Genomic DNA, 144,179 nt, shown 5'->3' on the forward strand with positions numbered 1-144,179 from the left:
ACATATTGTATGTTGCCAAGTGCCCCCTGCTAGATGTAATGAAGGACTCTGGCAGGAATCGTTTCCTCAGAGCTTCTGTGGCTTCACACTCCGATAAAATATGGTGTGATGTCTCGCCTTTACTACAAAGAGGGCATATTCTCGCCCCCTCTTCGTTGACGGTTTTAAGTGCCCTCCAGGCTTCTAGACGAAACCAGGTTAAACCCAGTTTACCTTCTCTGCTACCTCCATAGGGATATAATTCGGCTCCCCAATTTGTTTTGATCATCGATTGGATCTCCAGAGCAAACTTATCCCTACATTCCCCTTCTGTTATTTGCCTGTCTATACCCTTCATGCGTTTCTTGAATTTCCGCCAGACATTTCCCTTGTTCCTGCAATCTTCCCCGATTATATATCCCATGCCTATTTCCTCCAACCCTCTGCGTAATCTACCTGCCCAGGTTACTTGGTCTCTCCTAATTAGGTAGACTCCGGAGCAGTTGTTTGCGCGATTTCAATCGGAGACCTCCGGTTACCACTGACTGATGCCGCAACAACTTTCCTATGGATAAGAGTGCCGGTTGTGTTGTGGCGCAGAGATGCACTTTTCTCTGAGCATTCCTTAAACTGTATCATACACCTAGTGGTTCGATCCGCTAAGATCTGCGTATTTTCTTTACTCAGTGTGATATATATTTAAAAAACATAAAATTTACTTAATCTCATCTTAAAAAGTGTTAAAATTGTTAAAAAAGGTATATACCTTCGACAGACGGCCCGTTTCGACGCTTGTCACGTTATCAAAAGACACTGAGGATGACGTGACATAGCGTCGAAACGACCCGTCTGTCGAATGTATATACCTTTTTTTTTTAACAATTTTAACAATTTTTAACCTAAGACTAAGTAAATTTTATGTTTTTAACAAAGTGTTAACGAGAACTTTAATCAATGAATATTTTTTTAGTCTAATTGTTTTGTCTCTCTGTCTCAAAGTCTCTCAAATTTTTTGCTTGAAATGATACCTTAGGTAACAGATTTTATTTCTGCATTTGAAATTCATAGTATGTGTAGAAGGGCATATTAGTTTAATGTTATTGATCAAATTAATAGAATTAAATTGAATTTCGAAATCTGCAGCAAAAGTAAAGTTCTTCAGTGACTAACGTAAACATTTATATTTCTCCCAGAACATTCGTATGTTCACAAATTGTTACTCCCAATTAATCGAATCCATTTAGTTTAACGTAAAATATATTTAATTGAATTTCATAATGGAATAAAATAAACGTACAGTATGGTATAATATTTTAAGATTTACTGTTTAAAAATAATTTACTCAGGCCCTTAACTCTAGGGAACACGTTTACATAATATAGAGAGCACAGCAAAATCACAACAAAATTTCTTACATTGATATTGTACTGCTCTACACGGCAAAAATACGTATCGGTGATAGACAGGGACAGTCAACTTTGAATCACTGTAACAGATTGCCGTGTTTCTGCTATCAGTTTTAAATGATTCCACTGGTCTGTTAACAGGTGTTAATAATATATGTGGTTTACAAATATCTTGTATAAAACGATCTTTTTTAAATAGACAAGCTAGACGCTCGGTTCATAATGTAGTCAAGTAGTGAAAAGAGAAATGTGCAATACTTATACTTTTGCAAATTACACATCTCGTTAATAGTTGTGTAATGTCAGTGGATGTTCAAACTAAAGCGTTAACTAGCACTCGTATATATGTCAAAATAGAAACCAGCTGAAGTGTAGAAACCAGTGTTCACTACCCCTCAAGATATACCGCGAGATGTGTACAAACCGTGTAGTGGCTATGATTAATATAAATAAAAAGACAATAGGTCTGTACAGAATTACAGAATAAGGAAAAAAGGACAAGAGTCTATGTACAGAAAGAACGAACGTGAGTACTTCAAAGTCAAGAAATAGGCAAGCAACGAGTTAAAGTGATTTATAACACATGAATAACTGCACGATTACACAAATGCTTAAATGCTATCATTCCCTCAACAAAGAAATTCCTACATCACACAAATTAGGCCTACTGCAATCCTGTACAAGGAATGGTTTGCTGCTTGTAAAGAAACATTATGAATAATAAAATCGCTAGGATTTCAGTTAAAGAAATATAAGAACAAACGACAGTTAAAGAGAGAAACCCGTATATTCTTAGCGAGTTTAATCTTAAGATGGTGGCACTTGAAATTCGTTAGACTATTTGAAGCGATTGCACAATCGCGCGTCGCGACCTTGAAGATACACCAGGCGATAATGTTGGACGGTAGTCCGAGCATTTAGCGTGCCCACAGTACAGTGACAAATTGGCTGATCCTTTAATTTAATTTATACCAAAGACTTGCAAACGCTTAGCGTGGTACAAAATGACAGATTTAAATAATTCGTCAAGAGTTTAAACCCAAAATATTCGCTATCGTTTTGTAACATTTTTTCTGCGTGCTAGGAATATTGTGGCATTGTGCAGAATTTATTATGACACAATTAGCATTAGTTTAACTAACCAGATTCTTGGTTCCCTTTTACAATTTTATAATTCACTTTTAGGTGAATATATCAGATTCTTTTTAGGCAACTTATACGAAGTGTTCAGGATAAACTTCGAACGGAATTGAAGATCGTAAAAACTATCATTTTATATCACAATACACTGTTGGTCTTCCAACAAGCAAGGAGGGTACATAACAGTCACAGGTCAGTACGTGAGTGGTGATCAATTGACTTCTCCTTGTTTTGACTTAACTGTTATCAAGGGAAACAATACAGTCAACAATATTGCTGGCTGCATTCAAGACGTCATTAATTCATGAGGACTGAACAACAAGGTTTCTGCTGTTGTCACATACAATGCCCCGAATATGGTTTCTGCCGTCAAGAAATTAAACTCTCGCCATTTAGGATGAGTTGTGCACACATTAAACCTTACCGTCAAAATTGAGGAGCGTTTTTGCAAAAGTCGATAGATGCAGAAATTTTCGAAAGTGAGTTACATATGGATATCGTATGTTTTCTACCTCCGGAATCGATCTATGGAATCAGATTTACCAAAACTTGATTCATACCGCATGTAGAGACTACCAAACCTTCCAGGTTTTTTTTTTTCAAAACTCGATAGATCCTGTCACTTAGAGTAATTTCTGTAAAATATTGATTTCTGCATCTATCGACTTTTGCAAAAACTCTCCTCAATTGCGAGCCTCCTATTTTATTAATTACTTTCAACTAAATGAAAGAATTTACATGTGGCAGATACCCGCTTTGATGCCATTTTATTTCACTCAAATCTACCGCCAGTCCCACCGGTCTGTTGGTCAGTCATCCTTGAGATCTCCTTCTTTCGATTATCGCTTTCCTCCGAATCTCCGCATTCCTTTGTATTCCTTCTCTTCCACTTACGGTAGTACCGGACATCACCGGAGGACAGCGTTAGTCGTAACCACCGACTACTCCAACGGTTATAGTCGCTCCGATGCGCAGAAATAGATGCTTTACGTTTTTTCTCTATTATTGTCCATTTATTCATTTTATTCGGAGATGTCATTAGAGATTAATTAGCCTAATTGTATTTGCTTCAATATCATTGGAAAACAAGTCACCTAATTGTATTTGCTTCAATGCCATTAGAAAATGAATAGATTAATTGTATTTGTTGCTCTGTTTTTAGAAAATAAATAGCCTAAATTATTTATTTATTTATTTATTTATTTATTTATTTATTTATTTATTTATTTATTTATTTATTTATTTATTCATTTATTTATTTATTTATTTATTGCTACTAAGTCTGAGATCAATAGAAATTAATAAATACAAAGAAAGATAAACTAGCCCACTCCTGAATGAGTAAGACTCGTGCTCAGGAGGGGATTCCAATACAAACAAAAACAAAATTAAAATTGCAAGTGAATACAGATTAAAAGTGTTTAATATGTTAAAATCCAAACTATAAATTCAATACAAATGTTTTTAATTTTGTATTAATTTGGATAGGATTCGTTGTTAAAATAATATTGGAATAAAATTTGTTTAATAACCTAGGACCTTGACTCATGCTATGATAAAAAAAACTGTATTGCTTTACATTTTGGTTCACACAAACGCAGAGGATTCATATTTTTATTTCTATATTTATGTATATACCTTTCAAAGTTATTACAATTTCTATGAAAATATTTTAATAAAATAAAATAATGCATTTGTTTAATATTAAAAACTTTGAAGTGTTTAAACAACAATTCCGTTGGGTAATCTTTCTGCTTTTTTATACAAATTTTTAATACTTTTTTCTGTAGTAAAATTGACGGATAAAGGTTGGATTTAAAAGTTTCACCCCAACCTAATTGAATTATATATATATATATATATATTATTTACATATATTATTTTAATGTACCGAAGTACATATGATATTTCCATGCAGATATTCTGCGTCATCATACGATGAAAGAGTAATGGTCGGATCCCGGCCAACTAGTCACTCATAACGAGTGCACCTCAGCACATATGTGGACTTCAGTCCTATGTTCATAGACATCTATTACGTAGTGCAGAGGGTGCCCCTAGAGGGAACCCAAGAGTTGGAACTTAAACTGAGACGATTCTGTCCGACGCCGGGTTGGGTATCCGGTGTGGCTTAGTGGATAAAGCATCAGGACGTAGAGCTGAAAACCCGGGTTCAAATCCCGGCGCCGGAGAGAATTTTTCTCCCTTCCATTACTCTTTCATCGTATAATGACGCATAATATCTGCATGGAAATATCATATGTACTTCGGTACATTAAAATAATATATATGATATGCGTAAATCACTTCGTGATTTAAGACGGCGCTTATTCCGTCGGATTCCGGCCAACTAGTCACTCATAACGAGTGCACCTCAGCACATATGTGTGGACTTCAGTCCTACGTTCATAGACATCTATGACGTAGTGCAGAGGGCGGACACTAGAGGGAACCCAAGAGTTGGAACTTAATCTGAGACGATTCTGTCCGACGCCGGGGTGGGTATCCGGTGTGGCTTAGTGGATAAAGCATCAGCACGTAGAGCTGAAAACCCGGGTTCAAATCCCGGCGCCGGAGAGAATTTTTCTCCGTTCCATTACTCTTTCATCTAATTGAATTTGCTTTTATGTGACTAGAAAAATAAATAGGCTAATTATATTTGCTTCTGTCGTTAGAAAGTAAATAGCTATTTGTATTTGCTTCGGTGTTATTAAAAAATAAATAACCTAATTGCGAGAGGTTTTTCCCGCACTAATGAACTACGTAAATACAAGTCAGCCCGAAATTTTCATTAAAATGTTTCATAACTTACAGTACATAATTGGGCTACGTATCCTGATATTCCCCTGTATATACGTTTTCTTGTCAAGTTTAGGAACTTAGTCATAGACACAGTATATTATTAAAGACAGTATAAAATAATTAACTTTCGCCAATAATGAACACAAATTAGCGTATTGACAAGTTACAAAATTATGTCCATTTCAACAGCTCAGTCGCACGCAATTCAAATATCAAAGGCGCTTAACAATATTACCATTTAGTTTAAAAATAGGTAGACAAGCAATTTTCAAAGAACTGTAACTAGCTTTGAAATAACCACATTGAAAATGTTTCATTAATAGTTCAGGGGTTACATACACCTTCCATACTTAAAAATTGATGTTTCATTAATTTGATTTCTTTATTATCCTGAAGTCCAATTTTCATGACATTTTATATAATTAATGTCTGAAAATTTCTTTTTGATTTAAAAGAGAAAAAATTGCATTCATAAAATGTTTTTAGAAATTTGAATCTTCAGAATTTTTATTTGCCACTTTGTACAGAATCAGAAACAAAATTTGGGTCATGTGAGTAAACACTGAGCATGCGAAGTATGTTATAACTACAACTTGCAAAATTCAGGTCGTCCAAATTTTGCTTCTGGGCCTATACTAAACAGCTATTTAAAAAAAATACTCCTAAGAATTTTAACAACTTTTAGTAATTATTTTGCTGTCTTTGTAATAATAATAATAATAATAATAATAGTAATGATAATAATATTCGTATTAAGAAGCTCAAGCACAGTGAGTAGTATCTGTGCACTGCAAAGGGAAAAAACGTTTTCTTATATTATTTAAATTTAAATAAAATTTCAATTTATTTTTATCCAATAAGTAAAAGACTGGGCTACAGCATGCTGATCTAAGATACATTGATATGTAAAATTTCATCTTATTATCTAAGAAAAAAATTATGGAAGATACGATGTCAGGAATTTTGAGAAATAATACAATTTTCAGAAAATTAAGGACAAACTTGTAAATTGATGGGTGGTATTATGTTTGGATGGCATGATATTTTAATGATAAATTGGTCAGTTTCATGTATGATATCTATATATATATCTTAAATCTGTTTTCATAGATCTGAAAATTAAAATTCTAAGTAATTACTATAAGCAGAATTAAAAATCATTTTTGGCCCTAATATGTAAATGCAAACCTGTAAGAAATAGCTGTCCAATGTCAGAGAGACAGAGAGCATGTGAAAACCCTAATTGTTTCGGTCTGTTACTGCTGAAAATGTGCATTTCTCTGAACATTTGAAAATATATTTTTGACTTCGTCATAATTTTTCTTATCACCTAAACTTGAGAAATTGAGGAACATCGCTTTTCTTTGCTGTAACGTAGGCCCTAGTAACTTCTAAATTTTCTAGTAGTTACTTTATATTCCAGTGTTGTCACTATAGTGATATATGATCAACAACAGTCTCATAAAATTAAATACATTAAAAAACAAACATTGTATTTAGATATAAAAAAATTAGCCGTCCACTTACGCTAATTTACTGATGGTTTTAAACCACTTGCTCTCTATGTTCCAATCCGACATCATTTCAGGCAAGAGAGACTTGAGTGTGTAGTACATATCTATGGACTGTTTGGTTCTCTCCATGCTGTTCTTGCAGCGTATCAACCAGCGTTCTAATCGGGCCTCATGTAAACTGCCTAAAGACAAAGAAAATGCAATTGCATCAGAAGAAAGTTTGATCACTTCTGTGCACCGTGTGATTTCTGCCTCTTATAAATGTCTGTAATGTAAACTACGATTATTTAGATAAATACAATATAATATTTGTTACTCAGTCAAATGACTAATCAATGTAAAATAATGACTTATATTATATGGTCATTAAGTTTTAAACACATAACTTACATATTGCAAACGTTTTCGCCCATTCAGGCATCTTCAGGTGCAATTATACAATATCTCAATATCAAACTGTATAGTCATTAGATTGGTGGTAGATAAACTGTTTAAAATTAATGATGTACAACATCACCATAATTAAAATGTAATGATACAGGTCATAAAATTAAAATAATATTACAATTAGAAAACAACGTAGAGTCATGATTTAAACTTCATAATTTTCTATGAAACTCTTGTTCAGTTGAGTCCAATGATTGATGGGTTATATCTGAAATATATAAATATAAAATAGAAGTGGCAAATTATCAAATTTAAAAGTACGAATGGAATAGATAATGAAAGTACTCACGTCGTTTGAACGTGGCAACTGTATAGGTCACTATGAAACATCCTATGTTTGAAGTAGTTATCTGTTTCATTACAGAAACGAACGGTACAGTCGACTCTTCTGCACAGGGCGAGAGGGATTTCGGACAAAAAGAGTCTCCCTTCTGAGATCCGTCACCTGCGTAAGATGTTCCAACAGAACAACTTCGACAACAGGGAAATCGGTTTGGCCCTCAGAAGGGTCTTTTCGGACAAAACATCCGCCGAGGAACAAGAGGAGACAAACGCCATGACATACATCCCATTCTATGGTCCCATCTCGGACAAGATTGGCAGACTGTTAAGAAAACACGGGATTAAGAGCATCCATAAGCCGCCCACAAAGATCCAGAACGTGCTGAGACCAGTTAAGGACGACCTTGGTCTTAGGATACCTGGTGTCTATAAAATAACTTGTGAGTGTAAGAAATGCTAAATCGGGTAAACGGGACGCACCATTATGGAACGCTGCAAGGAACATCAATGCAGCATAAGACTGTATTACTCCGATAAGTCTGCAGTAGCCCAACACAGCCTAGAAACTGGTCACAAGATAGATTTCGGCGCCACCACCATCTTGGACAAGACATCAGGTTACTGGGACTTGGTTATCAAGGAAGACATCGAAATCCAGCTAGATGACAATAATTTCAACAGAGATGTGTGTCTACATCTAAGTACAGCATGTAAACCTGCCATCAATACGCTTAGACCATCAGCACACGGCAGACATTCGGGACCAACAACTAGCTACTGATTGGCTACCGCTTCCACCAACCAGAATGCGCCTGGCGGTCGGGACTAGGAACTAGCTCCTGATCGACCCGCAGCGGGAAGCCCTACTATTGCATATATACCGGCTAGAAGTGGTCCCACATCACTTCATTCCCTGAAGAAGATGGAAGAGCTAGCCATCGAAAGCTTGGAAGTAAATCTCCAACTCACCTGGCTGAGAACCCGAGAAGAGTTATTCTACATCAAACGCCGGGAAAGTATCAAGTCATACATTAAGTTTATTCTTTGCTTATTCGTTTCCTATCTGACTATCCATGTCACAATACTGAATCCCCGAACAAGAGTGTTGACCATACGAGGCTGAATTTATTTAAATCAATTTTATGTATGAGTATTTAATGCTTTTGTTTTAGTTTTGCTTCGTGTATATAATAGATTTTGCACATTATTATTTTGTTTTATTATAATTTCATTATATGTTATAACATCGAAATGTTGCTTCTAGGATATTGTGTAAATTAAATTAAATATTGCTTCGAAAAAATATATAAATATATGTGTAATAAAAAACATACTTTTTCTCAGTATTTGATGCGTTGGCAAGATAAATTGACAAATACCATTCAAAATCGGGTGAAATGGAGATATTCCCTTTGAGTCACTTAGGCAACTTCTTGCTCGTCCTGATACTGTACCTAGTCATGTGTACAAAAACGTTTGGAAATTGATTCATCACCGCCTGTAGAACACAGTTTAGTGGCGATGGATTTAAATTTCCAAGAACTTGGCACTTTAACCTTAATTGCAAGTTTCCCGCCTATGGCTTTTCAATATGAAACTGTTTCTTTAGGTCTTTAACTCACAGAGTTTTGCAGCATAATTTTTCTTCAACCTGTGTATAATAAGTAATCCATATTAATTTGCGTATAAAAGTCTTCCCCGCACCGATTATGAGCACCCGTTCGGGATCCGTGGTAAAACCGAGAATCACAGAATTTCAAATGCTTACTGTAACATTATGGACCATAGCCGAGTGATAATGTTATTAATAGTTAGGCCATAAACCAATGCAACTTGTGTCACCACTCTCAGTGACGTCACTTCCCCTCGCTACGGACACGAAGGCGCCGAAATTACTTTGCTCACGGACTCCCTCAGTAATATTTCGGCATCGAAAGAAGCTGCAAATCTATGCGAACACTGATTTATAATCGCCAGTTCATTACTAATGTGATAATACACACGTAGGCTACACTTTCAGGGAATTATGGTGAAAAACTTTTGTTAGATGGGAATAATTTCGGAATGTCTTTTCATAGATTATGAAGAGAGTATATATTGCATTCTTTCAAACATTAATTGTCTTAGCATACTCTAGTCCCACACACGATATTTGTAAACAGAAATATAAATAAAACTTTGTAGTTTCTTTCCCGAATCTGAGTGACGTATGCTACGCGCCCTGATAAAGCCCCGGAATTTTTTTATTAGTTGTAGTCTTTTCTAGTGAACCAATCAGTAGCTAGTTGTTGGTCCCGAATGTCTGCCGTGTGCTGATGGTCTAAGCGTATTGATGGCAGGTTTACATGCTGTACTTAGGTGTAGACACCCGTCTCTGTTGAAATTATTGTCATCTAGTGAACAAAGTCTAGTGTTTTCAGCTGTAAAAACCCGTAGTGTACATACGGCAACACATGGCTGAACCCACTATCGTTCTTACCAACTGAGCTACCCAGGAAGTTCACCAGAGAATGTCTTAACTTTTACCTCTATGTCCACATAACTCGAGTGGACTGAGAAGACTCCAGAAACCCACATCGAGTGCACACAAACACCCTGTGACTTCAATTGTGGTTTTCTGTTAACGAGTTAAGTTCGTTGCTTCTACTCAATGAGAACCAAGTGTAGATCTTGCGTAGTGCTTTATTTCGTTCAAGAAAGGTCCGGTCTCAGCTTACATTATTCTTGAAAAGGTTTCCTCGCTGAGATCAAGACCCTCTTATATACATATATATATATATATTAATAACTACCTTCCAAAGTCAAAACTCATTGGTAATATGTGTGGTTACAAGGTTCAAAAGGTTCAAACTGTTGGGCTGCCAGCGGACAGAACGATAAAGTTCGAACCCAAACACATCGTCATTAGAGGGTAAATACACATTGGGTTTATCAATGTTAAAATTGATACTTTGTACCCCCTAATGGCGACGCTGAGTCGGCTTGGCTACCCGGAGGACTAGGAATGCGAAGTCTCATTTGGTAAAAGCGTTGGTACTTTCAACCAAAGGCCCCGGGATCGATATCCGGTCCCGGAAATATTTTTTCCTTGAAATTATTCAAGTCTGCTTCACAAGGAGCTTTACCTGAAAGCTAGATTTGTATACCCTTACATATGTTGCTCTCTCAAAGTGAGAGTCCAAGTTTCACATCCATACAAAACAACCGGTAACATAACTGTTTTATAAAATACCTTTCAGCTTTTTTTTGAGGACAGACTGGATGACAAAAGTTTCCCAATGGAAATAAAAACAAAATTTTCCCATACATATTCTGCGTTTAATTTCCTCTCGAGTGTTATTTATATGTGTTACTATTGCTCCACGAAATTTGAATTTTCGTGTCCGTACTTTCTGACACAACCGGAACGTACCGCGGACTTTTCATCACAATGTATTAAAAGGTCATGCGGACATTATGTCACAATATAAATATTGTCACAAGTACAGTACGTCACACTAAAAATTATAAGTCCATTATCACCAGATCATCAGCAAAAGGCAGTTATCAAAATCCGTTTCGTTTCTATATAATTTGTGTTTAAGTTTCACCTGTAATCTTCTTGGGACATCGTCAATATACAGATTAAATAATGCGGGCGATAATGAACATCCTTGTCTAGCTCCCTGATTTATGTGTCTCTTTGTATCATTTGTTTCTCCTCCTATATTAATTTGGAGTCTAGTTTCCTCATACAAGGCATTGTATGGCTCTAACAACATGCTGTATAAAACCTTTACCAATTATTACAATTATTATTCCAAAGTTCATTAAGATTTACTCTGTCCAAAACTTTTTATAGTAAAAAACGGGGATAATTATTGGAATAGCTTATTACATTTTGTCCTTATTTTATAAGCTCTGTTATAATAAATATACTATAAGTTGAAGAAATTCAAAATTAAATTCCTACAGATCTTGAGTTAATTTTGGTATGGTATTTAGTGTAGTGACTGTACAATACTCTCAGAATAATACTAAATTTTGTAATTTACAAAGCATATTGGTCCGACAAGACAATACAAACAAATGAATGATGATAAAAAGAACATTTAGTTCACTGTCCATTTATTATGAATCATTCAATAAGTGAATGGACAGTCAAATGAAAGTTCCTTTATCATCAGCAAATTACGTAATAAAAATATTTATTGTTAATGGTAATTATATTTTTCAATTGGATGGTGCAACTTGTGCAAGGAAAATATATATTTTACTGTTTCTTACCTATTTATTTATATAGAACATATTAAGAAATCCTCCACATAGGCCCTATGTGTGGATTATATAATTAAGAAATAATTTAGGAATTTTTTATGCATTGTAAAATGTAAATTAAAAAAATATATTAATGAAAAATTAATTGGAAATGATAAAACATTGCGGAAGTCAGTGTTTCCTCCAGTGCGAAAGACACTAGCATAAAAATTTCGCAAATCTTTACGCTTAATATTCTAATACTACAAAACAGTGATTTAATATAAACTCAAAGAATGCATTATTTACTACATGCACTAAAGGGAAAACCATTTAAACTATTAGAAAATCTGACAATATGTGAAGCAAATTTCTAAATTGCTTGGGACATGGTTTATCAGAGATATAATAATGAAAAACATATTTCGTCCAAGTAGGCTATGCCAATCTTGTCACTTTCAACAGTAAATAAGAAGTCACATGGAGATTTACGTCAGTAGTGAGCCAAGTAAAGAACAACGTGAATGAGTTGGAGGTACTAGCTTTAGAGGTTCCATTACATGAAATGGTATTGTTAAATGGATACTGAAAAAAAAAATAGACACTCAGAGGTACGAATGGGAATTAAGCTGCGCGGATCGAAACATGTCAACATTCAAGGAATTACTGGTTTCCTTGAACACAAATCTCAGGCACCAGAAACAATAAAGAGCACTACTCCTTTACCTGAATACAGAGTAAAGTTTGATAGAGAAAGGCGATCTAGTAAAGCATTAATAAAAACGCAATCTAGGTGTTGTTATTGAAATCGGTCACATTGGCTGTACAATTGCCAAGCCTTCTTAAGTAGCAGTATGCAGGAGAGAGAGAACTGCATCCTTAAATACAGATTCTGTTGGAATTGTTTGCGGAGACAACATTTGGTGAAGAATTGTCCAGCCGAGACCTGCACACAGTGTGGAGCGAAGAAGCATACACTCCTACACCCACATCAAACAGCAGAGAAACAACGGGAAGAATTATGCATGACTTACAAGAAGTATGTCACAGCATCAAGAATAAAATAAGGTAACATGTATTGTTGTGGACAACCATCGTAATAGTATGGAATGCACAAGGAGACTTACAACAACGTACACCAAGGTAGATGTGTTTCCAATGTAATTTTATGACGGAAGAATTAACAAAGAGACTAAGATTACGCAAGTCAGTGGAAAGAATTCCTATACAAAGAATAAATAGAACACTATTAACAACTACGCATTGCGAATATACTCAACAATCATCAACAGATGGAAGGTTCGTAGCTGACAGAAAGTTCTGAGTGCTTTCTAAAATCACGGGGTGTATATGCCCTGAGACTAAGTGAAATACAAGAAGGAAAACATTACATCTGAAATGAAAGTAGTGGATCCCACTAGGAAGAAAACAGGGAAGATAAATCTACTCATAGGAGCTGAGCTATTCTTCCAAATATTGCTACCAGAAGCAAGGGTAGACGTAAACAATTCACTATCAATGCACAACATAAACCTTGGGTGGCTATTGTCCGGTAGGATTCAAGAAACAACAGCAGAGGTTATTTCGACCATCGCATTAACATCGCTACTGACTTACAACAAGGACAATTTAGAACAATAACTCCAGCAGTTCTGGGAATTAGACATGCAAGAAAGAAAAGTAACAGAGGAGGAAGAATGTGAAAAAAAAAAAACTTTGTAGCAACAACAACAACAACAAGAGACCAACTGGTAGATTTGTGGTACATCTTTCTCGGCGTTCAAATCCTCATCATTGTGGAGAATCGTTTCAAGAGCCATATAATAGATTGCAATAGATGAAGCGACGTTTCCAAAGACAATCGCTACCGCAAGAAAAATACTGCAAATTCATTTCCAGTTACGACACGACAAAAATAGAAATAAACAAAGAGGAGGAAGACGAGGAAAGTTGTTATCTTCCACATGATACGTTTTTTAAGAACTCGGGAGAAGAGAGGAAAATTAGAGTGGCGTTCGGCGCATCAAGTAAGACAATGAAGGACACATCTCTAAACGATATATTGATGGTAGAATCCAGCATACAAGGAGACTTCTATTCTCTCACGTTGAGATTTAGAACTCTTCCTGTTGTCTTCATCGCAGACATTGAGAAAACCTACCGCCAAATCGAGGTGCATTCAGAAGACACAATTCTACAGAGAATTTTAAGGCGGATCCAATGTGAAGAAAAAGTAAGTGTTTAAGATATGACTACAGTAAAATATGGCACATAATCAGCACCATTTCAAACCGCACGGTACTTCAAAATGCTGGAGATATCACGGAGATATTCATGAACATCAAGAGCTCTGCAGAGATATTTCTACATGGACTATCTTCTTTTCGATTGCAATGAATTCCAAGCAGCCTTCACAACTCAGTCAGAACGTATATAAGTACTTCAAAGTGTAGGATTTCATTTGAGGAAATGGAGCCAAATTACCCTTCGTTGTTGGAGACAGTGTCTCCAGAAGACAGAGAAATAGAATTACCACACACTATGAACGAAATGGATGGAATTAAGACTCTGGGACTTCTTTGGCACCCAACTTCAGACATGTTTCAGTTAAGTAACATGACCGTATTTTCAGGAAGCACCATGATAAAGCGACACGTTGCTTCAACTATTGATTCTATTTTCGATCCTGTAGGACGTATCAGCCCAATCACCATTAAACACAAGATATTTTTACAAAATTTATGGAAGCGACGAGTAGTTTGGGACGAGATAGTTGGTGATGACTTACAACTGAAATGGCAAAATCTACAATCCCGTCTGAACAACATATTCAACATCAGAACAAATAGATTGGTCTTAACTCATGGCAGTGTAGTGGATATTCAAGTGTATGGCATCGCGGATGCATCAGAGAATGCTTATAGTGCATATATTTATGTTCGATCAGTAAACGATCGAGGAGAAATATTAGTACAGTCGTAAATCCAAGGTAGCACTGGTGAAAACTCTTGCACTTCCCAGATTGGAACTTTTCCCCGCCGTGTTATTGGCAAAGTTATTACATAAGACACTTCCTGTACTGAATGTGAAAATCAACTAAATCCATTTATGGTCCGATTCTACAGTGGTTCTTGCTTGGTTAGCTGGAACGCCATCTCAATGGAAAATCTTTGTAGAAAACGCTGCAGATCTTCTTTCAAGGGGTGCAGACACAAGAATCATACAAGTTTCAGATTTATAGTAGCATGGATCATATTGACTAGCTAATTCGTACAAGTAGGCATCCACATCACTGGAAAATTATGCGCTTCAAATGCCTGAACAACAAACTCTACTAAGCAGTATAAAGGACAAAACAGAGCATTAGGATATTACACACAGAATTTCTTTACTACAGAAACTAAAAGGAGCACTCTCGTATTGTCTCAGTTCTGTTCACAATTATACAAATGGAGCAAAAAAGAAAACTGGTGCATTGACAAGAGAATAATTTTATTGCAGCACATATTGCTGGCATACATCAAACAAACACAGTTTCAAGAATATTCGACTGAAATCGAGATTTAAGTACTCTTTCTACGGTGTCCATGAAGAGTAAACTGAAGGAGTTGAAACCATTTCTGAATTCTGAAAATGTTTTCTGGGTGGGCGGAAGATTGAACAAATCTTCGAAATCTTATGAGCATGAGCATGAAATTATCCTTCCAACGAAACAAAATGTAACAAGCAAATCAAGTTTTCAGGAATAATTTGCAGTGAAGTTAATTTGAATAATTTCAGGGGAAAAATTGTTCCGGGGCCGGTACGTTTAACAAAAGGTCCCGGGTTCGATACCCGGCCCCGAAACAATTTTTCCCTCGAAATTATTCAAAATGTAACAAGGCTGATAATAGATGCAGAACATTTAAGATTACTAGATGCGGATTCACAACTTCTAAACCTGTATAAAGCAAAGGTATTGGATTTAAAATATTCGGTTTGTGATAAGATCAATTATTAATAAATGCCTACCATGCTTTAAACTAAAGGCCAGCATATTCAAATAGCTTATAGGACGGCTATGTACTCCACGGGTGACAGATTCTCGACAATTCATAAATTCTGAAGTGAATTATGCCGGACTTTATTATAATGTATAAAATGGTTCAATAAGAAGCAAAGTCTAGATTAAAAGCTACATAACATTATTTATATGCCTCAGTATCAAGGCAATTCATTTGGAGCTCGTCGGGACTTGACATCATAATCGTTTATCGCCGCCTTACGACGATTCACAGCTAGACGAAGAAAATGTGCAAATATATATATATATATATATATATATATATATATATATATATATATATATAGTGACAACAGTACAAACTTCGTAGGAGCGAAGAACGAACTACGACGGTTGCATCAATTTTGATGTCAAGAGAAGGGACCAAGGATTTGGAAGAATTTGCTGGTAAGGAAGAATTCAACTGGCACTTCACCCCCCATCTCTCTACATTTCGGGGGACTCTGGGACACTGGAGTCAAATCCATGAAACACCATCTGAGACGTGTCATTGGAGTCAACTATTTGACATACGACGAGCTGCATACCTTAATGTGTCAAGTTGAAGCAGTTTTCAATTCCAGACCAGTCACGTCCATATGAAATGATCCTGATGATCCCTCTATCTTAGTTCAGGTAATTTTATAGGTGCTCCTTTAATGTCTTATCCTGAAGCAGACTTAATCTCATCAGCAATTAATTACTTGTCTCGTTGGAAACACATCCAAAAGAGGCATCAAGATTTCTGGAGGAGATGGTCGTGTGACTATCAAAATGGCTTACAGCAGCGATACAGGTGGAGTATGAAGGAAAGAAATATCTAGCCAGGTTCAGTATTGTTGCTGAAAGAGAACAACCTGCCGCCTATGCAGTAGAAGTCGGCAGTGATTCAAGAACTGATTCCAGGAAAGGATGAACTAATTAGGGCAGGGGTCTTTCGAACTCAATTCGAAACACTCAAACGGCGTGTTAGTAAATTATGTTTATTACCAACTGTGAATTCATGTTAGTTTTGGAATATTTTCTAAGTGGCATCAAAATTTTCACTAGCGATAAGAATCTTTCAGTGTAACCATTTGTGTTAAATGTTATACATTTAAGGTGGGCGGTATGTTTGGAACTTTAAGGATGGCAATTCTGTATCCGTCCGTTGACATCTGGAAATGTACTGTTGTGTATAGCAGCTGGTAATAATAAAGCACTTAAACTACAGTCCACGCGTGATTTGAACATAAATCGAGCTATTATGGCCCAAATACACATAGTGTCCATGTGACAGCTATGCAAATCTCATGACGTCCAATTAGTTCACAAAAACATAATCGGTAAATATCTTATGATTGTTTCTTCCATGTCACGAATGTTGTAGTTGAGTTAATGTCCATTTTCCCAGTTTCAAAACTACTGTGATAGACATTTCTGAGTCAAAACATTGATTTGAACTGTAAGATAAATTGTTATTAACTCAAAGCCCTCAAAATAAAAGACAGCGGCACAGAGTTAAAAGTTCCTTGATCCTGGAGCTCTGGATTAGCAGTGCAGACTCTCAAAATATGTCTTCAGCAATAGCTCCTTTAAAACATACATTAACAGCTTATCTCGCAATGAGTAAACGCTGCAAACTACTGGGAAACAAAGCAGAACCTAATATCCAGCCAATATCACTTAGATTCAATGTCCATATAACTTGTAAAATATTTTAATTTTGAAAATACAGTAAAACAATTTTAGAGCCATATCTGTCTTACACTAATAATAAACAAGTATGTCTGATTCACAGTTTGCTCGGAATGGGTGATATGACTATTAGGAAGGTTCTTAGATTAACTCGATAACATTAGAAATAGTTATGACGATTGTGCTCGGAGCAGCAGAGGGCTATCAAATGAACTAGTATCAACATTTACGAAGAAAACGACCAAGCGAGTTCGGAAATTGTATGCACAAGGATCAACCGAAAAATAAATCTTTCAAGACTTGGAACTACTATCATGAGAAATTACAATGCTACTTAAGGTTAACACAAAGGATCAAAAGTTCAAATCTTGCTATTTTGGTGAAGGTGAAGGTGACGTTGATCGATGAAATGAATTCTATTGATTCAATATCTCCTGTATCCATTTTCACAAATTAAAGTATTTCTGCAGTAACTGATGGAAAATAGAAGCAATTTTCATCCTGTGAATTTTAACAAATCTTTTGTTTAAATTCAGTGGCTATTTGAATTCAAACTATATAAGTAATTAGAATTCATTCCTAGCAAGCAATTTGTGGGCATAGCTCAATTATCAACAAAATGGTCTTTAGTGAGTTTTGTATTTAGAGCATTCAAAGAATGAAATTCATCAATTAAAAAAACAAAAATAATCTTAGCCGTTTCTTTGTCTTCATCTTCATAACGATTTAGAAGAATATTGAATGTAACTGTTCACTCTTTAGGCATTAAGCTGAAACCTACCTATTCAGATACTTCCTTCGTAACTCTGTTATGTTATTAATACGTTAGATTTATGATGCTTTCTCTTAATCTACAGTCAGTTCAATTTCATTATCCCTTAATGGAATATTTTTATCTGCTGTTGAGGACTTATCTCTTCTTGAGTCACGTAACTCTGCACTGAGAGCTACGTTAGGATGAACCTAGTGGTCAAATGGACAATTTATAAATTCCTCTTCCCATGGAAAGTAACGTAAATTCACTCACCTTCTTCTTTTGGTAGATGTGGCTGTAACTGTAGCCAGTCCTTCAACATTTCCACTGCTTCTTTAATACTTCTTTCATCGAGTCCATATTCTGCCCATATTTTCTCTTTAACCTCTCTATTGGGAAACACAAGCTCCTTCGTCATGATTCTGAAAATATAAATGTCCCTAATTACTTATTACATGTAATTTCAACCTAATTGGTTGTATAACAACATAATGGCAAGACAAAAGTGAAGGTGAAAGCTTGAATGTCTGTTATTCACAGTCTTTTATCGAGCCAATTTTCTGCTTATAATATTTGTTCCCATGAGTAAACTGAATGCAACGTTAAACTCATTCCAGGGAAAAACCAGATAAGTCAATTTTTTTCGAATTTTTTTCATCTGATAGTACATATTTTTTGCTCTTTCTCCATCGTCTTATGGTAACAAAATAAGTCAATTCTTAATAATATCGGTAACATAAGCAAATTTCACTTTAAGGTAATTCAGACAGGTTATAAAATCTCCGTAAAGAAACAGATATGTCTACTTATCTTGTAATTCCCACCTTTGACTTTAATGACAGTTTTGATGATAAACAGATAAGTCAAGTTATCTTGTTTTTACCACCTTTGATATTTATCTTACGTATGGTAATATACAGGAAAGTGAATTTATCGCTTCTTTTGTATCAGGCTTTCTTTATAGATTTTACATAATATGTCAGTATCGTGTTACCAATTTAAGTTTCGATTAATGGATTAATGTAATTTGTTTGTTGATTTCATGAAATTATCAAATTATTTTTTCGCTATAATCCTAACAGGAATCAGTTGCATTTAACACTAGTTTTATTTATTAATAATGCAGAAGCATCAACGATAACCATTCTTAATTTGCAATGCAATAATCCACTTCCTTGTGTCAGTTTGTTGATAACTTTTTGTTTAAAAACATGTCTTACAGAGCTCTGAATATAATTAAGATTTTTGGAGCCAGTAAAGAAGTATTACAACATTTATCTTATAAAGATATGTAGATTTGTATTAGATATACCGGTACGTAAAATTATTAAAATTATTTATACTCTCTTAAAAGTAAGGAACGTATTGCTAGGAAATCTCACTCAAGGAGAGATTGTGACATGAAATGCAAAGACAAACTCACAGATTTCCAAAGACAGTGGTTATTTATTGAAGACTGGTCAATAGGAAATAGTGATAGGAAAGTGTGAGACGCCTTATTTGCACAGCCTCTGTTAAAAATCCTTTCAGAGTGATCGAAATGGTATAAAGTAATTAGTTTTTTTTTATTATGCTGCATTTCTCAGTTACTTGTGGTGGCCAGGAAAATGAATTAAGACTACGAAAAATTTTTGTGAAGAGTCATTCAAAATGGGGAGATAAACAGATAATTATGGCATAATAGTGTACACAACATCACATGAAGAAAGCGAAAATTTAAAAAAATTGAATTACAGAATTCATGGAACTACTGCACTATTAAATGAAGCATGAAACTACTATGTAGGACCTAATTCAATATCGCATAAAGAGGAAGTTCTCCTCGATTTACTGAATTGCATTGATCCAGTTCTTCATCATTTCTATGCGAATTTCAAGACAAATTGTAGCATTCAAGATATGGACCCACATTTGATTTCAAGCGATGAAGAAATGTGAATAATAGGCCTACTAACATTATTAGAATACTATTGTTAAGTTTTTTTTCTGTCATTAAGTAATGGAAGATATACTTTTTGTTTTACTAATAAGGAACAATCTTAAACTTTTTGTACTGATTTAATCTTGATATTATGCATACAATTCTTACATATTTTTACTATGCCTATGCAGTGGTCTAAATTCAAGTGTATTATTTCTCATTAATATGATTAATGTAAGTTAACAATATAACTGAAAACAAAATGAAGAGCTATTTCAATATGAATGACACAAATATTAGATAAACTTGATAAATTTTAGATACCGACAGGCTTACATCTTATAACTCCTCATTTTTATATAACTGAATACAGTATTGCAGTTATGAAAAAATACATATGCAAAAATCATAGTGTATCATTTAAACACACAAGTCCACATCTGTGGAGTAACAGTCAGCGCTTCTGGTCGCGAAACCAAGTGGCCCGATCGGGGCAAGTTATCTGGTTAAGGTTTCTTCCGGGGTTTTCCCTCAACCCAATACGAGCAAATGCTGGGCAACTTTCGGTGTTGGACCCCGGACTCATTTCACAGGCATTATCACCTTCATATCATTTAGTGTATAGAAATTGTTGTTTTGTTTGATTAGTAATTAAACTATGGTTATTTTGAAATATTTTAATACTGCTTAATCACACTATAGAACAAATAAGGTCTACAGTGTTTTCTTTTCCTTTCTGTAAGATCGTAAATTACTTGAGATAGAAATGCTGGAGGTCTTAGCCTGATTACAAACAATGACGTGTTTCGTTTTCTTGTGTTAATGAAATATCTGAAGAATTTTTAAGTGGTCTTGCTTGAGCTCGAATACACGTTCTGTAGTTCCACATCCCAACATACTACTCCTATTAATGGCGAAGATAATGTGTATTTGTATTTGTTTAGATGTGGATTGTTATTTAACAATATTATTCTGTAGGTCATTCATGAAAATTACCTGACCCGAAGAGGAAAACGAGTCTCCTTCATTGGGCCGATGACACTTATTTTTTTTTTCAAATATCTCATTAACATCGAATACTTATAACTTCTATTTGTATCGTAGTGAAATACAGCAAATAATGTTTAAGTTTGCTTGAAAAAGGAAATAAATATTCATTTATCCTAGGATACTATAAAATATTTCTTTTAAGTACCCCTTGATAGCAACCTTACCCTAGAAGGAAACGTAAAAGTTACTGTAGAAGTAGTGATGAAATGACAATGTTGAGGTTATCACTGCATGAATCTGGACCAGACTGCAAGTGCAAAGGTTATCGTTGTTTTGAGGTCATTCCGCATCAAGAAACTGAACAGATTATTAAAGACTTTAACTCTTTGGGATTTGTGGATGAACAAAATGCATGTCTATGTGGACTACTAACCGTTCATTCGATTCAGAATCGTAGACCAAGAAACTCAGAAGAAAATTCTTTATTATTTGATAAGTTTTATTCACACAGAGTGAGAATCGTCGAAGAAGACGGTACCAAAGAAATTGTTGTATTCTATAAGGCACTCATGTCTTCACATGACAATACCAAGGAACGTATTCAGAATTACAAAAAAAAAAAAAAAATCTAAAACTATTGAGACACCACAGAAAGATTGGGGAGACAAATATGGCCACAAACATTGCAGAAAACCAAAATATGTCGCAGATAGTGTGTTCAAACATATCAGCTCATTTAAGGGACGGCAGATTCATTTCAGTAGGAAGAAAAGTGAAAGAGTTTATCTGCCAGATACACTAAATAATAATAAAATGTACAAAAGAGAAAACTGCCACCTTTTCCATATGAATGTTACAGAAAGATCTTAAATACGAGATTTAATATAGCATTTGGCTATCCATGCTGTGTTACATGCAGTGCATATAATAAGGACCAGGCTTACACGAAGCGTTTAAACAGAAGTTATCCGATTTTTCCTTGTCAGGAGATGAAAAATACATTGAGAATCAGATGAAGACAGCACAAGTTGAAAATGAAGTTCATAAGTGTAAAGCTCAAGTGTTATGTGACAGAAAACGAAAAGCAAGAAAGAAAAGCTTGAAGAGTGGAATGCACGAAGCTACTGATTTTGATTTGGAGAAAAACTTATGCATGCTTAACATTACATTACAATGAACTATGTATATTACAGACGACAACTATCATTCCATTCTTTCAACATCCACACTTTGTCCACGGGGTACTCAGTTTTGTACTGCTATCCTCAAACAGTAAAGAAAAAAGGTTCTGATGGGATGACCTAATTCCTTCATCATTTTATTTTTAATATTTTGCTCTCCAAAAATGAAAAATCTTGAGTTGTTTTGTGATGAGTGCGCCGGTCAAAACAAAAACTATACTGTGTTCCGGTTTTTCTACTATGTGATGCATGCTTTTCGGACACTGGATTGCATTAAAGTAACATTTCCCGTTCACGGCCATTCCTATTTAGAATGCGACCGAAACATGGCTCTCATATACCAGAAATATCCAGCAGAATTACGAGAACATTGGATAGAATTAGTTGAGAGTGCTCGCATGAAGGCATCTGCTTACCAATTATTCATGTTGACCAAGCTATGCTGAGAAACTGGAAACTGTACTTGACCCCATTGTTTAAGAAGACCTGCCCGATTCCGACAAGAACTATTACCGAAATTGTTTTTTTTTTTTTCGGTTAATCATCCTAGTCAACCAGAGCATAGGTCCACATATTATGGAATGTGAGAAACTGCAGTCATGGTTCCAATAAATGGCTTACTTGCACAAATAAAGGATACTCATATACGAAGTGGAGATTTCTTCCTCCCTGAGAAGCTTTATCAAGGCAATAAATAACTTTTACTTTCAAACTTTTTAAAAAGCTGATAAGTAGTGATACCAATAATAATGTCTTTTATTTCAGATGTGTTATCAATTTCATGGGATAAATTCAAAGATTTGCAACACCTCAAGTAGTTTTGTTGTGCAAATGCAAGAGAATATTACAACAAAATCCCTCACAATAGTTCTTGAGTGTCAACTAACATAGGGTAAACAGGCCTTTGGAAGATTATTGACATCCCTCCTTTTTGTTATTTATTGTTTGCATTAATGGTTGATATTCCTCCTTTTTGTCATTTATTGTTTCCATTAAAGGATGACATTTCTTTTTTTGTTATTCATTATTTGCATTAATGGTTGATTTCCTCCTTTTGGTCAATTATTGTTTGCATTTATTGATGAAAAATGATTTTGGTAACAATGATTGAATAGCAAGGGTTACAGTTCATTGCATATCATTTCTGTAATGTGTGTTGAGTTGTGTAAAAAAAGAAATACAGGGATTATATTTGCTCAATGTCCTATAATATGGTTTCAAAATGTATAACTCATTTTCTGAAAAATTCGACATTCCTTCCTCCTTTTTGCAGTGGACTGTTCATGTGAATTCTACAACAAACGTATTGTTTCCTGCCTATACATGACCGATGCTGCTGTATAGTCTGCCATACTTCGAATGAGTCGACCTGGTTGGCAAGTTGGTATAGCGCTGGCCTTCTATGCCCAAGGTTGCAGGTTCTATTCCGGGCCAGGTCGAGGGCATTTAAGTGTGCTTAAATGAGACAGGCTCATGGCAGTAGATTTACTGGCATGTAAAAGAACTCCTGCGGGACAAAATTCCGGCACATCCGGCGACGCTGATATAACCTCTGCAGTTGCGAGCTTCGTCAAATAAAATATAACATTAACATACTTCGAATGTTAAAAACCGAGACTGCGTATCGCGCCGTAACGATACAGTACTAAGTTACCAATATTCGTAATTATACACTTTACTAAGGCTCATGAATGCATTTTTCGTGTTGCACAAAGAAATTTCGGATATACAAATAGAGAATTTATGAAAATAATGAAAGATATTCTCTATTTCGAACTAAACGGAATCTGTTATATTACAAAATCATAGTTGGGAAGAGTGCGAATTATACAGCGATTTGTTTGGCTCTTCGTGATGGAAGATATGCTCCTTCATGATCTGTCCGATAATGAATGGTTTATTGTGTAGCCACCGGCATAGCTCGGTCGGTTAAGGTGCTTTCCTGCCGATCAGGAGTTGCGCTCGGGCGCGGGTGCGATTCCCGATTGGGCTGATTATCTGGTTGGGTTTTTCCGGAAGTTTTCCCCAGCCGTAAGGCAAATGTCAGGTAATCAATGTCGAATCCTCGTCCTCATCCCGCCAAATATCATCTCGCTATCATCAATCCCATCGACGCTAAATAAACTCGTAGTTGATATAGTGTCGTTAAATAACCATGTAAAAATGGTTTATTGTTAGGCCTACTTTTGTTATACAGTGCGTCTGGCGATAGAGTGGATCGCGGCGGCCTTGGACTGTGCGAGAGTTGCCGTACCTACTGCCAGATTTACATGTAAACAGCCGGCAAGTCCACATTATCTCTAGACGCACTGTGTATATGTAGGGTGTATAGTCTATGTTACACCCATAAGCCTATTTAATTATTATTATATCCATAGGCCTTTTTAATTATTGTTTGTGGTCATGTATAATGCAATCGCAAACGTAATAAATCAGTCTCTACAAAGCCAGGCGAAATTACATTAGTTTCATTGATTGTGAATAGTATTCTTCAGAGGAAGTGCATATACTGTTGTAGGCCTACTTAAGAATACGTTTTGTTATTTTGTTAGCGAAGACGGATTTTAGACATACGACTTAATTCATGGAAGTCGAGGCTTTTTTTTCTTTCTAGTCAAAAATAAACCATTTCCATTTCCATAAAAGTAGTGTTGAACCTATTACACATTGATGTCTTTAATTCCTTAATATCCAGTGGATTAGCAATGAGTGTTTTTTATATATTATTACGTCATTAATAGCCAATTTTAACGTTAATGTAAACGTGAGCGTTCTCATGTTCCTCCCTTTTTGTTTATTTTTTTTCCGTTGCTTTAAAGCATGAATGCTATTTCATTTACAAAACAAAACGAAACATTGATCAAAAACTGTAGGAATATGTATGATAATATTTCTTGTGTTAAATTTTAACGTACCTTGTTTACATGTTTCGACCTATTTATGGGTCATCTTCAGAACTGGTCGCTGTTGGTCTTGGCGCCTCTTGTTGTTTCCTGTGAGGGTGCATTCATAGTGTAGAGTCTAAGAGTGTGTGTGTTTTGAAATTGAGTTGTGTGTTGATAATATGGTTGGGGTGTGCTTTCGTGTGTCTGTACATTTCATATTGTTCTAGTGTGTTGAGTTTCTGGCTTTTTGGTTGAATGTGCAGTATTTCCATGTCTGTGTTGATGTCTCTGTAGGTGTGGTTGGCATTTGTGATGTGTTCTGCATATATGGAGGTGTTTTGTAATTTTGTTATGGCTGTGATGTGTTCTTTGTAACGTGTTTGAAATGATCTGCGTCCATATATGCAGAACACATCACAAATGCCAACCACACCTACAGAGACATCAACACAGACATGGAAATACTAAACATCCAACCAAAAAGCCAGAAACTCAACACACTAGGAAAATATGAAATATACAGACACACGAAAACACAACCTAACGATATTCTCAACACAAAACTCAATTTCAAAACACATACACTCTTAGACTCTACACTACGAATGCACCCTCACAGGAAACAACAAGAGGCGCCCAGTTCTGAAGATGACCCATAAATAGGTCGAAACATGTAAACAAGGTACGTTAAAATTTAACACAAGAAAGTATTATCATACATATTACGAAGTGATACAGTGTTAAAGGTTGTGTAATCAAGATGTATAAAAACTGTAGTTTAATCTTTAACAACCCTAGAATACACACTTTTTTCGATCGTTGTTTGTTATGGATCTTTAACCACTCTAAATAAATTGGTGTTAGTTGATGACAATTTGGTGAAGTCAGTCGGAAAATTCACAGAGAATTGCCTTATATTCTTCTTGCTGTTGGAAGAAACATCGAAAAATATCTAACAACATAAACTGTCCCAACGGAATTTGAACCAAGCCCCGAATGCAGCCTCACGCTGGTGCCTCTACTACATGTTCAGGAATATTTTTATCAGAAAAAGATTTTTTTTTTTCAAATTTCCTCCATCTTAAGAACTGTCGTGAGTAATTTTAACAATTGTAATTAAGAAAACTCATGTGAGAGTTTAAGAAAATCGTTTGGCTACTATTGTATGAGAAACAAGAAGTTGTTCTATGTTCAAATTATGATAATAGTATTCCCTCCAGCAGCACTGTGATTTAAAGAATTCTATATCATTCTAATAAATAACACATAATCTAGTGAATTCATGTTATTCCTTCCATAAATCCTTCTCTTCCAGTTCCTTCCCGGTGGTCCGGAGTTGATTCTGCACGTCACAGTATCAAGATTCGCGGGTTGAAATCCAACTGAGCGAGATGAATTTTTAAACATTATGGACATTCTCTCCATGGCATTTTTCATTGTTAAATTTACGGCTTGTAAAAGCTTTATGCCTCTAAACAAGAGTATTATTAGATGAATATTTAAAAACACTGTGTGAACTACAGCAATCTGTTACTGTTTTAGCGTTGATGGAATTAGTGATAGCGTGACGATTCCTGTAGGGCAGGATTCGTCGTATAATTGAATATAAACCGCGGGAAAACACAATCAAAATCATGACTTTTATTAAGTTACCTTTATAACTTTGAAACATTAATTTTATGTCAAATAGGATTGCACATATATTGTTAAATTTCTAATAATTATTGCATAACTTCTTATTAATTTCTTACACATAGTTTCTTAACAAAATGGTTCCAGAAAAAAGGTCACTCCAGTGTTTAACTATTGTCAACTGAAAGAAAATAATTCTAGTTACTCTCTGTGGGTATCAAACAACTCAGAAGGGTCTCTTTTATGATTTGTGAAAATATTCGTACAAGGGTCATTTCATAAATAATGCATAGATTCGCAGACCTGTAAAGTGAATGATATAACACCAATGAAAATTATGTTAGTTGCAGCTGAAGCATTTAAGAAGAAGCACGTGTGTTCGTTTCGTCCATAACATAATCTTAGATTAAGTAACGAGAGCTAGAAGTGAAGCCTATACGTGTCTCGGGTACTCTGACGATTGAAGACCAAAGACAGAATCTTTACAAGGCAAGGCTCATCCCCACAGAAATCCATTCTTCCACAGTGCTTTGAGTGGAATTTGTGGTGAACATATGGTGGACCGTCATACAGTTTCTCGTTGGGCTACTCGTTTGCGTGATGGTCCAGTCAGCAAGTTTGCAATGAACGGGCGTTTCTGCTTCTATTCAGCAGTTAAGCAGTGAGGGACACATCGCGCAGAAAATTTTCTGTTCTTCAAACATTCTAGAACTATCCTCTGACCTGTATACAGTAAGTTCAGTGTGGTCTTGAGCACAGTCAGCCATGGTTTCAGGATGATGCAAGTATTTGGCAGATGCATTCTGTTATATATGTGGAGAATTTATCAAGACAATGGCAAAAAATACCACCTAAAATCGTGTAGTGTTCTGTGTGATGCCTACAAATAATATTTCGGCATATCTGTTGGAGATTTTGATAATCATTGGGCACCTAATGTAAGCTGCGAATACTGCAGACGAACTCTGGAAGGTAAGAGAAATTGTAATTTTTATAGTATTGAAATAGTATTGAAATAATAGGGCAGCTAAATTTGTTAAAGGTAAAAGAGAAGATGGAAACGATACGATAAAAGAACTTAAATGGGAAACTTTGGAAAACAGACGTAGGAAAACTAGAATAACATCATTGTATAGAGCACATCTAGGTCAGAAAGCATGGGTAGACATAACGGCTCGGTTAGTAAAGCCAACGTACTATGGTAGGAACGATCATGATTTTAAAATCAAATGCAGGGAACAGAAAACGGATGTAGGTAAATTCTCATTTCTAAATAGAACTATAAATGATTGGAATGACCTACCTGCAGCGGTCTTTGAAGACTGTCCTTCCTCAAAGAGATTCAAGAATAACTTAAAAAGTTGTGTATAAAGTGCAAATTAAAATTAAGGTGACATTTAACATTCAATTTTTTTAAGGTGACATGTATTTATTTAGCCTGACTAGTTACTTCCTTGGTTTGAATTGTAAATTAATTAAAAATAGTGTGTAAGAGGATCTTAGACTAGAAATGTTTAGTTTAAATATAGTTCTGTTTATAAGTATGCATAAGGGTGTAATTATTTGACTTATTTGAACTGATGTATCAGTGAAGCGATGTGAGTGAGTGAAGTTATGGTTTTACAGTGCAGTGAATAGTTCCGATCAGTGATAATGTATAGCGTCAATGAAATGTGTTCTATAGTGTCAGTGAAATGTGTCCTAAAGTGTCAGTGAAATGCGTCATAGTGCCACTACAGTGAGTGAGATGAGAGTAAAGCGAAAGACTATTGAAACTTATGTAGGGCCTATACATATGTAGGTTGTATTGTAAAATTTGGTATTTTATTTATGTTTTATTATTAATTGTAATTATTGTGTTAAATTGTATTGTGTATTCTTATTGTATTGTGTATATAATTGTATTGTGTATTGTAAATTTTATTGTGTATTGTTTATATTGTGTATACCACTGCCACCGGGTGCTTGCCCGCTTGCAGTGTGAATAAATACATACCTACAAATAACCTAACCTTGTGTTATAAAATTTTATAAGTGTATAGCTTATATTACTTTCATTTTTATAGAGGATGGTACAGAGGGGAAGAAAGAGGAATGAAGTTCGGCATCTCGAGAATTTGCGGGAACCTACTGACCATTCAACGAATTGCTACTTTTGTATGGTGGATCCTTCCCAACGTCGATCTGGCAGGAATGCGCAATATGTGATATACCGGACATTCCTTCATCTATTGCCCCAGCCCCACATGGACCTGATCTTCCAGTTCCTACTCCTGCGAAAAGTCTGCAGTCATCTCCAGAAAAGAACACACTTCAGACAGTGAACAAGAAGTTGGAGATCCTGAATACAGTGTGGGAATAGGAGGTAAAGAGAGAAATCAGTATTATCCCAATCAGAAAGACCTTAATGATTTTGTCAGAGACCTTGGTCTTACTAAGTCCAATGCTAAAATTTTGACTCCTAGGCAAAGGCAATGGGACTTATTAGATAAAAGTGTGCTTGTAACAAGTCAGAGGAAGCGTCATCAGGCCTTTTCAAGCTTCTATACTAATCAAGATGGACTCTGTTTCTGCCACAATGTGTCTGGTCTGTTTGAAGCCATTGGAATACAATGCGCTTGTTTATTGACAGTTCGTCCAGAAGCCTTAAAGCAGTGTTACTCCACAATGGGAATAAATATCCATCTCTCCCCCTGGTTCATTCTGTGCATCTTAAGGAGGAGTACAATAACATGTGTATATGTAAAGGGTGCGTCAGAAAGAACGGATGGATTTCAAACTATCGATACGCAACGAGGAGAGAGATTTAGTGAGGGGGACCACGACTGTTGGGTCAGCCAGAGAATGCAGTTTCAGTTGAGAACATGGTGTTGGTCTGGTGTACAACGTGCTTTCATCGTAGAGACATTTTTGAAAAATGAAGAGTCTGTGATCGCCACTCAGGACTCATTTCGACATCGGATGTCACGCTAGGATTCCAACTCGGAATACAATTTTGCGGTGGGAGGCTTCATTTCGTATCACAGGTTCAACATTAAAGAAGAAATCACCTGGACGAAATTCTATTGCACTGAGATTGTCCGAGGCTACGGTAAGATCTCGCGCCCTGCGACTTCTTTCTTTGGGACCATTTGAAGGCGTAAGTTTGTAAATATCGATCACATACACTGGACGAACTGAAGACAGCGATTCGTGAAGAAATCGTGGCAATTGCACCAGCTATGACTGTGAAAGTGATGGCGAACATCAGAAAACGCCTCGATGCCTGTATTGAAAGCCAAGGACATCATATGGATAATGTTGTTTTACATAAATAAACTGCATGTATTGGTGAATATGTTGATAACAATAAATTTTTGATTTGATGAATCTTTACAATTTTCTTGCCATGTGAAATCCATCCGTTCTTTCTGACGCACCCTGTATTTATTTACACTGCAAAGTGGACAAGCACCCGGTGGCAGTGGTATACACAATAAAATTACAATACACAATACAATCTATACAATACACAATACAAGTATATACATAATACAATAAGAATACATAATACAATTTAACACAATAATTACAATTAATAACAATACATAAAATAACCTAATTAATAAGTAAACCTAATTTAGAATAAAACCTACATATGTATAGGTCCTACATACGTTTCACATTGGTACTGATAATAGTCTTTCACTTCACTCTCATCTCACTCACTGTAGTGGCACTATGACGCATTTCACTGACACTTTAGGATACATTTCACTGACACACTATAACACATTTCACTGACACTATAGAACACATTTCATTTACACTATAAATTATCACTGATCGGAACTATTCACTGCACTGTAAAACCATAACTTTACTGACTCATCACGATTCACTGATGCAACAGCTCAAATAAGACAAATACACCCTTATGCATACTTATAAACAGAACTACATTTAACCTAACATTTCTAGTCTAAGATCCTCTTACACGCTATTTTTAAATCATTTACAATTCAAACCAAGGGAGTAAATCGTCAGGCTAAATAAATATATGTCACCTTAAAAAAATTAAATGTTAAATGTCACCTTAATTTTAATTTACACTTAATACTCAAACTTTTTAAGTTATTCTTGAAATAGTAGCAAACGATTGTCTTAAACTCTCACCTGAGTTTTCTTAATTACAATTGTAAAAATTACTCACGACAGTTCTTAAGGTGGAGGAAATTTAAAAAAAAAAAATGCTTTTCTGATAAGGATATTTCTGAACATGTAGTGGAGGCACCGGCGTGAGGCTACAGTACATTCGGGTCTTGGTTCAAATTCCGTTGGGACAGGTTATGTAGTTACGTATTTTTCCAGGTCTCTTCCAACTGCAAGAAGAATTTCAGGCAATACATTGCGAATTTTCCGACTGACTTCACCAAATACCATCATCTAACACGAATTTATTTAAAGTGGTTAAAGATCCATAACAAACATCTCTCACTGCCGATCGAACAAAATGTGTATTCTGGGGATGTTAAAGATTAAACTACAGTTTATGATCAATGTTTCGTTTTGTTATGTAAATGAAATAGCCTTCATGCTGTAAAGCAACGGAGAAAAAAACAAAAAGTGAGGAACATGAGAACGCTCACATTTATATTAACGTTAAAATTGGCTATTTATGACACTCATTGAAAATCTACTGGATATTAAGAAATATCTCTCAATTTTATATGAAAGTACGAAGAAATATATTTTTATTCAGAGACATTGTAGCCAAGAGGATACAATAATTGTCAAGGGATACTGAAGGATACAGTAAATACATAAGTAAAGAATCTATCATTTTGTTTCTCATTATTTCTTAATGGAAGTACAGACGTGCCTTATACCTCGCACATTTTAAATTTTTATTCGTACTATAAATTAAAACTTCATGCTTACAGAAGAACTATTACTGTATTTCGAAATCGGTGGAAAAACATTATTTAGATTTTAGGTCGTACAAATATATAACTGAATGTTGAACACAGTGTTACTTTAAAGTGCTTGTTATGTTAGAATGTGGCATTATACTTTTTGAGAGAAAGTTGTTTATGTTACTAATGACAGTCGTGTCATATTCCACTATTATATTTTTTACAAAAGTAATGTAGAAAAGAACCCTAAATTACATATTTAGAAATGCTGTTGTTCATATCACATATTGTCTACACGCATGACGCCCGCCTGCTGTTTGTACTCCACTGATTTTCTATCCCTCTGCAACCAGCAGGTTACTACAAGATTCACCTTGTTAATCTCCTGGTCGTGTCCCAATGTCAGGCGCCCGCGAGTAATTTACCGGTCATAAAATATGCTTGCGTTTGACATCGCTGTTATACATGACTGCTGAAACCGCAGACATACTGAGGCTATCGTGCAGTTGCATGAAAATCCGTCGTGATAAATTATTGAGTTCGTATGGTAAATAAGCTAAGTTAATTGTAGGCAATTAGATGTTAATGCACAGTTTTTTATTGGTTATTGGTGATAGTTTAATAAGTAAAGAGTGATTCTATGAAAATGTCATCTCGACGCGAATTTTTTTTTAATTAACGTGGGAATATTTTTGTTGAAGAATGTGTGTCTTTAGGCTATAGTTTAAGTTGAATTATTTCATTAACTATTGTTTCAATTACTCTTCGTTTTAGTCCATAACTTGCTGTAGATCTTATCGTATTGTAAACACTTCAAACATGACGCAGGAAATTTATGTTTAATATCATGATTTGGATACGTAAATTTGTTTTCTGTCAGTCCCTCTTTTTTGTATACGATATTTTGGTCTTTCCTTGAAATAAATATGAAAATAGTTGTAGTATCGCAAGGTTCTAAGTAACTTAAAAATATTATAATTATTTGTGCTATAATTATGGTCAGTCAGTCATGATAAATATACCAATACTCTTCCACATAGCAGAATAACTAACATTAAATTTTCTTTTCAGATTCTACGTTATCAGTACATCGCTAAAACAAAACTATTAGAAAACTTCTTTCTAAAATTATTATTTTCCGCTTCAGCACCGTGACTGACTGACATGTCGCGCTCTCGGTTATGCTGTTGTTTCTCACCACATAAACAGTTGCTTGGGGGACTTTGGTAAACTTACACATGAAATGTGTAATGTGAAGCAATATATGGGGAAATCCGAGGCTGAAAGACAATGTCAACCTAAACTTCGTCTGTAGAAGCACGTATGGTATATAATACAAATGATGAGAAAAGAGACACATTTAAAAGAGTTCAGGGAGAAGAAAAGGCAGTTATTGTGAATATATGTAACATCCAAGGGTTTTGTGGGAAATATAAAATGTGACCAGCGTCATAATATCTAATGGCTAAGGCGATTATTGGCGGTGTGTTAGGAACGCATTTGGATAATGTAATACTAACGAAGTTTTTTATTTCAATTGAAACATTAATTTACAGCGTTTTAATCATCCACCTTTTTATTGTTTCTCCGTCACTGAACTGTTTTAGATTACGGACAAGGTCAGAAGAAGTTGGACAATAGCTAATAATATTCGATCATGTTGTCTACATTTTTGTTGTCTTGAATATTATTTATTATTGCGTTTCTTAAGACCATTTAATAGATTTGCACATTCAGGGAACAAAAATAATCATATTCAGTATCCTGTACAAATTTAATGTTGATAAATTACCTTCGAAAGTAGTAGAGTAGTGAACAACATTTTAATTTATCGTACTTTTTAATTTAGCATGTTCTTTATCACATAATGACCAATGCTGTATATTAAGTTTATTAGTGTATAATAGGCATTTTGAACATAACATAAGAAGTACATAAAAACATAAAGTATTCTCCCCTTCTAAACAACAAAAGAACTCTTCTTTCCATTATACATAAGGTAAATGCTCCAAAGATTGCGCACTTAGTGGATTTGTGTCCTTAGATATTCATTTTTGAGACCAATGTAAAAACTATATTTATGAAACGTAACTCTTGAATCTTAAGATCACAATAATATGAAAAAAGTTACAAAAATAAAATATTTGTTCTTTGAAAAAAATCCTTCTTTGAAAAATTGTGAACGGGTAATCTTACAGGCACTGTCTTATGAGACAGCGAACGTTGTCCTTCAAGAATGCGCGTCAACACATGTCACATTTAAAAAGACCAACGCCTTCGTAGCTTGAACACTCTTCATGCCATCACTGTTTGCACGCACTACACTGCACCCAGTCCTCAGAAATTGGTTCTTCATAGGCTTCGTCACAAACAAGACAGAAAATTTTTCCTTCTGAAACTGTCCGATGTGATGAAGTTGACGCTGATGGATTGTAGTAATTGAAACTCTTCCTGCATTGCTTAATGTTGCACTACTATTTTGTTGTAGCTGATGAATCACTAGAACTGGTCTTTTTGCAGTTTCTTGTTGCTAGAAGTTTTCATTGTTTCTAGAAGTGAGCTCTTGCACGGAGAGGAAGAGAAAATCTCAGATTTTTTAAAAATTCGTTTCCATTTCTTTGATTCCGTTGTTTAACGAAGAGATCATATCTGGTGAAATTAATGCCTGTTTAATAATCTCCAGGTTGAACTGGTAAGAAAATTTGTCTCCATTTTCGTATGCTTTTGTCATTTTCGATTATTGTCCGACTTTTCTCTAACATTTCTGGGGTAAATATTAATTTTCCTTCTGTTTCCTAACATACGACGAAGTCATCACACACGTAAGAAAAAAGCTGCAAGAAATAATATTTCATTTTTAAAAAACTGGTTGTATGGGACGATGTGTCTATAAGATTCATCAGTGCGCAGTCTTAGAGGATTCTACATAGTTCTGCATTAATAAATGGCAGGAGTGTTTACTTAGACAAGCAAGGAAAAGTTCATAACGTAGCTTATGTATTTGTATGCAGGTTTAGATCGTTGGAATTATCAAAAAACCTTTACCTTCTTCATATGAAAATTTACAAGAGAATTTGGGTAAAATCAATTGTTACCTAATAAAACTTTATAAATCCAATTTCCCACAAATACTTTACACCATAGAGCTATACCTCAAAACCAACTTCTCTCGACGGAACGGCGGGAATCAATAATGCTGCCAACTATAAAAATATGACACTGCGCAATCTTAGAGACTGCGTAGTCCTAGTTGCCTTTACCTTAATATAGTTTATAACTCGTACACGCTGATTTGATAAGCAACGCCACTGATAATTAAGGACAAGTAATTTGATTGCAGTTTTCCAAGGTTTTCCCTCAACACATTAAGAACAACTGCTAGATAACTTTAGCGCTGGACCCTTGTCTTATCTTGCTAACATTATCACCTGCATCGAACTCAGACGTAAGATAATCATAGCAGTTGATGAAGCATCGTAAAATAACCAGTTATAAAAATTAGGTACGTTACTACTTATCAAGTTTCATGCTATTTTGTAATTCAATTCCATAACATGGAATTTAGAATAAAATTTAGAAATATCATTCGGAAACAGAAAGAGGTCAGTCAGTTACACGGCACCTTTTCGGCCGTAACTCCTTTACTAATCGAGGTTCAGAGATCGTTTTTAATTTACACAGAAGATTAAAACTTCCTCTCCAAACAATACGGTATTTTGGAAAAACTATATTAGAAACGACCTTTCAGAGAAATTTGAGGAGAACCATATTCACCTGAAGATAGAGTTGACATTTATGTCAGTCAGTCGCACACACTTTGAAAGTAAATACGTAAATAGTATACTCTTTGTTTGAATTTTTTTATATATGTCTTAACTGTACACTTTCCTCTATCAAATCATGCAGTGATACATTTTAATTTCAAACTATTAAACAATTTAGGCAGACATTTTGCTGTCAAAATGTACTGTAAATGTCACTCAGTCACACTTGGAATTGCTCTAAATTTATTTTAGAAAAATTTGTTTTAAAGGAGAATAATTAAAGCTGGGAAAATTTGGCGTATATTTACGGCGCTGAAGAACCGTGCGCCTGATAAAGGGCTTCACGCAAAATTTCCTGGTTATTTCTCGTCCTCATTGCCCACGTCAGCAATTAAAGTCGTTAAAATATTATTTAAAAAGGAATATGTGGCCAGACAGCTCATTACGGGGATTGTCGACCATCCGACTGCTAGTCTCAGTCTAGTGGTTCAGCGGTGGTAAACGATCATCTAACCAGTACGGAGTTGATGTGTGCGCAAGGTGATGCTTTTATAATTGGTTTTCGAAATCGGATTTCGTTACTTTAAAAATTTACTTTACTTCGCATCTGTCACGCCAGACTTATTCTTCGACTTCCTTCTGTGGGGGTACATCAAGGACTTCGCGTCTGTCACCCTCATGTCACAGAACCTGAACGACCTGAGACAACGCATCACAAAAGCAGCGGAGTCAATATCAGAAGACATATTTGCATGAGTCTGGACGAAACTGGAGTGCCGTCTCGACATCTGTTGTGTCATCAACGGGCTCAAGTCGAACTTTTGTGGTGCACAGGCGAATATTGGAAGATACCGCAACTTTTTCATGTTAATATACTTGTGTTAATTTCGTTCAGTTATGAATAAATCAAGTTTTTTTTAATTAAATTGAATTTACGGGAGTGGCACTATGGCCCAGCACTGCGACCTGTTACGATCTATTGGGCTAAACCTCAAGCTATGCGCATTCCTAAACCCACACCGGTTGACTGCACTAAGGCACGCTGTGTAACCAGGTCTCGAGCAGGCAACCCCCTGTTCCCTAGGCCTGCATCTCCGTGCGTCGCCAGCCGGCGATCGGGGATTGCTATGGAATGATGACGAAATAGAGAAATGGTGACGGAATTATGTAGATGCCTTATATAGGGAAACCCTGAGAAAAACCCCAACTGCAACCTTGTCCGCCACAACTGTCAGTATGGATTTTCCAATTAAAAATTCCAGATCTATCCGGGACTCGAATCCAGGCCTCCTGCGTGACAGGCCGGAGGTCTGACTACTCAGCCAGTCCAGGAATAATAAATCAAATTTAATTTTGTACCGTCCTTTTTTAGTCACCATGTATAAATTGAGGATGATTTTGAATTTAGAGTTTAATTACATGAATTTAATCAAATTCTAAATTCAGGGAGTATTTATTTATTCTGTAACCAATTTATTTAATTGCATCTGAGCACCAATATCCAACCTCCCAGAGATCCAGCTTATATTACTTTCAAAATTATTGTTTGCATATAAAAGTAGTATAACACTACTCCTCTACTCACTCACACAATAGAATGAACCTCAAGCTTCTCCTTGACCGTAGTACTTCACAGAACGTACTGATCTGCTTCGTTATCAAGTCCAGCCAACAGAAAAATTATAAAAGCGGAACTCGTCTAACCACTAGAATAGCAGCACTATAATCTTGATCCATATCAGTTAAGACAGTGGTCCCCAACTCAGAGGACTGTGTCGTCATCAAGCCTTGCCCGCTCGCCCGCGGAAAGTCGTAACAGGGCAAGTAAGACGTTCAGCGGCGGGACCACAATATGAATTTTCTGCATAGGTTTATGATTGTTTTGTGATGAAAGAAGATACGGGCTGAATAGAAATAACAAAATAAACTATAGGACTGCCTCCGTGGTCTGTTGGTCAGCATGCTGGCTTCCAGATTAGGAGGTCCCGGGTTCGATTCCTGGGCTAGGCTCTCGGTGAATTTTTCTTGAAGAAGAGGAATTCCCTGGGTGTCTAAAGTCTGGAAATTGTGAGTGTGCCGGGTTAATATAAATTAACCAATCATCACAATATAAAAATACGTCAGGACTGTCGCTGGGCACTAACCTGAACACACGTTTCAGCGTCACATTGTTGACAAGTAACTCCATCTGTTAACACAATCATAAAGCATCTAATAGATGCTATAGAGTTACCAACAATGAAAAAAATATTTAAAAAAATAAAATAAACTATCTTAAGCGATTTGAAAAACAAAAATATTGGAGCCTATTTTCAGTTCAACAAAGTTAGAAATTAATAAATTTATAATCAATTTTTGAAATGTATTACACATTTCATATTAATTATTCGGGCAATGCATGACAATTACTGTAAATGTGTAAACAGCTTTTGTTAAGGAAAATGTTGAACAAAACACATAAAAACCCTAGGAATAGTAATGCAGAAATTTAACTCAATTCAACTCAACACTGGCATTAGTACTGATTTTTCGGAATTTGTTTAATTCTCTTTTCCCTCAGCAATTTCTCAACATTTGGAACTATTGTTTGAATAGTGCATAATGTGACAGCACATTTTAAGTTGTGATCCGATACTTGGCTTCCATGACATGGCTTGTTTATCTTCAACACAGGAAAAATTTATTGTTCGCACAGGTATGTGAATCCGAAAATTGATGTATGTACAATCGGGGAAATCTAAGACATGGAAAGTTCATATAAAATTCAGATAACTTCTTTTGTTTTGATATTTGTCCTTCAATTCACTATCGTAAAGTAAATCAATAAGTTCTAATTGTCCACACCTGTGGAGGAACGGTCAGCGCGTCTGGCTGTGAAACGAGGTGGCTCGGGTTCGAATCTCGGTCGGGGCAAGTTACCTGGTTGAGGTTTTTTCCGGGGTTTTCCCTCAACCCAATACGAGCAAATGCTGGGTAACTTTCGGTGCTGGACCCCAGACTCATTTCACCGGCATTATCACCTTCATATCATTCAGACGCTAAAGAACCTATATGTTGTAAAATAACCCATTAAAATAAAAAAATAAAAAAGTTCTAATTACAAATAATAATCGAAAATGAAATTGAAAATTTTCCTAGTCTTTAAATCTCGAATCAAATTCCTGGGGCAGATCGTCATGATGTGTCAATATATTCTTCGAAATCCGAAGTCTTAAGAAACTAGTATGCATATATCATTGTTAATTTTGAAAAAATGTGCTGTAACTTATCCCTTTAGTTAAGCTAACGTTCCATAATTAGAGGTAGTTTCATATTAAACGCCTTCACTCTGTCATATAACAGTGTAATAATCTTGTTGTTACCTTGTAGAAAACAATTTAAAGCATTCAGATAATTCCACTAAGAAGACAAGTTCAAAAATCTATTTTTTCATTTTTTTTCACTTATGATACAGACTTTTCTTCTTTCTCCGTGAACGATGATGTTTCCTCACTCAGTTCAAAGAACCTATTCAAAATTTGCCACGACTTAGTCACCGTACTTTACTATAATATGACAGATCGCCATACTCGCTACTGGATTCATCAAGAAAGACTTAAATTAACATTGAGCGAGACTTTTCGATATAATTGTGTTGGTGGTTTTTCCAACTGGGCTACTTCTATAACACCATTTTGATTTGTTTTGCACATGAATTCTGTTGGTGTATAATGCAGTGAATAGAAATAACTTCATGGGATACATTAACGCTTTTCACTTCGTCCCTTAGATTCCTTATTACACCCGTTTTACTTCCAACTATGGAAGGAGCAACATTGGTTGCCAAGGATATAAATTTATTACAAGGAAGTCTAAAATAATTTCTACAGTTTCTACATGAAAATATCGGAACCAGTATTAGTATCCTTTATCAGAACAATATATAAGAGCTCTTCTTAATCTGAAGGTTTTAAATAACGTCTCTTACAAAAATCACCAGTTGGGGATTATCGCTTACATAAGTATTTTCATCTACTGCCAAAGAACAACAAATGACAGACCGACAAATAATTACTAGTTGCACTTGAACGTCCTCGGCTAGACCTCGGATGGGATGCATCGCGGTGGAAGGAGACAAACTGATAGATTCAAACTCCTACACTTGAGAAAAGTTCTTCAGTTGTAATTAAACATTCTTCAAATTTTCAATCTTTAAAAGGTTTACAATATCGTACTATTACAAGTGAAATTTCATAACTGAGTCGCACAGCCTATTTACTAACATTGTGATCTTAAACAATTTCTAGCTCATTTTCCTTCAATTGTTGAATTAATGCTACACGCTCTTCATCTTCGTATCTGCCATATTCGTTACTGTGAGTTGTATAATGCATCTGTAAATTGTATTTCTTCAGTCTGGCCTATGTTTTGAAGTGTTTTCTGCTCTTCACATCTCTTGTTTCAATGGATACCAAGAACCGCCTCTGTTCACTACAACGCAACGTTACAAACCGGTCCTCTGCCCGGTACAGTAAGCACACATCAGCCAAGCACTGCCCGTGCCCGTTCATATGCAAGTTGATGATCACTGAGTTAAGAAGTCCACATGACCTATGACAGCCTGTTTAATCTGTAAGTTCGTTTAACGTATTCGCTGTTGATCGAAAGAAGATTCATCACATCTCTGTAACCTAGGTTTTGATCTAGATATTTTCCTTCCTTTATTTAAAAACGAACTGTTTACTTATATTCATTCTTGTGCCGCGCCGTGGCGTCGTGGTCTAAGGCATCCTGGCTAGGATACGCGTTACGGAATGCTAATTGTTTCGAATCTTCATGGGGAAGAGATGTTTCATGAAATGTCGGCCATTGTATGGGACCGGTACCCACCCATCATCGTTATGTACTTGGGAAGTTACAGTAGGTAGCTAAATCCGGTTGCGAAATCCAGCTATAACGGTTGGGAGGATTATCTGCTAATCACACGGTATCTCAGTCTGTCTGGTTGAATAATCGTCCACCTCTCCTTCGGCATGTGGACGTGAGGCCAGCAGCCGGCTGGTTGGTCAAGGCCTTTCATGGGCTGTCGTGCCTCGGATTATTATTATTATTATTATTATTATTATTATTATTATTATTATTATCATCATCATCATCAACATCATTCTTTTTTCAACTTTTTATCATTATCGAATATATATATATATATATATATATATATATATATATATATATATATATATATATATATATATAAAACTTACATGCTACACCTCTAGGGAACTTTGCGAATTCCTTATTCATATACAGGAGTGGAGAAAGTTTTAACTATACCCCCTCTGAAGATTGATAATGTTTGATAGGTTATGAATTCTTTATTCATTAACAAAAGCATGTCAAAACCCTGCACATTGTGCAGTCGCGCACATTGTACAGTAGTCCCTGTGCGATGTGCACTTTCTATTCCCCTACCTGGAGGGAGTGAATCGCCATGTAGGGGAACGCGACAGGGCTATACAGATCTGCAACAGCAGCATATCAGCTTTTGTTTCAGTAACGCAGTTTCAGTACGGGTACTGATTTGGCTGTCTGTGAATGAGTTATGATAAATTAAGTGAGGAGTTCACAGATAACGAAGAAGGAAAATTATGATTCATATATCATAACTGTTATAATGTTTTCCTCGGCCAACAATAATTATTTTAAAATGAAAGGGTTTGATCAGGCCATGTCGAGGTAATAGTGTTTGACAGGTTAGATCAGATTAGAAAAGTTAATCAGTACCTACTCTCACGGCAAAACGAACTTGACATTGGCGTTGTTTTAGAATCTGTACTAACACAGCCAACAAAGATTAGACGAAATTAAGACTTTCATTTCACAAGCTGGTAAGTGATGAGAATATTGTGAGGAATACATTAAGGCTCTTGAAGTTGTAAGGAGCGAAGAAAGCAACTATTTGCTAAGCGGAAAATTTTTCTGGAAAAATATATAATGGCAAATTTTCCGTCTCACGTCACTATATTATGCTAATATACAAATCTAGTCTTTCAGGTAAGGCTTCTTGTAAAGCAGATTTGAATAATTTCAAGGGAAAAATTGTTCCGGGGCCGGGTATCGATCCCGGGACCTCTCGCTGAACGTGCCAGCGCTCTGCCAACTGAGCTATCCGGTAACTCCACCCGACACCGTCTCAACTTTTCCCTTTATATCCACACAACTCGCGTGGGCTGACGAAACGCCAGAGACCCACATCGAGTGCACACAAACTCTGTGTGACTTGGAATTGTGGTTTTCTGTTAACGTACACAGTGACGTATATATTATGCAAATCTAGTCTTTCAGGTAAAGCTTCCTGTAAAGCAGATTTGAATAATTTCAAGGCCCCGGAACAATTTTTTCCTTGAAATTATTGAAATCTGCTTTACAGGAAGCTTTACCTGAAAGACTAGATTTGCATAATATATACGTCACTGTGTACGTTAACAGAAAACCACAATTCCAAGTCACACAGAGTTTGTGTGCACTCGATGTGGGGGTCTAGCGTTTCGTCAGCCCACGCGAGTTGTGTGGATATAAAGGGAAAAGTTGAGACGGTGTCGGGTGGAGTTCCCGGATAGCTCAGTTGGCAGAGCGCTGGTACGTTCAATCAGAGGTCCCGGGATCGATACCCGGCCCCGGAACAATTTTTCCATTGAAATTATGCTAATATACTTACATCAATACGAGTAAATCTTTAAGCCTGACATAAATAGAATATTGTCGCTTCACAGCTTTTGAACTACACTTTTAATTTCTTTCAGTAACGCTTCCAACTTGTCGATACTTGCTCTCAACGTTTTCTAAATAAACTATATGTGAATTTAAATTTTAAGCTTAATTTATAGTATTTATTAATATTAATGTTAATTTAAATTGACATACAGCAAGGAAACTATATCAGTGTAAAAACTTCACAATGTCCTACTGCATGTAATTAATTGGGAGTATATTTTCTTTAACATTTGTGTACCAATGGTCCCAATAAATAATAATGCTTGACGAACAATGAAAGAATAGGGCCTATTATTTAAAATAATTAGTACGTACTACGTAAAATGAAATACTGTGTTCCTTTTTTTGTTGTTTCGAAATTACGACAATATTCTTTTTCTTAAAATACTATATAACAATCATTTTAATAAATTATCCTTTACAAACCACTACTTTGTCAAGTATAACTGAATAAGCCTGAAGTTTTTTGTATTGCTATTGTCAAATATAGACACTTATAATAACAGTGTTTTTTTCCTTCTGCTAAGTGTATTTATGATGTCCAAATGCCTATTTAATCCAACCCTAGAAGCGTAGAATAGATTATTGTACACCCCTTCAGCTAAGAACTGGTAAGAGCAACCCTTGAATGATGCAGTCCGCACAGACCGGCGATCCGCGCACATAACTGCACATTCAGAGTCTGATTTCTGACATGCCTGCATTAACATATGGGGAAAAATGTAATCTTTACATGGTCTGAAGATAGAGCCGATCATTGAAATGTGAATTCTTCGTTCTATTAACAATAATGGAAAAAATACAGTCTATACCTCTTCTGAAGATAGAGTCGATCTTTGAAATGTGAATTCCTTATTTTATTAACAATCATGGATAAACTTCGATCTATACCTGTTCTGAAGATAGAACCGATCTTTCAAATGTGAATTATTTACTTTATTAACAATAATGGAAAAAGACCATTCTATTCCGTTTCTGAAGATACAGCCCATCTTTGAAATTGAATTCCATATTTTATTAACGATAATGAAAAAGTTATTCTATTCCTGTTGTGAAGATAGAGCCGATCTTTGAAATTGAATTCCTTATTTTTTTAACAATAATGAAAGAGTTCAATCTATATCTGTTGAGAAGATAAAACCAACATGTGAAACGTAAATTCCTTGTTCATTAACTACAATGGAAAAAATCCAAACTTTACCTGTTCTTAATAATTTGCATTGTGAGCAAGAATCTTCTGAGACTTCGACTTACTTACAAATGGCTTTTAAGGTACCCGAAAATTCATTGCCGCATTCACATAAGACCGCCATCGCTCGGTCCCTATCCTAAGCAAAATTAATCCAGTCTCTATCATCATATCCCACCTCCCTCAAATCCATTTTATTATCCTCCCATCTATGTCTCGGCCTCCCCACAGATCTTTTTCCCTCCGGCTCCCAACTAACACTCCATATGCATTTCTGGATTTGCCATACGTGCTACATTACCTGTCCATCTCAAACGTCTTGATTTAATATTCCTAATTATGTCAGGTGAAGAATACAATGCGTGCAGTTCTACTTCGTGTAACTTTCCCATTCTTCTGTAACTTCTTAGCCCCAAATATTTTCTTAAGCACCTTATTCTCGAACATCCTTAGTCCCTGTTCATCTCTCAAAGTAAGAGTCCAAGTTTTACAACCATAGAGGACAACCTGGTATATACTGAAACTGTTTCATAAATTCTAACTTTCACGATTTTTGAGATTAGATCGGATGACGGAAGCTTCTCAAGCGAATATTAACAGGCATATCCCATATTTATTCTGCGTTTTAATTCCTCTTGGTGTAATTTATATTTGTTACTGTTATTCCAAGATATTTCAACTTTTCCACCTTTTGAGGATAAATTTCCACTTTATATATTTCCATTTCACGAGACTTAATCATATACTTTTCATTCCGAGGCTTATGTTGTGATTTTCTAACAAGCTTTATGATGATGTGTTGTCAGCCCTTCGCCCAACAACCAAGCTGAAAGACCACCCTTATCGTGTGTCCGCGACTGCTTATTCAGTATATTCGCAGCTACCCCCCATATATGTGGAGGCAATCTTTGACACGTTGCAAAAATTATCGTATTGCGAAAATGTGCAAATATTATTATTATTATTATTATTATTATTATTATCTTTATATACAAATTTACCCAAAACTTTATATTTCTGTTGACACAATTTGACTGCATTTCTCATAAATCGAACATCGAGAAGCAGGAGGAAAATGTGGTCTAAGATAAAGATAAAGTCTATATTAGTATTTATTTTATGTAAGACTAAATTATTTCGAAAAAATAAGAAAGAAAATGTCCTACACAATCTACACATTATTTCGAAAAATAAGAAAGAAAATGTCCTACAAAATCTTAATTTATTGCCATTACTTGCGCAATAAATCAGAGTATTAAGAAACTTTTGGAAAATATCGAAGTTTATTCTCATTTCACCTATACGAAAACATAAACAAGTTTCAAACTGTGGAGTAATTGTCATGGTCGTAACATTCGTTTGCTTATAAAAGTCAATCGCAATACAAGCGACATCGTTCGTCCTGGAGATTGATGAGATTTTAAGGCTCACACTTGTACGAGCACAATCAGCATTAATGTCGGTAGGGATGTCGGCTCTGGTACTCATTTCAATTAGACGCAGGGCTGGGCATCGGGAGCGGATCCAGACTCTAAACGAGGACGCTTAATATTCATCCGTCACTGAATCAACGCTGCGCGGTGTCGGCGAGGAAGATAAGGGATGAAGAGAAATCATACGGCTCTCCTTGAGAGAGTAGAATCCGCTCTTGCTGCCCAGCCCTGGTCAGGTTGAGTAAAACATAGTCTCTGTGCGGCTGGAAGCATTAGATCAATGGAGAAAATACACGACACCACCTGAATATGAATATTTTAATTAATTGAATATTAAATAATTATCTGACATAAGAAAGTATTTAAATATATTCATGCGAAGTTTGTATCCATGCCTTGAATTGAGATGTGTTTGCAAAATGTTCCGAAAAATTTCATTAATAATTAAGTGAAACTCTATTGGTTCATTTTATTTCAGATTCAACACCATCTAAACGTTATATTATACCGGGTGTTCATTTCAAAGTGTGTCATGACGTCACTGTTGTGAGTCAGCGATTTGAAGCGAGTTTCAGCTTTTGTGTCAGAGAACTTGCCTACATTCAAGGCGTTGAATCTGAATTTGAGAACGTGTGCGGTATAACTTGAACGTCGTAGCAACAGATGGCGGTCTGTACGGTCTGTGTGCTACCATAACCTCTTTCGAACTAAGTTTTGCGCGGGCAAGTCGTACGCAGGGTATTTGTTATCATCGGTTTTGTACGGCAACATTCCACAATACAAATCAAATGCTCCGTGTCCATGTTGACCGTCGAAATTAATGTCAATGAATACGTAAGTAATCGTCTTGACTCTCTCCCCATATCCCGACAGTAAGAAAAGAACTCACCTCAGTAGACTACGTGTTTCTAAACAGTTCACATTCCTGCCACTACCGGCGTTACCGTACGTATCGGTACGTACTCTTCAGAATGAACGCCGTACTTGCTATGCAACTCCTCAGTCAAATAGGTAATTCGCCTTTGCGGAAGTATAGGAGGATTGAATTCTCTAGGCTCATCGGCTAGCCACTTGACGGCATACAGCGAGCGATGACACACTTTGAACTGCACACCCAGTATAACTAGACAGCGCATTTTCATTCCCAAACGTACAGAGAATCGAGTAGTTTCGTCTGTTACGTCACTTGGATACGTAAGAAAGGTCGAACTGCAAGCAGGTACGCATTGGGCCATTAAATAATAATAATGTAATGTATTATAAATATGCCCCTGTAACGTCATGCTACGTAGAAACAACATTCTCGTAGTTTAAACAAATTTTATGTGATGTGTGTACAAGATTTGCATTTCAAAAACTCAGATTATATGTTTTCGTTCACTGAAACGGGATAGGTTTTCATAAACGAATTATTTGTGTATATTGTGTAAAATATAAATATTGATAATTTGGATATTGATTTTTGTTATTATTATTTTGTTCCTGTAGCATTATGTGAGGTAGGAAGAACATTTTCTTAGCTTCAAATTTTTACCGCCAGTTATAGTAAAAGATATGAATTTCATAATCTCACAGTATCTATAATATATTATATACTAGGTGTTCATTTCAAAGTGTGTCATGACGTCTCTGTTGGTGATTCAGCGATTTGAAGCGAGTTTCTGCTATTATGTCAGAGAAGTTGCCTATTAATCAAGGCGTTCAACCTGAACTTAAGAACGTGTACGGTATAACTTGAACGTCGTAGCAACAGATGGCGGTCTGTACGGTCTGTGTGCTACCATAACCTCTTTCGAACTGTGTTTTGCGCGGGCAAGTCGTACCCAGAGTATTTGTTATCATCGGTTGCATACGGCAACACTCCACAATACAAATCAAATGCTCCGTGTCCATGTTGACCGTCGAAGTTAATGTCAACAAATACTGTACGTAAGTAATCGTCTTAACCCTCTCCCCATATCCCGACAGTAAGAAAAAAACTCACCTCAGTACGTGTTTCCAAACAGTTCACATTCCTGCCACTACAGGCGTTACCGTACGTATCGGTAAGTACTCTTCAGAATGAACGCCGTACTTGGTAGGCAACTTCTCTTGCATATAGGTAATACGCCTTTGCGGAGATGTAGGAAGATTGAATTCTCTAGGCTCATCGGCTAGCCACATGACGACATACAGCGAGCCATGACACACTTTGAACTGAACACCCAGTATAATAGTATACAATATATATTATAGCACATTATAGTAAACATGATAGACATTAACTGTAAATACTCTATCCTATAATATATTAAATTAATTATTTAACGAAATCAACTCCGTTATCGGTGAACAAAAACATATATATTCTGAGATTATGAAATTCATATCTTTTACTATTACTGTAGTGAAACTTTGTTTAAGCTAAGAAATGTTCTTCCTACGGCACATGACGTTACAGGGACAAATTAATAACAAAAATCAATATACAAATTATCAATATTTCTATTTTACACAATATATACAAATAATTCGTTTATCAAAACCTATCCAGTCGCAGTCAACGAAAACATATATTCTGAAGTTATGAAATGCAAATCTTTTACGAACGTTACATAAAATTTGTTTAAACTAAGAGAATGTTGTTTCTACGTCATATGACGTTACAGGGGCGTATTCATAATACATTACATCATCATTATTATTTAATGGCCCCATGCGTACCTGCTTGCAATTCGACCTTGCTTACGTACCCACGTGACGTAACAGCTGTAGCTACCAGACGAAACTACTCGATCCTCTGTACGTTTGGAAACGAAAATGCGCTGCCTACATATAACAAAGCGTACTTATTATGTTACTATCGTGCTCTCTAGCAACTGCATCGCTGCAACCTTGGAGAACCAAAAGAATTTGACTCTGTATGTGAATGATTTTATACAGAATTGGAGTTGTACTGCATTTCGGCTTGAAGACATATTTGTTGTCGCTCAGTATCTAATAATCAACCCTCTCAACTTGTTGCCTATTTGAAGACTCATTTGCAATGAGTTGGTTGGGTTTAATGTGCCAATATAGACGACAATCTCCTTCTATTTGTGTTTACTGGCATAGAGTTACTTTTCATTTGTTTTATATACTTTAATCTTAATATTTGTTATGTGGAAAAGTGACATTTTGTTCCTGAAGGATATATCTACATTCTGTGGAAATAGCAAAGCTGTAGAATAAAAATGTAATTTTTAAATAATTATTGTGCATTGCTTTTGAAGTGACACCCTAATAATTGCTTTAAATTACTTTATATATCATAATTACTTATTTTATATAGTTAAGAAACAATACAGAAGGCCTATCTTCTTCTTTCTTTTCATGGGGCAAGATCGGCAGCTTACTCCCGAAGTTGTCCCAATTGGCAAGAAAAAAATGATTAATCAATACCTTATTAGAGGCTTGCAACCAGATTGCTAAACTTAGGCCTATAATCTGATACAGATTTAGTCGTTCTCAATAATGATGCCACTCACTAATATCATCAATGTTATCGTTACGGGTTCTTTAAGACATTCAATATCACAATTATAACAAGTCATGAGTTAAAAAAATTATTTACCTGTCAGAACTGCGAATATCTCTTCATACCACACTAGCGTTATTCACAGCAAGCGGCCTTGTTTTCTCAATACCCTACCGTCTAAACAAGCCCCTATTTGCTCAGGTCTTCGAAACAAATGCTATGACGAAGTTGCCCCTAATGCCGAACTTGTCCCGACCTCCCCTAGTAGTTTAGTTACTGATTTATTGTTTAATAATTTTCTTTTACAAATGTATGAAACAAAGAATATTAGAGAAAAAAGTAATGAAAATAAATTTCTTTTGTCCAAGGCAATTACTGCTCAGTAATTACATATTGTAACTAGCTTTTACAAACATATGGCACACAAAACATTAATTTATAAAAGAAAGAGTTTGAAGTTCTTTAGTTCGAGTTAATTACTGCACAGCAAGAAATGTATTTGAAATTTGAAAACTCTCATTTAAAGAATTAAGTAAGTTGCTGTCTGCGTCTGTTTGCTCTGCAGTTCTTTATTATATTTTATACATAAAATGAAGTCTGTCATTTGCTATGTTCAATTCAATTCAATTCAAATTTATTTACAATTTACATTTGAAATGAAAACATATGTATGGATACGCGAAATGAGCATATGCTCGTGCTCGGGTACAGTCCAGTAGTCTACATAAATTTTACAGGGATCAAATAATAATGCTGATGATAGAAATAATAATAACGATAATAATAATAATAATAATAATAATAATAATAATAATAATAGTGATAAAACAAAAATATTTACAATAATAAAATAAATACTAAGACGGATAAAATAAAACATAAAACCACTAGCGAGAGTTAACACAACTTAAGCATATAATAACCGGAAAAAATGACGAACTCGAAAATCAACAGAAAAGTTCGTTGTATCGCAGACGACAGCAACTGCCGTATTGACATTGTGTTATGCATTAATGGTAGTAGGGAGGAGCCGAAAGTCTACGTAACTGCCGTTCTCTTCGAATCTTCTCGTACAATCATGGGAAGTTAAAGCTGCAAAAACAAAATGTCTATGAGTCAAACTGTTCATTATTACCTGGATAAATACAAATAATATTGAAATATATTGATCAAGTTTCAGTTATAGATCTCTCCCCTTTTGTGAAAGAGATATCATATCAAAATATTTTATGAACGGCGGGGAAAATATAAATTTCAAGAACTCTCTAGTGACAAGAGATAGTGACAAGTACAGTCAAGTGTATCAGTGGCGGTGCTAAGAAATCATTTATTGGAGATATACACTGTTATTAATTAAGGAAATGATCTATTTCTATTTATTACAATGTTTTACCCTATAGGTTACATGCATCAGATAAATAAAATAAAATTAGTACCATATAATGCTAGTAACACTTAAAAAAATTATAATAAAATTTTTCAAATATCATACAAACATTTTCACTTTATTTTTAAACTTAAAAATGTGTAACTTGCTTAGGTCTGGATTATTTTTCAATACTGAATTGTATAGTCTTGGTCCATAATTCCTACTGTGTCTTAATCCAGCTGTAGTGTGGCATTTATGTCCACTGCGGAAGACTGCACTTGGTTTCTAAATTGTCAAAGGATAAAATTTCTGATAGTTCAGATTTAACTCCAGAAATTCAATTACTACAGAGCGTTCACCTGCGGTTGGGGCCAAGAAAGCGTCATGTTCTGATACGCCGTTTTGTGCGCTCAGTTGCTGAGACACGTCGACAATCAAGGTCGACAAGGTATCAGTTGTGAACCAGCTGTTGCAGCGTTTTTACGTACAGTGCAGTTTCTTAACACAGTTGCTTAAATATTCAGCGTGTGTGTAAAATTTGTGAACAATGCAAAACGCAAAATACACAAGAGTTTTTATGTATGATGAATATGTGAAAACACAGTCATGTAAAGAGGTGCGTAGGCAATTTGAAGTGAAATATCCGGGTGCTCCAATTCCCGGTAGAGAAACTGATAGATCTCTTGTTAACAAGGTGAGTACAACAGGGTTGCTAAATGCTACAATTTCTAAGCGAAAACGAAGAGTATTGACGGAAGAAAAAATTGATGAAATCAGATGAATTGAAGGCGAATATAACAAGAGAGATTAGGAAAATTCATGTGAATGATAATTTTATTAAAAGATGCCAGAAGTGTGTGGATTCAGATGACATCACTTCCAACATCGCTTATAACAAGGTTAGTAGGTACTACGTGGAAAAATTCTTGTGTGCATGCTATTAGTATAGAAAGCGGAGGCATACTGATAGACGATTCCCGCAAGCGACACTGCAGGCAGGCCGCTTCCCTGGCCCCACGTATAGGCGAACGCTCTGTATATTACCTCAATTAATCTCATGTTCGATAATTTGAATTTACTAGGCCTACCACATTTTTTCACTCTTCGCATTCACTTCTACTTCGAGAGTGAGGATTCTTAATCCCCAAGTGTCTTGCGTAAAAAAATCCTGTTCGAATTGTCACGATTTCCGAATGAATGAAGTTCGAATTAGCACATTCTTCTGTACTTCAACAAGTAAATTAGCCATTTATAATCTCAATACCTATAATGGCATTAGAATCAGGATACTGCCGTGAGCTAAGAATCACAGAAATTACTTAAGTCAGTTATGCAATATTAATATTGGAAACAAGATGCATTTCATTTTATATTGCCGCTATTATGGATTGTGAGAGTCTAGTAATAATAAAAACCGGTCTGGGAAGGATACTGATCATGTTTGTGTCAGTTATTGTAGCTGGTCTTTCTAAACTTACAGGCATTATGCATTAAAATCTCAGTGTCATGTATTTATAGGCAAAGTTACAAGACGGTTCTTAACTTGTGTTTTGCAAAACATGCGTGTGATTAGGATGAACGCTCGGTTTTTCCTATGGATGGAATGTAGTACCTGAGAAAGTTTACAATCGCATGAAAGAAATTCACGCTACAGGAATGACCATTATTTTTAGTGTAACGTGCAGTGAATCGATAGCTAACATAGAAGATTTAACTCTCTCTTGGCTTACCAGAATGGAGGCGAATCCGCGAAACTAAATTTTTTTCGCACTATGCTTCCTATAGAGCAGCGATGACCAAAACTCGAGCTGCAGTGTTTACATGCGACAGACAGCCTATGAAGTAAGTAGACGGAGGTACTTGGCATGAAAACTGCAACCAGTGGTGGTTCCTGTACTAACATCTTGATCAATCCCGCGGATAAAAATCTCAAGCTTTGCTGTATCAGTAATGTTACTGCTGTCATCAAGAGCCAATGAATAATATACGATTTTTCTTGCTTCTATTTTTTTTTAGTCTTCCTCTTGCATATAATCAGGGGTTTTCTAATTTCTTCTCTCGATAATTGATCGAGAAATTCGTAGTTTTTCAAAATTAAAAACTTCTTATGAGCAAGTTCTTTAAGCTATTTTAATCGTTACTCTTTTGAGAAATTCTGTTCCACTAAAAGACTTTAGGTCACGAGATATTCCAAACCCCATTAGGTAACTGACTTCCTTACATTTATCTATCTCATCTTTCTCTTCCTGGCTATGATTTAAGACATGTCAAATCCTGGCGTTTAACAGTTCGTTGGCACATAGGCTAATATTGAATCAGTTTTTCTACAACATTACTATTGTTAAATGAATAACTAATAAATAGTTACTCTCATATAAAGATTAAAAAAGATTAAAATTGAGATAAACCTAATAATTTTACCCATCTAGGGAGAAGATCTAAAAATATCAATATTCATGCACGTACAGAATTATAATTGAAACATATACTTAGTAGTCAGTAATAACAATAATAATAAAAATAAATAATAATAATAATAATAATAATAACAACAATAATAATAATACTAATAATATACTTTATTTAGCGACGCAATTCATGTTCTATGTACTCCTAATTGAACCGTTGAGCAAAGTGAATATATTACATTTTGTCCGACAGAACAACAAAGCAATTCTCTTTCTCATTCTTTACCAAACCACCTCTTACTGCTTGTAGAGACAGAAATTGTAGAGCGACTGATACTGCCACTGCTTGCCTTTACTACGTGAATGAAACACACAGCAATGTACAGGAAACTCCTCGTATACCTTATTTTATTTCAAGGAGTGCAGTTCGTTGGCTCCTTTGAACACCCACTTACAGATTTATGACTTCCTACACAAACAACTCTGACAATTCCATCCTGTCCCCTCGTCCCAACATTGCACAGTTGCCATAATCCTGGTGACCTTCGAAATTATGCAGTGAAACTGACGGAATTTTTGAAATTCGGAGAAGATGCGGCAACTCTGCCTCCACGTGGATTTGACGGGCACCTGTCAATTCTTCTGAACGAGGGTTGTGATTGGTTACTAACAAGAGAAGACAAGATTTCCGTCACAGTAAGGAACACATTTATTTATGACAACCAATTAGTAGGAGGCAGTAGAAGGTCTGTCGGCAAAGTCCTTTCTGTGAAACTGCACTCCATGAAAAAAAATAAAGTATACCCGTTTGAATGTCTATGAATACAGAATGTAATCACGATATCCCCTTTGGTCACCGCTGTTATATAGTGAAAGGGATTCATATGTTTTTCAGATTTTTAACACCTTTTTTTCTTGGATAGAGTACAACAAAAAATTCGAATTAGTCCCAAATGAACACTTTTCTCAGATAAAAATAGTTTTCCCATGAATGTGAACAATATATTACTCAGTAAGTACTACCCGTACTGTTCTGATTTTTACTCTTAGGATTAGAAAATCTGATAAGAAATGATTATCCTTTGCAGTTTCTCTAGTAAAATGGTCAGTTTTCTTACAAGAAGACCGGCATCTAAGCTGCAGTAACTAAGAGATGGCATGTTGCTGTTAAAGGTACGTTTTCCTCGGTGCGATTATTGCGATGATTGTTCAACGATTACTGTTGAACGATGACACGTTGAACAATAATCATTGGTTACCATTTTGCTCGGAGCGTCTACGATTTGTTGATTTTTCACTAGTCGTGTGTTTTCATTCGAAATCGCATCGTTCTAGACAAGGAAGATTGTGTTTAACAGAATGAGTTTAATGAGTAGACGTAAAAGATTACTTAAATGCCTTTGATTGAGGAGATGGAAGACGACGAAATACTTATCCATACGTATGGAATGAAAAGAGCCAAAAAAAAAACATCGTCTGCTTGAGCTCAATAATGAAGAGAGACTGTATCAAAAATTTAAATAACTTAATTTTCCAACTTTATTGACAAACTCAGCCCATATAATGTCCTTGACACTTTGATCCTTTTAGGATGCATGTGACAGCTGCCACAGTGAGGGATGATTCGCCAATTCCTAGAGAAAAATTTCATCATCCGCGTCAGAAAACGAAGGGGCCATGATACACGTCTTTCTCACAATAAACGTTAGCGACTGACAATTATATTCAAACTTTTCCTGAACGACTATTCAAGACGTACGATCGTCGTTAACGACTCTAGCGGCAGTCGCTCGAAGGGAAACAGCTCCATAGGAAATACAAAGAAATAGTGCTCAACGATCATCGTTGCACGATCATAGCAATAGTCGGACCGAGGAAAACGTACCTTTAGGCGTGAATTCGTGTGCATATTTAGGAGCGGCAGTGACGTATTTTTGTCACACTACATAGACTTTCAGCATAATTTTCTAGTTGGCAATACACCTAATTACAAAACTAATAATAGATGTCTTTGTTTATTTTAATATAATCTATTCTATTGCCTCCTTAATCTACACAATAATTTCTCATTCTTGGAGTCTTGTAAGCAAGGAGGCAGTTGAAATAAAAATATAATAAAGGACAACCCTGGTTTATTACATTTTTATGGATGTATAACTCAATATTTTGTCATTTTGTACACCGTTGTACTACAAATATTAATAGATGCATATTATAATATATTATAGTCAATGAAGTCCAGTGAAGTGGGAAATGAGAGGAGAAACATTGAAGATGTACGCGGAAACGTGTCCTTGCAAAATAAATTCGAGCCGAGAAGAAGTGTATAGACTATGTAAGGTCCAAGGCGTTTCGTCACTTGTCTCACTTTGATTTTCGCCTTCCCTCGAAGCAACATTATATGATTTTGAAGGAGAAAACCTTAAAAGGACGTAATCTAATAGTTACCATGCAAAAAGGGAAGAAAAGCACGACAGCAGCAACAGAACATGATCGCCGAAGATGTTAAGAGCCTTCACAAGAGAAGGGTTTCGAACCCTTGTATTGTATGATGGACACTCGAGGAAATTCGCCGAAGTCTACCGAAAGCAATGTGTCAAAGCCAATAATCCAATAATTATTTGATACATAATTAACTCTCTCTCTCTCTCTAGTTGGTTATTTAACGACGCTGTAGACTATCAACTACTAGGTTATTTGGCGTCGATGAAATTGGTGATAGCGAGATGGTATTAGGGAGATGAGGCCGAGGATTCGCCATAGATTACATTGTATTCACATTACGGTTGGGGAAAACCTCGGAAAAAACCCAACCAGGTAATCAGTCCAAGCGGGGATCGAACCCGCGCCCGAACGCAACTTCAGACCGGCAGGCAAGCGCCTTAACCAACTGAGCCACGCCGGTGGCTGATACATAATTAACAAGCTATCACCTTGCATTCCTTGAATTGTACTTCGGAAGCAGATTCAGTTCTCAGATATTTAAATAACTGTTATCGAGAAAAATTGAACTACTGCATCTGGAAAGAATATTATGCGCATGATTTATTGCTTCTGCAAATCTCCGCATCTCAAGGCTTCATTTAAAATAGAGATAAATACTCGAGGAAGTGAAAAAAAAAATCATTTCTGGATGGAACAATTGGTGATTTTCTCTACATTAGTCAAGTCTGTACTCAAATGGTTAAATTTATATTTTGTCCCTGGTAAAGTCATGCTAACTTGACAAACTATAACTATATTGAATGTAACAGAAACAAACAATGTTACATACCTGATGAACCACTTGACATGTTACTAAATAAGAAGGGAATGGACCAATTACAACAGAGTTACAGCAGAAAGAAAACGGCAGACTCGCGGCAGTTGCTGACTAAGAATACTGGGTGGTCGAAGTGTGGTGATATGTTACTGGACTCTTATCTCGCTCTGCAGCCACCTACGATGGTTAACATCATCAATTAAGTGTTATTCAGTTATATAGGAAAAATAATTTAACGGTTTTATTCTATTTTTTGAAATGCGATTTTTCTTCTTTTGTCCTCCTAAATATGGATTTGGACCACTGTGCAGCCCCATGAAAATCGATGTTGAATATAAGACAAATGAACGACAGTTACTGTATTAGAGGCCATTTTAATATTATACACGTATGATTCATCGTATTTATTTTTATTTTTTCTTGTTTTAAAAAGTTTAACGTCCATTTACTTAATTTTTATGTAGCTTATGTTTTTCTTTTGATTATGAACGCTAAACTTGGATACTTTGGCAAATATCGGTCAAAGCTTGTAGACTTGTACAGATAACATGCATGCATGTATATTGAACTGTATCTGGAAGGCTTGGGTTCGACGTAGAGTGAACTTGAGTGAGTGAGCTGAAAGAACTAGCCAAGGAGAACGAACTGACAGTTTCTTTCTGCACTTAGTGCTTTGTGAACATAAGTTGAAATTAGGAGTACATTGTTCTTCTTCTCAATTATACACTGCTCTCTTAAATTGACTTGGCACATTGGAAATATCTCTTGTTCAATCTTAATAAAAATTTACACCCAAAAATAAGACAGTACATTATATGTAATTTTATTACTTAATCAATTTTATGCAATTATAGCATTAAAACACGCTTGTTATGACATTATAAATCATCCACAATTGACCTAATTCAGGCACTGGTGTCAGGAAAGGTTACCTAGCAACTAGTATTCCATGACGTCATCACCGCCCTCACAACATCATTTTATACAATGTACCTGTAAAAAAAAAGCTACAAAACAACAAAAAAAACATTGTCTTAGAAATGGTTACTTAGCAACCATGCAATATATTACGTCAAAACCAGTACTCACATCTATACTACGTTACAACATCACATTTTGTACATTTATAATAGGTTTTTTACATATTTTAATGCTACAAACGCGTTAAATGATGTATGTAACACATGTATAATCTCCATTACAAACACTCGTGAAAACATTAACTCGTGTCATAATTACTGAGAGTTACATAAATTACTAGTATTACGAGATGTTATTAATTTGTTTAGATATATCGGTTATGAAGGAGTAGTTTCTCTTTCCTAAATGTAGCGACAGCTTGCATATAAAATAATATTAGTACTATATACAATATTATGAAACTCTGTCAAACAGGAATAAACTTAATAATGTCGCCTCACCAGATTTGCGTTTTTAACCACTGTGATAACTGCATAACCCTTACACGTATAGATTCATAAAAGTTATTGGCATAGTATGAAAGTCGGCTTTAGCAGAAATGGGTGCACTGAAGTTCAAAGATATTTGACCTTACTAATCGAAAGTGATGGATAAATTGTGGTGTAAGTGTAGATTCTTTAGTTAATACTTCTATGAATAGATGGCGAAGATAATAGTAACTGTTGCCAATCGCAAATAAATATAGCCGTGTTATAGAATTCAGTTTTTCATCCCACTATACTGACTGTAAAACAACACTTAGTTTGACTGGAAACCGCTAATATTGTCTATTAGAAGAATAATTTACGCTTAATCTACATAAGTTATTTTCCCCTCACATTTTTTAACAGCTCCCAATAATGGTGCCACCTATTGAGAACTAGCGGAACTCTTCAAAGTTTGACAATTTTTCTTATCTTTGGCTCTGACTTATCCCGTATTTGGAAAGTTCTCTTGCACGATCATAAAATCGTAGATCGGGTACCTTTTAATTTCAGGGTACCAAGGGTTTTTTTAATAGAAGCAAAGAGGTCAGTACATAGCAATGACACCTTTGCTGTCAGTCAGTATCCGTCGTCTCGAGAAGTGAGAGTTTTAACACCTCCAACTCTCAGGGCCTAATGTGGTAGGATAGCATTGATTTGCTTCTTTACTAAACAAAATTTTCTTCTCTTGTCCATTTCCACATCACCTTGGTATATGCAGCTTACTGTGCTGCAGAGAGAACTTAATTGTCAAGTAAAATAATATCTGCTTTTAAAATTTTTGAACTTTATATGTAAACCTTTTCAAAACATTTATCACCCTGCTAATACTGCAGCGTGCAATAAGGCGTATTTAAACACATGTCATTAAATATTAGAGATGGATCTAAATATGCAGTGTGCAAAACTAAGTGAGAAACAATGGCATTTTAAAATAGGTAATTAGATTCCAGGATGGGCAAATAGTTTGCGTATTACAGGCATATAACTGTGCAGAGAAAGGGGTTTGCAGCTTCTTAACTATAATACAGTAGATTGCGTGTTGTACCAACCTATGTACAGATAGCATCTTGGCAGTCCTTGATAACAAATTACTTCCTTAAAGTAACATAAAATAGAAATGTATTTATATCAATATATACCGGAAGCGTTTTTTTCCACAGTTACTACCTTATTTCTCTTTAAAATGGGACTCATTACCATTTTTAGTGTGACAGAAATTTAATCAATTATTTTTGTATGTTATTACACAAATGAAGCGTTTTTTTTTTCGAAGAAATAACAAAGGAATTTCTCTTCGGATTATTTTTGCTTTGATATCACACCAATCACATGTCTCAATAATCAGTTATTTTTGTACGTTATTACACAAATGAACCGTTTTTCGAAGATAAACAAAGGAATTTCTCTTCGGATTATTTTTGCGTTGATATCGCACCACTCATATCGTCTCAATAATCAATTATTTTGTATGTTGTTACACAAATGAACCGTTTTTTCGAAGAAATAACAAAGTAATTTCTCTTCGGATTATTTTTGCTTTGATATCACACCACTCACACGTCTCAATAATCAGTTATTTTTGTATGTTATTACACAAATGAACCATTTTTCGAAGAAATAACAAAGGTATTTCTCCTTCGATTATTTTTGCGTTGATATCGCACCATTCATATCGTCTCAATAATCAGTTATTTTTGTATGTTATTACACAAATGAACCGTTTTTTCGAAGAAATAACAAAGGAATTTCTCTTCGGATTATTTTTGCGTTGATATCGCACCACTCATACGTCTCAATAATCAGTTATTTTTGTATGTTATTACACAAATGAACCGTTTTCCGAAGAAATAACAAAGGAATTTCTCTTCGGATTATTTTTGCGTTGATATCGCACCACTCGTACGTCTCAATAATCAGTTATTTTTGTATGTTATTACACAAATGAACCGTTTTTCGAAGAAATAACAAAGGAATTTCTCTTCGGATTATTTTTGCGTTGATATCGCACCACTCATACGTCTCAATAATCAGTTATTTTTGTATGTTATTACACAAATGAACCGTTTTTCGAAGAAATAACAAAGGAATTTCTCTTCGGATTATTTTTGCGTTGATATCGCACCACTCGTACGTCTCAATAATCAGTTATTTTTGCATGTTATTACACAAATGAACCGTTTTTCGAAGAAATAACAAAGGAATTTCTCTTCGGATTATTTTTGCGTTGATATTGCACCTCTCATACGCCTCAATAATCAGTTATTTTTGTATGTTATTACACAAGTGAACCGTTTTTCGAAGAAATAACAAAGGAATTTCTCTTCGGATTATTTTTGCGTTGATATCGCACCACTCATACGTCTCAATAATCAGTTATTTTTGTATGTTATTACACAAATGAACTGTTTTTCGAAGAAATAACAAAGTAATTTCTCTTCGGATTATTTTTGCTTTGATATCACATTACAAGTACGCCTCAATAATCAGTTATTTTTGTATGTTATTACTAGACATCGGATTTTTAGGCACTAAAAATTGCAGTTTTAGGCGCCTAAAATAAGCTCAAAATTTGTAAAATTAGGCTCTATTTTAATGAAAATAGGCATTTTAGGCACATCAAGGTATCATACTTATTTCTTTCACTGAAATTTTAGTTATACACTAAAATACGCACAAAAAGTATGTTTAAACATTAAAAAAAGAATACTATATTATATTTATAAACAGAGCTGCACAAATTTAATATATTGAAACTAATGAAATAATGATTATTGATATCAAGATTACTCATTTTATGTTATTGAAATTCAGTTCCATGCTCAGACTTTATTATAATTATCTGCACAGTACACCACCAGAATTTTTTCTAAATTCTCCACAGTTAACCTTTGCTTTTTGTCACTGAGAATCATTTTGAAAGCAGAAAAACTTCTTTCAACCGAAACTGATGTGAGAGGCGCAAATTTTAAATTAGGTACAATAGAAACATCAATACTTACTGGAACATTTACACTTTCCCCCGATATCACTCTTGATACTTTTTCCAACAATGAAAATCCTACATTCTTATTTAATACGTTGTCCCACTTATTTTTTACTTTTTTCCCAGTTTCGCCCAAAGCAGAATGTATGTTCACTTGAGCTTCCTTTACTATTGCTATTTGGCTACAAAGAGATTGTTTTTCACGTTCTAATTGTTCAATGCTTGCAGGTATGAAAGAAAAGTTTGATGTTATGTAGGCAATATCGTTTTTCACTCGTGAGTCATTCAGACAATCTTTCACTGCTTTCACACACGCTGCACTATTAGTTCCAGGTAATTTATCAATAACTGTGACCACTTCTTTAAAATACTTAGAATAATACACCACTGACTGAATCCAGGTTCCCCATCGTGTAACAACCGGCTGAGGTGGGAGTGGGATATCTGGAAAGTTCTCTCTGAATATTGAAATCCTGGATGGGGCCTTACAAAAACATTTTTTTGTGTTAGAAATAAACGAATTGACAAGAGGAAATTCATTCCGGATTGTTTCAGAAACCCTGTGAAGGCCATGTGCTAGACAGGTTACATGCGTGAGGTTAGGATAAAATGTTTTAAGAAGTGGAGCTGCAGCAACCATGTATGAGGCAGCATCAGTACAAAACAACAGAACTTTAGAATCGTCTATATTACCTGAGTATAAAGACTGTAGGCCTTTATTTACAAAATAAGCAATGGCTTGGCTATTCACTTTCGAAAGTTCCTTAACACATACGAGTTGTGGAATCGAAGGTCCATCAGGACTAAGTTTTCCTACTACCATATTTGCTATATACCTATTCATAGGATCTGAGGTTTCATCCACAGAGACCCATATGTAAGAATCACCTATATCCTCCCGAATGGAAGCTAAAGTTTCATTGTATATTCTGTCTAAGTAATTTTTTCTTAGGGTCGACTCAGATGGGATATTTTGTTTGCAGTATTTTTGTAAAAACTGTCTTAAAACCGGATTTTCAATTGCATTCCAGGGAATGTTAGCAGCAACAAACGCTCCGGTTAAATCAGCATAGAAATTGCTGCTGAGATTGGATGAAGTAGGCTGTGTTAGTAAAGTTTGTTGCAGTTGATTTTTCTGCTGAGCTTTAGCCTTATGAGCCGCTCCTTGCACATGCTGCTTTAGGTGGCACTTCTATTCTTGCGAAATCTAAAAATGTAAAGTAAACTGAATTAAAATAAAATCCTAATTGTTGTATTGCCGTATTTCTATCACAAAGTTAGTGGGTTCGAACAATCAAAATTTTAATGACCTGCAAATACTTTAACTATCGGAATTTAAAAGGTTAAAGTGTAGTGGTCTTAAAAAGAATTATACCTCAGGATAGCTCAGTCAATGTATAAATATTATAGGCCTACTCATTAAAATTAATAGAATTTATATATTTCAACTATTGTCACATACCTGTTTGCTACAAATCTTGCAGAATATTATTTTTCCATCATAAGTGAATACTGAATATTCTGTTAGCCATTGCCGGATCAATGTAGATTTTGCACTTATATTTTTCGGCATTATCGCGTTAAACTTCACAGGAAAACGTCCTACCGCTCAAAACGTATCAACACAAATAAGGTGAGGGAAAGAGCAACTGTTAACGAGCATTCAAATGAACCGTTGTTATTGAGATTCAATTGGACAAAAATACAAAGTTCCACTTATTGTTGCATTTCCTGGTAGTGTTAACACTAGGAGGGCCATTCTTTTAAATATTTTGTAACGGTTTACCCTACTAATTCGCAGTTTTACGACTTTTCATAAATATTTCAAAAGCACTCTTTCTCCAAAAATTGTGATTTTATGACACTCTGAAGGGCAGTACAGCTAATCGGTTTCAGACCGAAAACAGTCATTTTTATAGTATAGTATAACTCTGAATCGGTAGCAGCACATGTTGTGATTGTTGCCTGCTTCAAAACTAAGGTTGGTTCTTTGTCGGCATTTATGCCTCCAAACATGTTAAATTCGGTGAAATCTATTGCGAGTGTCGTGAGATTCAAAACATTTTGTTTCCTTTATCAATGGTTTCATGGCCGGTGTGAAGCAAACTTTCCACTTTTTAAATGCCTTAAATTTCGCAGTGAATGCATGTATAAATTATAAAAAGTAAGAGTAAAATGCGAAACTTTACAGTGAGTTAGGCATTTTAGGCGAATATTAACAAATTAGGCTCTAATAACCGTTTTAGGGCATTTTAGGGCACTATAAAACTCTTTGAATACCTTTCAATTTCCATGAAACACAAATATTAATAATTATTTTTACTTTTCTCCTAAAGAAACAAAATAGACATTTGCCCTAGAATCCGATGTCTGGTTATTACACAAATGAACCATTTTCGAAAAAATAACAAAGGAATTTCTTTTCGGATTATTTTTGCGTTGATATCACACCACTCATACGTCTCAATAATCAGTTATTTTTGTGTGTTATTACACAAATGAACCGTTTTTCGAAGAAATAACAAAGGAATTTCTCTTCCGATTATTTTTGCTTTGATATCGCACCACTCATACGTCTCAATACCCAAAAGTTTTATCATAATGGGAGTCAAACTTCAGATATAAATTTTTTCGACTAAACCGTTATTTAAACACCAAAATAACATTTGACATTTTGGTTAGTTACGACCTATAGATTGTATAGTTAAAATTAACGCAGTTGTACTCCTTTCACCAAGTATATAACTAAATTATTTATTACTATACAATGTTTTAAATGTAGAATAGTGTCTAATATTCATTACTGTGCAAAGTACAGTATATTAATAGAGAACAAAATTTTATATTACCAAAATTTTATTACCGTGAAATATTTGTGACCTCTTATTCATCCAATTTTGTACTCTACTTACTTCCTTTCCATGTTACATATACCCACCAAAGATGTCTTATTTTTCGTCACCTGGATCACATATTCATAGTCACACGATCCTCGTCCATTAGTCAACGTCCAATTTCCTAAATGAGCCCTCGAACCCAAACAAGTCGCTACTGATAGCATTTCCTGCTAAGCGTTTCTTCTCATCAGACTTCACGTTTTCGTGTTGCAGGAACCAGTCTTGGTAAGTTTCGAGTTTCTTCAGCCACAGGTCTAAAACAATAACAGGTTAGATTTAATAGCAACAATTTTTAAAAATAATATTAATTGTATGAGTACATCGTGGCGTACAGAACAGTTGCTATGCAGGTTTGAGATAAAGAAGTCACGAGAGTTAGATTGAATTCATTATAGCTGTCGTCGATTTTCAAAAGAGGACATTTCCAAAATCACAAAGTGTTGGAAAATCGGAAAAATTGTAACTAAGTTCACAAATTAAAATTTTCCAACACGTTGTTTATATTACATTCAAAATCTGACGTCTTTGTAACTCTTGTCTGGAGGATGGATCGAAACTCTTGCTGATCACGTTTCATTCGAGTTTCTCAGTACGACCAAATTTTAGTGATTGTGCTGGTGTTGATGATACTGGTAGTTAATTCTGTGGAAATAATGTTTTAGTTATTCTCATATTTGTTTACATTTCCAAGCCCCTATCTCGTCTATTAGTCCCCCTTAAGATGAGGGCAAGGATGGACTGCCCTCTCACGAAGCCCGCTCTAGTGGGACTACTGTACCACCCAGAATGTAATGGTGTGCATGCCCTAAGACCTCCCCCCCATGTGCTGCAACCCTCCTGTCCACCGCCACCGAACTCTCCTACAGTCTACCTGATCCCTTTCACATTTGCGCGTAGGTCCCACCGCAATCCCTCAACTCCAGTCAGTCCCACGAGATACCGCGAGTCCAGAGGACAGCTCACGGTGCGCAGTACTACCATCAACAACGAATGACCACATACCCATGGGTCCAATTTTCGGTGCAAGCCCAAATTATAGGACAGAAATGTAGATGATGATGAAAAAAGTGAAGCATAATAATATTATGATGACGAAATGAATCCGAATCCAACGTGACGTAGGTACCCAGCAATTATGCTTCAATGAACCAATGAATTGAGGGAGAACATCAGCAAAAATCTCCACTAGGTAACTTGTCCAAGCAGGTTTGTACCCGAGTCCGCTTCTCCCACGGTCAGACGTGCTAACCGCTGCTCCACAACGGTGAACTTTCAAGTGCTTAGGATTTAATTAGCTTCCGTCAGATTTTATTTGTACCCCTTCGTATGTTTATTTTAATACATGTGTTATAATAATTATTACTGTCGTTAAGCACAAAACATTGCCATTTGATATTGTCATTAGCAAGACAGGGTATATTGTTTACTAATCTTAGTTTATTAATCACAATTAAAATAGTATAGTATCATTACAATTCAAAAGCAGAGTCATTCCAAAAATAGAATGTTTTTATTTAAGCAACTATGGAATTTCCTAGAGAAATTTTGCTTGTAATATTATTTGAGGTAGGTGACATATTATATTATTTTGTACCTAAATCAAGATGATAATTCATTGTTTTACTTAATATATACTGAAGTTAATATTATTATTATTATTATTATTATTATTATTATTATTATTATTACTATTATTATTATTATTATTATTATTATTATTATATTTTGTTTTTAGTTGATTGTTAATTAACGACGCTGTTTTAAGTACTGGTTTATTTAGCTTCGATGAGATTGGTAATAGCGAAATAGTATTTTCCTAGATGAGGCTGAGGATTCGCCATAGATTACATGACATTCGCTTTAAAGCATGATGATAGAGATATTGCCATAGTCAATATAATGTAATACAGTATAATCTAATAATATTTTATTTAGAGTTGAGTCTAATTGACATATCACAGTTTAAAATCAATAACACTTACAAATGTAAATGATCATTGCATATTATAAAATTGAAATGCAAACGTTTTCGCCCTTGGGCGTCATCAGGCATTTAACTCACAATATGAAAAATTGTATAAGATATTGCGAGTTAAATGCATGATGATGCCCAAGGGCAAAAACGTTTGCATTTCAAATTTATAATATGCAATGATCATTTACATCTGTAAGTGTTATTGATTTTGAACTGTGATATGTCAATTAGACTGAACTCTAAATAAAATATTATTAGATTATATTACATTCGCTTTAAGGGTGGGGAAAACCTCGGAAAAAGGCCAACCAGTTAATCAGTTCAAACGGAAATCGAACCCGAGCCCGATCGCAATTCCGGTTAGCAGGCAATGGCCTTAGGCGACTGAGATGCGCCGATGACTGACATTAGGTATTATACCTAGTGTTATAGGTATGTACAGCTTTTCTTAATTGGTGTATTTTACGATTTATCAACTGCTATAGTTATGTAGCGTCTCAATGAAATGAAAGTGACAATGTCAGCAAAATGAGTCCAGAGTTCAACGCCGAAATTTGCACAGCATTCGTATCAAATGCAGAATAATGAATTACATTAAGATAATTATATGGATCGTGTGCGGAGACTGAGAGGAAGGCAGAAAATAGGCAAGACTGAAGTATGTTGAGTTTGCAGTGAAAGACTGCCACTGGGCAGAACACTATGAATGAATGAATGAATGAATTAATTAATTTGATAAGTGACTAAAAAAATACACAGGTCTCATATTATGAGGGCAGAAAAACGTTACTTCTTTTCAAGGGAGTCTTGGATAATGTGAGCATCCCATTTCTACCTTGTATCAAATTTAAGTCAAAGAAATTTTATGACTTCTATAATGGTGCATATTTTCAAGCACAGAATATTTTAAAGTGAGTAACACAGAAGTTTTATCTTCATTTAAAACAGACCATTAGCACTATGTACCGTATACATTACATATTGAGAGGTTCAAGAATATTCGAGGTTTATGAGAATACATAGAGAAAGAAAATGATTAATATATATCAGTATTTTAACATGCTTCATGTACACCGCTGTGGACTAACGGTTAGTATGTCTACCCGTCAAACGAACAGGTACGGGTTCAATTCCTGGTTATGCTAATTAACTTGGTTGAGATTTTTTCCGGGGTTTTCCCCTCAGCCCAATAAGAGCAAATGCTGGATAACTTTCGGTGTTGGACCCTGGATTCATTTCGCTGGCATTATCACCGTCTTGTCGTTCAGACTGCTATATAAACATAACAGTTGAAAAAGCGTCGTAAAATAACCAATTCAAATAAAAATATATGCTTCATCATCATCATTATCACCATTACGATCATATCTTCTCCTTCTTTACTTTCAAATTTACAGAGACGTGTCAACATTACATGTCCGAGTTCCTTGTTTGATTTAATGTCTGAAGTTCGCTTAACAAGAAAGCCTTTTATAAAATTAATTTTTACCGTTTCACATTATTTTTGACAATAAATTCCAGCGAAAATTACAAATTAAAGAGTGTAAAGATGGGGCGAGAGACACAGGGTATGTGAATTTGAGAGTATGACAATCTTACTCCAGTTGTCATTGATAGCGCCTCCACATCCTCCCATTTCTGTAGGAAGACTCTCCTTTGGGACTTGCTTGTGAAGCTCGGTGAGGTCAGTTCCATGAACTTGTATCTGAAACGTGAGACGGTTTTGTTTCACAAAAATAAATGGCACATCAAAGAGAGAAGCGACTAACAGATTAGAGGCTCAAAACATATCAAATTTTCTCCTCTAATAACCATTGTTACCTTAACAGATAAATTCTGTATGACCAAAAATTAATCTTTACACAGATATTATAATAACAGCAATTATGTGCTTAGGTATAGTTTGAGGGCCTGAACAGTAGAGTATGAAATTATGATGGAGAAGTGGTTGGACTATCGGAGAAGAAACAAATGACAGTGGAGAAAGACAATCAACTTCTGTAAGAAACATGAATGTGTAGTGACTAATACTCCATTCCAGCATTGAAATGTGCATAATTTTACTTAGGAAGAAAGTGGTAGAAATCTACAACGTATAATAGGTTTATTAAGAGGAGGGGAAGGTAAAATTTGAATTTTTCGTAATTAATGCACAATTTTATATTTTTGTGTAGAATTATCATTATTGAAGGAACTAAAATTCGAGATTAGATTAAAAAAAAATTGGAATACATATTAAAAAAAATGCAAAATACATTAATTCACTAAAATGAATATATCTCTGCCATTTTCAAAAATAATATAAACATTTTTACAAAAACTTTCTCCTAAAGAGACGTTCTTATAATATCTGAAGTACAATTTTATATATTGGTTTTCATATTTTTCAGATAAAGAATTACATTTCAATAATGAATTTTAGTGATATTTCTATACAATTGTGGAGACATATTTTTCAAATGCAACAAAATAACAAGTTCATATAACGGAGGAAAGCTTCCTAAGAGCCTAAACAATATGTTTGCCAAATATTATAAATGCAGCTTTAATATTTCCGAAGATATATAACATTCTATACCAAATAAAGGGAAGAAATTGAAGGCACTGGAAATTGCAAAGTTTAGTGTAATTTGAAAACTCTGTGCACCAGAGCTTCAAAATTGCATCATTGCATCACAGCAGGCGACAGGACCATAAATGCGCGTTAAATATTATATATAAATAATGAATTTTTCACACGTAAAAGAATCTGCTACATAATGATTTTATATTCCAATTTTACTATCACTAATATTACTACCCTTATTAGTATTTGAGCATATGTGACTTCGAAAGAGAAGGCCTCATAGTCTTAAGTCTGCCAGAATAAATAAATAAACAAATTAAATGAAATGGATGTGTGGATGGTTGTTTTAAAGTAAAAAAGAAAATGCACTCTTTTTCACCATATCTGACGATATTGTCCCCTTAATAATGAGAAAAGTATGGAAAACAGCTGTAAAATATGTTAGAGTATACAGACAACGGGAACGCAACAGTATCATCATATATTGGTACATAAGTTAGGATATTGAAAAAGGAAGTCAATAAAGTAAAATAATGGAAAACGATTGCTTATAAGGAAATAGATTCGCTAAAGAAAAATTAAGCAAGAAAGTATCAAATTCATATTTCAATATATGGTATTGCAAATAGGAGACACTCCTACAGAAATGTATTGTTATCTAAAAACAGCTATTTTCGAGGCAACTAGGAAGCTCTAGTTGTAGAAAGGAGAAAAAGAAAGAAGATTCGTGAAGAAATTGATAGCCAATCTGGAGACTATGATAAAAGAAATGAGCGTACATGAAGTAGTTGTTGGATAGAAAACAGAAATGGAGAAGAAATCAAGTACAAATGTGACAGAAAATAAAAGCAAAATTTAGAGACCAAAGGAATGAACATTGGGATAAGTATTGCAGAGATACTGACGAGGCTATTGGACATAAAAGATCAACAGATCTGTGGTAGAAAATCGGGGAAGGAATACAGGATTGTTGCATGTATTACCCCCCCCCCCCAACAATGTGTGAAACATTACTCTGATTACTTGCAAGAAAATAGAACTGAATATTAGGCAGAAGAAGATGAACAGCAAATGGATATAAATACAATAGAAACAATAATATTAACGACAGAGAAAGACATAATGAAAACTCTAGAAAAAAAAAAAAAAAACATTAAGACACTAGGTTAGGGCAACTTGAGAACGGAGTTGTTGAAATATGAATGTAACACTGTGATTACGTATTAAAAGAAGATATTTAACGAAACGGAAAAGGAAGAGAAGATGGTATAACAATGGAATGTATCCTTATTTAAATTCAGTATTAAAGAAATGTGATAGATGATCCTGTACAAATTTTCGAGAAGTAATATGCTAAATGTTGATATATGCTATTATTTTTAATAATAGAGTACAACAGAGTTTATTGGCAATAAGCAAAGAGCAGAGTGGTTTCAGGTGTGGAAGTTCATGACTAGATAACATCCATTGTGTTAGACAATTCAATTTTATGTTTCTGAACGGGAAAATCAGTGCTGTCATGTACGTATTTTCTCAAACAATATAGATAATAAAATACTAAAGACAACAAGTTGCTGACTAATTACCTTTTGCTGATTAGGAGAGAGATGTGTAGTATCGGGCATCGGGTAATATCGGACAGTGCGTTTCTTTCCTTCACCAACAGATGATAGTACCTGAATGACATGGTTACGTTTCTGTGATGTCGCATACAGAAACGTAACAATGTCATTCAGGTACTACCATCTGTTGGTAGATGAAAGAAACGCACTGTCCGATATTACCCGATGTCCGATACTACCCAACTTTCCCTAATAAACTTTCCTTTAACGGTGTGTGAAATATTTTAATGAATAATTTCGAAGCAATATTTTTGTAAATGATTTTGATTAGAATTCAAATTCTGGTTCTCTCAAAATACAGACGGTGCCAAAAAATGTAGCCTATACACACTGCAAAAAAAAACTATATTAACATAACAAAGCTGAATTCACGCAAACAGAAAATGATGAGCACTAATCATCTTAGACTTTTATAGTAACAACAGTTGTTCAAAATGCCCACCATGGGCGTTGAAAAATTACTTTAACATAACAAAGCTGAATTCACATAAGCAGAAAATGATGAGCTCTAACCAACTTAGACTTTTACAGTCACAACAGTTGCTTAAAATGTCCACCAGGGCGTCGATACACTTCTGAGTACGTTGAATTACTGTTCGAGCAACGTTTGCGAAAGTGTCCTCAGCGATTGCAGCACATGGCGTTTCAATATCTTCCCGAAGTGCTGTCAGTGTAACTGGTTTTCTAGGCTATGTAACATTCTTAAGAGTTCCCCATAGTTAAAAGTCCAACGGAGTTAGATCCGGAGAACGTGGTGGAAACTCAATCGGACCTCTTCGTCCTATTCAGTGCCCTGGAAGATTGTCATCAAGGTACGCACGTACATTTCGGTGGTAATGTGGTGGTGCACCATCCTGTTGGAAGTAAAATTCCTCATTTCCAGTTGGCCTGTTACTGTTCCATAAAAGAAGAATCGTCCAATTAAACCCCTAGCTGACAATCAAACCAAACATTAATTCCAGGTAAATTAACAGTCTTTTCCACAAAAACATGTGGATTGTTTGCACACCAGTAGACACAGTTATGAATTTTATTAAACTTAAATTGTGCCTTATCGGACCAAACAACTTTCCCTACGAAGGCCTCATCCTCTTGCACCATGTACCGAAACCACTTACAATGCTGCATTCTCCGATTAGGGTCATCTTTATTTAATACATGCAAAAGTCTTGGGATGAAAACTTTCAACTTTGCTGTTTTAATAATATGAAATACGCTGGTTCTGCTAATGCCAGTCTCACGTGCATATTGTTTTGTAGATTTCTGCGGTGAGTGCTCAAAACGTTCCAAATCCATAGCCGAGGACGCATAGTTTGTTGATATGCGAGGTGTCCCAGATCTGCTCTTGTAAATATCGTATACGATACCATGAGTCTCAAATTTGTCACGAATGCGTGCAATTGTTAATCGCGTTGGCTCTGTTCTGTACTCACGTCTCAATTGCCGTTGAACTTCAACAACATTCTCGATTCTCCAAAACCACTTCAAAATTGCTTTCTGTTGTTGAAACGATAATCTTGGCTCCATTTTGTTGTTGATTGACCTGTCGCGCAGCAACGCAAAAATTATAGCACAACGTATGTGAGTCCCATCTGTTTACAGGACATCATACTACATATTACTGTTGTTTCTCGGTCCAACTTTGAAATATATGAAATAGATATCTCCTGTCGAATTGTGTATACATTTTTTCGGCAACCCCTATATTAAAGATACAGTTATCAGTAATTTACTCTAACAAATCTTAATTTTATTAAACATATTGTACACTAACTGTAAGTATAATAACACGTACTGACATATCCTTATTCATTTGAGAATTTTCTAAAATTCAACGTTTTCGAAGTGATCTGGCTCTTGTCCGGGCTGCCTAAATAGTGTTTGACTCCCAAAGCCAATCACGTTAAGCAAGCCTGTTCTAGATCTATCAGCCACATAACCCAGGGCATCGTATTAGAAAAGATTCCCTTCAATCCTCATCACTTTGCGCCCGGCCATAGTAATATTACCATGCGTTTAAATTTTCCAAGACGCCGGTCATGGTACTATTACCATTACAAGTTTAAAAATATACTACACTGAAACCGTTTAAGTTTTCAACATGAATGTTACACTGTATTGTAGGTCAGTCTTTTTAGTTTTAGTTTTATATGGCAAAGACATCAATTTAATTAGACTTTAAGTTATGCCCTCTGAAACAATGTATTGCAGCGTCTTCAACCTGAGCGACTTATTCAAATCTCGCGCGCTAAGTTGGAACATTAGTTCTGAGAGAACCAAATGAGGTACCGTTATAAATCTTGTGCCGTATTATAGCTCTGATCATATAGTATTAGTTTTATAAAGCAGAGGACTCTAGCTTATGGTATTTAAATGCTGCCCCATCTGGAGTTCTGTGCTGTACCTCTGGTAGCGTGGCTTAAAGAGAAACATTTTTCTTGAAGTAATGTTTATGTGAGCATTCATAAGATAACATTCTCCAGCTGTAATTCTATGACCTCAGAGTAAATATAGAATGCCTTATAAGGAAAAGTTTCACAATATCTCCAGTTGGCACCTAGAAGCGTGGTCGATGCGTAATGGATAAGACAGGGACGAGTACAAATGTGCAACTTCGCGGCCGCGATATGTAACGAGTGACGAATTGTGTGAAATTTTGAATAGTTCAGATTCAGATTATGAGGTTAAGGAATCTAATGTTTTGCTACGAAGCAAGATTTTATTCGCCCAGAAACAGGAGGGTTAGAAACAGTATGGTTTATTGCGTGTATTTGTAATTTTAATTAATTTGTCTATATTTAATTATATTTGGATTTCTATCAGATTAGTTGGTGGTGTAATTGCTAGTTTAAGTTGTATACGTCAGACGGATTTAAAGTCTTTAATTACTTATTCTTCTGTAGTTCTTATGGGAATTGTTATTGATTGATTAATAATTTTAAATTATTGGGGGTTTTGAATCTGTACCAGTAGGTCCAGAAACAGAACCTTTAGGCCTACCAGTAGAACCACAACCAGAGTGGGGACGAAAAAAAACGAGCTGCTTCTATAAATCCCACAGAAACAAATTCAAGGTGGAACAAAACTATTCAGTTAGTAAATAAACCTACATTTTTTGGAAAGCCGAGACTGAACCCAGATTTTCTAATAAACGACGAAAGCTCTGTCATTAATGTATTCAATTTATTTGTTGTTAATTCAGTATTTTCGGAAATTCAATCAGAAACAAATAAATATGCCAAGCAACAAATCAATATCAGAAAAAAGAAGGCCCTATCAAACCAAAATGTACATGTGCTCAATGGAAAGACGTGTCTATCAATGAAATAAAAATATTTTTCGCAATTGTAAAGAAGCCGTCTCTAAGGGACTACTGGAATTCAGAGCCAATTCTACGCACTACTTACACAAAAAGTTGCGATGTCTCGGGGTCAATTCCTGGCAATTTTCACAATGCTAATGACAATGAGAGATGTGTCGCCAGAGACCAGCCTGGCTACGATCCTCTCTACAAAATAAAGCCCTTCTTGAATATCCTCACAACGAAATTTCGAGACGTGTACACTCCAGACGAAAATCTTACTATAGATGAGGCTCTCTGTCCATTTCGGCGTCGAATATTTTTTCGAGTTTATATAAAAGGAAAGCCTCATAAATATGGAATAAAAATCTATGAACTATGCGAGGCTAATAGTGGATATGTTTACAGTCTCCAAGTTTATGCTGGTGCACACGAAACAGATGCAAATTGTAATACTGCTTTCAGTGTTGTCAGTAGCTTATGTAAACCAGTAACAAACAAATGGCACAAGTCTATATGGACAGATATTTTACAAGTCCAATACTTTTCGATCGCCTGTGGACTGTTGAAACAAAAGCAGTAGGAACCGTTATGGAAAATCGCAAAAAAATTTCAAAATATATATTTTCAGATAAACTAAAAAAAAGGGAAAAAAACTGACTGCATAAAGAGATCATCTCCTAGCTATAAAATGGCGTGATGTACGAGATGTATATTTACTAAGCACTGCCCCTGACGATCACGTTGTTGAAACAACATCGAAAGGTGAGCATCAAACATTTAAAACCCATTGCAGCTGTGGACTATAATAAATAGGGAGCGGATTTTTATGTGCTAAAAAATTTAAATATATTTATTTTTTATGTGCTAAAAAGTAACAAAATATTTGCTAAAAATAAAAAAATATGTATATATTTTTTTAATATGACAAAAATACCTTACTTAGCTTGAAAAAAAAATGTTACTAGGTACTCACCAATCACACTTTAGTATCAGTTGCTAGTAGGCCTAGTTGTACGAGAAATGCAGTGAACAACAAAGGTCATTTCCAAATTCTCCATCACAAATGCATGCCCATTATCTCTGAACAACGACTTATACTGTGAAAACAATCTTTCCACATCACAGGACGTCAGACGTGCATATTTAAAGACAGGAATGTCACAAACACCTACACCGTCATTTTCACCTACAGGCACACCCTCCAATACTTGAGCAACTTTAAACATTTTTTTTATATCCACCGTTTTGCCGTGAATACACATGTGAAGCAGCGGCAATGTGCTTGTTTCCAGACAAATGTTGGGTTACGTGAGAGCTCTGATCTGCACTTACTTATTTACCACATGGTTGGCAAAATAACACTTTTCCGTCGGTAGTAAAAATGTTTTTAAATTCATCTACATATTGCTGTAGACGCGATCTAAAACTCGATTTGATTTTAGTCATCTTAAGAGACTAATATACATATGTCTTAACGTAAAAAAATGTTTCTTGCTACTGACTGACAATGTCGGAGAAAAGCTTCCTATAGCAACGCCACCACGTCTTCACTACGCAGCTTTTGCTTATGGTCCGATAACGGGGAATCACAACAAGATGTATTTCCTCACTTCATAGGCATGAACGAGAGGCGAGAGATTTGTTTAAATTAAATAATGTTTATACCCGAGCTCTTATCCGTTGTGTTTCACAAACAAAGCGCGGAATGAAATCATCTTCAGCAACAATAAACATTCCTAATTATGTGTTGCAAAATCTCTCCTCCTTGTCCATGTTAATTTATTCTCATATAATAACACTGATATGCTACCTAGCAGTTCTCAGAACTTGAGGCGATACTATTACAAAAATGGATCACGGATACACTACACAGCCCATAGAAACACGAAGCAACCAAGCATTCTTAAAAAGATAACGTATATCTGAGTGATATAATTGATTTAGTTTTAAAATATTTAAAAGATCTTGTAAAAAATGATTTAATTTAAAAAACGCCAAGATTTATGTGTTTATAATAGATTTCCTGAAAATATGTATTTACATAATTTTTTTGTGAAAATGTGTTTTTATGTGAAATAAAATTCGGGTTTTAGACTTGAAACTTGACATTCGGAATTTTTAACTTTGTTAATTGTGTTTTATCACAAGCAAGAAAAATAATTATTTACATAGGAATCCGCTCCTCAATAATAAATTCAAAATAGGAGTAGATAAATCTGACCAGATGCTTTCATATTATTCCTTTCAGATAAAATCATTGAAGTGGTAGGAAAAGTTGTTTTTTTTTCAGTTCTTTTATCTTGCACTTGTGAATGCGCATATTTGCATCGCAAAAAATGTGTAAAGAAATTGACACTTCACAAGTTCATCGCAAACGTTGCAGAGAGTCTTGTTACGAGTGTAGGGATGGAAATGACAAACAATCACGTCTAAGTGCTGGTGGTAGGCTTGTTGGAAAAGATCATTTTCCTCACAGGATTCCTGGTACAGGTTCGAAAAAAAAGTTCATACTCAGGGTACGTGCAAAGTTTGTGCAGATAGAGGCAAGCATCACATTGGCAAGGCCACACAGAAGTACACGACCATCTACTGTACGAGATGCGATGTGGGACTTTGCATCGGGAATTCCTTCGAAATCTACCATACAAGAGTGAAATACTGGGAGTAGCAGTGAAAAGAAACTAATTCTAAGATAACTGGATGTGAAAGAGTGTAATGTTTAGTGTCAAAAGTGTGTTTTATATGTATGTAATTAGTGTGAATTATCTATGGAATCTTGGAATAATGTGCCAAAACCTGCAACAAGACGCTCTCAGAATTAAATGTAAGTACCAATATAACTATGATCATACACAAAAGTAGATATGTTTATTTAATAGCTGTTAAAATTTCATATACTTATATCTAAATTTATTAATTTTATTAATTTTTTCGAACCCTAAAAACTTTCCGGCACATAGTAATGGGGGTATTTAAATGGCTTAGGACTGAAAGTGTCATTAAGTACGGTAATCGATATAACTTTATTAACCAGAAGTGAGTTAATTTAGAAGCCGTCTTCTTCGTATTTTTATGAAGACATTTACATACTTATTTGAAAATGATGAGGTCACTGTTTTAGATCGACCCTGGCTATATCTGCCAACTAAGCAACGATTCAGGTTTTGAATAGCAATAGATAATGAGCTAGTAGGCATACTATATATATATATTTAGCAAGAGTGACAATGAAGCTGTGCTAGAAAGATAGGGTGAAGAAGGAATAATGCTTAAATAGATCAGGGAAAAAATGAATTGACTAGCTACTAGCTGAGAAAAAACTGCCGCTGAAGAATGTACTGGAAGGAATGGTAAAGAGAAGAAAAGTTCGGAGGAGAAGAAGATATCAGACGCTAGACAAAATTGAGATATATGGATCGTATGTGGAGACTAAGAAAAAGTAGGAAAATGGGAAAGATTGAAGAATGCTGGGTGTGCAGTGAAAGACCTGCCCATTGGCAGAACACTATGAATGAATAAATTAAGGACCGTCTTCTGGCCTAGGGCGTACTGAGTTTAGGCAAGTTGTACTCTACGTAGACTATATTTACGTGACGTAATGTTCGTGGCGTGCCACAGATATTATCAGGGAACAATTGCATCTTGTTTGTGCTGCAATTGACGTTCTATTCATGATTCAAAAGTAGACCTCGTAGACTTTTATAATGAATTGAAGTGAAAAAGACTGATATTACGATGATCTATCCTACAAATTAAATTATTTGTTCAATTACGAGTATTTCATTAATTTACTTTTACTGGCAGAGTTAAGTCCATAAGGCCTTCTCTTCCATTCAGTCAGTACAAAAATACATCATCATCACCATCATCGTCATCATAATCATCATCCCTCTACGAGTCAGTCCTTGAAGAAATGTTACGATCTGAAAGAAACACTGGATTTCTCAAGCTATTTCTTCATCGGATGAGACAAAGATTCTTCAAAAAATTTCCAATGTTATAACTATAAGATAGGTGTATCAAACAAGTACCACCTAAAGTTTGGGACTATCCATGTTTTTAATGGTTAAATATTGGAAATCGTTCTTGCCACGTGCGTGATATTGCATGAAGGCTTCAGGAACCCTGTTCGAGGCATCCTCTTAAGATAGTGCTGCCAATTTTTTGTTAATATTGGTTGAAATTCAAGACTGGTGTCACCCAGATTTTCCAGTATATCTTCATTTCATCACCGAACCGAACTAGAGAAGCTTTACTGTTAGTCAAATGAAGCGTAGGCTATTTCACTTGTTATTTTTCTCTCATCATACTTCCACAGGATCCATGCTTCATCTCCTTAGATTATAAGAATAAGTTACATAGCAGATATGAATAATAGCAATATAGTAAAGAATTGAATAATACTTACTTAGGAAAGGTTTTATAGAATTCGGAGATTCATGACCGCCCGCAATTAATCCCGTCATCGGTCCCTACCCCAAGCAAGATTAATCCAGTCTCTGGCATCATATCACACCTCCCTCATATCCAATTTAATATTATCCTCCCATCATATGTTCAGGTTTCGTAATAAGCACTTTTTTACGGTGATGGGTTGTTAGCCCTTAGTTCAGCCCCAATCTGAAGGAACACTCCTTATCGACTGTCCGCAATTGTTTATTGAATATACAGTATTCACAGCTACCCACCTCTTCTATCCCCAAACTGAGGACGTGCCATGCCATGGTTATAGGGACCAAAAATGCATGGAAAATGGATTAATAATAATAATAATAATAATAATAATAATAATAATAATAATAATAATAATAATATTTATACCGACCACCGCTCTTGAGTAACGGCTAACTTGAGTGAACGTGAAGCCAGCCCTGTCCGGACTTTCTGTCACAACCAGAACGTACCGCGGACTTTTCGTCACAGTGTATTAAAATGTCATGCAGATATTTTGTCACAATATTAATATTGTCACAGGTACAGTACGTCACACTAAATATTATGTCACATGGACATTACAGTATGTCACGATATTTAGATTGCCAGTACATATTGTATATTGCCAATATAGTACGGAACAAAATAAATGTCATCTATGGTAACACAAACAAAATGGCTTTTATGGTAACATAAGCAAAATTAAAGTTAACAGAACTAAAAATTAGTGCAGTTAAATTTCGAAAATATAGATGAAACAAAATTCATACCTACAGCGAAATTAATTTATAAGGAGTAATTATATGTACCTCAAACATAGGCCAGTGAAAAATGGTATGCGATGGAGATGTGTTGATAGACATGGATGTGCTGCAATGATTACTACGTCAAATGATGAGAATGGAGCATCTGTGCTATGAGAAACAGAACATAGTCATGCGCCTGATTGGGGAATCTGCAATGCTGCTCAATTTAAAGAAGAAATTAAGAGTACAGCCGCCACGTCTGCGGAACCTTATTCATCGATTGTTCTAAATGCGATTGCTTCAGTGTCCAGCGAAACGAATGTTAAGCTCCCGAAGGAGGAAACATTGAGAAGAACCGTAAGACATTAGGAGGATGAAGATATGGTAGAGGGCGAAGAACACCAATGTTCCTTCCGAGAACATGGAACTCTCATTATAGAGCTCTTTTAAATTTGCCGCGTACGACTAACACATGTGAGGTTTGGCATAGCCGCATTAACAAAATGGTGGGCAAGGATCGTCCTTCAATCTATCATCTGTTGAACATCTACAAAATAAAGTCGCGAAGACACATCACGAAATTAAAAGACTGGAGAGGGGACATTCATCATAAAACAAAAAGAAAAAAATACTCGGAACTCGACAAGCGGGTCGAAAGGATTGTTGAAAGGTATCAGGAATATAATGATGAACAGAGGACTTTACAACATGTGCGAACACTTGGACACAATTTGCAGGTGCATTTTGAACGGTCTCAGGAATATTTTATGAAATATACTCAAACTCACAATAAATTTCCCTGTTTCTTTATATAAAAAAATAAATAAAGCGATATATTTTGTAATATTTTGTGAACTATCTAATACTCCCAATAGATTTACCTGTTTCTTTACAAATTTCAATAAAACGATATATTTCTTAATATTTTGTAAAATAGCTGATACTTTTATTAGAGTTATCTGTTCCTTTACGAATTTCAATAAAGTAATATATTTTGTAATATTTTCAAAATATCTTAAACTCACAATAGATTTACCTGTTTCTTTCCAAATATCAATAAAACGATATATGACATAGGCCTATAACAATGCTGCACATAAATTCTGCTGTGACGTGAAACTCTCATGAAAAGCAGCCATGTGACATTCTTCTCCTTATGATATTAATTCCGATGTAACATTATAGCCCTGTGACAAAAAATCTGTGACAAGAAGTCCGTGGTACGTTTAGCTGTGACAAAGTGTCCGGGAATCGAAACGAGCTGGCCCGGATTCATTTCCTGGTTTGGACAAATATGTTGTTGAGGTGTTTTCCGGGTTTTCACCTCAACCCATTAAGATCCTGTACTCATTTGGCCGGAATAATCACCTTTATCTCTCTCAGACGATAGAAAATCATATCTGTTAATAAAGTGTGTAAAATAACCAATTGAAAAGATAGTGGGAGTAAAATGTAGATGTGTTTACTTACATATAATTGTAAGAGTTAAAATATTACAACATAGTGTTAAATAAGGCAATTTGGTTAAAGAATGATTAACATAATGAAGGAAAGTTGATATATTATAAATAAATATTCTACAAAAGTAATGTTTAAAGAAAAATCAAATTCTAGATACAAAAAGCAGTTTTTCTGACAATCAGCTCTAAAAGTAATCAATGTCTGACAGTCGTTTACATTATGTACATTATAATAAGCTATTTCCTCTATTCACACTAGCATAAAGAATATAGGCTACATTGATGAAACATTATTTACACTATTATGCACCATTTACAAAAATACAAGGCTGTAGTATGTGAAATAAAATACTTTGCATGACAATATACAAGACTGTAAATATAGTGTAAATAACGTTTGACCAGTATCGACTTACGTTCTTTAAGATATTGTAAATTGAAATAGTAAATATTAGTGTAATAAAATTGTTAAAGTAGTCCATGTTTTGTTCCCCCTAAATTTACCAAACAAGAGTCGTGTGAGCACTCAAGTACTTCGCTTGCTAGATGAACACGCATCGTCCAAGACAGTGGAAATTCTACTGTAGTCTTCTAGGGCATGGAACGGTCCCTAGAGTCATAATGTCAAACGCCAAAGATGTGTTGTAATCCACGTACCCTTGCCGCAATCTTAGAAGACATGACAGATTTGACTAACTCGACGATAACTTCAGCAAAGGGATGTACGTTGATGATGTGGATCGCTTTCAGCCGCGTACTGAATGCTTTCTGAAAAATAGGATTTAAAACAAGTTATATTATGGACCATTACCTATTCCCTGTATTGAGAAAATGGTATAAAATAGATTTTTGATTGGCACCACACTTTAAACCAGGCCCTGGTTTAAATTATGGTGCCAACCAAAAATCTACTGGACCAATAACAGCAGTGAGCAGTACAGGCACTAGTGAGGGGCAGCTGAGAGCGCGTTGTTGGCTCTGTCACGTGGTCAGAAATGTATCCATACATTCGACTGCAGTACGGTGGTACTTCTTCGATTAAACGTGAAGAGATCCATTGTTCCAAATATTGAAAGAAAAAAACTTGTTGAAATGAAAATATGGAAAAATTTCGTAAATAAACAAATAAATATTTTTAAGAGACTTTAAAATTAATTTAGAAATGGTTGATTTGATATATTTGATGAGAGAATAAATATTTCTTCTAATACTTACGTGTTTCTATTGTAAATATTTGGATATGAAACGATATGTAGGCTGTTGTAAATATTTCAGACGTAGGAGATATTTTGGTGTATATTTTTAGGATAGCTCAGACTTTTTCAAATGAAGAAGATACATAGACCTATATATGGGTCATTCAGTAATTAGTGGCAACATTTGAATTAACAACAAAGAAAGCATTTTTGGAACAGTCACATTGTTGCAGTGCTCAGAAATAATCTCCTCCAACATGAAGAACCCGCCTCCACACCTCAGGGAGACGACGGATGCCATCCACAGCGTCTTGTTGTGCTAATCTTCGAAAAGACTGCTCTACTGCTGCTATAATTGCCTGTCTTTCTGAAGCGAACTCCTCTAAGTGGCAATTCACTTTTAGGGAAAAGGTCAAAATCACATGGACTCGTATCTGGAGAGTATGGAGGATGCTCCAGAACATCCCAGTTCCATCTGCGAAGTAAATTAACCACAGGTGCAGCTATGCGAGAGAAAGTTCTAGAAAGTAACTGCACTAAGCACCATTTACACGATTTCCGACACGAACTGAATAAGTGAGAAGGATACCGTCAAAATCATAACCAACAACGGTGTTCTTCCAGCAGTGCTCTTATAGCGTTCACTTGCCGATTATGGTCTGCCAGCCCCACGTTTTTGATTAACATCTTCTCTTCCGCTGCGAAATGCATTCGCCCACGATACGATGTGGTGTCTCTACCACAAGCTTGCAGTAGGCTAATTCTGCATGGCATTGTCGAGCATTCTTGCCTCTTGCAATCTTTGTTCGTATTTTCTAAACATTTTAGAGCGCTACAGATAACAGTCTACAAATTAAACTCACTACAAATAATTTATAAATGAGATTATTGTTTTCAAACTCACAGATAACACACATTAGATGCTCTTCTTTCTCATTGTTATCAGCTTGTATCATTTACCGCTGATAGCGTCACACACTAACATTGTTGCCACTAATTACTGAATGACCTATGTATATTTTTTTTTATTTTGTGCACACTCAATTGTTTCATGTATTTATATCAGCATTAGCTATTATCTTCAAAATATCCTCCGCGTTAGCTCTGTGGTAGCGTGTCTACCTCCAGACTAGCCGACCCGGGTTCAATTTCCGGCGGGGTCAACAATTTTCTTGTAAAATTCCTACCTCGGGATTAGAATGGCGGTGCACAACTTCTAATCACTAAATTGTGCACCAATATGCCTGAGTTAAATCCCAAATCTCTCCGCAGTACATATGAAGGGAAGGCATATGTCACTGTTGCCAGTGATTCGTCCGTCGGATGGGGACGTTAAGCCTGGCGGACCCCTTGGCGCTATTCGACAAGAGTAGGCTACGTCCCGGCACCGGGTTTCCCCTTCTCTCTTCCTCACCTTCATCATCATCCTCACCCATTCTCTACACTAGACTTACACAAACACTTAACATACACTCACCCTAATACACGACATAACTCTTCACAGATTACACATCATGTACAACGTGGCCCGCCGAAGTGGTGTACAATTTGAAAATGGCTCACAGTCCTGCCTTCTATCCGCAGTATGCGGAACCCGAATCACACAAGTGAAGTGGGTAGGCATTATTCGCACACACTATTTTGAAAATTATTATTTTAAAATTGATGGGATAATAATATTTTAGAAAATATACTACTTAGGTTCTTCTTTTTCTACTACTACTTCTTCTTCTTCTTCTTCTTCTTCTTCTTTCTGCCAAATTGAGGAATGGGCCGAAACCCGTTCCGAGGCTAAATTCTGTTTTGATCCGTCCATCTCATCTTCGGACGTCCTAGGTCACGTTTACCAGTTCACCTATACAGTAGGGCACTATGTGGGTATCTACTACTGACCATCCGCTGTACATGTTGTCTCCATTTATCTTTATATATTCATATTTCAGTTGCTATGTTCTCTTTCTCCAACTATCTTCTGATCTCTTCACTCCAGATTTTGTTTCTTAGTTTTGCTCCAAGAGTTGATCTCAAAAAAGCGCATTTGTACTGTTTCTAATTTTTATTCTGAACTCAAAACCCATGTTTCACTTCCACATTTTAACTTGATTTAGATATAACGGAATGAAATTTTAACTGTACTTCTTTCCTAATTGATTTAAGAAAATATAGTTTTGCACACTTTTGATCCTTCATATTTTTGGGTATTTACTTATTACTTTTTTAGGTTATTACGGAAATATTTAGTTTCTGAATATTTAGGTGTACATTTTTCGCAACTTCTCAGTAGAAGGATATTTTCCTAAAAGAAACGAAGATAAATGAAATTAATTTTATGTTGACATCTTACCTTAAAGAAGAAAAAGAAAAATGAAAATTAAAAAAAAAACATGCAACTGCTTGTGGTGGAAATATATATTTTATGGGTTGTAAAGGAACCTTTGAGGCGCGATATACGTTTCTTGACAAAAATTAATGTTCAACTATTTTCATACTTGAATTTTGACACTACATAACCCAGATGTTGAAAAGCATAGCTAGATAATACAATACCAAATACCACGGATATTAATAATATATTTAAGGACTATACTTAGTGTTTTATATTTTTCTGCACAGTGATGAATTCTTCTATTTCACCAGGAGAATGTCTAATGGTAATTATATAAGACGTAAATAATGTATACTTACATATAGTATTTTTAATCATACTATATTATAGGCTCTTATCAAATGCAATATGCTTATGCCAATTATGTAAGTTTATTTTCTCGAATACGAATGTTCTATTTATTTCAAATATCTTTATTTTAATTCCATTTAAAGTCTATCAACTGTTTAGAAAGTCAATATATGTGTAATTCCTATTATATCCATGTGTGATGGATATCTGTATTTTGTAATCAAACTCTGCACAGCTGTTTAGCTCTAGATATAACAGTCAGAGCTGGCAGTGTTAGGCTGGGTCTTAACAGGAGAGTAAAATATCCTAATACTAGATCTCAGACATCTAGTTCCTCGCTACTCAGCGACACCTCTCTACTTGCCGTCTTAACATAGAAACTAGAGGCAGTATTTATAGACAATCTTGGCGCGGGTTTCTGGTGAATGATCAGCGAACTAAAGATTTTCGTATTCATAAACCAGTGTTGGCTTCATGATATGATACGAGGGGGATCCAGGAAATAACGACCGTTTTGTTGTAATAATTAAAAAAATATATTTATCAAAAAAAAATTTGACATAACTGAAGCTTCCTTTACTTCTCTACATAATCACCACCTACATTTAAACATTTGTCGTATCTGTTCACTAGCTTTACAATTCCCGTGTTATACTCCTCTGCCGCCAGTTCATTAAGCCAGGTGTTCACTGTCTTCTTCATCTCTTCATCACTTCCAAAACGCGTACCACCCAGAAAGTCTTTCAGCTTAGTGAAAAGGTGAAAATCGCTAGGAGCAAGGTCTGGACTATAGGGCGGATGATCAAAGATTTCCCAACCGAATTGATCCAGCAATTCTCGAGTTGAAGCAGCAGTGTGCGGGCGGGCGTTGTCGTGAAGAAGCACAACTCTTCTCGAAAGCATTCCTCGCCTCTCGTTTTGGATGGCTCGCCGTAGTTTTCGTAAAGTCTCACAATAACGATTTGCATTGATCGTAGTGCCTTTTGGCATGAAATCCAGCAAAAGAACATCTTTGCGATCCCAAAAGACAGTAGCTATGACTTTTTGTGTTGAGAGAGTCTGTTTGAATTTTCTCGGTTTCTTGGGTGATGATGGATGATGCCACTGACGTGATTGGCGCTTGGTCTCTGGGGTGTTGTAAGACACCCAGGCCTCATCACCAGTCACAATTTGATCAAGAAAGGCGTCTCCATCTGTGTGATATCGCATCAAGAATGTCAATGCTGAGGACATTCTCCGAGTTTTGTGTTGGTCACTCAGATGCCGTGGAACCCATCGTGCACAGATTTTGTGGTAGCCAAGATGTTGCGACACAATTTCACCAAGCAAAGAACGAGAAATGTCAGGAAAGGCAATATGCAATTCGTCGAGTGATGTGCGCCTGTCTTGCAAGATTCTGTCGTTCACTTTAGTCTTCAGGTCTTCTGTGATGAGTGATGGGCGTCCGGGTCGAGTTTCATCGTGGAAATTTGTTCGCCCATTGTTGAACATTTCGCACCATTTTCTCACATTTCTTTCATTCATTACAGTATCACCATACACTTCTTTCAATTGCCGGTAAATTTCTGCAGGTTTCAAATGTCGGGCATTCAAAAATCGAATCACACTCCTCACCTCACAGTCGGCGGGATTATCAATCACGTCGTTCATTTTGAAGTAACACAAAATGAACAATGGCGACTTGTTGCAACCAGTACTCACAACATTATGAGAACACATGTTAAGGAAGCCAGTTGACCTTCAAACAAGGAAGGGGAGTCAGCTGCGCGGCGGGTATGCGCGAACGGTCGTTATTTCCTGGATCCCCCTCGTATGAATCCTGTACAAGTAATCAGTCGATACCCGGGGCTAGTTTAGCACGCTCGTAGCTCGGGCTAGCGAAATGTCTATGAATAGCACATGTCTGAAATCCAGTGTAGGAAATTTTAGTCTCCCGTCAAGACCCAGCCTTATTCCGTGGGCTTAAGCCATTCTCTGCTGCTGCACGTAATGTTAAGTTGACAGCCAAGCAATAATTCTGCACACAATTCAAATTTTCAACCATAAAATTAAACAAAAGTGTTTATGCATTTAGTTTAATAAATAAATAATTGAAGTAATTTATTAACTTATTTCCATATCTCTAACATCGTTCTTATTGTCATTTTTAATATTTCAAACAAATTATAATTCGTACGAATTTTAACAAAAGGTTTTGAATTCGCCAATAAATAACAATTTGAATTATAATAAAAATTTACGACATTCGGACTTCGTTTATAATTTAACCATAACGTATAATTTATTCGATGACTTTCTTATTTATAAATAGCTTTATAATTTTTATGTGTAATGTTTTAAGTCTACATAGACGTATAACATTTTGAGGGTGAGATAGGATCACATTCTTTATGCCGAAATATTTCTGGAAACATGTTCAGTTCTATCAGTAGAAAAACATTTGGGGAACCTAGCGAATTTGGAGTTTAGAGAAATTTCTTTGTAGCGCTGTAAGCGCCTGGATGTCCAACGCTGTGAAGTAACGGTTTGCGCGTCTGATCCTGAAAGGGGCGGGCCCGGATTCAAGTCCTGGTTGGATAATGTTACTTGTTTGAGATTTTTTTCTGAGTTTTCTCTTAATTAATAGAAGCAGAATTGATGAGTAACTTTCGGCGTTTTACCTCGGAATCATTTCGCCATCATTAACTTACACATCGTCAACATTCTCCATACAATAGCACGGGTTAAGGTCACGCTGCGGCGTCTTCTACTTGTACACAAGCGCGACCGTTCGGCTACCCAATCATTCACAGAATACAAATGGTGAGCACAATAAACCTCAGACTGCTTTCGTGTCCCTCTTCCGTACAAGAGGATAAACAGAACGCTCCTGGATAGCATCAATCGCCCGTCACTTCCCTTTATCACACAGTTGTTGTATGTTAGATGTATTGCTCAATGAGTCCGTTTTAGAATGGAGGAAGGTTACAAATATTGTCTAAATTAATTTAGTTTTCTGTTAATGCACCCCCTATAAGGGGGTAGATCACCTTATACAAACGTAATCAGAGTTTCTTTATGAAACAAATATACTAGGCTACTTGTAACTACTGTACAAAGTTTCATGAAAATCTGTTAATTAAGAGAAAGGTTAATTTTCTCTATATGCCATGATTCTCTCTCTTTCTCTCTCTCTCTCTCTCTCATAAAGAGGAAGAACACGAAGTCTTTACACACCAGCCTGAGACTTTTTCTGCTCACACCTCCTATTCTGTGAAAGATTGGATAGCCGAATGGCTACGCTTTTGTACAATTACAGGACGCAGCACCGTGAACTTAATCAGGGCTATGGTAGGGATGATGATGATGATGATGATGATGATGATGATAATATGTGAATTAATGATGGCTAAATGAGTCCGAGGTTTACCGCAGGAAGTTACCCAGCAATTCTGCGACAGTTGTTTCAGGAAAACGCCAGAAAAAATCCCCAATCAGGTAATGTGTCCCAACCAGGATTTGAACTTGGGCCTTCACGTTTGACGTCACACGTGCTGTTACTCCACAATGGTGGACAAATGCCAAGGTTGCCAGATTCTCTCGTCAGGAATCTAGGACAGATGATGATACCGCGTATCTTAAAATCACTAAACATTTGAATTAATAATTAAATTTGCAATACAACTAATTGTATAGGGCCTAAGCTTTAAAATTTGTTAAATTTTTGCTAGATTATAAAATTCCGTTGGATGTATTGATAAAGTCTGCAAAAAAAAATAATGTCATATTAGTCCGATCTATATACAAAAAGACCGATAATATTAGAAGGTTCAGATACCATCAATAATTAATTAAATCAACTTCGAAAGAGAGTAAAGAATAAAAATATTGTACGTTATAATACCTACACACACTATAGCCCTATAGTTTTTATTTCAATAGAGCCTGATAGGAAGTGTCAGGTGACGATGATGAGAACATTCAACGTAGATTGGACAGGATATTAAGAAATGAATAAGGAATTTTGGCAAAACATTGCATTTTCCAATTCTTTTTCCATCTCAATCCAGAAAACACCATTACAATTGAGATCAAGCCTGGGAAATCCAGGACGCCTGGAAACCCTGATTAATACAAGGGATAGTTTACTTTATACAAACGTAACACTAGTCGACAAAAATGAACTTTTTTTCTTTCACAAGAAGTAAAATAACATTTCCTAGAAGAATATTTCGTGCTGAATTCAAATATAATTTCAGTTTTTCCCCATCGTGCAGGAGTTTTTTGTGATATTCATTTGAATTTTTATAATATTCTAAAAAAATCTGTAACTAGCTCTCTAACTCAACATTATAACTACTCATTCTGTCTTACCTAGCAAGTGGTAGATAGTGATTTTCGGGCATATTTTGCATCTGGAACGTCTGTCTTCTTGGTCCAACAGTAGTCAGCCAGCATATTGGAACATAAACCACAGAGCAAAATCCGGAGTCATCTACGTCAGGTTAAAGACATTCAGGGCTTAAGGACTCCAGGGATTTACAAGATTCCATGCGAGTGTGGCGAAGTATACATAGGGCAGACTGGCCGCACAATAGAAGACAGAATCAAAGAACATAAGAGGAACCTGAGGCTGTATTACCCGGAAAAATCTGCAGTGGCGCAACACAGCATAGAAAAGGAGCATAAAATACTGTTTGACCACACCAAGGTCATTAACAAATCAAGCCACTACTGGGATCGTACAATCAAGGAGGCCATAGAGATCCAGCTGGAGAAAAACAACTTTAACAGAGACAGTGGACTCCAGCTCAGTCAGGCATGGACACCGGCCTTAGACCAACTCAGGCCCTCTTACAATCAAGGTCATGAAGATCACGGACCGAGGACGGCAACCGATTCCAACCGGCGGAACAGGGCTCGCCGCCCGCCAAACTTCACGCAGGAATCCCGGGAGGGGCGCAGCTTACGAGCGATGACAATTCCCGGCCCCGGATTGGCCGATCCGCCAACCAATCCCGTTTCACCTGAGACAGCCTAACATCTATATAACCTTTCGACTTTCTGTTCGGACATCACTTCCCTGAAGATGGCTGCAGAGATAGCAGTCGAAAGCTTGGAGCATTCCAAAATCTTAACTCGGCTGATATCCCGCGAAAACATATTAGCGAACCAACGCCGAGAAAGCCTCAAATCATACATGAACAAATATCATTACAGAACACAATACCATTTTCTTCAGAGAAGCAGTCCTTGAAATCACTATGGCGGCCACGATAACTACATATTCTTACATCTTTTTGGAGTAGATTCCACCCTTTGAGTCTGGAAGCTAAACCTTCAGCTTGCTGTTTAGACAGATTTAAATCCCGAATCAGGTCATTAAGGTCTTTCTGATTGGGAAAGTATGGTTCTGATGAACAGGTATTGGCTTCAAATGTAGGATCACTTTTATTTCCATCTGAAGCATTATCAGTTTCAGTTAGGTCAGAATCAGAGTTATTACCTAAGGTCGTATCGGCATATACTGGTACAGGGAACTGTTCATTGTGTAAGACAGGTCTTATTGCAGATTTAAAATTAGGATACCTAACTGTATGTTTTGTTTTAGATGTGATTCCTGTAATATTTGTCAAACAGAAATAACAATCACTTAAATGATCCTTCGGTTCCCTCCAAATCATAGGAATTGCAAATGGCATACGATGTGTACCCTTTTTCCATCCAGTCAGCAATCTAACACACGAAACACAGCATGTATTTGGGGCCCAGTTCTTATCAAAATCACCAGCCTGACAGCCAAAGTAAAGTTGATAACACTTATTTACAAGTGGGGTCAAATGTCGCCTCTGAGACTTGAAGGTCAGCTCACCACAAATATAGCAGAAACTGTCTACATGATTTACACACTTTCTTGGCATGATGAACAACACTAAGCACTAAAACACTACATACACAATACACTTCCGAAAAGAAAGGAAGGAACTATCTCACTACTGAACAAACTCACGGCGAGCTCGATACTGACACATCACAATGCCGGATGAACAGGTCTGAGCATGTCCAAACATGAATGAACCTGCACAGGATTGTTTTATGGTGCTTCAGCATAATATTACAAATCATTTCCTTAAATACAGCTTGGATAAAATCGCTACATATGAGGTAACGGTTCCTATGACAGGTCAAAGAAAACGGTAAAATCTGATTTTAAAAAGTAGCTGTCACAAAAAAAACTGTGCCTGATGGAAAAATTCTGACCACATATCTGAATTCAGTACGAAAAACTGCACTAGAATCACTAATCAGATTTCTTGTGAAGAAAACCTTGTCGACCAGTGAATCAGAGTTTGTATACGAAACAAATATACTTTTATAATAACTGTACAATTCTTAATGAAAATCTGTTAGATAGGAGAAAAGTTATTAATATTTTCCAGCAAGATTTGCGTTCCCAATCACTGTGTCCTGGTTTTAATACATTGCATGATCAGATCATTACGTCAGAACATACACCAATCACCCACAGTTGTTCAGAGTTCAGTTTTACTTAAATGTTTAGAGATGCCACAGCAACGAACGGATGGAGTCAAAATGGTAAACCTCTCACTGTTACAGAAGTGTATAGACAACGTGTTTCTGTTAGTAAATATAAACCTACGTAACACTGACTTGCATAAATGAACTTTTGCTTATAATTCTTATTAATAAGGAATGAGAAGCTATCGATTACTACTATTTCAATGAGAAAAAGTACGAAAATTGAATGTCATTAATACTGAGAAGTGTTACGAGAAGAAAATGCAAACTAGGTAAGTACATTTAATGTTGACATAGTACACACACACAATTACCTGGCTGATTGTAGACCTGGTGGCCGGCAGTATCTTCGAGGGGTGAATACAAGTAAACTGCCCCTTCCCCTTTGCTCTCTCAGCAGCCTTTCCTTCAGTTACCGCAATACAGCATCTACGGCCAGGTCTACATGTACACTGTACTTTGCCAGGTAATAAGCCCAGATAGCCTTGACTAACAATGTACAGTAAGAAGAAAGTGTTTTGTTTTCGCTGTACATGCGTATGTACATTTTTCTAGTTTTACAATTACTTTTGTGACTAATAAAATAAGTATCTAAAAGTTAAGAGTGATTACAAGTACCTCCTACGTACTACAAACAGGTGAGGTCCTGTGTCATGGCCAGCACGATCTCCTGACTTGAATCCTTTGGATTTCTATCTTTGGGGACGGTTAAAAACATCGTCTATCAAGATCGTCCCACAACAAAAGATGACATGAAACAGCGAATTCGAGAGACCTTCCAGTTACTTGACCACACCAAAGTGTTAGGAGTCGCTGACAGTGTTAGAAGAAAGGTACGGATGCGTGCTGCTCAGAACGGCAGACAGTTCGAACATTTGTAAAATTTAATGGCATTGTTCAGTCCTTGAGTAACATCTATCAACATTAATTGTCTTCTTTATATTTTTTTTTATTTTATTGGGTTATTTTACGACGCTGTATCAACATCTAGGTTATTTAGCGTCTGAATGAAATGAAGGTGATAATGTCGGTGAAATTAGTCCGGGGTCCAGCACCGAAAGTTAACCAGTACTTGCTCGTATTGGGTTGAGGGAAAACCCCGGAAAAAACCTCAACCAGGCAACTTGTCCCGACCGGGATTCTTACCCGGGCCACCTGGTTTCGCAGCCAGACGCTTTGACCGTTACTCCACAGGTGTGGACTCTTTACATTTTCGTATTGTAACATTTCTCAATATTGATGGAATGTTTTTCGTACGTTTTCTCATTGAAAGAGTAGGAATTGATAAAAAGTTTCGTATGAAAGTTCTTTGTTTTGAAGAGCTCTATCAAATGGTACCTTATTTGACCCCGACTCCCATTTGAAACTTTAAACTGATACGTCACTGACCCTACTTCCTGTTAAGGCTGTTTGATGAAATCAAGCTCAAATGAAAGTTCACATGTGCTTTATTGCTAAATATTTTTGTCTGGAAAATTTTAATGCACTAGTTTCCGAAATAAATTACTTACGGATAGTCTGAATCACTCATTGCATTTTCGTAAGTTTTCTCATTGAAAGAGTAGGAATTAATAAAAACTTTTCCTATAAAGTTTTTTTTTAAAAGCTCTATCAAATGGTACCATATTTGACCACGACTCCCATTTGAAATTTTAAAATAATACGCCACTGACTCTATTTCCTCTTAAGGCTGATTGATGACTTCAAGGTCAAGTGAAAGTTCACATGTGTTTTAGTAATAATTATATTTTTATCTCAAAAAATTTAATGTACTAGTTTCCGAAATTACTTTTACGGGTGGTCTGAATCACCCTTGTAACAAACGCATACAAAATCTTAGCTGGGGTATAAAAAAATGAAAAGTTAAATTTCCTAATGCAGTTACGAGGTTTTAAAAATAAGTCAACTAAATGTAGGTCAGCCTCGGTAGCGCAGTTGGTATAGCGATGGCTTTTTGTTCTCGAGGTTGTGGGTTCGACCCCGTCCCAGGTCGATGTCATTTAAATGTGCTTAAATGCGAGAGGCACCTGCCAGATTTACTGGCATTTAGAAGAACTCCTGCGGGACAAAATTCCGGCACACCGGCGATACTGATATGACCTCGGCAGTTGCGAGCGTCTTTAAATAAACCTTAATTAAAAAAAAAAATAACGGAATGTACCAAACCGTTGCAGCACTGAATACCAGTTTAGGAAGGCAATTTCAGTAGATTCATTTCTGTGTACGATATACTTACATATCTTGCTGAGTCTGAAAAGAAAGGAAAGTCCGGATACACAAGAGATAATTCGTAGTAATGCAATCAATTTCGTAAACTGAATGCCATATCGCACAGATGCATATTTCATTCACGCGAAGGGTGTTACAAAGATAGTAACTTAGATAAGTTCATCATGTCGGAGTTCGAGTGATTTCCGACATGATGAACTTACCTACTATATTTGCAGTTTATTTATCCTGTAATATCAATTTTTCTGAAAGAATCGGGCTTGGCTCTGTCGGCAACATGGCCGTGGGTTTTTAGATGAATACGGATAGCTTAAATCGCCAGGTCTAGACGAGATGTTTCGTTTGGCACCAAAAGCAGAACGCTAGCCTATCGCAGTCGCGAGATATACTGCCAGGAAACTTTTACCCACGCCCAAAGTGACTTCCAATTACTCGTGCCCCCAACTGCGCCTCGCATCGTAGTCGTATTCCCCATTGAACGAGACTTCATTTATTTCAATAGTGTTATTAGTCACGCAGTTTAGTGTCAGAATGAATCACCTACAAAAGTTATATCGCAGTCTCCGTCCTGGTAGCCCATGATATGTTGGTCTGATTTTAAAAAAACGTATTCACGTCAAAATTAGGTAAAACCATAAACTAATGGAAAAGCTCTTTACAAAAAGGGAATGGCTCCATTTTGTGGTGAAAGTAATGTTTTGCTTGTTTCTGCGTTAAAAATATGCCCGACATTTTAATACAAAAACGGTGTGATTCCGAGCATTTCGTAATAAGTTACAGTGGAATTGTAACTGAGCTCCCAATCGTTTCGTTGCAAAAAGGAGGCAGCTCCTGCAGATGTAGGCCTATACAGAGCGAACTGTAAGTTCAGGGGCTTTTTCTTTGACAAATCTCAAAGAAGAATGTTTAATACAGTTTTGGTCGTTGTTGCTTCTTTTGAGATAAAAATTCTTTTTATTAAACATATCTTAGCGTATCTGAGAAAGCCATTAATTAATTTTCCAGTATGCTCAGTCATTTTAAGAGAGCAGTCTATTCATTCATTCATTCATTCATTCATTCATTCATTCATTCATTCATTCATTCATTCATTCATTCATTCATTCATTCATTCATTCAAAGTGTTTGCCCAAGGGCAAGTCTTTCACTTCTAACCTAGCATTCTCCAGTCTTTCCTTTTTATGGCTTCCCATTAGTTTCCGAATATAATCCATATATCTTAATGTCATCTATGTAGTATATTATGCATTATGATAATAAATTATTTAAATAATTTTAGTTTTTTCTTTTAAACGTACATAAATTTGATCCGAACAAATGTAACTTTTCGCTCTGCAAAAGAACTTTACATTGTTATACTGGCTCGTATCAAATTTCTGTACATTTGAAGGATAAAACTAATATTTTTTCAGTAATTGGTTATCATAATTCATTGGTCTGTTAAAATGACTTAGCATTTTGGGAATTAAATCAATGGCTTTCCCAAAACGAGCCATGAAATGTTTCATATAAAACAATTTTTATCTCGAAAAGAATGCAAAACGAGCAAAATTGTATTAAACTTTTAGCTTGACATATCTGTAAGAATAACTTCCTGAAATTAAAGACCTTACTTACGGTTTAACCCAAGGAAGATAGATTGGAAGGTACTGGCCAACAGATCCGTCACGCACTGCTCGTGTCGTCATCTGCCGTCAAGGCTTGGCCTTTAACATGCCTCGTACTATGGAAAGCAATAAACTGAAGATAATTATGGCATTCAAAAAAAGACTATTGTGATCCCAAACAAATTTTCAATTACTGTGAGCTCTTTTGACATTGCTGAAACACTTATTACTTTACAACGAAATATGAAAATATTACAGAATGACTCTCTGTGAAGAATATTATATTATTGTGCTCACATTAAGTAGTTGATGATTTTCTTAATTTTCTTCAGTGTCTTACGTCTAGTTGTAGACGATTTGCATTTTTTCTGCCCTTGTCGGCGTTTGGTGAGAGCTTTTATGATGATCGAGTTGTGGAGAATCATTCAATAACGATTGGTCCATAGATCTACTAGAGATCTTTTCGTTCCTTATATTTGCAAATGTTTGTTCTACGCTTTTGAAATTGTTTAGTGTAGTCCCATGATATTCCTCAAAACATTTTTCAATTTTGTAAACCACACGATTCCAGTCAACAGAAGGACGAATATTTCTTCGTGAAACACACTGTAACCAATCGGATTTCCTAGCTTCACAGTTTTTTTTGACTATAGAAGGGTTTGTTTGCAGTATACAAACACACACACAGACACTTCGATATTTCTTTTTCAATCAGTAACAAAGATAACCGACTAACATTTCTAACAATTCACTTTTTTCTGATATTCGTTAAGACTGTACATTAATATAGGTACATAGTTAGACAGAATGAAGTTCCGAAAGTCGTATGTTTTGTATTAATTGTTGTGATAAGTGCGTGAGAATAATGTAATTTTTAGTTAAAAATTGAAAAACAAAATCTGTACGAAACAAATAACACATATTTTACCTTCAGAACACTACCAATTAAAGAAATCATACTTCAGAATAGTTCATTCTCTATTTGTAATATTGTTTTATCCTTAAAACTAAAGAATGAAGGTATTTACTAACAACTTCAAATTAGTTTAACTCTGAAAACATTGAGATTAAGATACATGTTTATACGACATATTTTGCTATCTCTTTTTTGTAGTTTAAGATATGATATCGACAAAGAAATTGTGAATTCGGTGCAAAAGTGAGTAGCAATATCCAATTGTATTGCAAAAAGTGAATAGCTTCATTATTTGTTTATATTTTACCCCCCTAAATTGCTGATTATAATAAAAGGTTGAATGATAAAATGAAACTCATAGGTACCTAGAACATAGTCTGGAAAAGGAAAGAAACTCAGTTAAAATTTAATTTTTTAGAACGTTTTTTGTGGTTTTCCATAACTTTTAAAAGTGGAGCTGCCTCGCTTTTGCAGGGAGCCCTTCAATTGCTTTGAAGAAATTTTGTTATTTTGTTCAATGACAGAAGAGAAATGTTCATAAGCGTACTTTTTCTGAAGCACGAAAATAGCTGAAATTTAAGTTGTCTGGTTAAATCAGAGAAACGTTTTGCAATCCTACCCCAGTCATTGTATCAATATGGCAGGAGTAAGTCTTAACTGGAACAGATTTCTCAGAATGCGTCACATCTAGGTTTACGGCACTCACACTGAGAGTTCGCGAAATAATTTGCTCTTATAAGTAAACTAACAAGACCTACCTATACGTATCATCTAAGAAAGTTCATCTGAATTTTCATAACAGGCACTGCGCTGAATAAGATATTAAAAGAAGGAATTACCACAATGCAGGTTTCGGCTTTCTTCATGGACGGAAATGAAAACTTGGTCACGTGCCCGAGAGTGTAATGGGCCAAATCAATGACGAAGATGTCTCTGAGACTGTAGTCCTCACACATTCTGATTTCGAAAGTCATCAGAGACATTCTGTACCAATCTTCTATCACAAAATCTGTTGGGTCATTTGACAGAACCCCGAAACATACTACTCGATCATATTCCGGCGCCATCTGGGGCATAGGTGTGTAGTATCTGAAAAAAGACAATATTAAATTTCAGTGGTTAAATAAATTGTTATTGAAACATGTACATTTGTTCAATAAATGATTTCGCTGTTACCATATTAAATTCATATAATACAGAAAAGGCAAATTTTATTGCCCTAAAGGAGAACTACTGAGGAACAATCGCCACCATAAAGTGAGAAGCTCCATCGCAACCACTCTTCGGAAGGCAAAGTAGGAGGTTTACGAAGAAGTGGACTGCTTGGCTGAGAATGGTTCAACGAGAAGAACAGACTTTATAGCCATCGATCGCCGGAATTAAAGAAGCCTCATTCTTGACCCCACTGTCCGTTTTGAGAAGGATGATCAACAAGCCAATAACTTTAACGATGAAAAGAAGTCTATTTACAACCCATGTATTCCTCACTTCAGTGAGAGATACAAAATGAATATTAATACATGGGAAGTGAAAGGACTTCATTTTGGCGCTAGGGGAATTTCATTTAAGTTAACAAAAACCATTCTCCTTTCTCTCAAATTTTCTAATGAGGACATTAACAAAATTTGTCTAATAGTATTGAGAGATTCGTTATCCATGTATTTTTTTTTCACTTCATTTCATTACTCTTCAATGTATTTTCATCTTATGTTTCTCCGAAATCAAATTGTACTTTATTTTTACATTAACATTGTTCCGTATTCTCTCCGCAATCATATTGTATTTTTCATTTAACCTCTGCTTTGTATTCTGGATCCTAGTGGTCAGCCATAGATTTCGGCCAGATGTCCAAAATTGTGGAATTTGTGTACTGGTATTTAGAAAGCTTTTGTTTGGAGTTACTGTAGACCTACTTGAAAAATAAAATTTGTTTGAGAATATGTTCAATTCCAAATAACTGTGTTACTGCAGCAACTTTAAGCTTAAAAATAATAAAATGACCAGAAGATTGTGTTGGATGTTATGTTGACCATTAAACAAATACACAAAGAATGTATCCACTTGCAAGAGTATTGTTTCAATACAAGAAAAGAAAATTGCAATACTAGAGAAGCAGTGCTACGATGGCTCAATGCAAAATCTATAGACTTATTAGCTAATGGACCCGGTGGATTCACCCTGAATTTCAACTTGTGTTGGTCGAGCTCGTGGTCCATGCTTTTCCCCGGGTATGCCGGTGTCCTTATGATATCCTAACAATTATTCTCCATCATCACCACTAGGATTGTAATTTATATCCACCGCCTGTTGTGCACTCTGGATAGTATCTGACGAACTAAGAAGTCTACAGACGCTGGTACAGACATTCATTCTACCTCACTTCGATTATTGCGACGTTTTCTTCAGTGATCTCAGGATTGATTCCGCTCAGAAACTACAGCGTGCTCATAACGCGTGGGTCTGCTTCATTTGTAATGTTCGATACTATGATCATATCTCACCTTCTTTCGAGAAGTTATCATGGCTTAGGTTACATGAGAGGGGAAATCTGCACTCACTTTCTCTCTTATATCGAATTATGCACACTTCATCCCCCTATTATTTATTCGCTCGTTTTCATACTCTCTCTCGCTATCATAATATTAATACTCGATCACAACGCGATAACACGCTAGAAATTCCACATCACACATCATTTCTGTATTCCTCATCTTTCACTGTTGTTACCTCTCGTCAGTGGAACCCTCTGCTGCCTGAAGTCAAGGGCTGCCGAACATTGAAATCTGTCAAATCCAAGTTAAAAAATTATCTTATGACGAGTTGCCAAACTAACTTATTATAATGACAAGTGTTGTATTGCATGTTTCCCACGTATTCACATTTTTTATGTTCTAGTGATATTTAATTTATTTTATATTTTTGTTTTCATATTTTCCGATAATGGTATATCTATAATGTGATAAGTTGAGCTATATATAATCATAATTTTCCTCACTGTGTGTACCTAAAGATATTGTATTCATTGTATGCTTTGTACTGCACTATTTTATTACTACTATTAGTATTATTATTATTATTATTTTACCACTATTCTGATTTATTATTATTATTATTATTATTATTATTATTATTACCAATAATTGTTTTATTTTTTATACTTTGTAGGCCCATGTCTAATTTATTTTGACCTGCTGTTCACATTTTATTATACTTTTTCCATTTTTTCTGTATGTTATATATTATATCTGATTTCTACTTATTTGTTGTTTGCATTTTATTATTATTATCTTACTGAGTACTGTGTGTAAAATTGTAGTGTACTTTGTAAATTTGTAGTATTTTTTGTAACGCAGTTTTACTCCTGGTTGAGTGTTAGAGAAGGCCGTATGGCCTTAACTCTGCCAGGTTAAATAAATCATCATCACCATCATCATCATCATTACTCTTCTCGGCACTGGCTACATCTTTGAGCTTACCCGTAAAGGCGGAGACAACAACGTCAAGCTAAAAGTCTCGTTGGTGGATATACTGTAAACTAGAGAACCTATTTTTGTAAAATTTTACGAAGTGTTGGATACCTTATTTTGAAAAGTTATGTTCTTATAAGTGAAGATCTGAATTGAGAAATATAACAAGTGCAATATAAACATAATTTGACATTTTTTCCGTGCTATGTGTTCTTTGTATAGGCTACCATTCTTTAAAAAAGAATAACCCAAGTATTACTTTAAACTTTTGTTTTTTAATCATACAAATATATATCTGAGTGGGCTCACTCTTATATGGCAAGTCTATAGTTTTTATGCTCTCCTGTAAAGTTTACTGCAATGAAATTCACTTTTATTTGAAGAACAGTGTAAGTCCAAGTCATGTGAAACAGAGTGGCACAAAGAATGATGCCATTAATGGGTTAGATACTAGTGTGCAATGTTCGAATATGTGAGCGGATGTCAAGATACAACAAACTTCGCCGTACCCCGTAGGCATCCCAACAGCACGTGGAAGTGAAGCATGTAAACTAAAATAACCGAGTCCATTGAAAACCGGTAAGAGGTCTTATGTTCGGTTCATATTTGCCAAGCCTCTGTAGAAGCGAAACTCCCTTTGCGTTTGTTCAATCTTCCCCTTTCCTTAGCCTATATATGTTCAGTGCCTTTTTCCAGAGTTCCTTTTCTCCATTCGCCTTTATGCTTTAACTGCATAAGGGTATCAGGCACATATCTTGCAAACTTACGCATAGTAATGAGTGTAGGTAACTTTTTTGTTATTAATATGAATAAATATTCACAAAAATAGACATAGCCTATAAATAAATGAAACAAAATATATTTAAAAACCTCATGTATTCGAAGTACCGACTAGTACTCTGCAATGTTCAAACATAAGAGAGAAAACCAAGACATTGCAAACTTCCTCTTATTCCATATGAAAACTAATCGCAAGATATCCTTAAGCGGTCTAAAATACTGTCGTGCAATGTTCGAACATGAGAAAGACAACCAAGACATTAGAAACTTTGTCTTATGTCATATTTAATATGAAAAACTATGCTAAAATATGATGGTGTGGGAATGGAGCAGAGCGATAATTTTATAACAAGGAGGAAAAAACACGACAGGCCTTGTCTTGCAGAGCGAACATCGAAGAATGCCGAATTTCCTCATGCTCCACTAATTTGAATCGAACATAGTGCTTGTAATGCATGTCCCTAAGACTTTCATCATCCGTATAGTCACACAAATATTGTGTCCGAGCAATTGTGATTAATTTGAATATCACATAAAGAATGTAATTATAGACATTTTCTGTCGGCAATTGGTATAGTAATAACTGTCGTGTATTTTTAAAACATAATGTGATATACCTATATGTACGTATATTTCTGTCGATGTTTAATCATATTTTTGTAATAATAATTACCTGTCCTTACAGCTAAATAAAATTTCACAAGGATTGTTCTAAAATCTTTACTCAGCTGAAAGCATGATGAGATGGGAGGGGAAGGTAGGAGAAGCCAGGTAAACTTCAAGGGCACAGATCATACAAGACGCAAGTCGGAGTGATCTGTGATAGATCCCCTTCTTCAAAGCAGACTACGGTTCTTGTCACGCTCGACAAACTTGAACCGAAAATAGAGCTTGAAATGTACGACACTAGTAGATACCTACTATATATCATAATTAGGCAGCGCATTTTCGTTCCCAAACTCACACAGGGTCGAGTAGTTTCGTCTGGTAGCTACAGCTGTTACGTCACGTGAATATGTAAGCAATGTCTAATTGCAGGCAGGTATGCATGGGGCCATTAAATAATAATTATGTACTGTATTGTAAATATGCCCATGTGATGTCATATAATGTAGAAACAATATTCTTTTAGTTTAAACAAATGTTATGTGATGTTCGTAAAAGATTTGCATTTCATATCCTCAGAAAATATGTTTTCGCTCACTGCACTGGGATAAGTTTTGATAAATGAATTATTTGTATATGTTGTATAATTGGCTGAGATATTTTAATAAATTAATGAGAAAAATTTATGGGTGATGAGAGTCCATATACCTGCGGTGCGGCATAAATGAGAGACATAATGAAATATTCGATGAGGATTTTAAATTAGAGGAACTTAGAGGCTTTATATTTAAATTAAAAAACAAGAAATCTGCGGGAGTAGATGGAATTCCCATGCAGTGTTGGAAAGAATTTAGTAGGAAGGAGAGTTGGTTAAAAATATTAGTGAAAATGTTTAACAGAATGAGAAAAAGGTTCAGGATCCCGGATTCGTGGGCTTGAGCAATACTTTTACCAATTTACAAAGAGAAAGAGGATGAAAAAGATATGAATAACTATAGGGGCATATAACTCTTTTAGTGCATTAGAATTATTTATACAGGTCTGCTAATAAGAAGATTAAGCATGGATGGAGAGGTATGATATCATCTCGGACTTTCAGAGCGGATTCAGAGAAAAGAGAAGAACAAGTGATAACATTTTGATCATTAAAGCCATAATTGAAAAATATCTAAATTCTAAAATAGTTTGTATGTACTGGTGCTTTATTGATTTAGAAGAGGCTTTTGATTCAATTATTAACAGAGAGAAATTGTGGTACGAAATGGAAAAATTGGTATAAGTTCCTCATTTTTAGAAAATATAAAATCAGTGTATAGAGATGTGGGTTTTAGGATTAGGCTAGCAGATGGAAATCTGTCCAAATTGATCGAGTAAACGAGAGGAGTGAGACAAGGATGTAACCTGAGCCCTTATTTATTTAACATATTTATTAATGATATTTTAGATAATGTAGCAAATGTGAATTCTCATTGCATAGTGTAATATAACATACCAATTCCGGGGCTACTTTTGTAGATGACTGCGCTATTGGAGTATTTTCGGTCAACGGGCTTCAAGAGGCAATTAACGAAATTAATAGCTTCTGTATAACTTGGGATCTGAAAATAAACAAAAAGAAATCAAAAGTCCTAATCTGCTAAAAGGGAACATGCATAGTAAGAAAGAGAAATGGTACGTAAATAAAATTCCAATTGATTGGTTTTTCAGATTCAAGTACGTAGGAGTGATAATAGACAGTAGGGAAAATTGGAAGTTGCAAAATTAATTGTCACTGAATAAAGGAAAGAATGCGCTCCAAGCAATAGACAGATGCTTAAATAAATGTCGAATATTGGTGTGAAGAGTTTTCTCAACCAAAATATTGTATAATATTGAAATCTGGGGTAGTAGGTTATCCAGCAGAAACATCGATAAAGTAAGAGCCAAAATGTGTAAAAAAATTTCTAGGAATACCGGAGAATGCTTCTAACCTGGCAGCGTTACTAGAAATGGGAACCGATTCGAGTCTTGGGAATTATTCTATAAAGAAAAATAAAATATTTAGGTAATATTCTGTTTAGGAATGATTCAGCAATTATGAAAACATATATATTTTGTATGGAAGCCGCTAATTGGAAATCGAATTGACTGAAAGAGGGAACGAGAAATAAACAGATTAGGTCTAAATTGGGTATGGAGAGAACTGGGATCTAGGCTATAAACACGAAAACTATTGGAAGAATAGTAAAAGAGAGGGCAAACGAAATTTCGAGACAAAATATTTTTAGTAATATTAAAGACATAGAATCACTAAAATACTATAGGGATGTTAAACAGTTTTGGGAAAAGGAAGAATATATTAGACTAAATTAAAGGGAAGAGAGAACAGGCGTGACATGGCGGAGATAGGTATCTGGAGGCTCAAGAAAAAGGGAGGGAACGTACAGAAGGATAAATGTACTTTGTATGGACTAGCGGAAGACGCTATGCATATTGCGTTAAAGTGTCAGACAACGAATGATTTGAGAAATGGTTGGGTGGATAAAAAATGTCTACAAATAAACGCTATAGCAGCCTATAAAAATGAATGGTCCTCTAAATGCCAGCAATCTGCATAAATTAGGAAAATTTTATTTTAGAGTTAAAATTAGATAGGAAGAGAAAGTCAAAGCTCTAACGGATATGGGATTATAAATATTGGGTAGTCGGACACGATAGGAAATTACGAAGAGTATTCAATAAGTTAACAGAATAATTTTTAAGAGATTGAGTATAGAAACGAAAAAGTTAAAGTAAGAGTTTTAAATACAAGAGCTATACTTATTATTAGTTTATTGTTAGTATTATTATTGTTATTATTATTACTATTATTATTATTATTATTATTATTATTATTATTATTACGCTGTACAGTGGATACTTATAGGTTCAATATGTATTACTTTTTGTAATATTTGTATAGAGAGTGATTGCGGATTAAGAACTGGAACTCATCTAATCCGCCATGACTTGAACAAAGATTGATGAAATAAATTAATCTATACTAATAATAAATCTGTAGCCAAAATTTTTCTGGTAGTTTTCGATTTTCCAAAAATAATTGGTGTTAACGTGTATAATTAACCGTCCTGAAACCGGAAATCGCTTTTCTGAAATTTTTGTTTGTATGTCTGTCTGTCTGTCTGTCTGTCTGGATGTTTGTTACCTTTACACGCGATAATGGTTAAACGGATTTCGATGAAAATTGGAATATAAATTAAGTTCGTTGTAACTTAGATTTTAGGCTATATGGCATTCAAAATACGTTATTTAAAAGGGTGGTTATAAGGGGGCCTGAATGAAATAAATCGAAATATCTCGCTTATTATTGATTTTTGTGAAAAATATTATATAACAAAAGTTTCTTTAAAAATGATTTCCGATACGTTTTATTCTATGCAAAATTTTGATAGGACTAATATTTTAGGATATACAAAACTTTTAAAATAACAATATAATACATTTTCACGCCACCTCAGATTATAGCGTTGTTGTTCCTACAGTAACTCCTATGTGCAAAATATAAAATTTTTGAGTAGGAAAAAAAACACATTTATTCATTCCATGGCAATTATACATAGGAGATCGTGAATTCTTACATTTTCGAAAGAAATAAATATAATTAAATACCATTATACAGTATATGCTGTATCACTATTTAAGTTATTTAAAGGGTTCAGAACCATAGTGGGCCTAGCGCCATTTACTGAAAACGTGGAAAACAAGGGTTAAAATTAAGTTATTACCATAATTCAATGGAAACATATAGCAAGTAATATAAAGTTTACACATTAAAAATAAATGATATGGCAATCTTCATTAAACTAAGGTTGCATGTAATAACAAATAGGAAACATGTTAAAGGAATTGTCATTGCACCAAAAGAGTTCTCTCTGGAACAAAATGATCGCATTTTAATTATTTAAATACAATTTAAGTTAAGTAACATATTAAACGATTTATCGTTCTATCAAACATGAATGTTCCCTGGATCAAACGTCCTAATTTAATTATGTAATTACTTTATATTTATTTCTAACAGCTGCAGCTGAGCGCACGGGTACGGCTAGTAAATAAATAAAATAAAAATAAATAAAAATATATTATATAAAATATAAATATTGATAATTTGTAGAGCCTATATTGACTTTTGCTATTATTATTTTGTCCCTGTAACGTCATGTGACGTAGGAAGAACATTTTCTTAGCTTAAACAAAATTTTACTGGCAGTTATAGTAAAAGATATGTATCTCACAATTTCGGAATATACAGTATATGTTTTTGTTCACCGTAATGGAGTTGATTTCGTTAGATAAATTAATTGGATATATGCTTTATAGAGTATTTACAGTTAATGTGTATCATGTTTACTATTATTATTGTCTATATTATATATTATTATATACAATATATATTATAGAACAATATACTCTGAGATTATGAAATTCATATCTTTTACTATAACTGCCAGTAAACATTTGTTGAAGCTAAGAAAATGTTCTTCCTACGTCACATGACGTTACAGGGACAACATAATAATAACAAAAATCAATATCAAAATTATCAGTATTTATATTTCATACAATATATACAAATAATAATTCGTTTATCAAGACCTATCCCGTTGCAGTAAAAGAAAACATATATTCTGAGGTTATGAAATCCACATCTTTTACGAACATCACATAACATTTGTTTAAACTAAGAGAATGTTGTTTCTATGTTACGTGACGTTACAGGGGCGTATTCATAATACATTACATCATTATTATTTATTTAATGGCCCTATACGTGCCTGCTTACAGTTCGACCTTGCTTACGTATCCATGTGACGTAACTGCTGTCGCTGCCAGACGAAACTACTCGATTCTCTGTACGTTTGGGAACAAAACTGCGCTACCTCATCATAATCATGCGTTTCAGAAATTAAGTCATATAATATAATGGCTATATTACATAATATAGTGTCAAATTAATTCCAAGCAACTATTGTCAGACTGTCCTCTCTGAAAATTCACAATGAATCACGTCATTTAAATGTTACGTTAATGTTTTATACTTCAGGATGTAACAAAGAAATTGCGCTTTATCTGACGTTGTGCATAATTCGAACCAATGAATATCAGATAGCTTATTTTCTCTTTGCAAATCAAAAACCTCATACAATTTGACATTAGTATTAATATTTCGACGATTTTGGATGTCCTTTTTAGTCTGAATACCACTCTTTTGCTTTATTCAGATAAATTATTCCTGTGCTGCGATCACTTGCACGTTTCTTCAATCTTTCATTAATATTTAATGAAGAATTTTTACCATTATTCTCCTAGCGGTATAAAAATATTTCTAGATCATACGTTAAAATATTGAAAACAGAAAACGAATCTGAAAATAATCAGAAAATCGTGTAAATCTCTTCAACATTAAGATACAAACTTATTTTCAAACCACTTCTATATAAATATATAAATGAGACTATATCACCGTTCACCACTATTCCGAATCCTTATTAGACTTAATTATTACGAAAAATGGAGACAAAGTACAAATATATGCACAATGTGCTGCTTCGGGAATTTCTTACCACGACATTATTTCTCTAGTATATTCTTTGAATTGTCCCAAGCACACGCCTAAAGTCGTAAGATACCTTGACTTGAAACATAAAACATAAAATGTTTTCGGGAGTGTGAATCTTCAGAATTTTTGTTTTCCAGTTTGTACAGAACCAGAAACAAACTTTGGGCCACCTGAGTAAGCACTGAACATGCGAACTATGTTCTAACTGGAACTTGGAAAATTCAGGTGATCCAAATTCTGTATCTGGGTCTGTACTAAACGGCTATTTAAGAAATTACTCCTAAGAATTTCAATAGCTTTTAGTAAGCATTATCCTGTCTTAATAATAATAATAATAATAATAATAATAATAATAATAATAATAATAATAATAATAATAACAATAATGTTAATAATAACAACAATAATAGGCCTAACATTCGTTTAAGAAGCCCAAGCATAGTGATTAATATTTATGCACTGCAAGGAGAAAACTTTTTCATATATTTTTTAAAATTTTAAGAACATTTCTATTTAATTTTACCCTCTAAGTAAAAGATTATTATATGGAAAATGGTATAATAATATTAATTTTATGGCACAAGTCATGCATCATGACTGAAATCATTATGGTTTAGTTGCCATGGTAATATTTTACGATACTGGAACGAAATGCGGTGGATCGTGGACGATTTTGACTAACAATAAATAATACAATGCTGGTGTAAAAAAAGTCTGTTGGTCTTACGAAGATAAAGTGATATATACAATTTAATGCTATTATCTAAAAAAAATTGTGGAAGATACGATTTCAGGAATTTTGAAAAACAATATGCTTTTGAGAAAATTAGAGATAAACTTATAGTTTGATGGCTGGTATTATTTTTGCAAGCCATGATATTTTAATGCATAAATTGGTCAGTTTCATGTATGATATCTATAGATATCTTAGAATTATTTTCATTGATCTGGAAATTAAATTTCAAAGTAATTACTATAAGCAGAATTAAAAATCAATTTTTGGCCCTAGTATGTATTTATATGTAAACCTATAAGATTTCGCTGTCCAAAGACAGAGAGATAGAGAGCATGTGAAAAAGCAGTTTGTTTCGGTCTCTTACTGTTGAAAATGTACATTTCTCTGAACATTTTAAAACATATTTTTGCTTCGTCATAATTTTTCGTATCATCTAAGCTTGAGATATTGCGGAACAACAATTTTCCTTTGCTGTAATGTGGGCCCTGCTAAATTGTAAATTTTCCAGTACCTACTTTAAATTACAAAATTAAATAATGTGCTGTTACTGTGATGATAAGTGATAAACGACAGTCTTATAAAAATGAAATACAAATGTCTGTACGTTCAGAAATAAGTTTTGCATTAAGATATAACAAAATTAGGTGTCCACTTACGCTAATTTACTGATAGTTTTAAACCACTTGCTTTGTGTGTTCCAGTCCGACATGATTTCAGGCGAGAGAGACTTGAGTGTGTAGTACATGTCAATGGACTGTTTCGTTCTCTCCATGCTGTTCTTGCAGCGAATCAACCAGCGTTCTAATCGGGCCTCATGTAAACTACCTAAAGACAAAGAAAATGCAATCGAATAAGAAGAAAGTTTGATCACCTTTGTGCACTGTGTACTTCAGCATCTTAGAAATGTCTCTAATGTAGACTATCAATATTCAGTTATTATATTCATATGTTTGCTCAAAGTTGCTTTCGGTGATAATTTTTACTTAAGATTTAGGATATTAAATTATTCACATATCTGATATTTTTCTTCGCACGTCGATGGCATTTAATTGTGCTTAAATGCGACAGGCTCCTGTCAGTAGATTAGTGGCATGTAAAAGAACTCCTGCGGGACACTCCTCCGGCACACCGGCGATGCTGATATAACCTCGGCAGTTGCGAGCGTCGTTAAATAAACCATGATTTAATTCTAATTTTTTATATATATACACACAAACGCTGTAAGAAAAGTAATTGTTGCAAAACCTCGTGATGTGCAATAGTACCACCAATACAAACAGTTTAAATCAGGAAACCACCACTGTCCGCAAATGGGTTACATATTACTATTCTATACTCCGTGTCTGGAATCCCTAGAGTATAGGAAAGAAATCCTCTACGCAAGTGGTGAGTGGAGGAGACCAATCCAATGACCGCTCTGCGGGAAGCCATTGCTTGAAGGGAACAAGCGACTGCAGAAAGGGGATCATTTCTATCTGAACTCAACTGCAGTTAAGATGTTACACTTCCTGTTGATACGGTTTTACCTTCTGCAACACTCATTTTGCTTCAGCGGCTGCGACCCGATGCTGTCCGAAACACACTCTCGCACTGCTAGGCTCCTCCTATTTGCACCTCTTCCTCTCCACCGAAATGCACCGACTAACTCCACGGATTTTTGACATGGATTATAGTTTATTTATATGCCCCCCAAAAAAGAAAAAGAAAAAATATCGCTTTCTCGAAATAATGCAATAAATTTCATTAACTTACATTTTCAGAGTACCTAAGTGCTTAAAAGTGCGATATTGTGCATTTACACACAGCTTACACCTTCAAATTAGAAACTGGCGGGTTCGCTCGAATATTCCAGCTGTTTCTTGAATTACATGCGAAAGTACTGAATTACTGGAGGTAAGTTGCGAATCCAATTCAATAAGATCGAAGTATACCATGTCTTTCATATATCCTCAGACAATGAATTCCATAGGGTGAGGTGTGGCGATTGTGGGGGCCAAGAATTGGGTGATTCTCGTACCCATCGCCAGCGACCAGCATTATATATGTTGCCTAGAAATGAGGATCTCTCTCGTAGGCGTCGGTTGATGCCAACAAAACGTAGCTCGATATGGGATATGTCTGGCAGGGAACAATTCAGAGTACACTCTTCTTTCTACATTATAGGTCATGTGTATATCAGCCAGTTCATTTTACATAAAATGTTTCATGCCTGGTAAATATCCGTCCTCATACTTTGCCTGGTCATGTGTACAAAAACGTTTGTAGTATGATTCGTCACCCCGAATTTACGTATAAAATTAGCCGTTGCGCACGGCCTCTCTCAGTAGTATTTCGGCATCGAAAGAAGATGCAAACCTATACGAACACTGATTTATAATCGCCAGTTCTTCATTATCAATCTGATAATAAACACGTAGGCTACATTTTAAGTGAATCATGGTGAAAATTTTTTCTTAGCTGGGAATAATTTCGGAATGTCATTTCATAGCCTATGAAGAGAGTACACAATATTATATTGCATGTCCTTCATTCCTTAATTGTGTTAGCATAGTCCCATACACGATATTTGTAAACAGAAATAAAAATAAAACTATCAAGCCAATAAACTGTAGTTTCTTTCCCGAAGCAGGATGACGTTTGCTACGCGGCCTGATAGAGCATCGCAAATTTTTTATTAGTTGTAGTGTTTTCCAGTCAACAAAGTCTATTGTTTTCAGCTGTAAAATCCCGTCGTATAGTTACGATATTACATGGCTGACCGCACCATCGCTCTTAACAACTGAGCTACTCAGGAATTTCACCAGATAAGTCTCAAATTTTCCCTTTATGTCCACTTAACTCGATTGGGCTGACAAAACGCCAGAAACCCACATCTATTGCACACAAACACTGTGTGACTTTAAATTGTGGTTTTCTGTTAACGTACGTACAGTAACGTATAAGTTCCTGTGTTGCTCAGTTGGTAAAAGTGATGGTGCGTTCAGCCAAATGTCCCGTGATCGATACTCGGCCACGGAACACTTTTTACCTTGAAATTATTCAAGTCTGCTTCACAGGGAGCTTTACCTGAAAGCCAGATTTGTATACTCTTATCCCGTGTTCCTCTCTCAAAGTGAGAGTCCAAATTTCACAACCATACAAAACAACCGGTAATATAACTGTTTTATAAATTCTAACTTTCAGCTTTTTTGAGTACAGACTGCATGACAAAAGCTTCTCAGTCGAATAAAAACAAGCATTTCCCATATTTATTCTGCGTTTAATTTTCTCCCGAGTGTTATTTATATGTGTTACTGTTGCTCCAAGATATTTGAATTTTCGTGTCCGGACTTTTCGTCACAATGTATTAAAAGGTCACGCGGACATTATGTCACAATATAAATATTGTAACAGGTACAGTACGTAACACTAAAAAGTATGTCTCATGGACACTATGTCAAGATATTTAGATTGCCAGTATATTGGATGTTGTATATTCTCTATATAGTACTCAACAAAGTAACTGGCTTCTATGATAACAACATTCTAAATGGTTTTTATCGTAACATAAGAAAAATTCAAGTTAACAAAATTAAAAATTCGTGCAGTTATAATATTTAGAAATGGCTGATGAAACAAAATTCATACCTACAGCGAAAGGGGGTAAGAAATTAATTTATAAGTGGTATATGTACTTTACACATAGGCCTGTTAAAAATGGTGTATGATGGAGATGTGTTGTTAGTCATGGATGTGCTGCAATGATTACTACTATGAGAATGAAGCATCTGTTTTATCAGAAACAGAACATAGCAATGCGCCCGATTGGGGAACCTGCAATGATCCTCAACTTAAAGAAGAAATTAAGACTACAGCTGCCACGTATGAAAAACCTACTTCATCGATTGTTCTAAATGCGATTGCTACAGAGTCGAGTGAAACGAATGTTAAACTCCTGAAGTAGGAAACATTGACAAGAACCTTAAGACATATCAGGAGGCAGAACTTGCCCCCTGAACCAAGAAGTATGTAAGAAATTGAAAATTTGCCTAAAAAATTTACATTGACCAAGGATGGAGAACTTGGGTTGTTTCACTTCGATGCACGGAAAGGACTTAGTATATTTTGTCTGGAGGATAACTTATGGATACTGGAAAGTGGAAATTATTGGATTTGTGATAGAACATTCAAGATGGCTCCTAAAATTACAATCCAGTTATATAGTATACACTGCAAGTAGCGTGATGTTTTCTGTCTACTGATTTGCACTTATAAAGAAACGTGACAAAAGGACATACGACGAAATACTTGGCGTTCTTAAACAAGAAATTTCGGACCGATTTCAGAGAAATTTGCAATCTGACAATCCTGTATATCAACGAATTGTGATCTTGCAGCCATATCAGCTATGGAAGAAGTTTTCCCCAACATTGAATTGCTGGTTCCTTTTTCCACTATGCACAGAGTCTGTGGCATAGGATACAGATAAAGTTATAGCGTCTCTGTATATGAAAGATAAAAATGTCTAGTTTCGTGCACAATTCCATTCTATACCAGCTCTTCCCTTTTTCTAGTATACGATGTTTCTCAAGTTTTTGCATTGATGAAAATCTACAGATCATTTTGGCAGTGATTCAAGAACTGATTCCGGGAAAGGATGGACTAATTAGGGCAGCGGTCATTCCAACTCAAGTCGAAACATTCAAACTGCGTGCTAGTAAATTATGTTTATTACGAACTGTGAATTCATATTAGTTTTGCAATACTTTCTAAGTGGCATCAAAACTCTCACTACCTACAAGAATCATTCAGTGTAACCATTTGTGTTACATGTTATACATTTAAGGAGTGCGGTATGTTTGGGACTTTAAGGTTGGCAACTCTATACCCGTCCGTTGACATCTGGAAATGTACTGTTCTGCATAGCAGCTGGTAATAATAAAACACTTAAACTACAATATACGTGTGTTTTGAAGATAAATCGAACTATCATGGCCCAAATACACATACTGTAGTGTCCATGTGACAGCTATGCAAATCTCATGACATCCAATTAGGTCACAAAAACATAATCGGTAAATATCTTATAAATGTTTCTTCCATGTCACGGATATTGTAGATGAGTTAATGTCCTTCAAAACTACTGTGACAGACATTTCTTAGTCTAAATATTGATTTGAACTGTAAGATAATTTGTTATTAACTCAAAGCCCTGCAAATAAATGACAGGAAGAACGCAGTACAAAGTTAAAAGTTCCTTGATCCTGGAGCTTTGGAATTAGCAGTGCAGACTTCTGAAATGTGTCTTCAGCAATAGTTCCTTTAAAACATACATTAACAGCTTATCTCGCAATGGGTAAACCCTGAAAACTTCTAGGAAACAAAATACCCAGCCAATATCACTTAGATTCAATGTCCATAAAGCTTGTAAAATATTTTGATTTTGAAAATAAAACAATTTTAGAGCCATATCTGTCTTACATTAATAATAAACAAATATGTCTGATTCCTAGTGTGCCCGAAATGGTTGCTATGCCTATTAAGAAGGCTCTTAGATTTACACGAATACAGTAGAAATAGTTACGACGATTGTGCTCGAAGCAGCAGAGGGCTATAAAATGGACTAATATCCACATTTACGAAGAATACGACCAAGTGAATTTTAAAATTGTATGCACAACAATCAGCCGAAAAATAAATCTTTCAAGACCTGGAACTGGTATCATGAGAATTTATAATGCTACTTAGCGTTTACAGAAAGGATCAAAATTTCAAATGTTTGTATTTTGGTAACGATGAAGGTGAAGTATATCGTTCAAATGATTTCTATAAATTAAGATTCTCCTGTATTCACTTTCAGAAATTAAAGTATTTTTACAGTGACTGATGGAAAATAGAGGAAATTTTCAACCTGTGACTTTTAACATATCTTTTCCTTTAAATTCTGTGGCTTTTTGAATTCAAACTATGTAAATCATTAGAATTCATTCTTAGCAAGCAATATGTTGGCATAACTGAATTACGAACAAAATGGTCTTTAGTGAGTGTTGAATCTAGAGGATTCAAATAATTAAATATATAAATTAGAAAAGCAAAAATAGTCGTAGCCGTTTCTTTGTCTTCATCTTCATAACGATTTAGAATATAACTGCCTACTCTTTAGGCAGTAAACTGAAGCCTACATGTTCAGATAATTCCTTCGTAATTCTGTTATCTTCTTAATACGTTAGATTTATAATGCTCTCTATTAATCTACAGTCAGATCAATTTCATTATCCCTTAATGAACGATTTTTATCTGCTGTTGAGTACTTATCTCTTCTTGAGTCATGTAACTCTGCATTGAGAGCTACGTTAGGTTGGACCTATTGATGAAATGGACAATTTATATACTCCTCTTCACATGGAAAGTAACGTAAGTTCGCTCACCTTCTTCTTTTGGTAGATGTGGCTGTAACTGTATCCAGTTCTTCAACATTTCCACTGCTTCTTTAATACTTCTTTCATCGAGTCCATATTCTTCCCATATTTTCTCTATAATCTCTCTATTGGAAAACAGAAGCTCCTTCGCCATGATTCTGAAATTATAAATGTCCCTAATTACTTATTTCATGTAATTTACATTTAATTGGTTGTATAACAACAGAATGGTAAGGCAAAAGTGAAGATGAAAGATAAAATCTCCATTATCTGAATGCAACGTTAATTACTTCGATACACAAGACTGACATGGATTAGAACGAACCTGAGTCTCTACCTCAGACAACAGAAGATTTCAGGTTGATAAAGGAATGACGTGAATTTTATGTGAAAATCCACTGCAGGAAGGGGGAATGTCGTAAATTTGTAAAAAATGGAATAAGGTTCAGTACTAAGATCAAAGAAGTGAAATAAAATTCACTTTGTTTCACTGCATGAAAGATGATAGTTCCAGATCTACATCGTGTAGACGAATTGGTATACAACACAAAAACCGGGAATGTCAGAGTAAACAGTATAAAAAGGTGAATGTCATGGCATCATTGTATGACGCGACTAAGGACTCATTTGTTTACGATAATTATTTGTTGGTATTAATGTTTAGACATTTTCTACTCTGTTATTTTTTAGAGTTTAAAATCACGTCTAATTATGGAATCTTCGGAAGACAGTGAAGGTGAGTGCATCAGTCTGAAGAAAATAAACACAGGTAGGGTATGGTTACTCTCAATAGGCCGGTTCCTTCGTTGAGCTGGCTCGATTTCCCCATAGGTATTAGAGCTCTATATAGACAGAGTACCGCAACTGTTTTCCCTGCTGCTTGCCGACAGTGCGGCGCTCTGATTGGTTCACGTGACCTCGCGCGCTTCTCTGGACCCAAAGCCCGCTAGTAAAAGGTAGCATAAGAAAACCATTAAATTGAATTAAATAGGAGTTTTCTTTTTAGTTTAAGCACAGTAAAATGCCGAAGTGTTCTGCATATGGATGTTCCACAAGGCAAGAGAAAGGTGTACATCTTTATCGGATACCTGAAGGGCAGAGAGACAAGAAGAAAGAAGAAAAATTGGGTGGCAAGGATAAACCGGTACAAATGAACACCATCTAAGCACTCCCAATTATGCGAAGTGAGTATGGTATTAATGCTGATTTATTCCCTCGCAAATTATGATTATTTCCTATACATAATGTAAAATTATATAATATAATACAGGATATCCAATTTTTTAACTCACTAATAACTTTCGAATACCTTATAATGTAATATTAACTTCTGTAGTTTGGCGCTCGATTTATAAAGTAAAATTATCATACTAAGTACGAATTATATAAGAATAAGTAATATAAAATGGACATGCTTACAGTGAAGCTCTATACTGCTGTATACTAGTATTTCTATAATTTCAGTGATTGCGTGCATAGCTATAAAAATAATGTTTTGTAATTTCTATCTTGAAGAATGTTGCTGTTACCTCGTCTGACAAATTGCTTTGAAGTTGGTGAAAATCGAACAAAGTTAAATTCTCTGTCTGGTGCGACATCCAGGTGATGAGGGTATTTCGATTTTTTTTCTTTGTCACCTTTATTGTTTTTATTAGTCACTGATCCATAGAAATGGCACATTACGAAAATTAATAAACTTAATATATAATAAGTTAATTATGCTGGAAACTGAAGCCACACGGCTTTTCATACACACGTTACACAGATTTTTAACACGAACACATGGATGAATATTAATAACTAATGACATTCTTTGTCAGAAAACTCTATGAATTTTTCCTTACGAAAGGATCCACTTTTAGAAAAACTTATACTTAACACTTCGCACTAACTTAACACAAACTAATGTAGAACAGTCGAAAGTGACTATCGGACTGAAATAATAATAATAGCTGTCAGACAAAAAAACTAACGTTTAAAGTCAAGGACGTACTGGAGAAGGAATTTTAGAAAGCTGAAGGACAAAAAATCTCTCCTTTGAAAGGAAAAGTGGCACATATAAGTCTCTTGAAAATAAAACCTTTGTTACACGTGCATTTAGAATTGGGAAATAAATAAAACCTTTGTTACACTTGCACTTAGAATTGGGAGATAAATAAAACCTTTGTTACACGTGCACTTAGAATTGGGAAATAAATAAAACCTTTGTTACACGTGCACTTAGAATTGGGAAATAAATAAAACCTTTGTTACACGTGCACTTAGAATTGGGAGATAAATAAAACCTTTGTTACACGTACACTTATAATTGGGAAATAAATAAAACCTTTGTTACACGTGCACTTAGAATTGGGAGATAAATAAAACCTTTGTTACACGTACACTTATAATTGGGAAATAAATAAAACCTTTGTTACACGTGCACTTAGAATTGGGAAATAAATTAAACCTTTGTTATACGTGCACTTAGAATTGGGAGAATAAAACCTTTGTTACAAGTGCACTTAGAATTGGGAGATAAATAAAACATTTGTTACACGTGCACTTAGAATTAGGAGATAAATAAAACCTTTGTTACACGTGCACTTAGATTGGGAAATAAATGAAACATTTGTTACACGTGCACTTAGAATTGGGAAATAAATAAAACCTTTGTTATACGTGCACTTAGAATTGGGAGAATAAAACCTTTGTTACAAGTGCACTTAGAATTGGGAGATAAATAAAACCTTTGTTACACGTGCACTTAGAATTGGGAAATAAATTAAACCTTTACTATACGTGCACTTAGAATTGGGAGAATAAAACCTTTGTTACACGTGCACTTAGAATTGGGAAATAAATTAAACCTTTGTTATACGTGCACTTAGAATTGGGAGAATAAAACCTTTGTTACACGTGCACTTAGAATTGGGAAATAAATTAAACCTTTACTATACGTGCACTTAGAATTGGGAGAATAAAACCTTTGTTACACGTGCACTTAGAATTGGGAAATAAATTAAACCTTTACTATACGTGCACTTAGAATTGGGAGAATAAAACCTTTGTTACACGTGCACTTAGAATTGGGAAATAAATTAAACCATTGTTACACGTGCACTTAATATTGGGAGATAAATAAAACCATAAAAACAAGACATGACGGTCTCACAAGTTCACTATATTAAAAAAAAAAATGCTTCTACTTCTTAGAAGTACATAAATATGGCGAGTATGTTATTAATTTTAATTTGAAAATTTTAGGAGACGTACTGCAAAATCATTGCGAACTAAAGTCGCTTGCGGCATGCTACAAATTATCCACTCGCACTGTACTGTGGTTCATTTGTATGTTTCATAACAATGATACTAGCGGTGGACAGCGTTATCGCCAACTCATTCATGAAGGACAACAAATGGCTCGTAGACTGGCACTGTCAGCAACGTCATTCGCCAGAATCGGTGGTTCCAACTATACACACTGATGTGATAAGCAACGTCACTGATAATTAACGAATATATAATTTGTCCAAACCTAAGTGATGTCAAACAAGAGTTCGGGAGGACAGGAGAGTACAGGGATATTACATCTCAAATCGATCAAAATATAGAGAAAATTGACCTTGCAATTTTTAAATACAATGAAACTTTTTCTGTCCGTAGATAACTGTGATATAATGCTTTGTGCAACGTTTGAGGCATCAGAATTTAATAGTGTTCAAATTAATAATATTTAAATTTATCGCATTTTCATAAAATTAGCAACTTTAAACTTTAGAGGCTCCGAAATCCTTTCACTCAATGATCAAAATCGTGGTTTATTTTGATGCTGAGAAGTTAAAGTTTATATTGACATGTAAACAGTTTTTCCTACTTTTTATGGAAATGGAGAAATTTAGATTTTTCTTCATTAAGACACCTTTGGCCACGAAAAAATATTTTTAAAATATATCATTAGATTCCGTATTGAAAGTACAAATAAACACATATTTTTTTACTGGTGGGACGTTGATAAGAAAGTATTGAAAATATCAAATAAAGAAAATATATAGTACGCGCGTGAACTAACTAGCTGACTGTGAGGCGGGAGGTAGCCGAGGGAAGAAGGCCAGTAGACATAAACACGTGATGTGTCGTCTAGCAGTCATGGCTGTGCTAGCTTTATCACAGGTTTTAGTAAACACAGGAGTAAAATGACGTCCAACGCTTGCTTATCTTCAGTTGTCGGCCAGTGCTTGCGGTACTGCGCCGTTCAAGTCTAGGCGTGTGAAAATAATCTATTTAATACCCTCGAAAATTATCGCCATACTACTAAGCAAACAATACCGAATCCCTCTTAGTAATGCAAGATTTTTTCTCAATATTTTTTTACATTTTTACAAATGGCCAAAAAGCCTAAAAGCAAGTAAAATCAGATTATATGTCTCTCTGTTTACAATAAAAATAAGGATTACTTCTTACCATAACCTACCAAATATCAGCTTAAAAAATAAGCTCTCGTTCAATGTCCTGCGGTAAATGGTTCCAGAGTTCTGAGCGCTGAAAAAGGCTTGTTTTTTATAAAATACGCTAAATTAGTCGCTCAATAATACGAAAACCGTTTGACTTTCGATAGTATATTTTTGAAAATGCACTCCCCTCAGCAGGTTGTATAAGTAGGGAAAAAATTAGAGTATAAAAATGCGAGGTTTTTTTACTGATCGATTCCATATGGAATAGCCCATTTTTATATTTCATAACAATGATACTAGCGGTGGACAGCGTTATCGCCAACTCATTCATAAAGGACAACAAATGGCTCGTAGACTGGCACTGTCAGCAAGGTCATTCGCCAGAATCGGTGGTTCCAACTATACACATTGATTTGATAAGCATCGTCACTGATAATTAACGAATATATTTGTCCAAACCTAAGAGTTGTTAAACAAGAGTTCGGGAGGAAAGGAGAGTACTGTAACTGATGTCACACAGCGTGATAAGCGCTATCAAATTTGGTTCGACACCAGTCCTCAAACGACACACCAATGTCTACGGCTGCTGATAGTATTAAACTACATAGAAATAGCTATGTTATGAAGTACGTATTATCTGCTTTATCTTGTGTCATTTAAGGTGCATTTTAGGCAAGCTTTGTGTTTCGGAAAGGATATTATTATTATTATTATTATTATTATTATTATTATTATTATTATTATTATTATTATTATTATTTTAAGTTTATGTTACCAGGTCTGACCTTGAAAATAACGGGCCCGGGCTCAAATCCTGCTTTGGACAAATTATTTGATTGCGGTTTTTTCCGACGTTTTTCCTCAACACATTAAGAACAACTGCTGGATAACTTTAGCGCTGGACTCTGGACTCATTTTCCTAACATTAGCATCTTCATCAAACTTAGACGCAAGATAATCATATCAGTTGATAAATCATCGTAAAATGACCAATTATAAAAAAAATACGTTACTATTTATAAAGTTTCATTGTATTTTGTAATACTTACAGTTCCATAACATGGAATTTCAAATAAAATTCTGATATGTCAGTCAGTCACACAGCACCTTTTCGGCCGTAACTCCATTACTAATCGAGGTTCAGAGATCGTTTTTAATTTACACAGAAGATTAAAACTTCCTCTCCAAACAATAAGGTATTTTGGAAAAACTATATTAGAAACGACCTTTCAGAGAAATTTGAGGAGAACCATATTCACCTGAAGATAGAGTTGACATTTATGTCAGTCAGTCGCACACACTTTGAAAGTAAATAAATAGTTTACTCTTTGTTTGAATTTCTTTATATATGTCTTAACTGTACACTTTCCTCTATGAAATTATGCGGTGATACAATTTAATTCCAACCGAATAAACAATTTAGGCAGACATTTTGCTATTAAAATGTACTGTAAATGTCAGTCAGTCACACGTGGAATTGCTCCAAATTTTTTTTTTGAAAGATTTGTTTGCTTTAAAGGAAAATAATTGAATTTCGGAGGCCTTTGGCGTATCTTTACGGTGCTGAAGAACTGTGCGCCTGATAAAGTGTTTGACGCAAAATTTTCTGGTTATTTCTTGTGCTCATTGCCCACCTCAGCAATTAAAGTCGTTAAAATATTATTTAAAAAGGAATATGTGGGGAGACAGCTCATTAAGGGCTTATGTCGACCATCCGACAGCTAGTCTCACGTCTAGTGGTTCAGCGGTGGTGAACGATCATCCAAGCAGTACGGAGTTAATGTGTGAGCACGGTGATGCTCGTAGCGTTTATAATTGGTTTTCGAAACCGGATTTCGTTACTTTAAAAATTTACTTTTCTTCGCGTCTGTCACGCCAGACTTATTTTGCGACTTCTTTCTGTGGGGGTAAATCAAGGACTTTGCGTTTGTCACCCTCATGCCACAGAATCTGAACGACCTGAGACGACGCATCACAAAAGCAGCGGAGTCAATATCAGAGGACATACTGGCATGAGTCTGGACGGAACTGGAGTGCCGTCTCGACATCTGTCGTGTCATCAACTGGGCTCAGATCGATCTTTTTTTAGTGCACAGGCGAATCTTGGAAGTCAACGCAACTTATTCATGTTAATTTACTTGTGTTAATTTCGTTGAGTTATGAATAAATCAAGATTTTTAATTGAATTGGATTTACGGAGGAGGGCACTATGGCCCAGCACTGCGACCTGTTACGATCTATTCGCTAACCCTCAAGCTAGGCGCATTCCCAAACCCACACCGGTTGACTGCACTAAGGCACGCTGTGTACCCAGGTCTCGAGCAGGCAACCCCCTGTTCCCTAGGCCTGCCTCTCCGTGCGTCGCCAGCCGGCGATCGGGGATTGCAATGGAATGATGACGAAATGGAGAAATGGTGACGGAATTATGCAGATTCCTAATATGGAGAAACGGAAGAACCCCGAAAAAACTCAACTGGGACCTTGTCCGCCATAAATGTCACTATGGATTTTTTAATTAAAAATTCCAGATCTTACCGGGACTCGAACCCTGCGTGACAGGCTGGTCTGACCAATCAGTCACCGCAGGGGTAATAAATAAAATTTACTTTTATACTATCCTTTTTGAATCACCATGTATAAATTGAGGCTCAATTTGAATTTAGAATTTAATTACATTAATGAATCTAATAAAATTCTAAATTCAGGAAGTATTTATTTACACGGTAACTAATGCATTTAATTCCATCCAAGCAGCAATATCCATCCTCCCACAGATCCAGCTTTATTACATTCAAAATTACTGTTTGCATATAAAAATAGTGCACTAACGACTACTCTTCTACTCACTCACACACACGAACGAACCCCAAGCTTCTCCTTGACCGCAGCACATCACAGAACGTACTGATCTGCTTCGTTATCAAGTCCAGCCAACAGAAAATCTATAAAAGCGGAACTCGTCTAACCACTAGTAGAGCAACACTATGATCTTGTTACATATCAGTTGAGATGTCAAAATGACCTATGACAACATGTTTAATCTTAAGTTAGGTTAACGTATTCGCTGTTGATTGAAAGAAGATTCATCACATCTCTGTAATCTAGGTTTTGATCTAGATATTTATCTTCCTCTAATTAAAAACAAATTGTTTTACTTATATTCATTCATGTGCAATGCCGTGGCGTCGTTGCCTAGGAGTTGCGTTACAGAATGCGCACTGGTTCGAGTCCTTATGGGGAAGAAATTTTTTCATGAAATGTCGACCAATGTATGGAACCGGTGTCCACCCAGCATCGTGATGTACTTGGGAAGTTACGATAGGTAGCTAAATCCGGTTACTAAAGCCAGCTATAACGGCTGTCTGGTTGGATAATCGTCCACCTCTCCTTCGGCATGTGGATGCGAGGCCAGCTGCCGGCTGGTTGGTCAAGGCCTTTCATGGGCTGTCGTGCCTCGGAATATTATTATTATTATTATTATTATTATTATTATTATTATTATCATTCTTTTTTTTTTCAATTTTTTATCATTATCGAATTTATATATTTTCTTTATTTCTGTACGGTTAATTTTAAAATTTACATGCTACACCTCTAGGGAACATTGTGAATTCCTCATTCATATATAGCAGTGGAGAAAGTTTTAACTATACCTCCTCTGAAGATGGAGGTAATGTTTGAAAGGTTATTATTTCTTTATTTATTAACATATTGGAAAAAATGTAATCTGTACATATTCTGAAGATAGAGCAGGGGCGTATTTTGCGGACTACCGGGGCTACCGGCGGTAGCCCAAGGAAATTACAAAATAAAAAGTTTATAATATAACATAATGTAATAATTTTGTATTATTAGTTTTACCATAGTAATTAAAATTAAACTAATTGTTAGATTTATATGCGCTCTCTGCTCTCGAAAAGAAACAAGTTGTCAAGGCGGCATCGCTAGAGAAACCGCTTGCTACGTGAGGTAGCCTGTGACCGTTTTCTCACGCTGTACTTCGCACAACTGCCCTCCCCCTCGCTCCCTTATGTTTCCATCGTGCACTGAAGGCCGGGCGAGTTGCCGCTCTCGTGATCGGTTTCTTCGCAGGCGCGAACCAGCAATACGCCGAGTACGCTAGCTCATGAATGTGATTGTGTTCTTGCAGTGCATTATTTTAAATCTGTGATTTGTTCGAGTGTCTAAGACTTATATTAATTGTGAATTATTAAGTTTTTAATTTCCCAATTAAGTGATATTGTGAAAAATATGGCAGAACAAGTTTCTGGAGAGGTTTGTGTTGAAAATGACTGTGTAATAGAATGTTTATTAAAAGTGCCTTTTGACCGTCGTACATAACAACGAGAAAGTTGAAATTGTGAAAATGGAAAGACCAACTTCTGAGTTAAATTTGTCCATGGACGTAAAAGAAAAACAGCGAGAGTACACACGCCATTTCACTTCAACATCATATGGTAAGTGGAATTGGTTGTGTGCTACTTCTAAACTGTCTAAACTATTTTTCTGGCCATGTTTGTTATTTAGCCGCGAAACTAATGTGTGGTCAAAAGAGGGGTTTTCTAATATGAACTCCCTTCGAACGGCAGTCCTAGAATACGACAAATCAAAAGCTCATATTTGTAGTAGCATGAACTTTGCAAACTTTGGGAAGACAAGAATTGATTTACAGCTAGATAAGCGAAAAGCTCTACACATCAACCAACACAATGCTCTTGTGAAAAAAAAAAATCGGGAGATTTTACTACATCTTATTAACGCAGTCTGCTTTCTAGGAAAACAAGAATTGGCTTTTCGGGGTCATAACGAGAGTGTGGAATCAGACAATATAGGAAATTATATTGAATATTTAAGTTCCCTTAAGTGAATTTGACCATTTACTGGCCAATCATCTTGAGAGTTCAACAGTATTTCGTGGTACTTCTCTCGCAATTCAGAATGACTTAATATTTACTATAAGTGGGGTTGTGATAAAGAACATAAAACCTTTTGTGGCCATTGTTGTTGATGAAACAAGTTACTGCTCTAATCAGAGTCAATTGTCCACTGTTTTAAGATACGTCGACAGTACTGCCAATGTTCAAGAACGGTTTATAGGATTCACAAATGTCAGTTCGGACAAAACTGCTGCTGCTTTGTCTTAGCATGTGGAAGGTGTTATAGCAGAATACAATGTCGGCAGTAAGTTAATTGCACAGACATACGATGGTGCTTTAGTTATGGCGGGAAATATTAATGGCTTAAAAACAAAAGTTCAAGAAAAGTATCCTCAAGCACTATTTGTCCATTGTTACAGCCATGTTCTCAATTTAGTTTTGCAACAAACTACTTCATCCGTTCCAGAATGCCGCATTTTTTTTCAAAACACTGTCGGGTTTAGCTGCATTTTTCTCATCATCTCCTAAAAGATCAGAAAACTCAAGGAATTTATGAACAAGAAACTCCCGAAAGTAGCACCAACTAGATTGAATTTTATATCTCGGCTTGTAAATACAGAGCCATCGGCGTGGCTCAGTCGGTTAAGGCGCTTGCCTGCCGGTCTGAAGTTGCGTTCGGGCGCGGGTTCGATCCCCGCTTGGACTGATTACCTGGTTGGGTTTTTTCCGAGGTTTTCCCCAACCGTAATGTAAATGCAAGGTAGTCTATGGCGAATCCTCGGCCTCATCTCGCCAAATATCATCTCGCTATCACCAATCTCATCGACGCTAAATAACCTAGTAGTTGATACAGCGTCGTTAAATAACCAACTAAAATAAAAAAAATAAATTGTAAATACAGTAAAGGAATACAGAGAAAAACGGACTGCTCTCTTTAAAAATATCATTTGTAATGACTCTGAAGAAAACTGGGATTATGCTGTAATTGTGCAGGCTCAAATATATTTGAATTTTTTCACACAGTTTCAGAATATATTTCTTCTTGAAGTCTATGCTAGAGTGTTCGCACATACAGATGTGCTCTACAATATTCTTCAGACAAAAAGTCTAGACATAGCATACTACTTGCAAGAGGTATCAAAGTTAAAAAAAAAATACTATATCCGAATTCAGACGTAGTGGGTTTCCGTCCATATGGAGTAATATGGAAAATGAAAATTCTTCAGCCAATACAATGGAACCACCATTAAAGCGAAGAAAAGGAGATGATGAATTGAAATACAGGCAGCTGTACTACAGCATACTAGATCGTATGCACATGGAAATTACTGACAGATTTTCTGATTATGGAAAGCTTCAGTTCACACATCTTCTAGATTCTCAAAAATTTTCTGCTTATAGAGAAAACTTCCCGAATGAGGCACTAAACAAATTATTTCAGTCCCATAACAGTCACTTTGATCAAGTACGTTTGAAAAATGAATTATGTGTAATATATTCAGCAGAAGTCTTTGATTTTTCGAACAAACCTATCCATGAAATATTATCTGCCATATATGAAAACCAGCTGAACCAAGTTATTCCTGAAGTCCTTAAATTGGCAACATTAATTGTGACAATACCAGCTACGTCAGCATCGGTAGAAAGAACATTTTCTGCGTTGAAGAGAATAAAATCCTACTGTAGATCAACTCATACACAAGAACGTTTATCCGGCTTGGCACTAATATCCATTGAAAAGTCATTTGTACAGAAACTTTGCAAGTGGTCCAACTGTAATTTCGAGGACGAAGTCATCAACGTATTTTCGTCCCAATCAAGACGTCTGGAATTCACATAAATATGTAAGGAATTTTATTATAGGGATTTTAAAATATATGTTGTGTAATAATAGGGTCAGTGGTAGCCCAAACCCTTTAACCAGTATACGCCACTGAGATAGGGTAGATCTTTGAAATATGAATTCCTCATTGTATTAACAATACAGGAAAAAATGCAATCCATACCGTTTCTGAAGATAGAGCCAATCTTTGAAATTGAATTCTTTATTGTAATGCCAATAATGGGAAAAGATCAATCTATACCTCTTCTGAAAATAGAGCCGATATTTGAAACTTAAATTCCTTCTTCATTAACTACATTGGAAAAAAAATCCTAATTTTACCTGTTCTTAATAATTTGCATTGTGAGCAAGAATCTTGTGAGACTTTGACTTACTTACTTATTTACTTACTTACTTACTAACTTACTTACTTACAAATGACTTTTAAGGAACCCGGAGATTTATTGCCGCCCTCACATAAGCCCGCCATCGGTCCCTATCCTAAGCAAAATTAATCCATATTATAGATTTATTAATTTGTGTGAGCCATCTCCTCCTCGCCCCGTTCCGTGATCACTTGATCACATTTCCGTCCCCCTCGCGTATGTGGTACCTAAGAGGTTACGTCCATTTTCTGTTTTCCCCTTCAAAATTTTCTAGAGCTCCTTTAGTGGAGCAGCGTAACCCGGAGTGAGACTAGTGGCCAACAGGCTTGGAGCTCACATATTTAGTTTCGTACAGCTCCCAACCCCTTGCAAGGACGCGTTGCGTACCTTTAAATTTTTCCTCCCAATTATCCCCTTTCGATTTTTCGATTTCGATTAATTTGTCCTACATAATAATATCTGTAATATTCGCCGGAACGAATTTTTCTCCTCAAACATTAAAATTAGTCCAGTCTCTACCATCATATCCCACCTCCCTCAAATCCATTTTATTATTCCCCATCTACGTCTTGGCTGCCCCAAATGTCTTTTTCCCAGCTAACACTATATATTCATTTCTGGATTCGCCATACGAGCTTTATGACCTGCCCATCTCAAACGTCTTGATTTAATGTTCCTAATTATGTCAGCTGAAGAATACAATGCGGCAGTTCTACTTCGTGTAACATTCTCCATTCTCCTGTAAGTTCATCCCTCTTAATCCCAAATATTTTCTTAAGCACCTTGCTCTCGAATACCCTTATCTCTGTTCCTCTCTCAAAGTAAGAGTCCAAGTTTCACAACCATACAGAACAACCGGTAATATACTGAAACTGTTTTATAAATTCTAACTTTCAGGATTTTTGAGAGCAGACCGGTTGACTAAAGCTTCTCAAGCGAATATTAACACGCATTTCCCATATTTCTTCTGAGTTTTAATTCCTCCTTGGTGTAATTTATTTTGTTACTGTTGTTCCAAGATATTTCAACTTTTGCACCTTTTGAAAGGATAAATTTCCACTTTTTATATTTCCATTTCGTATTATGTTCTGGTTCCGAGGCATAATCATACACTTCCCATTCCGAGGCTTATGTTGTGGTTTTGTAAGAAACTTTACGGTGATGGGTTGTCAGCCCTTCGCCCAACTCCCAAATTGAAACACCACCCCTTATCAGGTGTCTGCGACTACTTATGCAATATATTCGGAGCTACTCTTCATATCTAGAGACAACCTTTGACACGTTGCAAAAGTTATCTTGTTGCGATAAAATACAAATAGTAATAATAATAATAATAATAATAATATTATTATTATTATTATTATTACTGTTGTTGTTATTATTATTCACTTTTTATACAAATTTACCCAAAAATTTAGACTTCTGTTGACACAATTTGACTGCATTGCTCACAAATGGAACATAGGAAAGCAGGAGGAAAGTGTGCTCTAAGATGAAGATAAAGTAAATTTAAAATTAATGGGAAAACACCACTGCATCTATATAAGATTTATCTTTATGGAAACACTAAACTATTCCAATAAATAAGAAAGAAAATGTCTTACAAAATCTACACATTAAAGAGGTTAGTCTTAATTTATTTCCATTACTTACGCAATAAATCAGAGTATTAAGAAACATTTGGAAAATATCCAAGTTTATTCTCATTTCACCTATAAGAAAACATAAACAAGTTTCAAACTGTGGAGTAATTGTCATGGTCGTAACATTCTTTTGCTTATGAAAGTCAATCCCAATACAAGCGACATCGTTCGTTCTAGAGATTGAAAAGATTTTCAGGCTCACACTTGTAGGAGTAAAAACAAGCAGTGTTAATGTCTGTAGGGATGTCGGCTTTGGCACTCATTTCAATAAGAGACTGAGTACAACTTAGTCATAGTGCGGCTGGAAGCATTAGATCATGGAGAAAATCAACAACACCGCCTGAATAGAAATATTTTAATATCTTGATAAGGAATAATTAATTACAGTGAACAAAAATAATTTTGGTCAGGCTTAAAAAAATATGTCCCTTATGGTATGGTGTGCGCTGAACCCGAAAATGCATCTCTTTTCTTCGTATCAAGTAAGGTTTTTATGATATACTATGATTTAACTTTTCGGTAAGCGTTCCCCCAGGAAATACCTGGTGCGTGTTGGGGGTTGTAAACCAGAACAAAAGTTAATGCATTTTATGAGTTTGAAACTTATTTCTGGTTTCTTGTGGTTTTTGGCATGTTCTTTTGTACTTCTAATAAATAAACAGATATTGGTGTCTTATATTCAGTAAATTTCATAACAGCTCAAAGTGAGATCTACGCAATGAACAAACAAGGATGTGGTTTTCATTATTTGAAAAAAAGTTGAGGCCTACCTTTTGAGTGAAGGTAAATTAAAAGAGGATAATTTCATCGATCCAAAAATTCACAAAGTTATGTCTGACTCTTTGTTTGAGGAAAAACTTTCTGTTACAGAAAAAAATGGCATGACTCGCTTTCAAAGATGTTTGCTCAAAATTCCTTGGAAATTCTAGGGCAGACAACTACACAGAACTTATTGTAGAAACCATGCCAAGTGCATATGAGAAAATGGGGTGTAATATGTCGCTCAAAATACTTTTTACGTTCTCATTTGGATTTTCTCATTAGTCTAAAGGCATTGAATATTTTTATTGTTGTTGTGTTTTAAACTATGTAAAATCATTTTTGTAATTACACATTTTTTAAGTATTATCAGCCATTTTGAATCCCTAATGTGTTGTAATTTTTCCAATAGCAGTGAAAAATTAAAAAAAAAATTTCATAAAAAATATTCAATTCATTTTCCCCGGAAAATAGTAGGCTACGCGATGGGGCAATTTGGATTTTCAATTCAAATTTACGGAACACATATTAGTAATCTTCACCTATTTTTTTTCGGAGCAAGATAAAAAGTAAAAATTTGTTGTTTAGTGTTATCTGACATAAGAAGGTATTTAGCCCATTAGCGCCGTGTGTTGCCATATGGCAACGCAAATTGCTTTATTTTTAAATAGCCCGCTAAGAATCAAACTACAAGATACAAATACGGGAAATGTGTTAATCGATGAGTGGACATGTGTAGAGGCTACAGTGGCTACAGTGATGTCCATTTCATTCTGTTATTCACAGTTTTAGCGTGTTCATTGTTGGTTCTTGGTGCCGTGTCAAGTTACGAAGAAATGAACGTAGAGTTTGAGTAAGTACTAACGTTGGATAAAAAGTAATGGCAACACTTCGATATTTCTGACATGGCTATATTCACAGGGGTACGACATTTACGTACCTTCTATGAAGTCGCCATCTTATTTATTACCTTTTGCCAGATGTTTGGAAGGCGTCGTACACAATCAACGCGTCCATTTTTGTTGATGTTCCGTATTGACCGCCCTATAGCACGGATAAGTTCATCTCTGGTATTGTACCGGGACCCTCGCAGTGTTTCTTTCACTTTGGTGAAAAGATTGTAATCCCATGGACTCGTACCGGGTGAGTACAGTGGATGTTCCAGAATCTCCCATTGCCAGCGGCGCAAGAGGTCCTTGACAGCAGCAGCGGTGTGACTCCTTGCATTATCATGAAGAATGATGGGATTCTGTACCACCAAGTGTCGTCGTTTTCTCCTGAGGGCTGGACGAAGGTGGTGTTGCAGGAACCTACAGTAGTAGTCCGCGTTTGCCGTCTGCCTTGGCGGTACAGCATGGTGCAGTATTACCCCATCAATGTCATACTCCACAATGAACATCACCTCACAGCACATTGTGTAGGGCACACTTTCTTCGGACGAGAAGAACCTGGATGCTTCCTTTCATTTGATTGACGTTTCAAGTTTGGTTGGTTCGTATGAGCGAGCACAGGTTTCATCCATAGCGACGATTCGTCGAAGAAAGTCGTCATCTTTCCTTTGGTACCGGTCCAACAAGGCCTGTGCGACTGCATAAAGGTGCCATTGTTATACCTCGGAAATTTCATGGGGTATCCAACGTCCTGTAATTAAGCGCTAACCCAGAATTTCTTGCAGAATGTGGAGCATAATGTTGTGACATACTATGACTTCCGCTACTATCTCAGTGCAGTACATCGGCGATCAGCATCCAACAGGGAAGCAAGGAGTTGAACTGTGTTGTCCTCCACGCGGGGTCGTCCTGTACGGAGGTTGTCCTGAACGGCATCCCTGCCTTCCCGGAACGCTTTAACCCCTCGTGCCATTGTGCGATATCGCAACGCTGCATCGACACATGCTTCACGCGGTCCCTGAAAACATTCTTGTGCACTACGGCCTCGTGTCACTTCAATTTTGATCCAGGAATGTTGCTCTAGTTTTGTAAACGTGGTCTTAGGGCGCTCGCACTATCCCTATGAAAGTCAATGTTCTACACACTGCAGTACTGTATATTGACAGAGTACTGTCGCCGCTGGCTGCAGTAACTCATCTAACAATCCTTGTTCATGTCCACACAGCTAACAGCTCTCTAACACACCATCGTCACGTGACAGCAGTGTTGCCACAACTTTTTATCTAACCCACAATGTTATCATGTCTTTTCCCTTTCTTTATCTTATATATATATATATATATATATATATATATATATATATATATATATATTACTTCAGTGAATATGCTTATTATGAAGGGTGTCCCATTTATATAGTTTACCTATTATAACTTTTTTGTTTGGATAGGTATTGGAATTTTTGTTTTTGAACTTTATGTTAGAACGAGGGGCTAACATGAGTGTGGCGATTTGGTGCATGCAATACATTATAGTACAAGATACACGTGGCATCATCAATTTTTCAAATAGTACTACATACTTTAATCATGTTACATTGATTACAAACATTAAGAAGATTTCACAAATGTATCACATTGTGAGCTTCCTAATCACTAACAACAACAAAACGGAACAGAAATGTACTTCCAATGTGATAATGTTATGCTTTGAGAGTCACAGAGGATGTTCCAAATGGTGATTATTCACATTAATGCACATTCGAAGGGTTTCCCTAAAGTCTGTATGACTGCCCGGCATGTTGCTGGCTGAATGGACACACAAGCCTGTCGAATGCGTTGCTGCATGTCGTCTGGTGTTGTCATAATGTTCTGGTACACAGTGTCCTTTACAGTTCCTAACAGGAAGAAGTCGAGTGGCGATAGATCAGGAGAACGTGCAGGCCACTGTACGTGGATTGTAGCGTCGACAGTTGTGGTTTGTTTACATGTTAAGACAGCAAACACACAACACACGAAGTGTAAGGACGTCAGTCGCCTTTCATTTTGTGTAAGTTAATGCACAAGATGAATGGCGACCCACAACAAACGCCACATTCTGATGGCATTTATTTTGCATTTTGTTGTTATTGATTGGGAAGGTGACATTGTGATACATTTTTGAACTCGTCTTAATGTGTGTAATCAATGTAAAATGATTAAAGTATGAAGTGCTATTTGAAAAATTGACGACGTCACGTTTATCTTGTACCATAATGTATTTACATGCACCAAATCTCTATATGCATGTTACCCCCTCATTCTAACATAACTTTCAAAAACAAAACTTCCAATACATATCCAAACAAAAAAGTGATAATAGGTGCAAAAGATAAATGGGATACTCTGTATATTACAAAACTTGCACCCAAAACTGGTTCAGCTATGCTCTTTTCTACTTCAGTGCTGCCATATGGCAACAGTAGAATTGAAATAACGGCCACATGTCTGATTCCATGGTACAATGGTACTAGTGGGCGTGGCTTAAATTGTGACGTCATATAGAGGGTGGGGCTTAATGAACATCATAAAGGGGCGTAACTTAAAGTATCACGTCACAAATAGGCATCTAATAGTGCTAGGTTAAAGTGTGACGTCATGCAGAAGTGCAGGTATGTAACTGAATTTGAGGCATGATGTAATAATTTGAATTACACATATGCATACAAGTTTGTGTAGTTAATTGTAGGTGGCGGGGGGTGAAATACACATGTTCATACGTGGTTGTATAATTGAAAGTTAGATGTGAATGTTAAAAATCCCACCTGTTCATTGATGATGCGATTGTCATGTAATGTGATTACACGTGCATAATTGCTATCTGCCATGTGTGCAAATATTATGCAAGCTTGGTAAATCACATTCGGCGATTGTCCGAAGACGCAATTGCTGAGTAATGTTAAAACAAATCATGTTTCTGATTATGTAGCATAATGGCCACCTGCAGCGTCTTATATTACAAAAATATTGTGGGCGGGGTTTAAATACACAATTTTATACGTGTTTGTATATTTGAAAGTGACATGTGAATGGTAATTTAATTGATGAATATAAAATAAAACAAAAACCGGATATAGAATAAAACGTAATAAACGTCATTAAATTCATCAGAATATGCCATATTATTACTATAACTATTATTGTTATTATTACTATTATTATCATTATTATCATCATTATTATCCCAATGTTATACATTTTGAAGTAACATTGAGTGGATTGTTTAGTGTATCTAATTGAAGCCATACATTATTACCAACATTAAATTCATGAGAATGTGACATTATTATTATTTTGATTATTATTATTATTATTATTATTATTATTATTATTATTATTGTTATTAGTATTATTATTATTATTATTATTATTATTATTATTATTATTATTATTATGGTTCTAATTTAATAAATTTTGAATTAACATTTATTGGACTGATTAGCGAATTTACTTTAAGCTATACATTATTACCGAAAGTATGATTATGAGTAGTTCGTAATATAGAAAGTGTAGCAGTTAAAAATCCCACCTGCTCAATGATGTATTTGACATGTAATGTCATTACATATACATAATCGCCATCTGCTATGTGTGCAAATATAATGTAAGCTTGCTAATTTACATCCGGCGATTGTTCGATGGGCGTCTTGTATTACACAAATATTGTATTGATTACATATGCATAATCGCTATCTGCTATGTGTGCAAATATTATGTAAGTTGCTAATTCACATTTGGCGATTGTTCGATGATGAAATTGCTGAGTAATGATAAAAAAACATGTATTTGATTATGTAGCATAATGGCCATCTGCAGCGTGTTATATTACACAAATATTGTATGATACAAATAATATGCAAGCTTGCTAAATCACATCCGGCGATTGTTCGAAGACGCAATTGCTGAATAATGATAAAAAAGATATTTTTGATTATATAACATAATGGTCACCTACAGCATGTGTTGTTACACAAATATTGGAGTTGGTGTACAGAATTTGATTTGCTTCAATTAAATAGTGTACAATAAAGCATAACATATCTTATCGGTTCACTTTCATCAATTGACACATTAAGTACCAATAGCGTTTAACATGCCTGTTTCATTTAATAACTGGGGCATAGCTCAAATGGTAGAGCGTTCCCTTATCAAGTGAGAGGTTCCGAGATCGTTACCCGGCGCCCCCCAGAATTCTTATTTTGTTGATGCGATTTTCAAATGGTTGTACTTTAAACCAATTGCTGAATAATTCATAAAAATTAATCCAGCAGACTTGAAAATTGAACACATACAGTACATTATTATTATTATTATTATTATTATTATTATTATTATTATTATTATTATTATTATTATTATTATTAGGATTCCAACGTAATACATTTTGAAGTAACATGCAGTATAGAATAATTGACATTGAACAAGTTTAGACAGTGGTGAGAGGGGGGGCAAGATGATGAATAATACGCTTGGATTTATGCAACTATTACACTATCATATATTTTCTAATACATATTTTATAAAAGAACTTAGATAGTGTAATAGTATCCATAGCATTAATAATGTCTCACGATATTTATTTTTTAATTTAATTCAGTTGATTAAACTATGTAATGAGACTGGTATTAAAACAAAGAGCAACTCAAACAATTGTTATTTCCTTTGTTTTAAGTTAATTCATCTGTCACATGTTGGCCAAAAATGGCATAAAATAAAATGGCGACTCCGCTGTAACGCGTACTAACTGTTTTCTAGTATGCGGATACGAAATCAATAATTACAGTGCAAAGAAATTATCGGAGAGAATATGGCCTATCATCTATTTTTAATTCACCTTTTAGGGGTACAAACGAAGTTGCTTATGAAGCACTCGATGCACAGTTGATCTCGGCACATTGAACTGCGTGGCGAATTGATTTTTGAGGATTTCTCTGAAATCCTGCTCTATTTCTTCAATATTCTCTTCTGAGACACGAGGACGAGAACCTCCGGATTGTTTGTTCACACTTCAAGTCGCCAGAAATGTCTCACACCATACCTTAATGGTTTTCCCATCACGTGCATTTCCTCCATGTTCCATTGGATATTGTTCGTGCTACCAATGGGACATATGTAGAGGTGTACTAGTGTGAGTAAAATAAAATATAAGAGGTTTTCTTCAATTCTATGTAATTTCACTGTCCTATACTTCATTCTTTCCGTTTTATGATAAATTGAATTCAGGGAGGTTTGAATGGAACACTGTGTATTATAACTGTTTTCCGCAATACATAACTAGAAATGCTCTCATGTTTGTGCGACCAGATGCAGAAATCTCACTACATCGCACCACTTTGCTGTGAGTAGTAGGTTTGGAGAAGTGTGTTGAATTACAACACTTTCAAACAGGAGCAATGGATTCATCATGTAACTTTTCTTCCTCCAAACGAATTTTAATATGCCATGTTCGTTTGGATCAAAATTTCTACAGATTTAAAGGACAAAGCTCAAATTCTTTCAATCATTTATTATCATAATACACTGGTCTCTTAAAATTGACAGAACATATTGGTAATTAAATCATTGGTTTTCCCAGAAAACGCTATGAAGTGTCTCTTATATATTTATTTTTATCAGCCACCGGCTTAATCAGTCGATTAAGGCCTGTCTGTCTGAAATGGCGTTCGGGCGCGTGTCCAATCCCCACTTGGGCTGATTATCTGGTCGGGCTTTTTCCGAGCTTTTCCCCAACCGTAAGGTGAATGCCAGGTGATCTATGGTGAATCCTCGGCGTCAGGGTTCATCTCGCTAAATACCGTCCCGCTATCCCCAATCTCATCGACGCAGTATTTGATACAGCGTCGTTAGATAACAAACTAAAAAAAAATTATTTTATCTCGACAAGACACTAAAATCAAGCAAAGTTGTGTTTAACTTTATTTGTTTGAAATATATAAAAAAAATAAACTCCTGAAATTAAATACATTAGTTACGGTTCATTCTGAATGTACGTATGATACATCTGCTGCTGAGAAAAACGAAAAGGCAAAATAAATGTAATTTGAGTCTAATCATAAGTGATAGCCTTATACAGGGACGTCATTTTATTTTTACTTCAAATTTTATTGTACCTGAGTTTTTGAATGTACTTCACTCCTACCCCTTCTACTAATGAAGTTCAACCATCCTCCACACAGATCCAAGACCGCATATACAGACATAGTAGCCTTACGATTATAGTAAACAGTACGTTTCAAAAATATATTCGCGTTTTCCAATGACGAAAGAACTTTCAATATTGAATCATTTTCGCAAAGGTACTGTCGTCCATTTGCCTACATCGTATCCAGGTTTCCCCCACAAGCTTTTATTCGCCAGCTAATGGCTGGGCTGTCTTAGCTCTTTTCTGAGAACATTAATTCCTGTTAGGAATTGGACGTTTACGTAATATTATACAACTGTTTAAAATAACTTAAATAAAAGGGCCTCGTTAAGTAATTAAATGTCACGTGATTTTCTCCCTTTTTACGACCCTACGACATAACCAATTGCACGGATAGTAGATAGTATGTCTGAGTAATTTTATCTTTTCAGATCGGGCAGACGTGAAGATTGAATTTACAGTACTAAGGTAATCTTTTATATATTAGGTACAGAATTATTTCAACATGAGTTAGTAGTACGAAGGACGAAACTGGTAATTGGAATTAGGTACAATAGTCTATAGTGCGATAATATGCACATTAGCACTGAAGTCTGTATCTAAATGAACGGCCACAATTTTCAAAAATGTGTTTAAATATCCATATTATGATTATTTTTCCATTTAACTTCATTCTCTACATTGTACGCTAATGTGCTGTAGAAAGTATAATATACACTGCATAATGAATACGTCCGAATGAAGAGCTCAGTTCGTGAGTAGAAACACTCATTGTTAATACTGTACTGTATTGTGATTAAACAAAAATCTAATGAAAATGATCAAACTCAAAATCGCGATATTTCCTAGTTAACGTAAAGGGATGAACTACTTTTCTTCCCTCCAAAACCTAGTAAAGTGATTTGTTTGTTTATTACGCCAGTATCATCGAACTCCAGTCGTGGAAGGAGGTAGCAAACGGCGTTGATCCAAAGGTATAGCCAGGTTAATATTAAAAATGTTAGTAAGAATAAAATGATGTCCCTGTACTAACTACAAGAAAAATCAAGTAATTAATAGGGGGAAAAAATATATATATAATATATATATACACAATTTCCCTCCTTAAATTCGTAAATTTATAAGAAAAAGCGTTAAAAATGAAATTGGTATAACCCTCTTCAGAAAATCTAAACATTGAAATTGATACAACTTGACTATAGTCATATGTGATATAGGGATACCATCTTGAAGGAGTAAAGCCAGAAAATAAATTGAAAAAATTACATGTAATATTAATAAAAAATGTTCGACCAAAATCCAGTTCTGCTCCTCTTAACTCTTTGTAGTTGTAGAATTTTTGTATTAAGCATTTATTATTCCAAAGTGAAAAAATATAATCAAATAATGAATATGTATTCGAAACCCATTTGTATGCAGTCTTAGATATATTAATTTCAAGCTGTATTTTCAGCGCAATAATAATTTTTCCATAAATGTTAAAGATAAAGATTATCTGACAATTCTGATACAAAGGGCCAAAGCGTGCCTAAGCCAAGTCAGGACACTGTCCTTTCCTATGCAATTCTCTCCGCCATCAAGATTATTACCTGTCGTTGCTTGCTTGACCTCACACAGATGATAATCTGAAAAAAAGTTGTGATTACTTTCTTACGTTATCTTCCTCATTATCTCTTTCATAATAAGCGTAACCTTATTTTATGTATTGTTTCATTGACTCAGTCACACCATACATTCGGATCTTTGCACTTCTCAAGTTTACGTCGCTTAGCTTCTGATATTTTGTTGTTAAAAATGTAATTAAATATCTGGAAAACAATTGAAGACGGTAAAAAGAAAAGTACGTATTATCATGGTACAGGCACAAATATTGGTCAGAAAGTTGATGTTATATGCAAAAGAGGAGAAAATAAAAATGAGCATATCTTTGTTATTCTAATATGGGCATGGGTGACTGCTGTCCCCAGTTCAGTTTGCAGATCATTTATTCAATGCACAAAGTTTAAACGCAGCCACTGGACTGATACCACGTTACAACATTTAATAAGCAGGTAATGAGAATGGCGAATGCGTTACACCAAAATGGAACCACGTACAAACAGACTAAAATTCAATGAGTGACAAGTGATTCCTCGCGTCTGGTGAATTTTATTATTTTGACACTTCGTGAATGTAGTAGTTTGATTGTATCGGACTTCAGAATATATGGCAATAAGAGAAAAAAAATTATACTGCCATAATATTGAGTCAATTTTCCGTAATGACAATGCTCATGGACGCGTGCGCAAGATGTTTAGTGCTTCGATTGTTCTATTCAGCCGCCTGTACCGCGAGCCGGTGACGTTCGTCCGTTATATATCAGTACAAGTGGCGCTCCAGACTGCAGTACTCGCCCCGGTCGACTAAGGAACAGTTTTATAAATACTATTAAACTAGAGATTATGTTAAACCTAAGTTAAACCTAAGCGAGAGGTTAACTCAACGCGCCGTATTACAAAGTTAAGTTAAACCGTAGTGGAATACGATTGGTATTACTGCTAGGAAAGAAACGAAGACGATCGCAGCGGTTTAATTATACAGGGATATCATTTGATTTTTACTAACATTTTTAATATTAACCTGGCTATATCTTTGGATTAAAGGTCTAGAACCGGAAACACCGCTTGCTCCCCCTTCCAAGACTGGAGTTCGATGATACTGGCGTAAAATACAAATCACTTTATTAGGTAGCCTATAGGGGGGAAGAAAAGTAGTTCATCCATTTACGTAAACTAGGAAGTATCGCGATTTTGAGTTTGATAATTTTCATTAGGTTTTTGTTTAATCAAAATACAGTACTGTATTAACACTTAGTGTTTTTACTCACGAATTGAGCTATCCATTCGGACGTATTCATTATGCAGTGTATATTATATTGTAGTGTTACAGCACATTAGCGTACAATATAGAGATGAAGTTGAATTGAAAAATAATCATAATATGGATATTTAAACATATTTTTGAAAATAGTGGCCGTTCATTTCGATACAGGCTTCAGTTCTTTTGCGCATATTATAGCACGATTGACTAATGTACTTAATTCCAATTACCAGTTTCGTCCTTCGTACTAGTAACTCATGTTGAAATAATTCTATACCTACTGTATAATAGAGAACCTTACTTACTGTAAATTTAATCTTCACTTCTGCCCGATCCGAAAAGATAAAATTACTCAGATATGCTATCTACTGTCCGTTCAAGTGGTTTTGTCGCAGGATCGTAGAAAGGAGGGGGAATTACGTGACAGTTAATTACTTAACGAGGCCCTTCTATTTAAGTTATTTTAAACAGTTGTATAATATTATGTAGACACCTAATTCCTAACAGAAATTAATGTTTTCATAAAAGAGCTAAGACAGCCCAGCTACTAGACTTTACAGAGGGGCGAACAGAAGCAGGTGGGGGAAACCGGGATGCGACGTAGGCAAACGGACGACAGTACCTGTGCGAAAATATGATTCAATATTGAAAACTCTTTCGTCACTGGAAAACGCGAACATATTTCTGGAACGTACTATTCTCACTAACTCAATACTGCACACGCGGCCTCGGTTCTGTGTGGAGAACGATTGGAAGTTTACTAGTAGAGGGGGTGAGAGTGAAGTACATTAAAACATTCAGATAAATAAAAATTGAAGTAAAAATAAAATGATGTCCCTGTATTATTGACATAAAATAGTCAACACTCGTGGAGAATCTTCATTAAGAAACACAGAAAAAAACCTGTAGAGGGCCAATACCGCCTACTTCAATATACTAGTCAGACTTAACCTCAAATAGTTTCTTAACGCTCTCAAACACAATAGAATCAGACTAAACCATGCATGACCATGCGCGACTGAACTCCATATGGGGCAAAAAAAAATTAATGTGAGTATTTTATAAGTTGTCTAGAATGCTTATGAAACAGAATTCAGTCAGACAATAAAATCAGTTTTATGTATCTAGTAAAATTAGGTAATATTATTACTGTGTTTATAAATCAGACCCCGTAGTAAATCTTACCAGGAGACGATCTGCCATATACAGTACAATGCCCAGTAGGGTTAGAATAGATTTACGGATACCTCTTAAATCTCCCATCGTTTTCAGTGTATCTTCTACCACAGAGACAGAAAGACCAGCACAAGTAACTGATGCAGAGGTTCAATGGAATGTTTTTAAAATAAAAAGTAAGCTGTTTATTTTTTTCAAATCGTTTATAATACCGGCGCTAATACGGTTAACCATACGCACAGTACGCTTCGCGAAGTCGCTCGTGTCGCCAGAGTCTTTGCCGATCCTGCTCTACAGAGTTCATTTTTTTCTTCTTCAAATATCTCGTCCCACTTCAATATTATAACCTTTACTCCATGACACACTTCAAGAGACTGCAGGATGACTCTACTCTCGCTTTATCAAACCGGAAGCTTGTGAATCTGCACAGCCCACAAATTCCCATCAGATGTGAAATAAACACGTTCCACATTGTGTCAGATCTTTATAGATTATATTTAATATCAGTCGGTTAGAAGAAGAAAAGTAAGTTTTTTTTCTTTTTTTTTTTAATTTGTCCAGCTGTATTTGAAATCTTAATCCCTGACTAGTCAGTCGCATCATGTTGAGAAATAAACATTCACAAATGTTTACTGTGCTCCAACCACGAGAAAGTCTCCGCCGGATGAGACGAAGGGGGGTAATGCCTTGAATGAATGTTGATGTCATAAGATGTCATAAGGTCACACACGTGGGTACTCTTATCTGTATTGGCTAGCTCTCACAGCACAAACCATAACATTGATACAGACATATTGATACTACCCTAGTTACAAAATTAGATCACAGTTAATCTCCTGGTCGTTTAATCTCTTCATACAGGAAATAACATATGCAGGAGAGCGCATGGTTTTTAAACTGGCGTTATAACGGTAATATTATTTATCTACTTCGTTCCAATAGATGAGGCAACAGTAAGCACATCCCCTTCACGGTTGATCTCCTGGTTGTAGAACAGTATGTATTGCAGTTTCTATGTATTCCTCGCTGCAATAAAGTAACGTAATACTATACAACAATATTATTTTACCCTTGTTATCTTACTTCAAGCCAATAAACTCTTATCTCGAAACATTTTCACAAATAAATTATTCTAAGACAATCTGATCGTACTTTTGAGACACAAGTGGCCAGCAAACTGCCATAAAGGGGGGGGGCGTTGATGTGAAGGTCACGATATGTTGAACCAATTGAACCATAACACATAGTTGGCATATAAACTCAATAATAGCATTGCACTGAGAGGCTGTGCTGGTGTGGTGCAAGTTGCGATAAAAGCCGACTTCACCAATGACATAACATGTTTGTTTGCATGCGAATGCAGCATTTATATCACTGGACAAGGCGTTGTCAATCTGCAAGTCTGTATTAGGCCTAAACACGCTTGAAGCATACAATCATTTTAATTGAACCTCGAAATAGCACACATCATGACATATTTGCGCAGTATTTAAAACACTTATAAACAAAAAGACAAGAATCGCAAGTGGTCAAATGTTAATGTCATGAGGCATAAACTTGCTATTCGTTTTTTCTCTATTATGAATTATTATATTTATTTCACAAGTAGTTTCGTTTGAGGTCTGAATTAGGACCACATTCAAAACATTAAGTTCATCGTTTAATCACATTGAGTGGATATCAGCAGCAATGTACCGGATAAATGATAATTTCATTAATTTTAAGGGGTTGTCTCTGAGATAATTCGAACAAAAGAGCTTAATACAATTTTCTCGTTTTTTACTTCCTTTTCGAGTTAAAAACTGTTTCATATGATAGCGTGCTTTGAGAAAGCCATTGACTTAATTCCCAATATGTTTAGTCAATTTAAGTGAGCAGTCAATTATGATAATGAATGACTGAAAGAACTTTAGTTCCGTCTCTAAATGTGCTGAAATTTGATCCGAACTAATATAAATTTTCGTTCTGCGAGGGAATTTTTCAATATTACATATGTTCGAATCACATTTGTGCACATTTAAAGACAAAAATAGAGCCCTTTCTGTCATTTATTATCATAATACACTAATCTCTCAAATGAATTTGGCACACTGGAAATTTCTCTTGTTCAATCTTAATAAAAATTTACACACTAAAATAAGACGGTACGCTACAAATAATTTTATTACTTAATACATTTTTATGCTCGACTATGCGGAAATATAGTAATTATACACCTGGTAGCAGTCCTTTAATGCATGTCATTAAAGTACACCTACTCGTTAAAGTACAGGTGTTTTCAGCCAATGACAACTCAGCTTACAGGTGTTCAGCCAATGACAAGTCAGCTTTGTACCGTTATAAAACCGCAAGTATCCATTATTCTCGGATATGCAATCGAAAGAGAATTAGCGAAAAGTCACGGAGGCTGGAAATCCAATACTGTCGCAGAAGGTTATGTTCTGTTACTGTAATAATTAGTGTTAATTGTAAATAACATTCAAATAAATTCAATTTGTCATCTCGTTTTTCAATGTCGAATTCAATTATCAAGGTTATACCAAGTTTAACGGGATTACATCAAAGTCAATGACATTATTGTTCCTCGGAAAAGATCAATACTTTCGCGTCTGCGCACATCTCACAATTCACGACCTAGAACAAGGTCACTTCCGATCTTGTCAGATACAAATAAAATGTATACATCTGAATAATTTCAAGTTAGAAATATGGTCGAGCATAAAAAGTCGTATAAAACTTGCCTATAATGGTAATTAAGAAGCTCGTATGAAAATTATGAAACTCGCTTGCGCTCGTTTCATAAACATCCATCCTCGCATCTTAATTACTATCATTATAGGCTCTTTGCATAATGTACTGTATGCAATCCTCGCATTAAAACATCCTTGTTCTAACATCATGAATCATCCACAATTGAACTAATTCAGGCACTGGTGCCAGGAATGGTTACCTAGCAACTATTATGCCATCACGTCATCACCATCTTCACAACATAATTTTATATAAGGTACCTGTAAAAAAAGCTTCAAAACAACAACAAAATAGCATTGTCTTAGAAATGGTTACTTAGTAACCATGCAATATATTACGTCAAATCCAGTACTCACGTCTCTACTACGTCACAACATTACATTTTGTACATTTATAATAGTGTTTTTATATAATTTAATGCTACAATCGTGTTAAACGATGTATGTCACACATGTATAATCTTCACTGTCAACACTCGTGAAAACATTAACTCGTATCATAATTACTCAGATTATACAACAGTTACATAAATTACCATTACGAAAATCGGTCGAATAGAGAAGTTATTAATTTCTCTAGATATATCCGTTATGAAGGAGTAGTTTCTTCTTCCTAAATGTAACGACAGCTTGCATATAAAATAATATAAGTACTAGGGGTATACAATATTATGAAACTTTGTCAAACAGAAATAAACTTAATAATGTTGCCTCAACAGATCTGTATTTTTAACCACTGTGATAACTGCATAACCCTTACACGTCTAGATTCATAAATGTTTTGGAGTAATATGAAAGTCGGCCTTTAGCAGAAGTGGGTACACTGAAGTTCAGAGGTACCTGACCTTACTAATCGATAGTGATCGATAAATTGTGTGGATTCTGTAGTTATTACTTTTATGAATAGATGGCGAAGATAATAGTCACTGTTGCCAATCGTAAATAAATACATCCGTGTTATAAAATTCAATTTTTCATCCCACGCTGCTGATTGTAAAACAACACTACGTTTGATTGGAAACCGCTAATATTGTCTATTAGACGAATAACTTATGCTTAATCCACATAATTATTTTCCCCCACACATTTTAACGGTTCCCAATAATGGTGCCACCTCTTGAGAACTAACGGAACTCTTCAAAGTTTGTCAATTTTTCTTATTTTTGACTCTGACTTATCCCGTATTTGGAAAGTTCTCTTGCACGATCATAAAATCGCAGATAGGATACCTTTTAACTTCAGGGTACCAAGGGTTTTTAATGGAAGCAAAGAGGCCAATATACAGCAATGGCACCGTTGCTGTCACTCAGTATCAGTCGTCTAGAGAAGTGAGAAATTTAACACCTCCAAGTGTCAGGGCTTAACCTATGGTAAGATAGCTTTGATTTGTTTCTTCACTACACAAAATTTACTTGTCCATTTCCACATCATCTTGGTATATACAGCTTACTCTGTTACAGAGAGAACACAATTGTCAAGTAAATATCTGTTTTGCAAAGGTAATAGGGCTTGCTGATAATTATTCAAGCGTTCGAAACTAGAGCCTGGGAAATTTACTAGTTACATGCTTCTTCTACACAGCCTATGCCTCGGCAATTTCCTTAAACATAACGAAGGTAAGTTGCATTCAAGATATACAGTGTTTCTGCCCAGAAGACCTTTCACTGCGAACTCAGCATTCTCCAATCTCTCCTATTATCCGCCTTCCTCTTATCTCCGCATACGATCCATAGACTATAGGCTGTCTTAATGTTGTCTGTCGTCTGGTAATCTTCTTCTGACACGAACTTTTCCCCTGTCCACCATTTCTTCCAGTGCATCCTTCCTTAGATATATTCTTCTCAGTCAGTGACCGAATCAATTTATTTTTCTCTTCCTGATAATTTGAGCATTTCTTTCTTCGCCCACTCTTTCTGGCACAGCTTCATTTCTTATTTTCTCTATCCATTTTTCTTCTTAGAAAGGAAGTATCACACCCCTCATGTCGAAACGTGACTCGAAACTTTGGTCACATAACCGATGTGCTACGAGAAGACCACGTTTAAAATATTAGCTGCCTGTTTTCACTGCAAGGCCCCGAAATAAACCCCGGAATTATGCATATAAGCAATAGGGAAGTGGATACTAGTCGCTACAGGTTGGAATGGACAGCCCTTCCTCTGTGCAAACCAGTGGAGTGGTGGCAACCAAAGCGAACAGAAACACGTGAGACAAGGTCAGTAATACAAACGGACGCCTACAGGGTTAATGTTAAATATATCCAGTATGATGTTGAGGGTTGTGTAAGAAAGGAGAACTGTTGCAATGAGTTCCATGGAGCAAGACGTAAATTCGATTAATGTTCTTGAGTTCGCTACGAGTTATTTCCGTAAGAATATTGTTTCGTATTCGGAAAACATAAACGCGGAAGTAAAGGAAATGGCCCAGTTCATTATTGAACTGATTGAACATGTAGTTATACAGGGGTGGACCGGTATGAGGAGGTAACTCTCGATGTATGTGAAGGAAGTGATTATGATTCAAGTGATAGTAATACCGATCGCAAGATCCTTGCTCCTCCTACAGGTAATGTTGCAGGCCCGAGTTCGATATTCGAGTCAGATAGTGAATCCCCAGAAGCCAGTGATAGGAACAGTCAGTTCCCATACAAATCGTCCAGTTCAAGCTATGTCGCAACCTCTATAAAAATGTAAATGTAGGTGTCGGCATGGACTACAAGGGAACAGTTGTGAAATTCTGGCTGAATGAATGTGGTAAAAAGTGTCATTCAATATCATACGTTCGCAGAAACCTCCGTCGCGTTATATCGGAGCGACAACTATATTTATGGAAGAAACAGGTGAAAAATATAACGGCACATCCCATAGAACAAAAATCTTTTGTATAAGGAATTATTTGCTCGTTTTGAACATGCTAGGAGATCATCGAATTCCTCCAGATTCCTCTTGGTACTATGGGAAAAAACCAATCGCTTGATTAGTTCTTCTTCCGACTGTGGAAAGCCCTTTACCGCCGCTTATCAGAAAAAATAGCGACGCGTGAAGATATTCACGCCGAAGTTTTTCATAGGGACACAATTCTTAAATGGCAATCCTTTAATCAATTTTCAACTTTTATCGCCACGATTCCGGGATATGATAAGGCATTCTTGGTTTACAAGCAGATACTCCACAGAACGACCTCCTGAATTTGTAGTACCCGTCAAATATTGTCTTGAAACGATGAAAAAACAATGTGAAGAACAGTGTCACAATGAAGTGATTTTTCATTGTGCATGGTGCCAAAAGAATTGTGTTTTCAACATTCAAGCAATACGAGACACTTCTTTATGTTATTTATGATTGGGGACGCGAGAGAGTTTACTCCATTTCTCACGCGCACGCCACTCCGCTCGCCAGTAGACAGGGATGTCCAACTGCGTTGCGTTATCGTCTGACTACAGAAGGATTCCAGCTTCATTTCGGTGCCTTGCAGTGAAAACAGGCAGCTATTATTTTGCACGTGGTCTTCTCGTAGCACATTGGTTATGTCACCAAAGTTTCGAGGCAAGTTTCGGCATGCAGGGTGTGATACTTCCCTTGTTAGCCATATATCTAATGCTTTCAGTCGTTTCTCTTCACTTCGTCATAATGTCCTTGTTCTTGCCCCTTACAGTGCTACTCTCCATATAAAGCACTCCACTCTTCTCTTCATTAATTCTTTTCCAGAGGTCAGCAGAAAATGTTCTTTTTTTCTATTAAAGCTTTATTTGGTATTGGCAACAGCTCTTGTTACTTCTTATAATACACAGCAAGTATTTCAAGCTGTCGATTTGTAATCTGAACATATTAATTCTACATTGAAATTAATTTTTTTTTCATGCATTTCCTTTAGGCGTATGGTTAAGTTAAATTTTCAAAGACATTTACACAAACACTTGTTAATTAGTTTTCTGACTAAAAATGTTAATTGGACTATGATTACCAATTAACAATTAATTCATTAGTTATAAATGTTCTTGATGCGCCAGTTAAACATTTGTATTTAGCGTCCTAACCAAGAGAATAATATGTTATTGAAGGTTTCTTTGTTTAATTTCTTTTTCTTATTTTGCCTGTTCTTATTTTCAGTTGTTGTTAGTTTACATTTTTCTTTTTCGTGATATTTCCTGTTTTGTTCTTTTACTTACAATTCGTTGGTCTGTGTATTATGCTTTGTCCATTTAGACATTCGTGCACTCGAGAAATTAGAAAGTTCTTTTGAAAATAAAAATACATCTAATTTTATTTCATTTAATTTTTATTGATGACATTTTATGTAAAGATATAATTCGAAGCATATTATAACCGTCGTTGAGCATATGGCTAAGATTCTTTTTACATAAACATCTCTATGCGGAAGGTTTATTTCATGAATATGCAATGCGTAACGTACCAGTAAGATCCTGCATTGAACCAGCTTCAAGTGTCAGGGAGAAACACTTGACCAATAATTAAAGTTATCTGCCAGACATCACAGGTTACCCTAAAATGTCAGGAAAATGCAATAAAATACTAAGGATGGATAAAAAGTAATGGCAACAGTTCGATATTTCTGACATGGCTTTATTCACAGGGATACAACATTTACATACCTTCAATAGGCTATAGTCGCCCCACTTATTTATCACATTTTTCGAAATGTTTGGAAGGCGTCCATCTTTGTTGATGTTGATGATGAACGGATAACTTCATCTCTAGTATTGTACCGGGTTATTCGCAGTGGTTCTTTTACTTTGGTGAAAAGATCGTAATCGCATGGACT

At 35.5% G+C, this 144,179-nt stretch overlaps 2 protein-coding genes across 4 annotated transcripts in view; both read right to left on the bottom strand.

Moving 5' to 3' along the window:
* Positions 1 to 37,272, bottom strand: part of LOC138711811 (alpha-tocopherol transfer protein-like) — an 80,412-nt gene extending 43,140 nt beyond the window's left edge. For 2 of the 3 annotated variants that reach the window (XM_069843062.1, XM_069843060.1), the window contains exons 1-3: positions 37,137 to 37,272; positions 18,553 to 18,701; positions 6,855 to 7,023 (exon numbers count right to left, since the gene is read on the bottom strand). In XM_069843062.1, coding sequence (XP_069699163.1) covers positions 6,855 to 7,023; positions 18,553 to 18,697 — 314 coding nt within the window. In that variant the 5' untranslated portion in view covers positions 18,698 to 18,701; positions 37,137 to 37,272. Of the gene's footprint in view, positions 1 to 6,854; positions 7,024 to 18,552; positions 18,702 to 37,132 lie in introns of all 3 variants that reach the window. The other variant, XM_069843061.1, reaches the window with a different exon arrangement.
* A 25,315-nt stretch (positions 37,273 to 62,587) lies between these two features.
* On the bottom strand, positions 62,588 to 118,972 carry LOC138711813 (alpha-tocopherol transfer protein-like). The gene is made up of 7 exons (XM_069843065.1): positions 118,903 to 118,972; positions 111,632 to 111,780; positions 105,881 to 106,049; positions 94,876 to 95,125; positions 79,550 to 79,660; positions 66,360 to 66,465; positions 62,588 to 63,039 (listed from the first exon to the last, which is right to left on the bottom strand). The coding sequence occupies exons 2-7, from the start codon at positions 111,774 to 111,776 to the stop codon at positions 62,888 to 62,890; spliced, it is 933 nt and encodes a 310-aa protein (XP_069699166.1). The 5' UTR covers positions 111,777 to 111,780; positions 118,903 to 118,972; the 3' UTR covers positions 62,588 to 62,887.
* Positions 118,973 to 144,179: the final 25,207 nt, after the last annotated feature.

The sequence above is a fragment of the Periplaneta americana genome, chromosome 13 (assembly GCF_040183065.1).
Source record: "Periplaneta americana isolate PAMFEO1 chromosome 13, P.americana_PAMFEO1_priV1, whole genome shotgun sequence".
NCBI classification, from domain to species: domain Eukaryota; kingdom Metazoa; phylum Arthropoda; class Insecta; order Blattodea; family Blattidae; genus Periplaneta; species Periplaneta americana.

Coding starts and splice junctions, on each gene's coding strand:
- LOC138711813 (XM_069843065.1), bottom strand. CDS start 111,776: ATGGCGAAGGAGCTTCTGTTTTCCAATAGAGAGATTATAGAGAAAATA. Junction 66,466..79,549: donor CTTCTAAGATTGCGGCAAGG/GTACGTGGATTA, acceptor CTCACGTTTCAG/ATACAAGTTCATGGAACTGA. Junction 63,040..66,359: donor CGCTATCAATGACAACTGGA/GTAAGATTGTCA, acceptor TTATTGTTTTAG/ACCTGTGGCTGAAGAAACTC.